The sequence below is a fragment of the Pleurodeles waltl genome, chromosome 11 (assembly GCF_031143425.1).
Source record: "Pleurodeles waltl isolate 20211129_DDA chromosome 11, aPleWal1.hap1.20221129, whole genome shotgun sequence".
NCBI lineage: Eukaryota > Metazoa > Chordata > Amphibia > Caudata > Salamandridae > Pleurodeles > Pleurodeles waltl.
In genome coordinates, this window is record NC_090450.1 from 86,592,130 (window position 1) to 86,736,308 (window position 144,179).

A 144,179-nucleotide genomic window follows, 5' to 3' on the forward strand; every position below is an offset into this window, starting at 1 on the left:
GACGTGTAAGGAGCAGAGAGAGGTGGGTGGGTTGGGTGTGCAGGGTGGGAGGTCAAGCCATAGCTAATTTTCTAGTCTTGTAAATGTGCATTTATATGTGTGTGTGTGTGTGTGTGTGTGTATATATATATATATATATATATATATATATATGTACATACACACACACACAGACACACATTTACAAAACTACGCAAAAAAGGACAGGCCAGATATAAAAGTGAGAGTAAAGTCTTTAGTCCTTCTTTTATGTCTGACCTGTTCCAGTTTGTGCTCCTCAAAAATCTGGTCACCCCACTGATAAAGGTACAACATCAGTCTACACTTGCAAGGCCCAACATTTAATTTACAACTATGTCCCTTGTCAAATTCCCAACTGTTACATCCCTCAAAAACAAACAGGTGAGATCCACAGAAAATGGTTTTGTAGCATAGACACTGCTATGATCATGGACAGCTTTGTGTGGCTATAGGTTTGGACATGTGACTTAAAGATGAAAGATTTCAAGTATCTGGTCTGTTTGTCTCTCTCAAGGTGCGCCAACAGCTCCCGCCCCAACAGGAGTAAATCGAGAATCTGATCTCATGTATCACACATCCACTCAAAACAGGCCTCTGGCCAGACGGGCAAACCGACTGAAAATTGAATGTCAGCCTCAAAAGAGAAAATGACTTTTTGATTATTGTGCAGCCTAAGCGGTTTATCCCTCCTCATCTCTGGTCTCGTGGGAGATTCTGAACGTGCCTCGGCTTCTTCAGGTGCAGATATTTGCAGAAATATCGCTGACCGAAATCCATTTTTAAGCAAGTCTGTTATATTTTTTCATCTTCGCCAGCACATTGATCATTCTCGAAAATGTAAAGCATTCCCTGCACGCTCCACAGAAAGCTGCAATTAATAAAATGCAACTTGGCACCGTTGTCTGAACAACTCTTGCAGCGTCAGTATTTCATATGCAGGTCGGTGTGATCAAAGTATCTGACTTTACAGAAAACTGGAATACATCCGGTTTGTGTCAGAGCAAACTGAGCGATGAATTCGGGACCTGAAGCCATCAACCGATTTTCCCCGTTCTCTTCTGACTTAATCCATGCATGAAGGCCCAGATTTACTATGATTTTGTGTCAGGGTTGCATCACTTTTTTGGTGCCGCCTCAACACAAAATTCTTTTATGGCATTTACTAAGCCATGCAAAACCACTTTAAGGTTACAGGGATGCTCCAAAGTCTAGAGCGCCAGTTATATTTACTTGAAAGAACTTTAACTAGAACTGCTGAATTTCTATGGTTTTGTAGGAATAAATTCAGAGCATAACTATAACGTCCCTGTAACCTTTGTTTTTTTTTCAGTGTATATGTACACACACATATACATATGTATGAATATATTTTGTTTGTGTGCGTTTGTGTGTTTGCATGTGTATATATATATATATATTTTATTATTTAGTGGTGACCCCTTCAACATCAAATGTTTTCTTTTTTGGTTGTGACGTGTGTCCAGACACCCCTTATTTAATTTAAGCCCTCCTCCCTTCACTTCTACTCAACCCTAAACCCTAAAATCATCTTTTCCTCCTTTTACTTCTGCCCATACCTAAAGCACCCTTTCCTCCCTTAACCGCTACCCATCACTAACCGCAAAATCACCTTTAACCCTTTCACCTCTACTTACCCCTAAACCCTAAAATCAACCCCAACTACATTTATTTCTACCCACCCCATACCCTTAAAACACCCTTACCTACCTTTACATGCTCCTTAACTCTAAAATCACCCATAACATCTCTTTACCTCTATCTGCATCTTTACCATTTTTTTTAAATACCAGTAAAATTATATCACTTAAAATATTTATAAGTTGTTACCTGCAGAGTAACGTACAGCATGGTAAATAATGTGTGATAAAGGTAGACACCCATTAAATGTGCTAGTTGTCTGAATTTGTGACATACAGATAACAGAGCTAGTAGGAAGTACATAGCTGCCAGGCAAAGGTAGTACATTGTAAGGCTTTACTGGTGTCTTGGCAAGCTATTGCTTTAACTCCTCTTTTGTTATCAATGGTTCTCCTTTCCTGTATTTTGCCATCAGAAAACAACTTCTCCCCTCTGGGACCAGAACGTATTTCTAGTGTTCTTCACATTGTGATCATAATTTTAATTGTAGAAGGTGGATAAGGAAAACTCCTGCATGACTTCATTTGTTAATCCTTAAGCTCCTAAAAATGTAGGTTCAATTGTTTCTCTGTTTTCTTGTTTATCCGGTAATTCTCTCCACCTAGGAATTTCCTTTGTATTCCTAAACTAGTGCCTTATCTCCACAGTTGGTATCTATACTTTCAGTACTTAAGAACTGTCAAGGAAGAGAAAGTCAACATTTCCACCCGCTCATCCTCCATTTAATCCTGTGTGCTGAGCCTTGACTCGCGCTCATCTGAGTGAAAGTTTTGGGATTAATTCCTTTTTTCAAGCCATGGCCTTTGGGATTGTATCTCTTAACTAGTTCTGTCAGAGATATATAATTTAATGTGTGATGATTGAGAGTATTTTTCAGATGTAAAGTAGTACCTCACACATTGCAGTAAATGCACTTCAAAGGAGACTAAATGATACTCTAAACAACCAATAGCATGAGGTGAAAGTGGTGGTGCCAAAGCCCACATTATGTATCCTTTAAAGAATAAAAAAAATTCTAGCTTACGCATCAAGAATTTTCAATTCTATTAAGGACACGGAGGCGAGGATTATGCTTCACTCTCTTTACTCCATTAAAACACAGCAGCCAATAAAACTTCAGTAACACAAAAAACTACATTTCCCATGAAACTATGTAGATTAGTGTCCACCAATCATAGGAAGTCCCCCTATATATTAGTCTCTTCATAACACAGTCCTTCATCTTTCTTTGCAATAAATCAAATAAGTACTTGACTCCTTGGAACTGGAATCTCCCAGAACGAACCGAACTCAGGAAAGATCTCCATTATCCTTTTGAAGAACCACGAACCTTGACTCGACGTTCTCCCTCCGTACACAGATCAAGAATCTTTGATTTCCGTATCTCCACTGGATCTTCTTCATCGAAACTGCAATAAGACCCCTTTGTTTTCCGTACCTAGAATAAAGAAATATGCAATAATAATAATAGCCCTTTCTTTGGCTTAATATCTCAAAACAATAAAAACGGGAGGGTAAGTAATCATGTAATAACAGTGTTTTAGCGTAAACATGTTCAGAAAAACATATATATATATATATATACTACAGTATTTTCCCTGGGTCGGATAATCCTCACCTCCGTGTCCTTAATAGAATTGAAAATTCTTGATGCGTAAACTAGAATTTATTTTATTCTATGTCAGAACCGGAGGCTTCGGATTATGCTAGTTCAATGCTGATTTACAACAGTTGTCACTACATCTACAATTGGTTTATGATAAAATATTTTAAACGTGGAGTCGGATGACCAATCAGCCGCTCTCATAATATCCTACAAACGGGAACCAACAGAGAATGACTTAGAAGCCATCGCTCCTCTAACTGAATGCGCCCCAAGTATAGAAACATCTATACCAGCTTCCTGTAAGATCCATCGAACCCAACGTGCCAAAGTTGCAACAGAAACAGGACCAAAAGGTTTTTGTAAAGAAATCAACAATTGACCATGTAAATTTCTACATATTTTTCTAGTGCATTCTTTATAAGCTTTCAAACATTTCACAATAGACTGTTTTGGATGGTGAGGAAAAGCTGGATAAGAAACACATCTGGAATCCGTTTTTGTACGGTTGGAAATAGTAAAAGAAACTCCCGAAGGAGTAAATAACCTACCCGCCAAATCCAGTGCTCGTACGTCAGACACTCTCCGACAGGACAACAGACACAGTAAAATAGTTAACTTCGCCGAAAGCGGTTTGAAAAAGATCCTCGTTGCATGGCCAGGATTTTAAAAACTTTAAAACAATATCCACATCCCAAAGGGAAGTATATTTAGGTTGAAGTGGCTTAACCATGCGAACTCCACGAAGGAGTTTACAAACTAACAGATGTTCCCCCACCGGTTTCCCTTCTATATGGGGGTAGCCTGCTGAGATTGCCGATCTGAAATTATTGATGGTTCTGTATGCTAAACCCTGAGCTGCTAGCTCAGAAGGAAAATTGACAATCATAACAACGGAGGACCCCAAGGGATCAACACTTCGTTCACCATACCAACACACCCATCTTTTACAGGAAGATTGATATCGTTTGTGAGTGGAAGAAGCCCAAGATTGGGACAAGAAAAACATTGCGTTGTCCGAAACTCCAGGCACCTGCCAATGTCTCCGGAAATTCTCCATGCCATGAGGGACAATTGTCCCATTCATACTTGAGGGTGAGGAGAACCCGCCGGGTCAAATAGCAGTTGAGGGTCCGGCGGAATCGCAATCGGAAGAGCGCACAACATTGACATCGCCAATGGAAACCATGGCTGTGCTTTCCAAATGGGAGTCACCAAAATTAATTCCGCCTTCTGTCTCCTCACCTGAGAGAGTACTCTCTGAATCCTGACAAAAGGAGGGAACGCATAAAGCATCTCCGTCTCCCAAGACTGGAGAAAAGCATCCTTCCCTGATGCCAAGGGATCCGGTCTCCAGCTGAAAAATCGAGTCAACTGAGTATTGAGTCTCGAGGCAAATAGATCTATCCTGCAAGGAGCCCACAGGGTATTCAATTTGCTGAAGATCTGAGAACTCAGTTTCCAATCGCTGCCATCTCTGAGGAAGCAAGAGTTCTAGTCTGCAATCAGATTGGTTGGACCCGGAATGTATTCCGCAGTCACCGAAATGTTGTGTTTTAGTCAAAATTGCCAAAACTCTTTCGCGATCTCCACTAACACATGGGACCTGGTCCCTCCCAGATGGTTGATATACTGCACTGCTGAAATGTTGTCTATCCGAAGAAGAATACAACATTTCGCCTGCTGAGGAGATAGGGAGCGAATGGCAAAGGCTCCCGCCAGTAATTCCAGGCAGTTGATATGAAGATTCAATTCTTCTTGGGACCACCGACCACCTGTCTGAGCCAGGCCACAACAAGCGCCCCAACCCAAACGGCTGGCATCCGACTCTATAATCACTTCCGGGCTCGATGCAAAGATGGCTCTGCCGTTCCATGCATCCATGTTTGCTAACCACCAATCGATCTCTGTTCTGGCTTCATTCGACAATCTGTTCTGCATAAGTTAAGCATTTGCGAAGATGAAGAATCTTCAGTCGATGTAAGGCTCGATAATGAAGCGGCCCCAGAAATATTGCTTGGATTGAAGAAGCTAAAAGACCCACTAGTCGTGCAAGGGTCTTCAATGATATAGTCTGAGAGGCAAGGGTTCTTCTCAACTCTTTCTTGATGGCACTCCTCTTTGTCAGAGGCAACAGCAATTGTGCTTTGATGGAATTTACCTGAAATCCTAAGAATTCAATGACCCTGGAAGGAGTCATCACCGATTTGTCTACATTGATCAGGAATCCCAGGTCCTGAAGAAGTTGAATTGTCCAATTAGATGAAGAAGAACTGACTCTTCTGATTGAGCCATGATCAGAACATCGTCCAGATAGATAATGAGGCAGACCCCTCTCTCCCTGAGGAGTTGAACCACGGGCCTTAAAAGTTTGGTAAAGCACCAAGGTGCGGACGAAAGACCGAAAGGAAGGACATCGAATTAGTACGAAAACTCTCGCCAACAGAATTGAAGATAACGGCGATGAGGTTCGAAAATAGGGACTGTAAGATAAGCATCTTTGAGATCTAACCACACTAAGAAGTCTCCTTCTAGAAGAAGGTCTCTCAAAAGATGGATTCCTTCCATCTTGAAATGTCGGTAAACAAACCAAGACTTGAATTCCTTCAGATGAAGGACTAGGCGAGAGCCGCCTCCTTTCTTCTGAACCAGAAAAATCAAACTTACAAATCCCGCAGGATGAAGGTTGGAGAGGAAGATGGCGCGTTTCTGGAGAAGAAGCGCTAGTTCCTTATCCATGAAAGAGCATTCTGTCTGGGAAAAAAGAATGGGACGTGGAAGTGACTTCTGATGAGGAGGAGCGTAAAACTCTATTCTGTATCCTCGCACTATCTGGAGGACCCATGGGTCCTGTGATACGCGCTCCCAGGCTACCACAGGATCTTTCAACATCCCCCCTAGAAAAACCTCTGAAAACAGAATAATTCTCACTTGTGGAAGTCCCCTAGGAGGAGTTGAAACCGCCTCTGTTGTTGCGGTAGCCATGTCCTCTACCTCTGCGGGCTCTAGATGGGTAGAACCCTGATCTGGAATAGTGGCCTTGACCTTGCTGATTGTAACTTCTGGAGGCAACCTTTCCATGCGCGATCCAACCCTTTTTTAGGATCCCTAGAAAATTTCTTCTTAAATGTCACCATATTAGGAAGGGTCTAACTCCGGGGTCTCTGCTACTTTACCCAGTAGAGAAGGACGGGGACATTTTGAGCGCAAAGTATTTCGCACATCTCAGTCGAAACCCTTTCTGATGTGATCCTGCACATAATGTGCTACCTCCGCACAAGGAATCCATTCAGAGGATCGGGGATGGATTATATTTTCAGGATCAAATGAAAGTGTATGAGAGGAAGAATCTTGCTCCTGTGTATTATGCAATTTGTGTTTGCGCTTTCCGGTCGGTTTAGGGTCCTCCTGGTTTAGATCCAAACCGGAGGAATGAGAGGCAGAGGAAGGAGAACCTTCTGGCAAGGTGGACGCATCCAGACCTGCCTCGGGTGCTCGTTTAATGTGTTGGGAGAGCGAGGAGAGCGCATGCGCGATCAAGGGCATCAAAAGAGGACTAGTTATTTTAACACTGTCACGGTCTAGGAGCCGGACCGGCTCCTAAGCTGAATGCGGCCACGCCCCCCGCCGGCAGCGAAAACCACCAGACCCCAATCAGAGGGGGTTGCAGGCAAAAATCGAGACGATCGCAAGAAGCGGTCTCCCGAGAATGTGGCAATTAAAAGCAGAGTAAAAATAAGTAATCAAGACGGAAAAGGACTTATCTGTGGCTGCAGCAGGAAAGAAAGAGGAAGGACTGTGTTATGAAGAGACTATTATACAGGGTGACTCCCTATGATTGGTGGACACTAAACTACATAGTTTCATGGGAAATGTAGTTTTTTGAGTTACTGAAGCTTTATTGGCTGCTGTGTTTTAATTCAGTAAAGAGAGAGAAGCATAATCCGAAGCCACAAGACAACCACAGAGGAGAAACAAACTAGAAGGGTCACCCAAACATATCGAGAGTATTCAAACTGTCATAATGTATTAAGCATGTTTAGTTGGCCTGAATTGTGGTCATAATTGTAATACAGAGAGATTGTTAAAACAATATACAATTATCATTTAAACCTTTACCCGAAAATGCTCAAAACAATGCCTTGAGAGCACCATAACAAAATATCATGTGTATAAAAAATGGCAATGTAACCATATTGTTAACCCCTTGAAGGCATAACCCCATGAAAAAACAGTTAAAAATAACACATTATAACCATATACTAAGAACACGTTTAGATTTAGCGTACCTACTGCAAGGATATTACAAACAAGGCCTTTAAAACAAAAATTCTCCTAGCTATAAAACAAAAGTTCTAGCCATCAGAAAACTTAAAAGATAATGCATGGTGGGAAGGGTTATTAATTTGGAGTCCCCACTACCATAGTGTGGCAACCCAGAGATAATGTAGACAGAAAGAGCACATTGTGGTAAATGTTTTGAAGGTGGTGCCATTGTCTTAGGACCACCAAAGGCTGAGGTATGAGCAAAAATGTTTTGTAAAAGTAATGCCCTGCAATGCATTATGGGGCAAGTTTCCGTGCCACAAATATTTTAATATGTTGATATGACTGTAATGCTTAGAACAGCCTCTAGAGGACACAGCAATGAAAATACATTTGTAAGTAACATGGCCATGAAAATATATAGTTAGCCTCTAGAGGGCATAACCACACAAAAGGAAAATGGCAATAAATAATACAGAGTAACTATATATGTAGCCCCTGGAGGGCGTAGTGCATTATTAATTTTCAGGGGTAACAGGCCTATAGCAATGATATTACAACCAAAGCCCTTATAACACAAGCTATTTCTAGCTGAAAAACAATAGTCCCAGCCATGATAATGCTTAAAAGAAGACTAAATGGTCTGAGGGGTTATTATTTTGGGGTCCCCACTAACCTAGAGTGGGGACCCAGAGGTGATCTAGACAGAACAAGCGCATCACGCTGAGCGTTTTGGTGGTGGTCCCATTGTCCTAGAACCACCAGGCTGAGTTATGGGCAAAAATGTTGTGAAAAAGAAAGCTTGCAAAGCATTAAGGATCTAGTTTTCTCTCTTAAGCAGAGAATATTATAGCATTGGCTCTCCTGCTGTGCCGGGAGAGCCACTTTTGCTTTGAGGATTTCTGTTTTATGTAAAGAATTTACCTATTTCAAGTGTTTTAAGGGGAGAGCCACAAGAAATGACTCTGACTAGGTAACTGTGAAAAATGTGACCATTGCTTCGATATCCCCGATCGAGTTCACGCTGTTGTGCCTGTTCATGCAGCGAGTGCCATAGCCGTCATGAAGCACGATGGGGAGAGACAAAGAAAATAGTTTGCCCACTCCGAAGTATATTGGCAGTTGTGCAATAATCCATGTAACAGGGGCAGTCTGCAAGGCTTGACAAAAAACAGCCTCAAGGCGGGACAAACATAAAGCAATTACAAATGACATCAAATGATTTTTGAAAGACATGCCCACGAACGAATGAAAGTGATGGGTGTGAGGTGGGCGTGGTTAAACGCCCAAAATACTTACAACAGGCCAAAGTGCTTGCACGCTCAACCTAAATAAAGGCAGGTAAAGCATGAGCATCAATGACTTACCATGTATGAACGCTAGATAAGTATGTTTTTTTCACAAATGCACTAAGGTGAATATGGGGCAAAAATGGCCAATCAATCAACAGAAAGGGCAAACATAGCCTAGCACACAACAGAGGAGAAATAAAACGTACAAAGAGAGACAACATTCAAAAGAAGATAAATTAAACATACCAAGAGGAGTGTGGGGGCAAACATAGCTTAGCACACAACAGAGGAGAAATAAAACGTACAACGATAGATAAGGAGAGATTCCACACAACAGAAACACATGAAGAGGAACATGATAGCCTAGCCTAGCAAGTAACATAAGAAAGATATAACATTCAAAGAGAAGTAGCAAACAACTTCAGGGAAACAAAACACACAAAGGTGATTAGAACGCTACAGAAAGTATATAAAATATATTTTGTAGAAATCATACTTTGTATTGGACAGATGATTTCATATTTGTAAAACCAAATTCTACCTTCAATGTGTGAATACATTGTTACTCTGTGAAAATAATTCACAATGTCAACAACTCTACAATACTCATGATCAAACTTTAAATTATTTCTTGCTGAATGTATAATGACCACCAGACGGAAAGTTAACCTTCTCATTATTCATGTCAATGTTAATAATGACAAATTCTCTTCATAGTTAGTTACATCAAATTCAAATGAAAGAATTGTTCTTCAGCTCGATACCAAGCAATTACATTCTGATTACAGTTTTCCCCCTCTCTAAAACATTACAAAGCAGGTATTTGTGCTATGCCACAGAAATCAGTGGCGAAAATAAACTGTTGTGCAATTATGTAAAAGTAATGACTGCTAGATATGTAAAACATTTATTTCAAGTTTGCAATCATGATTAAAATTCCAAACTGCAGTCTTAACTTTCAAGTGGAAGTATAATGCAGTGTTAAACTGCAAAAACCTGCAGGCAGACACATTAACAAGTAATCTGTAATATTCAAATCTAGGAATGTAAATGCTTCAAAGTCAGTGTTCCAAAATGTCAATCTAAGGCTTGCGAGAGTCTAACGGGATCTTAAAACAGCAACCAAATAAACAGTTCCCTCACCCCAAGACAAGCTGCACCTCCCCTCATGCTTATCAGCAGTGACATGCCCCGGCTCCTAGTGAAGCGAGTACCCTGCCCTTTGATGTTAACCCTACCTTTTGGAGACCAGATTATAAATAAATTGTGCTTGCGCTCCAAAATTCAGATTTTGTTAAAATAAAGTTACATTTCATTAAATTCTGGAAAAACACAGTATCTTCTACAAATCCTAAGTACATCAGTGAAAAAGTACTCAGTTCAGGCGCTTTGCAGGTGGTACTTTGGTGGTCTCACTGGAGCACTGGCTACAACTTCAAATGGAAGAGTTGTTTTTTTAAGAAGGCAGCAAGGATAGCATTAACCAGAGGCCGTCTTTTTTTCTAAAATGGTGTTCCTTTCCTCACTTTTCTTGGAACAACACAGATAAATGTCATTGGTAGCCCGGAAAAGAAATGTGTGAGTCATACTTAACAGCTACTCCATTACCACAACCTTACACAAAGAGTCAGGAATAACTAACAAATGGTTTTGGGACACTACGGCTGAGGTTGTTCTCCCATAGAAATAGTTGACTATTAAATAAGGACCTTCCACTATCTGCTGCTTTTCTTAATCTTGCAGGTGATGCACCCTATCATCTTGCCTGTTTCACCCTTCCCCTATTAGTGTTTAAGCCTTTTGAGATACTATTTGTATACCCAAATCAGGTTATTGAAATACACCCTTACTCTTAACAGCTCTTGCTATTTAGGTAAAATGTTTTACTGAGTGCTCTGGTGTAGATTAAGGACATGTAAAATTAAAATTGTGCCTGCAAATTTTTGTTGTGAAACTTTGCTACGTTATGTAGTTGCAAGTTTATCAACTAGTGTACAGCTTCTTCAGTCGGTGGAGGTACCTGCAAAAAAAGGTTTTGTGAGAGATTTTTCCTCTATTTATTTTGCTGGGAATAATTTTCTCCCTCATATCCAGATAGTCTATCGGCCACATTCTGCTCAGCTGAAGTCTGCTCCGGCAGCTATATGGTTAAAAGCTTCTTAAATCTGAGGCACAGAGATGCAAAAGGCAAATGTGAACAGGGTTGACCCCTAGCTCTTTTGAGCACAGTGGACTACAAACTTCCTTTAGGAGGGAAGCCTGTTCCTCCACTTCTTCTGGATTAGGAAGAATTAGAGAAAGGGATGTTCTCCACTTTGATCTGAGGTATTGTGCTTATGTGAGGTAATAACAGGAGAACAAGAAAAGTACAACTAAAGAGAACTTGTCTCCACTGTAGTCAGAGACTGTCCATGTGTCTCAACTGACTCTAGAAAACAGCAAGACCATTATATTTTTAGTAGAGAAACACAATTCCACATGAAAAGAGAAAGTGATTGCATACTAACTTCCCTGATTAGATGTCCACTGCTACCATGAATTCTATCTCAAGAAAGGAAGCATGTCAAACCGTATTCCGTAGCCTGTTTTTTTTTTTTTATTATCCAAGTGCACACAATAAATGCCCATGATATGTGTCCTTAAATATTTCATATAAAAGATATGGCAAGGTAGTAGCTATGTAATCACAATGTCCTCTCCTGCCTCTTTCAATATGAACCATTTCCCGTCTGGAGGTAGCATTGATGGTGCCGTTTCAGGATTTCTAGTTAGGTTTGGAATTAGTAAGCGAGTGATGAGACATGCAGGAATATCAGCTCACAGGGTTACTAGAGGTGTTCATGTTACTGAGGCAAACACCCATTGGAAACTGAGCAGAGACCTGTAGATCTTTTTGATAGGCAGCGTATGTCACCAGACTTCTCTTACTTTCTCATCGCTGTCCAACTCGATGCTTGAAATGGCACCAAAAAGGGAAACAGCTAGCTACCTTTCTTACTCTCTGTTGTCTTTTTGAACCTGTACAAGGTGGCTTTGAGTTACCTTCAAAGACAAGCGCATAGGATAGATCCACTTAAGTAGTTGAACTCCAATGAGATGTGGTACAGGCCACCTACATCAAACATGCACATCTGACGAAACAATGACACACCCCTTTTTACCCATCCTATCTTTCAGTCTCTATGAGGTATGTATTACATGAAACGTGTTTTCCAGGTGGCTTCCGTATGGCAAACTTTTAACAACGGGATGGTGAGGTACTGTTGACATTTTGAAAGGATGGAGGAAGATTGGCTGAATACTACTGTTTGCTCACCAAACACGTGGATGAACAATAAACTTTACGAGGCCTAGCCTTGATGGGTGTGTCTAAAACCAAGAATGCTGAATGGTCGAATAAAAATTCACTTTATGGTAGGGAATCCTCCACGAGTGAAGTATTTATTGTGTAAGTACATTTCAACCCATTAGACATATTGTTCTATAGTTTTAATAGCCGGGTTAAAGTTAAAAAGAAAGACTGTGAGACACAAAGAAATTGTGTGGATGTAGGTATGCCCCTTGTATTCTGGTCATAATGTCTTTGCCCACCCAGCAACTAAAGATTTAGGCCCTCATTACAACTTCCGCGGTCTTTTACAAAGACCGCCAAAGCTGCGGGTGCCAGTATACCACCAGTTCTGGTGGTATATCTGCCTCCCTATTATGACTTTTCCGCTGGGCCAGCGGACGGTAACAGTGCTTCCATCCACTGGCCCAGCGGAAAAGTCATATCAACATTGCAGCCGGCTCGTAATGGAGCCGGTGGCAATGCTGATGTGCAGTAGCACCGGTCTCGCATTTCACTGCCCGAAATTCGGGCAGTGAAATGCGCGATGGGGCTGTGCCTGGGGGGGACCTGCACTGCCCATGCCAAGTGCATGGGCAGTGCAGGAGCCCCCAGGGGCACCCCAAGTCCCCCTTACAGCCAGCCTTTCCATGGCGGTGTTTACCGCAGTGGACAGGCTGGCGGTTCGGAACTCATAACCCCCCAGGGCAGCTGTGCTTGCACCGCTGCCCTGGGGATTATGACTGCCAGGTGGAAGCCTGACGGTATGTTGGAGGGGCCAGCGGTATGGCCATGGCTAATGCGCTGCGGTCATATTAGCGGTGTTACTGCCAGTTTACCACCAGCCGCCAGGGTCGTAATGAGGCCCTTAATGCTTAAAGCTGCACCTAGACAGGTAAACTGGATTAATTCATTTTATAAATGTAAAATATTAACTTCATGACCCCCGTCTCATATATAGGCACAACTGAATATTACCTGTTGACTTTCCAATGAACTGATGTTAATACAGATGGAGCCCATTGCTAAGGGAGTGATACCCGATCTTCTGTTGTAAGGACAGAGCGCCCATGGGTAACTGCAAATGGAAGAGTTTGTATCTGCCGCTGATAGAAATTAGGTGGCAGTAGCATATCACCTAGAGGATGGTTGTCAATACAGGTCTAGACCAAAATAACATCATTATATTGGCATAAAACGTGCTGCAGGTAAGATTGGCAACGCCCTTCCGAGGATAAACGTTGTGTATCAAGACCTGAGCTTTGAAGATAAAAAAAAAAAAAATGTGTGTAATCGAAAAAAGTATTGATGCAAATGTACAAATGTGCCTTCCCTTACATGCCTTTAATAAGCAGATTTTCATCAAGGTTTTCCAGGGTTCTTTTTTTTTCATGAGAGCAGGTTGGAGTAGTTTCCAGAATGGATTTAGACTGGAAAATTGGATTGGGAATGTTTGTTAATAGTCACAAAATTAAAGGTATGTAAGTGCTCCCAAATTAGAAGTGATCTCTGACAGTCTCCTCTCTGAGAACTACAATTTCTTCACTCATTTTTAAACTCTTGAATGCAGAATACACAAGCTCTATATCGATTTTTGCAATTTTGAGTATCATTTGTATTCCTAAAATGTTGCACACCTCTTTCCAGAAGTGAGGGTCTGTATTTTATGAGAAAGGATTTTGTTTTTATTTGACACCTAACTGAAACTTTGGTGCCTGAACATTTTTTAATACTGGCCCTACAAAAAGAAACAAGAAAACCTAAGAGATTGAATGGACAAGTGCTGAGTAATACAATTGTCCCACACAATGGTTATCATTCCCCTCATTATTGTACAACAATCAAATTGGTCTACCCACTGATGCCAAATTATGAAAACAGATAAATCCTGTCCAATGCCCCAAAAAACAAATGATGTCAGGCAATCAACTGCCCCACTACAGTACTAATAAATGTAAATTCTGTCAGAAATGGCACCGGGCATGTGTGTCATGATTTGCATTCGTAGCCACCAGTAATAATCCATCGGGTGATAGCGGGTATAGGGAGATGAAGAGGTTAATGCGTGCGTGATAGCATTGATTACAGATGATGTGTCTGTCGAGCCACTATTACAATATGTTTCCATTCTGGCAATCTTCTCATCAAAATATTTTCTTCCATAATCTTGGCGGACGACTTCTGGGAGATCCTCCCACATCTTGTCTGCTATTGCTTTAATACGTTCCGGGGTGTAGAGGCTCGTGGCAGCTATGAAGTTTCCAGGTTCTACAATGCTGACTTTGACACCTCTGGGATGCATCTCGTATCGCAGGCAATCTGAGAACGCTTCCACCCCAAACTTGGTGATGCAGTAAGGAGACCGGGCCGGATTCGCCATTCGACCTAACATACTGCTGATGTTAACCACGCGGCCTGGGAAGAAAGAGAGTGAAGAAAAGATTCAGAGATAATAACTGAAAATTTATTAGAAAAGTTAAAGTTCTCAGTCCTATTTACACGTGGAAGGCGTGCGTTTGCAATTGAAATCATAAAATCATTTCATGCATGAACTATCAAAGCAACACACAAAGCGAAATTGTTGCCCACAAAGTGTAGAGCATAACTGTTGGCAGATATAAAAAAAGGCAGGCCCTTTTAAGGTGAATGTGGACTTGTTATCAACTATACCAGTGGTTCAGAGGTTCCCAACCTTTTGACTTCTGTGGAACCAGGACCCCCCCACTGAATCATTATTGGAATCTGAGGAACCCCACAATGAGTCATTACTGAAAGTTGGAGACCTAATCTGTTAACTTTATTAATTTTTTTCTAAGCAGTCCAGGGCCCCCTGAGGAGGCTTCGTGGACCCACCGGGGTCACTGAACCACAGGTTGGGAACCACTGAACTATACCATTTAAATTCTATCTTTGAAAATGTAGCTGAGGCTTTAAATCTCGTAGATATGAGAAATACTCTATAGGTTACTCCCTCTGGTAAAATGATGATGGTACTAAGTACCAGAATCCTAACTTTAACCACAGCTTGAGGTAAGAATATGAACTAACTGATGAGAGGCTGGCAATCTGAAATCTTAAGCTCAAATCCACCCAAAGTTTCACTGCTCCCTTCAAGGTAAGCAAAAGCTAGAATATAAAGAAATCAATGACTTGTAAAATTCAGGCCCATATTTATGATCTGTTTTCTCCACTTTAGTATCATTTTTTAAATATATTTTTTTATACTGAAACGGTGCAAACCGAATACTATATTTATACTTTGACTCTAGACCCGTCTAGCATCAAAATATTGGGCTTAGCGCCATTTCTAGGATGTGGCAACCCACCTTGCTTTAATGAGATGCAAGGAATGCGTTCCTGTCCTCGAAATGACTCTAACCCCCAGCGCCATATCTATGCTCTGGCACAGAAACGACGCACGGGTGGGAGGCGGACCTAAATAATGGCGCTAAGCTCGTTTAACGCCATTATTTAATGCCTGGGTCAGACTAGGGCCTAGCCTAGCCTAGGGTGGCTGTAGACCCATTTCCATGGCTAAACACCATGGAATGGACCCACAGATGCCCACCCCAAGCCTCAGCAACACCCCCACCCAGACCAGAGGGACACCAGAGGATGGGGACCCCATCCTAGGTAAGATTAACATTTATTTTTTTTTCGGTGCCATTGGGGGCTCCTTACATGGGCCCCCCTGCATGGCACTGGGTCTAATGGCCATGCCCAGGGGACACTGGTCCCCTGGGCATGGCTGTTGGGGTGGTGGGCATGACTCCTGTCTTTACTAAGACAGGAGTCATTTTTGGGTGCTATTGCATCAGGAAATAATGCTAGGTTGGTTAACGCCATATATTGTGGTGATAACAACCTAGCGTAATTTCTGGCACTCTAAAGCCATTTCCCCCTAACACCCCCCCCACCCCCCTTGGCTAGCGTCTTTTCTTAGCACCGGCTTGTGTCATCCCATAAATATGGCACCCGGCTTGCGCTCAGGAATGGCGCAACCCGGCTGTAAACTTTTTGACACAAAACTGCATTTGTGCAGTTTTTCGTCAAAAAGTATAAATATGGGCCTCAGTGTCCTGCAACAAAAAGCTGTAATATTTTTAGACACCATATGGAAGAGATCTGATGATATGGTAGCAAAACACCCCAAGCTGAGGAATACAATATATCTTGTGAGGAATGTGCTTCCATCTCATTCAATAATCTATGATTGCCCTCCCCATGTGTGTGAATTAAATACACAGGAACAAATAGGAAAGTCTTCTTGAATAGCTAAATAGCAAAGCACACCAAAGGCTCCTTAAAACTGTGCAGCCTGCTTTCATCTCTGTAGGAAAGCATCAACACAGAGGAGCATTCCACCCTAGTTTGCTTCAGGGAGAAAACTCTTAATTCAGTAAGACAGATCTGCCGTCCTGCACTTAAGTTCGGCTTTCTATCGGACACTGTGTTGTCCCCTATAGGACTAATATCATGTAAGCCCAGCTAGGGGTTTCCACGTGTTTTGTGTTGCTCGATGGCTGGACTAAAGGAGCACTACAAGTGTCCCCCACCACTATTAGAAGGTGACTACTCCCCTCCTCAGCAGTAGACTGGTGGATTATGGCTGGTGAAGGGAACACTTGTTTTTTACCCCTCCAGATAAAATCAATTTGGCATCTCATAACTGACACTCTTCCTTTGACCGTTAGCTTGTGTTGGATGTTTGTGTTGGGATGTGGTGTGCATAGAGACCGAGAATAGTATGAACAGCATTAATGTCTTCCATGAGGATGTCAGATGTAACTGAAAATGAGGGCTCCGTGTGCAGGCAAGGCATTTCAAACTGCCCTACCTTGAAACAGCCCCGAGGCTGCACCTGAAAAAAGAATGTGGCAGTTTCATCCGAGCCTGGTTTCTGGTTGCCATATACATTTCAGCGCAGAGCCATTTCTGTACACATAAGGTTGATCAACCTAGTAGTGATACCAGGTAGCTCTACTGGAAGATCTTCCCGGCAATAATCAGAGGCTTGCTTAGAATGTCATACCTACAGGGAGCTCAGTCCTTTTCTTGAAGACACCTTCCACTTCTGCACTAGAAAATATATGTTGTGAAATGGAGCTGATCCACGACCAACAAAACAAGTGAGTCACCAAGTAGATATGAAGTCCTTGCAACTCAGTCAGGAATATAGATATTTTCTTTGCAACAGGATTACGGACCAAAAAGAGTTATTCAAGTCTAAATAGCATTGAAACAATGTGTGGTCCGACCTTTCCCATGACAGTGGACTATCCCATGCAATTACTCAATTTTCTGGTTGCCAGAATCACCTCCCTTCTAGGCTACAAGAGACACAAAGGATTCCCCTTTCATCCTAAGTCCTATAATTATGGCTCATTAGGTGAGCTCAGTTGCCCTAACTCCCAAACTATTTAAACTACATTTTTAGTCGCCAGGGTTTCTGAGAATTCACTGTATGAAGAAGTGACTGGGCTCAAATTCATTAAACATGGATTCTCAGTTGCAGTGGGTGCTCAAAGGTCCCCTGAAAGATTTGCTCAGCTATTCTTGAGAAACAAGCCTCCAAGGTTGGTGCTTGTGGTGGTAAGAGCTTATGTGGGGGATAGTCAATTTGCCTCACCAATATTGGCCATTTGTCAATTTCACATCTGAGTCGAGTTGGACTGGTCTTCTGTTTATTATGTCCTGTGTCCTCCATATCTTCAACCACCAATGTGCAAGACTTCCTTTAATACAGACTGTAGCCCTGAATTAGGACCCAGTACTTGGGCATCCTAAGTTAATAATTAAGTTAACGATTTTATTTTGGGTGGTATGATTTTGGGTGTTTAAAGCATTTTTTGTGTTTTGTGATATTATTTTGCATACTTCTTAGTGTTCTGGGCTAAAAACAAATGAGCTGTCCACTGCTGCTTCTACAGTCACTAAGGGTAAATATTTTGTAGCATAAATTATACACTTTAGCATTCAGACTGATATCTTTGTTCCACTTAGCAAGGGTATGTAAACAATGTCACAGTAAAAAAAGATTGAAAAACTAAGGTTTCTGAGGATAACTGAGAACTAGCAAGCCTGTCCACATCGTATAATAATGTCAAGAATGCCCATGTTTTCTGAATTGCAGGACCTTCGCAGTTAAGTGTTATAACACAATTTGGGAAGGGTGTATCTCTTTGTAAAGAAGTAAGGAGTCTGGATACAAACTTGTAGGTCCTGTATTAGGAGTATCTTATCCACGACATAGGAAACACCTTCTCTCTAACAGCTCTTCCCTCGAATCCCCAGAACTTCCACCCTTCAACACTCTAATCTGATGTCAAAGGTGACATCGCCCCTAGGCATAGAATTCCTTCCATTCTGCCATCTACCACACACCTTCGCCCTTTAAAATAAAAAATAAAAATATTACATTAAGAAACATAAAATTGAATGTAACAATTACAAAGTAGTACTCTTACATAGCGTTGGTTGCTTAATTAAAATTTCATCCCCCACTTTCACGTCAATTTCACACGTGTTCTTCTTATCATAATATTCCTTCCTTCTCTGCACACATTTCTTTTCACGCTCATCCTTTTCTCTCATGTCATCCCACAACACACAGCAAACTTTCCCCCAACTTACCCAGCCTGGTGCTAACAAAGTATTGGCTTTGCGTACTCTAAACAGTTCAAAAGGAACTTTACCAGTTGTAGTATGGGGAGAAAACCTATATGGGCGCAGAAAACGTTTTAGACCCTCCCTCCAATTCCTGTTTGCCGCAACCTCCAATTGTATGCACTTCTTTACACATTTATTAAACCTCTCGACTGTACCATTTCCTTCAGGATGATACAGGGAACACGTCTTATGTCCAATCCATCTTTCTTTAAGATAGGATTCCATTTCATCTGACACAAACTGTGGACCATTGTCCGTGACAATAGCATTAGGATAACCTTCACGATTGAAAATCTCACTTAGAAAATCAAGAATTTTTTAGTTTCCATACTACAGCTGATACATAATTCAGCCCATCTAGAAAATGTATCAATTAACACCAAAATGTAGTTACATCCACCTCTCGCATGAATGGGTCCAACCACGTCAACAGCTACAACCTCCCATAGTTTGTGTGATATTTCTCTAGCCCCCATAGGCGGTACTCTGGCTTTATAGACTTTGTCACTATTGCAACAATCTGGACAGTCTCTGATTTTTCTTTCAATCATGAGATCCTTGCCTGGCCACCAGTAATTAAGACTGATTCTGGCTTTGGTGTTGCCCATTCCCTGGTGCCCTTCATGTCCAAAATCTATTATTTTCTCCCTCAATGTAGCAGGAACTGCCAATCTGGAACTACGCAAAAGTACACCACCCTCTATAGATAACTCCTCTTTCACTTTCCAAAATCCTCCTAACTCCTCCTCACGTTTGGCACTTAAACTCCATCCCTCACTGATTTCTTTGCACACCCGCTGCAACACGAGATCCTCTACAATTGCACTCACCCATTACTCTCGACTCACAACTCCTTCCGTTATACTACATACACTTATTTCACTTTGGAGATTCTTCTCCAAACACACTTCCGTCTTTGTACTAAGTCTAGACAAACAGTCAGCCATCCTGTTATCAGGTCCTGGAACATAACATACTTTGAAAGCAAAATCTTGTAGACCTACAACCCACCTACTAATTCTACTGGAAATTATATCAAGACCCTTACTCATGAATACTTCCACCAAAGGTTTATGATCCGTGAAAACTTGATCAGAAATTTCTTAATTTGTGAACAGCCCAATGCACACTTAAAGCTTCCTTCTCAATGGTGGAATAGTTGATGTCAGCCCCTTGCAAAGTCCTAGAGCAATATACTATTGGTTATAGAACTCTCTCATCTGTTTCTTGCAACAAAACTGCACCTAAACCTTTCATACTGGCATCCGTCATAATGACACTTTGTTTTTTCGGATCAAACGAATTCAAACTCTCAGCACTTGACAAATCCCTTTTTATACTCTCAAATTCTTCCTTACATTCCTCATTCCACACAAATTCACAACCCTTCTTCAGCAACCTCCACATGTGCACAGTTTTAAATGCTAAATTTGGTAAAAACTTGGCATGGAATTCTACCATACCAAGAAAAGACACCAGTTCTTCTTTCTTTTCCGGATTGCGTAGATTTAAAATGTTCGTTACTAGACTTTCTTTCGGACACACACCCTTTGAAGTTATTTTGTGACCCAGATACTCAATTTCTGTTCTGCAGAAGGAGCATTTCTTAAGCTTGAGAGTTAAACCATGCTCCCTCAAAATGGTAAGAAACCTCCTAAATCTTTTCTCATGTTCTGCTTCCATTTGTCCATGTATTAGAATATCGTCCTGGAAACACTTTACCCCCGGCTCTGAACCAAACAAATTGTACATTATGCGTTGAAACACTGCCGCTGCAGAGACCAAACCAAACGGCATCCTTCTAAATCTGAAGGTCCCAAAAGGCGTGATAAATGTCATATAGTCTCTAGAGTCATAATGTAGCATGACTTGATGGTAAGCCGAAGTGAAGTCTAACTTGCTGAAAAACGTTGACTCATGCAATAACGTGACCATCTCAGTAATGTTTGGCAGAGGAAATTGATCACTGACCACGCACTTATTCAAATTTCTCAAATCCACACACAACCTGATTTCTCCTGTTTGTTTGCGTGGCACAACAATGAGAGAAACCCACTCGGATGATTCCACTGGTTCAATTATTTCTTCGTCACACAACCTCCGTATTTCTCTTTCAACATCATCCTTCATCGAGATTGGGATTTGGCGTACTTTGGCCACCACTGGTACCGATCCTTCTTTAATCTTTATACGATGAACATATTTTTTTTTAAACAACCCAACTTGTCACTGAACACTTCGCTGTACTCTTTAACAAATCCTGGTGGATCCTCTACACTACCACCATCAATTGAAACTGCACAAACATTTTGACACTTTGCAATGAACTCTTCTTTAATCATAACAGGTGTGGGAGAATTGGTATCTAAGATAATATTTAGATCCCTTTGGTGTGGCCAGCTCAAAACACTATCTCCTTTAACAGGAATGTAAATTTTCCCAAACACAGTGTTCGTTTTGAATGTGATCTCAGATTTGAAATATCCTCTCAAGTCTATACTTTGACCACCGTAGGCACCCGGAATGACATCAGGCTCCTTTAAGTCAACTTTGTGGCTAAAATGTTCGTCAAAGAAGTCACTTGATACTAAAGTTAACCACGCTCCCGAATCAAATAATACTTCACTGCTCACTCCAAAAATGGTGACTATATCCTTTGGGTAACTCTTTTTCTGAGCGTTGGTAGAGACTGACAGAATACAATCCTCAACAACGTTTACTGATGTTTGACTTTTAGTTGATTTACAACATTTGGCGAAATGCCCCTTTTTATTGCAGTCTACAGGTCATATTTATGGCAGGACATTTCTTATAGGATGCATAATGCCCATTGTTGCCACACCGAAAACACCTAACATCCTTAAATTTGGACCATTGCTCCTGAGTGACTCTCTCCTCTCCTTTATCACAGTCTCCTTCTTTCTTTACATTTTCTTTTCTCGCAGTAATCTTATTTATCGCCAAATTTCTCCCTCTTTCCAATTCTTCAACACAAGCTAAAGTGTGTTCCACGCTTTTGGCTAGCATGATAACTTCATGCAGAGGCGGGTCATCCTTGCTCCACAATTCTTGTCTCACTTTATCACTTAAACATCTCAACATAAACTGGTCTCTAATGCGCTCATCAATCGTGCTTCCAAATTTGCATGTAGAAGCTAATTTTCTTAACGCCGCTATATATTCTTCAATAGTCTCCCCTGGCTTTTGTTCTCTCATGCCAAAATGGTACCACTCCAATATGGTGCTGATTTCAGGTAGGAAATGCAGATCTAATTTCTTTAAACACATTTCAAATTCATTTAAATCTGTACCATCATCTCCTGCATCCAGTAACGTCTCAAACATTTCCTGTCCTTCACACCATAAACAATGCATATGTAAGGCTGTTTTTCTTTCATTGGATAAGTTGGTGCCACAAACTCTAGAGTAATGAAGAAACGTCCTTTTCCATTTGGACCACTTGATAGGTGGTTCCCCAGGCTCGGTGAGAAAAAATGGTGGAGGAGAAATGTTTTGAATACTGTGTTCCCTTTAGGAATCTTTTAGATATTCGATAAATAAGCTTTAATAAACTTCCAAAAGGTTAACTACTTGGCACAATGTTGTTTGCTCAGTAATAGTTTCACTTTTGTACTCTCTCCATATTATTATGCATGAAGTACACTTTTAGGTTGTTTTCCTTGGTGAAGACCCCTTCTGTAACTATTTTTTTTCTGTTTAATAAAGGAATTGAGTCTTCCTGGATGTTATAAGGAGACAGACTCTTAAGGAGACGACAATGCTGGGAAATCCACCTCCGCTCAGAGGTAAGCAGGTAACAAAAGTGTGTCTTGAAACTGAAACACACGCGAAATGCGCGTGTGATTCTCCTGTTTTTGTAATAGAAACGCATGCAATGGCACGCGGCAGCGTAGGCACAGAGGAGACCGGTGTGATCCTCCTGTCAGATCAATGGAAGTACATGCGCAGCAGCACGCGTTAGTTTTCAGCAGATTATTGCGATCCTTCGGTCAGTTCCTACTGCAGCACGCGTCAATCTTTACCGGGGGAGTTTTGAAAGTAAACGCACGAGAGAAAGCGAGCGGTATAGACAGTTTATAAAATTAACTTCCCCAAATGGAGAGGCTTTAAAAAATAAAATTGTAGAGCTCACCAGTCTACGCAGAAAGTTCACAGTAGAAGAAACAGCAGTTCTTTAAACGGTGTAATCAGGATGTTCACCACAGGGAAACAGCAAACCCTGAATGTTCTGATGAGACACATCCAGTAGATACTTCAGTGCCCTTGTGTTAAGATACTCCTTAGCGGTCACTCGTCGCCAAATGTAAAGAAGTAAGTAGCCTGGATACAAACTTGTAGGTCCTTTATTAGGAGTATCTTATCCACGACACAGGAAACACCTTCTCTCTAACAGCTCTTCCCTCGAATCACCAGAACTTCCACCCTTCAACACTCTAATCTGATGTCAAAGGTGACTTCACCCCTAGGCATAGGACTCCTTCCATTCTGCCATCTACCACACTCTTCCCCCCAAAATGCTAACATATTTTAGTCTATATTGCTGTTCATCTTATTTGTCCAATATATAAATTTAAAAAACTATCCTTTTTCAAATATATACCTTTGGCTATATAATTAGGTTAATGTCGGCTATTACTGCAGCATCTTGTATTTCAGTTCCACTCCTATTGCTATCCTCTTACACAGGCCTTGCATGCTTACCTAGAATAGCCTTGCCTAGTCAAGTCTACTCAGGGGGTAGCTGGGTTGTCTAAATGGTCTAAATCAAGTATGGTAGTACCAGAAGCCATGGGAAACCAAAGATAAACAACAGTCTCCACCATGAATATTGCTCCAGTCACCATTGGCTTCCCTAAGCACCCGGGAGAAGGATTTATACCTACATCCAGATGATTCATTAAACAAAGACTTTAAACATACTGGACATGTGTAGGAAACTAGAATGTTAATTAGGGTCAAGTGCTGCCTCAATATCAATGTGAGATGTCGGGTAGTGCCAGCAAAGTTAAACAACCTAGTGCCTAAAAAGTAAAAGCGGGCTTCTATGAGGAATCCTGAGCATACGGTTGGTAGCAGTTGAATTTCAGATGTGTGTTCCATCAAAAAAACTGTTACTTCCAGAATGTTTCAAAAGAAACTGTTGAAAATAAATTTAAATTCCTGAGGAGATTTCTGGTGGGAGGTTGGCTCCTCAAACACCCCTCGGGACTTCAGCAAAAAGTTAAGTTTTCACATGGTCTGCAGCTTTTCTGGAAGGCAGAACGGCTCCCTATGTCCTGAGACCTTCTTATCCCTTGCAGTCTTAAGAGGAATTTACTCAATCGATGTGGTCTTTCCTTCAATTTCTTTTCAAAATTCTTCTTTCGTAAGAACTATGTCAAAGTACAGACACTAACTGTCTGACGGCTCTTCTTCTAGGATATCCTGGGTCCATAATCTCCCTGTGGACTTTCAGGAGGCCAAATCTTTTCACTCTTGAGAAGAGTCTTTACAAATTAGGTACAAAAGACTGCAAAATTCAAGGCATCTATTCTTCCTCAGGCAGACAGAGTTATTCAATAGAAGTCTTCTTCTCCTCGTCTTAAATAAATTCCAGCAGTGTTTTGATGTCCAGGAGCTGGACAGACAACTTTATAATATTAACGCAGAAGTGGGTAGTGATGTTCCAGGAGTTTATCACTATGACTTTGTCATGCCTCCCATAACCCTAGTTTTCAGCTGGCTTTTTGGTGCAAATTATCAGAGAAGGCATTATTTTAACATGATGATTCCGTTCTCTGTGCCCCTATGCCTACATATCAGCTGGTCCATTATAAAAATATGGTTTTGCCCTCGATTTGAAGCAAAACTACCCTAGAGATGATCACCTTATGCCCGTTATTTCACTAGAATCAAAACCAAGAATACAGGTGAAAGGTCTATATGAAAAGGACTTTTCCCACTAGGCCTGATCTTTGGAATGTGAGGAGGATGCCAGGTCAGCCTGCCTGTCTAAATGTGGTGAACACCCACTGTATCCTCCGCCCCTTCTCTACCAATAGGACTACTCACACATACGCTTTCAGTAGGACTAAGTGATCTGTAGGTTGGTAACTCCCCGTTCACGGAGAACAAATTAACCTCTTTCCTGAAAATCATGTTTCTTCTATAACAAGTTCCCCAATCGATTAGTATTCTGTTCTATAATGTAGTAAATATGGAGTTTGTGTCTGGTCCCTAGACAAAGACACATAAATATATATAGTCTGTAACACATGTACACCTTTGTCAATGCAAAGCTGATATCCAAAGAGGCAGCAGGGCACTTTGAGTGTTGTAATTACGGAAACATGCAAGTTCAGCACAGGTCCCATGTTACACTTCTGAACATTATGCACTTGGACCTTGCCTTGCTGGCTTCAAGACCATGGGACGTATCCAGTGACATCAAAATGCTAAAATGTGTCAACAACATGTTAAGTCTCACATGTTGGTACTGCAGCTTAGCCTGCAGGGTGACCGGGACCTACTGTTATGTTTCTAAAACCCACATGGTGCCAAGGCACACTGCAGCCTACATTGGGCATATGACATTTATGCCATTTGTGCACATTCTGGATACTTTTAGTGTAAGGTTACCTGAAAGACCAGCAAGCCATTTGATGCTTCCCAGTTACAAGCCATGGTTCAGGGGATTACCACAATAGGTGTATAACCTGTTTGACAGGATATCTAAATACCCAGTAACCTCCATTCATTCAGTCCTGATAAATACTACAAACCCATCATGTTAAGCTGGTTTAATTCAATATAGTCCTTTTCACAAATAGTGGAGAGTCTTGGGGTGGCTGACTCTTACATATTCTTCCATTGCTATCCAAAGATCTGGGATTGCTACTGTGGACAACGATAACCAATCCATAGGTAAGTTTCCAAACACTCAGTGAAACAATGGCACACCTGTAGTGAAGTGCTGTGTGATGCGGAATGCCCATAACCATTTTTTTCATGACATCAAGCTAATATAGCACCACATAAAAAGTGAACACCACACTATTTGATGGTGCAGCTGACAATTTCTACATCACAATTTCACACCTATCCACAAATACAGGGGAGCAAAATATCAGGCACTGTCAAAAGGCTAACCTTGCATTTCCAAGGAAAACACTGTCTCCAGATTCATCACACTCACTGCCAATCTAATAGTGTTAAAAGTGTAAATGACACAAGGGCAAGACAGCAAAAAACTGCCTCTGCACATTTAAAGAGACTGCTCTCTCCACTCCGCCCCCACCACACCCTAACCACACCTTGGAATCTAACTCTTCACAAATGCTTCAGGAATGCTAGCGATAGATAATGCTAGTCTGGCAGGCTACTCCCAACCTCCGATTTCTTCTGCATTGTTTCAGGGGAAAACGAAGAAGATGGATTCCACTGAGCGCTTAGTAAATCATATCCGATTCATCCTACCATGCCCACTAGTTCTATGTAGATGCATTGTGTAGATGCACTTGGAAGTTAGTGTAGCACCCTCTTACAGAAGACTGGGCAGAATATTTGTACCAATAATGCAAGTAGGCTTTCCCTTCTTAAAACACTGCCATCACTATCAGCCTTGAGTAGTCTGGCGAGAAGATAGTCATGCTTCAAACAGCTCTCCACCACACCACAGAGCCCTGCTTGCACGGTCAAGGACATAGCAGAAGGAATCCTAAGCGTACACAAATGGTACCAAAACAAAGGTCAAAACACAGCAGCCACTGGCTCACTCTTGTGTAAATCAGGGTGGAGGTGCACACTAGCAACAACATGCATGGGATGTCTCCATTTCAACACATTTGAAGCATTGAACTATGTTTTGAATAGCTACATAACAGTAAAGTTTTATTCGAGCGGGCCGGTGTTCTATACCTCCACTTAGTTATAAAATAATTCAGACATTATCCCAAAGACAGAACTTACTCGACCTTTTCCTCCTCATTCCACTCCAATTGTTATAATTGAGAGCAGGATAAAAACAAGCATTGGCTAAATCAATAGGTCTCACTTATACAAAATCTATTTGCAGATTCAGTGCCTTTTCATTTATCCGTGTTGCACAGCAGCAGCACCCGGGTTGCCAGGAAACAAATGTGTACTCGTACTTGCAGGTATCACTGGGGCAGCAACTGTCCATTTGAGAAGAAACAGTACTATTCCCAGTGTCATCAGGGGCACTAGGCAGACGGTGAAAAAAATGGATGAGAAAATCATCTGGTGCCTGCTGACAAGTTTTTTTTTTTTAATGGGGGTTGGACAAGACACAAACACATTTGTGCTGGCATTTTATGTGATGATATGCTTAGAAAACACATGTTCTCAAACATGTACAAGCACAGGCCAGAACCATTAAGATATGAGAGCACAACATTTAAAAGGCATGGAAAGGACGCAGTGCCGATCATGTACAGATATGTAGATATACAGGCAGTCGGAAAACAGCGCAGCGAGTTTCAGTCAGATTTATGCAAAATGAAGATTACAAAATAGACTGAGATTTTTTTCCCCGCACAGGAAAAGGAAGCGCTCAGAGGACAAACATTGTTAGCGTGGCACCCCCTGTACTGCAATGCCTATGAACACTCCACGGTTGACTTATGGCCCATATATCAGAATAAATTCTGTAGGTGGGATTACCACCTGGGAGTCTGGAGGAAATTTACCATTCATCTCGAAACAGTTCAGAATCAAACGCCCATAACTTACTTAAAGATACATCTAAGCCAAGTTGGAAGCTTAGCCACACGCCTGAGCTCTCCAGTTTCCTCAAAGAGCCATTTGTTGGCCAACTTTTGAAAACAATGTCTGCATTAATTACACTGTATCACAGAAGCAGGCTAGGGATGCTGCAACAAGTCAAACAAATGAAAGAGAAGGGATATGATGGGGAAAGGAAAGTATTCACTCTGTTAAGCCTTACACCAGGGACAGCAACACGTGTGTGTTTCAAGATCGGAGAGAGATAACAGTAATGGCAATTAAATACCTAATGTAAGGGTGCTGAGTGGATTTAGAAACCCCCCCTGCCAAAGTAAAGATGTCAAGGCGGTACACATAGCAACTTCTCGACAAATGGAAAAGTCTGTGAGACTGCAAACACTTCAACATACAGTCAGGCTATGGAGGGAGCCGCAAAGAGCGTGTGGTATGGGGGGTGAATAGGACCTGAATCACGTCGGGAGCAGAGGGACGCGCACTGCTAAAGTTGAATCAATCTAAGCTTGATCCCTGCTCCACTGAGAGGATGGGACGAGACGCTCGGCCACCACTGACCAATTAAGGAAGCTTGAAAGAAGAGGGACACTGCAACCAACAAATGGTAACCAATGTTCAGGCTTAAAGACCTTTTTTGTAAACAATAGTGGCCCGCAAGTGAGATGCACTCACTAGCGTATGCTCTCTCAGGCTCTACCCTAAAAATCAGTTCAAAGGACTGTGTGGAACAATATTACAATGTGATGTTCGGCACGGTATAGGGGCTTATGTGTGGGGTGTGGTGAAGAGAGTGGATTTGGGAGGGTGGGGAACGGAAGGAGAAAGTTGCCAGAAAACAAATTCAGGGTGGAGCAGGGGGACCAGAATGGAATGTGATTGTAGCCATAGCATTATGCAGATTTAACCAGCCAGTAAAATTGGGTCCGTTGCTCAAAATTTGGTGCAGGAATTCTGGGCGGGTCGTGATCAGACACAGCTGTGTCACACGTGGGGATACTGCTCCGCTTGACACATATTCAGGCCTCTCCGGCACTCACCTTTGGCCCTGCGCAGGAGCGGAAGGCATGCTTTTGTGACGCGGACGGTCCCCCACAAATTCACTTCTGCTACTTCCTTATAGGTTTCCATGCTTGTGAACTCCACTTCTCCAAAAGTTGAAATTCCAGCATTGTTCACCAAACCCCACAATCCTAAAACAAAACAAAAAACATTGCTTTCAAATGTGCATAGAGCAGTTAAGCTGCAGGGCTGTTCACAATTCCACAATTCCGACACTTAAGGGCTTGCTTTTCCCCCCATATACTGCATATCCTGTAAACGAAATCTGCATATTGTTAAAATGTCTAACACACATTTGAGAGAAATTTTGTGCGTTAATCAAAAGAATTCGGCTCACAACTGTGCAAGTATTGTGCACCCACAACAAATATTTCTGCTCACAGTGAAATAATTCGACACAAGACACATTTGCGTTCTTTTTGAAGGGAATTCAATTATTCTTGAACGTTCTGCTTCATAATAATGGATGTTATCAGTAATGTTAAAACATCAATAGATTTAGCACCTTTCTTTAATATCGTAAAAAAAGTTAGTATAAAATGCCAATACAATACCCAACTTGCGTACATCACGCTTCTTTCCTCACAGAGCTAAACAATATGCTCGCCTCATTTCTAACAGCAATGAAAACTAGATGGAGTCATGAAAGAGACAGACTGCTCAGCAATCGGGGGGGTTGCTGTTACTTCACTGAGACTAGTGGTTACACATCCCTGAAAGACCAGGAATTGCCAGTGATTTAAGCTACTGTGTGTCATTAAAACTAATCAATCAATCAGGCACTTGTAAAGCGCGGCTTATCACCTATCGGGTCTCAAGGTGCTGTTGTGGGCGTGTTGATCATTCGAAGAGGCAGGTCTTGATGTCTCCTGGTGATAAGACTGAACTATCTCAAGACCAACTCAGTCTTACTTGTTTTATAAGTTGGTAACAGGGCGGGCCATCTTTAGGGCTGGTGGCGCCCTGTGCAACAGTCTTTTTTGGTGCCCTCCCCACCCCATGACCGCTTCCTCCTATTCCCTAACTACCACCCGAAAAATGTACCCCTCATCTCTCCATAGCCCACCTTTCACATACATTCATTTCTTTTAAAGCGCTTGTAAACGCTGGCTTTACTAATCCACTCAGCTATCCACATAAAATAGACTTCTGTTCTTTGCAGCAGGCATATTAAAGCCGGCCCTGTAAAGGGGTACCCTTTAAACTGGGTAATAGTAACACCGGTTTACAAAGCCTAGAAATGGCATGTGTGGCATGAAGTGCTATATAAAACGGTCACTGGCAAAGCCAACAGGTCTGCCTTGCATTGCTTGTTTTAGGGCTTTGTTATTGTAGGTATCAGTCAAAAAAATAAAAAGAAGAGAAAGAGTAAAAATGTTTTAAAATAATGACCACTGCATATAACTTTGATAGAACAGCCCTTAGACGAGGTATAGAAGAGGTAAAGAAATCGTTTTTCAGTTATAATGTAGCTCACAGGAACATCTGAAGAAAATATACTATTATCTTTCAATTACTGCAACCTGAAGATATAGTTCAAAGTACAAGGAAGACTAAAAAAAATGTAAGAAAAAAGGTATAAATAAATAAATTAGCAAATATACACCACAGGGCATTGTCAGTACATGATCTCCTCTGATTTATGCCAATGTCGTACCAAAAAACATTCTCTCTCTTCTGTGAAATTTCCTGTTTTACAGGATATCTACAATTTTCAGTCTTGTTCAAGTGGTCCCAGGGCAGGCATGGGCGCCTTGTCCCAAACTGTGGTGGCTGAGGTCAGTTACCACTGGTGTCCTCAAGCAAGGAGGTAGTGGGGGGCGGGGCACAAGCTCAGAACTCAACAAATCAGCAGTCATAACATCTTCAATGTTCAGCTGACTGCCTGTCTTTTTACAAATTTGAGAAAAGAAAGTGCTCTCTAATGTCATATCAATATTCAATACTGCACAATTCAATCCAGTATTGAAGGTAATGATCCTGGTCAACACTCTCTTGTAGCACTCCACCCCTTTTCTACCTCCATGCTTTCTCCCACCTTGGGGACCACCAGCAAGTTAGGTTAAAAATATGAATACGGTTAAGGTGCAGATTTTAGTGCCAGACAAGTCAAATGTGCAATCAGTTCCCTTGTTTCCACAAGTTCTTGCCCCTGGTGGTGTAGATCCTTTACCAGTAGAAACTTGCTTTAATTTCTCAAAAACGACTATACATATTTACACCAATTAACAACAAGCATTTGCAATGCAGTATGTCTCACATTTGCTTGAGTTAGCAATATTGTTACTGAAAATTCATAACTGGACTTTTCTTTTCTTGCCACATAAATTGGCCAACCCTACCTCATTATTTCATTTTTTCCTGTCATATAATTCTAGTGCCTCTGCATATAACTAAAGTACTTCCGCTTACCTTCTTCCTCTATCTGTAGCAAAAAATTTAAATGTTGCCACTTAGAATACTTAGCATACTAATTTAAATCTGCCATGCTAATTCCAATAGAATACCACTTTCATCACCCCAGCATCAGAGTTGCTTGCTGGCTAACGCAATTCCCCCAAAAAAGAGACAAGACAGCCACAGAGGAGAAATATAACAGAAGGGTCACCCAAACATATTGAGAGTGTTCAAACAGTCATAGTGTAATGAGAATGTTAACTTAGCCTGAATTATGGTCATAATTGTAATAAGGAGAGATTATTAAAATATATACAATTATCATATAAACCTTTATCGGAAATAAACGTTTGGCATTAGACTGTAATGCCCAAAACTGTAATGTTCAAAAAAGCCCTTAGAGAGCACCGCACCAAAAATATCAATTGTAACAAACATGGTCACGTAACCATATTGTTAGTCCCTATAAGAGATAACCCCTTGAAAATAAAACAAGAGAAAGTAATGCAGTGTAACCATATACTTAGCCTCTATGGGACATTTTTAGAGCTAGCAGGCCTACTACAATGATATTACAAACAAGGCATTTAAAACAAAACTTGTCCCAGCTGTAAAACAAATGTTGTAGACGTGAGTAAGCTTAAGAGACACTGAATGGTGAGGGGGTTATTATTTTGTGGTCCCCACTAACCCAGTGTGGGGACCCAGAGATGATATAGACAGAAAGAGCATTTTGAAGATGGCCCCATTCTTCTAGGACCCCCACAGGCTGAGTTATCAGCAAAACTGTTTAATAAAAGCAATGCCCTGCAAAGCATTGTGGGTGAGTCTTTGTGCCGCAAATCTTATAGTATGTTGACTGCAGTTCTCAGAACAGCCCCTAGAGGACGTCACAGTGAAATAGCATTTGGAAGAAACATGGTCATGTAACCATACAGTCAGCCCTTTGAGAGCATAAACCCATGAATAAAGAATTGGAGATATTAATGCAGTGTAACCATATATGTAGTCCTTAGAGTACATAGAGCATTACATGTTTTCAAGGCTACCAGATCTATTCCAATAATATTACAAACAAAGCCCATAAAACATAATTTCACCCAGTTGTAAAACAAAAGTTCCAGCCAGGAGAAAGCTTAAAAAGGTAATGAATGGTGGTAGGGGTTATTATTTTGGAGTCCCTACTGACATAGTGTGGGGACCTAGAGATGATGTAGACAAAAAAGCACACCGAGGTCAATGTTTTAAAGGTGGTCCCACCATCCTAGGACCACAACAGGCTGGTATGATATATTTAGCCCCTCGAGGACATAGTGCATTACATATATTCAGGGGTAGCGGGCCTCTAACAATGATATGACAAACAAAGCCCTTAAAACACAAACCTCTCACAGCTGTAAAACAAAAATTCCAGCCATTGATAGAGCTTAAATAGACACCGAATGGGGCGGAGAGGTTATTATTTTGGGGTCCCCACTAACCTAGTGTGGGAACCTAAATATGAAGGTGGACAGATAGATCCCCTTGTTGTGAACATTTTGGTGGTGGTTCAATTGTCCTAGGGCCACCACAGGCTGAGTTATGTACACAAATGTTTTGTGAAAGTAATGCCCTACAAAGCATTATGGGTTGACTTTTCCCGTGTGCCGGGAGTGCTTTGGGGATTTCAGTTTTGCGTAAAGAATTCACCAATTTAAAGTATTTTAAGGGGAGAACGACAAGAAATGTCTTTGATTAGGTAACTGTGAAAAATGTGACCAGCGCTCCAATACCGCCGATCGAGTTCACGCTGTTATGTCTGTTCACGCAATGAGTGTCATGGCAACCATGCAGCACAAAGTGGAGAGACAAAAGAAATGGTTTGCCCATGCTGAAGTATATCAGCAATAATGCAATAATCCATGTAACAGGGGCAATCTGCAAGGCGTGACAAAAACAGCTACAAGGCAGGACAAACGTAGCAATGACTTCAAGTGATTTTTGAAAGGGAAGCCCACGAATGAGTGAAAGTGATAGGTGTGACATGGGAGTGGTTAAAAGCCCACAATACTTACAACAGGTCAAAGTGCTTGCTCACTTGACTAAAAAGGCCTTTTTCTGGACCAAGAACAAGTTTTCCTCCTAATTTGGTGTAATTCTGTGCAGTGGTTTGGGCGCTAACGCTGTTCAAAATCCCTATTGAACAATGAACGGGGAAAAAGCATTTTGTCCCCCCCCCACCTTTTTCTCAGCCCCCGCTTGATGGATCACCTCAAAACTTTCCAGACAGCAGCTGGAGTGACCATAGCTTTGTTTTGGGAAAAGTTTGTGAAGATTCATCAAACAGTGCTAAAATTATTAGCAAAACAAAAACTATTTTTCTATAGAAACTAGGTCCTAACTACAACTACCTAGTGGCGGTATATATATTTATATGTGTGTGTAAGTATGAAGTATAATGATAATATTTACCTGTGGATGTAGTTTCTTGTGATATTTAGCTGCTTAATTTGCTAAAATGCGACAGGCATCGAACTATGAAAACATGTTCATCTGTTAAATAAATATGGAACTGTACCATTTTGTGACACCATTCATTAAAAAAAAAAAAAAAGTGGGTAAATACCAACAAGAAGGACAAAACATTAATTTGGATAAATACAAATGAAATGTAAAAAAAACTATCATAAAACCAGGAGTCCTAGTTAAAATAGATCTTTTGTTAACTGGAATGGTCATTGTGTGACAGAGCCCAATATATTCTTGACATGAATGATATTTTCAAATTTATCACTGACCAGAACTATTGGAGGTGGAAAGAAATCTAGCACTCAAGAGTTCTGCATATGCTACAACCATAGAGAAGAGAAAAAAGAAGAGATAAGGATCTTGCATCTGGTACCATAGGAGCAAATATTTGTACAGAGAATACGTACAACATAGCACGCAGACGCTTTGGAAAAATAAAAAGGTTATAGTAGACTTTTTAAAGAAATCTATGGATTGAAGATAGACAAATTATGTTATCAATCAGTGGACTACCCCTCTAGTTAATCAGCTTTATACATCAAAGGAAATGTAGTGAAGCATTGACGTTCCTACATTTATAGTCACAGACCAGAATTGACTACAAACGAGAAACAAGACGTGGGATGAATTCCGATTAACAGTCAAGAGAGCACAAATGTCAAACCGTGAATTCAATTGCGTTCACTATATAAGATTTGTCTGAAATACCTCATCCCCATCCTTCTGAAACAACTGAAATGTTAACTTCCATTTGGCAGGGTCGTTGGGAAATACAAGGTTTTCTGCAATGTTCAAACAGATCCAGAAAAGTGCTGTCTCAAAAGGGGATTCAGAAAATTGCTGTCTCAAAAGGCAACAATTTGCTGCATAAATGTGTCTGACAAGGCATGTAGTGTCTTTATGAGGAGGAATATGAAATAACATTCTGTTGTATAAAACTTAATCAGGCACAAATAATGTATTGTGACAGATTATTATTGAAACACGACTGCAACTTCCACCCTTTGGCCAAGAGATGTTTAATATGTGATGCACCTTTCCCAATCTCATTACAAACTTCACTTCACATGCTGAGCTTGGAAATCAGCATTCCAAATTTCATGCTAGATGCCAAGACTCAATACAGATGTTTAAGCCGAGCTGGCATTGGCCTCCACGCAAATTGCCAAGCGCTGGTTTCTTTTGTGTTAAGAAAGCCACAAGCAAACACCATTTTTTCCAACCACAAACAGCAGTGGTTTTGCCATGCTTTTTACCATGGTTCACCACAACAGGGCATCCCTAGAACCAGGGGCAGTCAAAACATGTGCAAGCAACAAGGGTTCCAGTGGACTGAATAGGTGTATGCAAAAACTGCTAAATTACAAGATAAAGATATACAAATGTAAAGGATGCAAAACAAAAGAAGAAATATAGGTGCTCACACACAAATTCAAAACTATTCAATTATTATTAGAAGGTAGGTTTTAGAAAATAAAAACCCACAATACAAATATAATCCAACACAAAAGACAACCCGAGCTCAACATACTGTACAAATAAATACATTCAAATATTACACAGTGTTAACAGAAAAAAAGAAAAGAATGTTAGGACACTCCAATTATAGGCGACAATCATTTCCCAGTTTGCCAATAAAGCTTCACGGTGTTTCGGCCCTAATCATTCACGGGGTCATCACCAGGACAGAGATAATTTTCAAACAGAAAAACCAAGAAATGATCTAAACCATTAAAGGCAACAAACAGAATAATTTTGTATCTCAAGGAAATTGTCCTCATAAAACCAGACCAAATCACACTGTAAACATATGATTCTCCTAAAGAACACGAGGCTGCCTGGTCCAATGAACCATGTCCCTCGTACTCTGTGGAAAATTACTAAACGATCCAGAGAGATAAACCTTCAATTCAAGAAGCATCAATCTCACAAGACTCAGTGAGAGAATTACATATCTCGGACAAAGAATGCTAATTCCAGGGAGCAATAATGTGTACTCAAAACAACTCTGCACTTCATAGTTAAGTGACAGTGTTGTTAGGAGGGCACATTTTTGGGAAAAAAAGAAAAAAAAAACATCCTCTCTTATTCTGCCCAGTCTCACATGATACCATCGTGCCCACATAGCCTTGACCTCAAACACGCTTACCTGGACTGTCTTCTTACTTTAAAAAAAATAAAATCTCTTTATATTCATGATCACTCCATCTTTTTCCCTAATGTATATTTATTGTGCATAGCAGTCGGTTCGTCTCTTGGGTTCTTCAGATTAGTTTGTAAGGTGGAGGCATGGACGAGGATTACAGTTGCACTTTAGGACAAAAGTAAGCAGTATTGGGCCCAGCAGTGATAATCAAGTGTGTACATGTGGAGGAAGGAGTGAGTTTTCATCTCTTTCTGGTCATTCGGAAAATCCGCCACCTGGCAAAGTGGTAGTGAGATAGAGCAGAAGGTTAAAACTTTGTTAGTGCAAGGATCTTACTCATAGCACATGCCCTTCTCTTGGGAGATTCTTATTCTGTTTGTGGAAGGCTGACCACAGGCACAGGTTAAGACAGTGCTTTGGTGATGTAGCAGGCTGCACCTTTAAATTCTTGAGCTCCTTATCGCAGGACTTGTGGTTTGATAAAGCCTTATTTTGGTTGTTGTCCTTCTATGAACTGTCTGCAATCGGTCTTTTTCTTTTGAAAGATGCAACCCACTAGAATTAAAAACTGTACACAGTGCTCCTGAGGAGGTCTCGCCACAGGTTCCATCCCACTTTCCCACTGGTTCCATCTTTCTAAAAAGATCCACCATTAACACTTATAATAAAGCCACTGTATGTCACCTTAGTTATATTATCAGCATTTGTAAAGCACCTTTTTCCATAAATATATCACAAAGCGTTCCCTGCAGCTGGCAACCTATGGTGTCCTTTAGAGCCTCTCCTTCCATCATGCATTGCTCCTCTTGATGTCGGTGCTTTACGTCTACCTTGAAGAAGCACACATATTGCAGATATGTTTATTAGATTCAAATGAAAACACTGAACCCAACATCCCTCTCTGCAATGTCAGAGTACTGGACCAGAAACTCATCACTGTGGCATCCTACTTATCCCTGCATTTATTAAACAAACACACACAAATTCACAGCTTAACGTTTTAGGGTTATAAATAACTGGGATTGCCTTAAAATAGGCATGAAGAATTATAGGAATACATCATTATCTAAGACACAGGCATCCTGTGGAGTTCAGATGCCACCTTCATCAAGGACAACGTGTCTGTAAGTAGGTTTTGAAATGCTGACATCTAGTGTGAGAAGCCTGCCTAACACCTTCATGGATGATTGAACAGATGTAGTAATTTAAGTGACATTCTCTAAATAGGTTTTGCTCACCTTCTAATGCATCAGTTGCTGCATCATAGTAGGAAAAAAAGAATATCAGGAAAGTGTAATCAATACAGAACGCATCAGTTGCTTATAAATCACTGAAGATGTGTAATGAGAACTTTCAGCACTGAAAACCTGTCCGATGAATAACCTTTGTTAGGAAAAGTTCAGAAAACTTAATTTGCACTATTTTCACTGCTGGCTTAGAATGACAATCGAAGGTAGCAGTGTCTCAGTCCTGGTCCTTTTGGAACAATCATTAATTACTTTGACACAATCGACATAAGAGTTCATAGGGGCCACCTAGAGGAAATCAGGGAGGTCCTATCTTTATCAGTCTTTGCTCTTATCCATGCCAGGTTCCCCCTTTACCTCAGCCTTTCACCCTATTGGTTGCAGGACTCTCTGCGACCTTCAAATTCTTAGGACTCATTGGGTCTATGGAGACTTCATAAACTCATCTTTTTCTGGAGTAACCAGAATTATATGTATCTGTTATATGTAGATGGTGCTTGCATCCTCCCCCTTCTTATAGGACCATTGGTCCACGTTTAAGGGATCCAGATTCCACCTCTTTGTGCTGGTAGTCCACAACAAGTTCCGAAACATCTGTATCAAATCTGAAACAGAAGTACACAACATCATATGGGAGTTTTTTTTTATGGCCCACGAATCTGCATGTGTGTCCTGTTTCACACCAGAAGTGAAGAATCTGTGAAGTTTAGTTGCATGTAATTTTTTTGTTTAAGAAACATCTTACACTGTATTATTCCTTTCCGGACATACACTGGCAATAAAATGGCAGTAAATGCCATCACTGCAGCTGAAATGGTCTATGGCCATACCTGGGATTCCACAAGTATGTTGTGAGCAAATTGTAATCGTCCTAATATGCACAATGTGAGTGGTGGTGCCAGGAAGTTTCTGATTTGCTCTCTGTATTGGGCCACAGTTGAGGTCTGAATTCAACTGAAATTTTGTACCCCCTTATTCTATTTTTGGAAAATAGAGTATAGCATGTTGACTATTTTATATGGTTTCCACTTTGTGAAATAGTCTATATTTTAGGGTTACATAGGATTACATTTTGCAATTTTCCTGTGCCGTAGTTTATGCCCTCCTTTCTTTGCCCTCTCGGTGCCTACCACCTGAACCTTTATTGGTGACAGAACACTCTGGAAATACTATTGGATGCCATACAGGGTAAATTCTGGTTCACATATTACAGGCCCCTGCCCTGGTAAGTTAAAATTAAAACTTAATTTCAGAGAGGGCAATGATTGATATTTATCCTCTAAGTGGCTTCAGTAATCCAAAAGCAGTAATATTTTTCTGTTTTTTTCCACCTCATGCTTCTTCTCCATGTCTGACCTCATCCAGTAGAATTGTGGCTCTGGCCACTCTTGCAGAGAGACGTAACTACAGCAATACCTTAAATCTAGATCTTTTGAGTAGGGGAGATGAATAGGAGGCATACAAATTGGCATTGCGAGGAGAATGTATGACTAATGCATTTGGGGTGCAAAACGAACTAGAACAGGAGCTGCACAGTCTGTGGTGCACACAGGTCGGCAGACCTGGAGCGGGGTTAACTGCATCAGTTGTGTGATATCAAATAGCAGGTGACCGAGGTCTGCAGTAGACTTGAAAAATACATTAAGGACTGTCTCACAAGGGTGATGAGGCTAGGAGGATTGTGGCATGGCCGCTATGGAAGGAGGGCCCGTAGATGCATATCCTATGCTTGAGTCGGGAAATAGGGAGGGACATCATAGACAAAACTCAAATAAACACAGCCGGCACACAATACGTTTCTGGGTTTGCTTGGGGCGCATACACAACCTCAACAGAAGTGCTCAGAACTTACCAGTTGAGAGCGGGAGCTGCAGAGGTTAACGGTGGACCAGTGCCAACAAAGTGAGACACCGCTAGCGTTGACAGAACGGCAAGAAGCGCTGTAGAACTTTATATGGAGGAAAATCCCTGGAGCCAACGGCTTCCCGGTGGAATTTTAGCAACTAATGTCTTCCCAGTTATTGAAGTTCTTATTGGAATTCTGCCTAGAAGCATGGAAAAAAGGAGTACTGAATTGAGTATGCATTACACGGCGATGGTGCTGAGCCCGAAATCAGGGCGGACTGTGGGATCCCCGCCCGCCTGTCCTCATACAGGTTTCTGTCCATGCTGAACACAGATGTAAAACTGCTCTGTAAAGTACTTTCTAGCAGACTGCTTAGAGTAAATGGATCACTCATACAACCAGACCAATAGGGGGTTTATAACAGGTAGAATCACTATGTGTAATATCAGGAGGCTAAACCATGTGATGCAATCACCGACTGATTCTCCGGCAGATGTCGCCTTGGCCGACCTGGAGCGAGCGTTTGATAAGGTGGGGCCCCAGTACATGTAGGTATTCCTGCGGAGCATGGGGTTTTGCTAAAAATATATTAAATCGGTGCAGCTGTTAGATCCAGACCCGGTGACTAGTGCACACTGGGCTGTAGCCTCAGATGTATGGAATCTGGGCAGGGGGGCTAGACATGGGTGCCCGCTACTATTTTTAGTGGTGGAGCCGCTGGTGTGCAGACGAAAATGTGGACATGTGGCATGATGGTAAAAAGCATGTTGTGTCCCTATATGCGAACAATGTCCTGGTTTACCTAAATAACCCAGCAAGGGCCAAGCCCTTGCTGCTGGATGAGTAGGACAAGTTTGCAGCGGTGTGAGGCCTACAAACGAACAAGCCAAAAAGCCACCTGTTTCCTCTGGGAAGACTAGGCAGGCCAGGAACAACCACCCTGCAGGAAATGGGGCAGAGATGGGAGAAAAAAAAAAAACAGGTATCTCAGTATATGGATAATGCATAACACAAAAACGCATTATGAACTCAATGAAGGGGGGATGCTGAGAAGTCTTGCACTATTGAACTATGGGTTAAATTGCTACTGTCACTTATGGCTCGTGTGCCGGTGGCCAAAATGATGTTCCTCCCTAGATGCTTACATGTTATTCAAAACGTGATGTACCCAATCCCAATAGCAGCATTCTGACAGCTAGAATAGATGCTCAATCAACTGGTGTTGGGCGGCAAAAGGAGCCAAGTGAAAATGGACACCATAAACTCCAATTAACAGAGGGTGGACTGGGGCTCCCAGACTTGTTCCTATACTGTGCAGCAACACAGCTGCAACACGCAGTCTGCTGGTTTGATGACGAGCCAAACTAGGAGCAGACCATACTGGCAGACATGCGTGGTCCTCATTCACTTCAGGAAGAATTCTTAGTGTTTGGGTGAGGCCCTTGAGAACTCCCTTATTTGGTTAGACACTTGGCAGAGGTCTGGCACAAGGTGGTCAGTAAAATCCTGAAAAGGGTTCCATTTGCTGACTGCCATTGTGGAAGCTGTGTCCTTCTCTGCCCTCCTGAGAGATATGTCCTACACCCAGTGGTGCGAGGGAGGTTGTGAGACTGTGTAGGGCCCATTACTATAATAAAAGGTTCACACCTTTGACAAGGCACAGGAACAGTGTGGGGTGGGAATTGACAGTTCCTGTAGTATGCAAGACTGGCCTATATGGCCAGCTAGGTGGGGACTGTATCCCCTGACAAGCCACAGAAACATAGCATGGTAACCCAACTAATGGAACTGGCTGGGTGTAAAAGATTGATTACTCACATGCACAAGGCTTTACTGGAGGACAAGGGGGGGCATGACAGAGAGGGCAAAGGACAGATGGGAGCATTTTTTTGTCAGGATGCACTAACGAAGCAGGGCTGGACGAGGGTTTGTGCAGATGTAAAGCTGGCATCTCCCAACACCAGGTTCAATCTAATTCCTTATACCTCACAGGCGGACTCGGATTGACCCTAACAAGCAAGTGGGAAATGGGGGTTATATTTGGTAGACTTTGTGAATTTGACTTGGACAAGCCGTGCTGTGATGAATATTTGAGGAATTTTCATGGCAGAATTATCACAGCAGAACTATTGTGAACTGCGACCCTCTGGTGGAGGGATCGGTTAAGTTGTGCCTATTTGGCATTCTGAAGTTATGGAAGTGCCATAAAATGTGATAATGCATGGTGGCACTCGGCTTGGTGTTACCTAAACAAAGGGTCACAATACACAGGGTAGCACCGCAGACCCCACAAATCCTTGAGTAGCATAAAGACCTACTGGAAAGAGCGATTGCAGACATCCAACATATAAAGTTAGCGAGAAGAAACAACAAGGTGGGACAAGATCTAGCAGAATACGTAGAGATGGACAGGATTGTGGAACAACATGGAGATGAAACACCTTGAGAGCCCACAGTGGGAAGCCTGGGATCTACATGATAAGATAAAAGGGACGGGCACCGGGGGTAGTATTCGGCGCTGTACAACTGGATGATACTGCACACCTAATGAATAATAATATAGCTGGGAAAAACAAGAAGATGGTTGCAATCATATTGCTTAAGCTATGTTTTTTTGATCTGAAAAAGTTAATAAATAAATTTAAAATACATAAATAAATCTGTAACTTTCTAAATCTTTCTGATACCAACTTCAAGTTGTATTTAAGGTGACTAGACACTTCTGTTTGGGCGCTCATAAAGTTAAGCATGCCTGGCCTCTTTTGGAAGTGCTTAATTGCTTTTCTATACAAGCCAGGTTTTATTTCAAGCCCCGATAAGATTAACCACAAAGGTATATTGGAGCACAAAAGTAGTTCTTTTTCACATACTTTTACATGCATTTGTGAACTGACCTCAACAAATCTAAAATGTGAATCTCCATGGAATACTGATACACAAATAGTACAAATAGATAGGACTGTGCCCTCTTTGAAGTTTTGCTAGTAGGGTGTGAGATGTGTTGGGGCCAATTCAAAAAAGCACGTATACGTAACATTGTAATCCTGTAGCACTACTTCCCAAATTCAAAAATGCTATTGAGAATTGGCCTCTATGTATCATTCAGCGATCAGTCAGTTCTGAATATTCCTGAATTTGAAAGTTTACAGTCCATAAACCCACATGGGCACTTTAATCTTCTACCTTCATCTTTGAGTATATTTCCCCAAAATGTTGACGGACAGTCCATTAAACTTTCAATGCATTTACACAATTCCTGGAAATGCAAGAGATGTCCGCTGGGCCGATGGTCAGCTCTAACTCTGGAGGGCGGAATAACCAGGCCATGACAGGAGTCTAGTACCCTGCCATGGCGATGGTACATATTCCATCCACCAAACTGTACATCAGGCCGTACTTCTTTGGTATAAAAGCACAGGCAGGAGCTAATGATCATTGCATGATCCCCACAGAACTCGAGTGGGCATGAATGAGATACATGCTGAAGCATTTTATTTCTGAAGAACTGTGCGGAGTTCTAGAAAATTCACAGAATCAACATGTGGACTAACAGGAAAGTAAAAACTGGGACCCGCTGATATTTTTTTTTACTGCCCCTTATAAAAAACATTGGGTCTACTATTATTCTACGATCATGACATCAACAAGTTTAGATGTCTGTTCTGAGCTTACTAGTTTATAGTTCATGCACTTACAAGCATTTCATCACAACCAAGTTCAGGTCAGACCAGGATGCCCAGCCAGAGCTTGACACAGAAGAGAGCTCTCTGAAATTATAAATATAACATATCAAAAGCCAGCAGGACAGTGCTGTGCTTTGTGTGAGCATTTTTTCTCCTGTATGTGGCTCCTAGTGGTAGTGGAGGCTGCATATTTATGAAGTCCTTGAGATACCGATTTTAGTGCTGCACTTGTTGGTGCTCAAGAACCCTTTCTGGTGAGAGTGAGAAAGTGTACAGTTCTCAATGGCCTACTGCGTGTACTGTTTGGCACCATAAAGACACTGGAATGCACAAGAGCTATGTTTATTTATATACAGAGAAGAATCTGCACTTTCAGACTAGATTTAATTTGAAGAACGCTACCACCCTGTTAAAACAGGGCCCGCAAAGGATAGATATTAGTTTAATCAAAATCTTAATCATTTCCATATGCTTAACTCCGATTTTTTTATGTCACATGATTGGTTAACCGCTATGAAATCACAAACATAGAACTATATGAGACATAGATATCATACTTCTGGTTGTGTTCGTTGTCAAATATATAGTTGAGTGAATATTTTAGTACACAGCTGATCCACAAAAGGTGCTAGCACTGACAGCTAAGTCAACGTTGGCTGTCCAATTAACTATACTTAGTACTTCGCAGATTCCTACCCAGTGGCCTGCATGAGTGCAATATCGCAGCTGCCCGAGTCCCACTAGTTATGCCCAGATGAGATCACATCTAACCAGTTCTTTGCAGTCTGCCTTTGCAGCATCAGGAGATGGTAAATATTGTTTGAGTTGAGATGTAGCAGATCGATCCTATATGTTACACAAATTGTGGCAAGAATGTGAATTTGTTTTGATTTAGACAAAATAAGTTTTCAAAACATTTGGCGCATGCTAGCATAATGTATTTGAAATGCTAGATTAAAGAAGTGCAACGATGGCATAAATATTGGTATTAAAGACCAAAAGCGACCCTTCATCAAACAGTCAAATAAAATAATCACATATAATTAGATCCTCCAAGATGCACCTTCGAATGTTTTAAAATGTGCATAATATGCAAAATGTATCCATTTCAGATGAAAAAAAGGGAACACCAGTAAATTGTGATATGAGACATGCACAATGGCTAGGGTGGATTTTATTGTTGCTATAAATCTAAGCAACCAAACACAAAAGCCTCAGCACATTTCTACGGCAAAAAAAACATTTGTGGCGCTATCTAGAAAGAGAGCTATCCAGGTAAAATGTATTGACCGGCTATTCTGTTTAGAAAATTCGTCCTGCCTCCACAAAGTTTTGTAATCTCAAGAAGCAGAAGCTGAACATTGGGTCATCAATCCCTGAAACTCTTCCACTGTGTCTCAATGTTTTAAATCAGATCACTTGATCTTATCATCTTGGCTTCTCTGCCAGATTTCACCACCTATACACACACACAAGGAAATATGTTCGAGGAGCAGATGGAGGAACATCAGGTACAATTTTAAAAAAAAGGACGTCATAATATTCTGCCATATCAAATACCTACTATATTCTGTCACATTTTTCGAATGATGCTTCGCTCCACTGAAAAAAATGTTAGGAATCAAAATTAGACGTAGGCACTGTTCTCATTACACAATTAAATGCTATTGTGAAAAAAAGTTTTAAAATACTGTATCTCAGATCATCAGATTCACGTAAACTTCCGGCAAATTTTGTTAGAGGCTGTGGTTAACTCAAGACTAGATCATGTTAATGCCGTCCACGCAGTCTCTTAAAAAGGATACTGAGCATCAACAAGTTTTAACAATATCAGTGTCCAGATATTTCTAGGGGTGGAGAAAAGTCTTATACTACAGAGGGCCTGAATTCATAACAGTGACTGGGGTCAAAATGAGAATTTAGGATTAAGGTCAAGTGCTGTCGCGTGGGCTCTCATTATTCTAAATGAGACTACTGGATTTCTAGGTAGCAGGATCGATAACGGTGTGGGGGACTGAGTCTGACCCACGTGTAAAGAACTCGGTCACCCTAAATCCGTTTTTTGCTCCGGCTAACTAGCAGTGCCTCATTTCTCCCATGTGGAAGGAATGATTTGGCAGCCGAGCGCATGACATCTTTGGAACTTCTCAGGGAAGTCGTGGTTACTCAGATCCAAACCAACTCTCTTATTTCCAATATGATCTCATATACAAATGACAAAGACAGTGTAAGTTTTATATAATGTTTTAATAAAACGACTGTATTTTAGATATTAAGGCGTGAGCCGCAATAACCAGAACGATACAACACAGTAGGATTGTGATAGTTACCAGGAGAGTAAAACATAAAAACAAAGCTATCATATTGTCAAACAGTTTCTACTCTCCCTCTGCTTGTTCTATCTAGAGCACAGCATGTTAAGCTTCTAGCTTGCCTATTAGAATCACTATGGGGATATCAGCCCTCATAACTGAGCAAAGACCTGTGATCTTGGTTCAGCATCTGCAACGAGGCAGTCAGCGTCAAGTTGTGGTTCCCTGGTCGGAATCTCCCTCTTGCGTGTACTGGGACAAGGAAGTGATTTTATAACTAACATGTCAGCGAGATCACAAAATGTCCCTACGCAGGAATGCCGAGTCTAAACTCTTACCACGTCTATCGGCAATGTACCAGACTGTATCCTTGACTGAAGCACAGAGTAAATATGTTATGGAGAACTCCAGTGCAGAGTAGGCAAAACAGTGTGCTATGAATAAAAAACAACACCGTAGAACTGGCTATTTGAAAAATAACAGTACGAAGCCTAATAAAAAGCATGTAGAGCAAAGTGCACAGAGGCTCTAAGCTATTAGCAAATGAATAAAATATATTCAGGGCAAAATGCACAAAGGCCTAAAGCCTGAAGCTAAAGCGCAATGAATACGTAAAACTAACCACACTACAGTGCCTTGTGCATGTATCTGTCTAAGGACTGGAGTCATGTGATCTTACAGAAAGAATCAAGATATGCCTCGGATAGACCCTTTAGGCCAGATGTATCAAGAAACCACTTTGCGAATCTCTAATAGCGATTTTCAAGAAATCGCTATTTCTGATTCACAGAATGGTATGCATCATATTTGCGATTCGGTAATAGCGATTTCTTAAAAATCGCAAATGCTATTACCGAATCGCAAATAGCGATTCTGAGCCCATTCGCACCTATGGGCCTGTAGGCCCATATCTGCGAATTTTTTGCATTTCCCAAATTGCGAATTCTTAACTGGAATTCGCAATTTAGGAAATGCAAAACCCCAGGGTGCTGGGGGCTTAAGGCCCCCTCTGCTGCACCCCAAAAAATATTTGAGGACATGTAAGGCGCACACATGCCAATTTTAAAAATGCATTTTTAATCCATTTTTTTAATTTGCACATGGTTACCACCAAATTGCGATTCCTTAATGCCCAATTCGCATTAAGGAAAAGCTTGATACATGTGCTTAAGAAATCGCAAATACGGATTCCTTATTTGCGATTTCTTATTTAGAGAATTGCAATTTGCGATTCTCTAAATGGCCTCGCAATTTTAAGGAATTGCTATTTTAGCGATTCCTTAAAATTGCATAGCAAATTCCTTTCACATATAATGAAAGGCATTTTTGCATTCGCAAACGGCCATTCGCACCGTTTGCGACTGCAAATTCGCTTGATACATCTGGCCCCTTATGTTGGCAAAGAATGACTGAGGCAAAGACCCAGATAGCAACTAAGAGCAGACATAGCTTTGACGTGTCTGACCTACAAAACTGTAACTCCCCGTCCCTTCAACTTAAATCAAAGAAAAAAGAATCTGGGAAATTTAGAGTGTTAATTACAGTGTATATCTTTAATACTGCTTTTTAACAATAACATACTGAATTATTTCTTCTTCCTCTCCTCCGCCAACCCTAATTTTACCATTTAGCATGGAAGACCAGACCCTATACAATGTTAACGACATACAGTGTAAAATAGTGTGCTTTTTAATTGCCGTAGAGTATTACAAATACTCCGGATTAAGTGTAGGATGACAATGGAGAACAAATATTTTCTCAATCCTTTCCTCCAACAAATAGTCCAACCCAGCCATTCTAATCATGAATTAGTGATGTTGATTTCCATAACTTGCTTGTGTTACGTAAATGAATGGACTGAAATCATGCAATTAATTGTGGCTCTTCTCCAAAACCTAGCCCATTTATTTTATTAGATCAACCACGCTGTTGGAATTGAGTTCAAACTCCATGCAGTTACAAAACTGTGCACAATGATTTTGGAAATTGTCCAGTTACTAACATGACAATTTTGGAAGGCCAATGGTCTTTATTGCACAAGTCCGGGAAAACACATTTTTATAATGTTTGTTAAAGGAGTTAGCCTTTTAACTACTTTCGGTCTGGGAACTATCGAGGAGAATCAGTAAATCGTAATCTCCACGATGATACCTCCCCAAAAGTATTCGCTCAGAATTAATAAAAGGGAATATATGAATTAAATGGAGATGCTTGTATCTAAAAAAATATTTCATTGTTTATTTTTTCATATTTCAGTCAAACATCAACCAATTGTATTCTATGCAATTATTTCATGTATTGGACATCTTAAGAAAATGTATTTCACATTATTTTACATATTGCACATTTTAGAAATTGTTTTCATAATGTATCCTTCCTATAAACAGAGACAGCCATTTGTATATGTGTAAGAATTTCCTTTAAGGCAAATGTAAAATGGATGTATTTTTTAACAAACTGCAAAACTCACTGTAATAATAAAGTTTACAATATGCAGTATTTTGATTTGAGCTGTTTCACAAATACCATTTTATACTATAGCATGTTTCTATAGTCAGTACAAAAAATCTTTCTTGAACTCATATAACCACTAAATACTCAATGCAACACAAATGTACCTGTCCGTTTTTTTATTGCGTCACTTAAGACTGGCATTTAGAGAATTCCTATGCGTCTGAAGGAAGTAAAGTAATCTGTCCAGGTTATAAAGTGGTTTTCAATAATGTGCCCAAATGGGTAGAGTCAGGATTGTAACCCAAGTCACCAAGGATCAAAGTTGCTGAGAAACTATATCACTACTTTTTCCAAGTGGTCATTTACTGACTGAATGATTAAAGGGGCCACACTGAGCATGCACTAATAATTAACTAGTAATGGGGCAAATATAATCATGCAATTATGATTAAAGACTAGTGCAAATCTGAACACTCTAATCATAATAATTCTCAACATACTGTAGAGATCCTTGACATGATGAGGCTCACTCCAATGTATTGAGTGCACTTTTATAATGATGGTAAGCCTTGCCATAGAGAAGATGATCTTGTAACAGTTGTGTTGCCCACCCTTGGTGTAATGTTTGAACTTTTTCATCCGTCCATGCACTCATCCATCCATCCACCGAACCACTGCCACATTATCCCATTCATCCATTCACCAACACAACCACGCAATCGATGCTAAATCACTTTCACTTATAAATAGCCCGACTTTGCCAAGGCGCGTCAATATATATGATGGGTTGCTGTACATAGGATAAGACGTTAACTCCCTACTCATGGTAGGAGAGTAACACCCACGAAAGACTACATGAGAGGGCAAACACTCTTAAATGCAGCCTCCAATTAATGTGACTCTTTGAAAAGTTCTATTTCAGTACAAGCAAACGTCTATCAGTACCAACATGCCCTTTTGTCAAAAGGTATGATTTGAGCTATACCAAAAGTGGCAATCCGTTGTTCCCCATATAAAATAGAGCAACAGAGGCAACATTAATCATATTTATTTAACATGAAGCAGCGCATTCCTCGGTTTGAAGCAGCAAATAATGTGTTTTGCCAAGGAAATTATAATTGGACCTTGTTTAGTTTATATGTGTTGGATAAAGATGACTACTCAATAGGCCGCAGACAATTTACTGCTGAATGTGCTGCAAAACGCATGTATCACACCTGCCCTGATGTCCTTACATTAGTTTCCAGCTGTCTGAAGAGTAGAATTGAGAAATGTGCATTATTCCTGAGTGTTTATGGCCATAGACAAGCATTCTTGGTTCGAAAAAGTTCCCTCCAATAGCTATTCAGGTCCCTCCCCTTCTCTGGATCGGTGCCTTCCATGAATATGGAAATTTCATGCAGAGAGTGAGCTTTCTCAATTTTTCATTATGTTACTGTGGAATAATCTAACTCTGTCCATCTCAGCGAGAGGATCACCTATTGTTTTAAGACCTTGCCGTTTCCACAATAGGACTTCCTCTTCATGTTCTCAGTGTGTGTGCTCTTGACTCTCACCTATGGCCAGGGATGTGGAATTCCTATCTTGTTTGGGGTCAAGGGCAACAAGTTTTTATGTTTACTTTGTCCTTGGGACAAGTAGGCCCAACCCTCTGCAGCACAAACCCTTTGGCTGCCTGTTTACAGAGAGTGGAACTCTCTGCAGTTGAGGTAATGTGTTTCCAAAAAATAATGCTGTTCGAACTTGTATTTATGGTTCGTTAATTGAAAGCCTTCATTATTAGGGTGAGTGCTGTAAATAATTGTTTTAAGGTCACACTTCACTACTGACGTTGGTTCCAGTACCAAAAAATAAAACTTGTATACACATGTTTGAAAAGTTTAGGCTATGAGGCTAAGTATAATGCTCCCAGAATGCTCTCTGATTAGATGCAAATTAAGTGTCATTTAGTAAAATGTTTTGATGCATGCTAGTATTTCCCAAAAATATTTCTAATGGAAAATCAGTGTAACCATTTTCAACACGATTATTGGGAGCATGAAAATAAACAAACACTGACAAAGCCAACTGATCTGACATATTTTTATAAGTCTTTTAGTTTCATCAATGCGTGTCTTGTTTTGACACGGCTTTTGTAACACTTTATTGCTGTGGGAGCTACCAGGCCCTCAAAATTGTAACAAACACTGGCAAAACCCCCCCAAAACGTTTTTGAACTCTAAAAGCACACGTTGCCACCAGTGGCATAACAAAGGCCCCGCAGCCGCCCTCCAGGGGGCCCCTTCAGCACAGCACCTGCCCTGAGTGAGTCTGGAGAGGGGGCTCCTCCATGTTCTTTGCAAAGGGGCACCCTCCAGTTTCGTTACGTCACTGATTGCCACTGTAGTTCCTGACACTGAACAAAACTACTTTGTGTGCCAATATGCTCCTTGTGGAAGAGCAGAATGCGATCACTCACAGTAAAGCCAGCCGAAAGAGAGAGAAGTTTAATAAAAACAAAATGTCTTTGTTAACACCAGACCTAATTAGGGACCAAGACCCACATGTAGGTAGCTTTTTGCATGTCGCAAACAGCGACTTTCGCTGTTTGCAACGTGCAAAAAGCACATTGCGATGCACAAACCCAGTTTTGTGATTCGGTAACCTGGTTACCGAATCGCAAAACGGGTTTGCGACTCGCAATTAGGAAGGGGTGTTCCCTTCCTAATTGCGACTCGCATTGCAATGTAGGATTGTTGTGCGAACGCGGGCGCAAACCAATCGCAGTTTGCACCCATTTCAAATGGAAAACGGGCTGCATTAAAAAAAAAAAAAAACTGCTTTATTGAAAAGCAGTCATAGACATGGTGGCCTGCTGTCTCCAGCAGGCCACCATCCCTGTGAGGGCCGCCATTCGCAAGGGAGTCGTAAATTGCGACCCACCTCATGATTATTCATGGGGTGGGCATTTGCGAAGCCCTTGCGAATCACAGATGGTGTCAGGGACACCATCCTACATTCGGATTTGCGACTCGCAAATTGCGAGTCACTCTGACTCGCAATTTGCGGGTCGCAAATCTGAACCTACCTACATGTGGCCCCAAATTCTTAAAGAAAGTCACAAAAGTGCACCCATGGTATATGTCGTATTCCTATAAAATATTTGTGAACTGTATTTTAGCATGGGTAAATACGCATGTGTAGATTTGCTCATGTGAAAATCTATTGAGCATTTGCAAGTTCATTTTCCCTCCAGCCACTTTCTTCCCAACCCTGGAAGAAGTTCTGATTCTGCCATTGTCAGGAGTAAATGTCCAACCTTTCTTATTATGGGAAAATATTAGAGAGAATCTGGTGAAAATCTTTAAAACATGTAGGTTTGCAGACTCAAAGGCATTCCAGCCCTGGAACTATTGCTTACTGCTTCCTCCAGCCCCAGTATGCAGATCTGCAGAAAGTTGGCAAAATAAGGAAATTGCTACAGTAGGGATTGAAACTGCAAGTATTCAAGCCCTACTATGGTAGTAGCCCTGGATAATCAGAGAGGCTATTATCAGAGCTCTTACATAATGAGATTGCTGCCATAATTTGGCGCCACACTACATGGCACCAAAGGGACAAGTAGATCTTGTTACAGGACAAGTAGATTTGAGAAGCAACCTGTCCCCTGGACAAGTAGATATTTTAATAAATTCCACACCCCTGTATGGACATAGCACCAACGGGCCATTTTGATTGTAAGTAGTGTGTCCATTAAAACTGCACTAATGTAACAAAATAATATATATTTGAGCACTGCCACCAGCTATGGTTCTTCCTTATGGATGCCAGGGATTTGTCCACTTTGATCTCTGCTCCTATTTGATTATACCAACAATCCCTATTAGCATGCTATTTGCGGTTGGTATTATCCTGAAAAATGCTGACTCTTACTGCGAGGGTCAAGCCGCAGTGTCAGAGAAGCTGTAAATTTGTCCGATGGCGGCGCATAGGGCCATTAAAGAAATTGATCAGAGAATGTGAAGTCCAAGCCCTTGAAAGTTTGACACGCCTCAGCGCACCCCACCCCTGAAAGATCACCGGCTGCCACTGACTCCCACCATATTCTCTGTTACATGAAGATGCTAGATTAGCTGATGACTGAAAAACAACAGAGTTTTTCCAGCTATTGGCTCACTGTTGTGGAACAGGAAAAAATACCATCATAGAGGCAATACCTTCTTGCTACTGACCAAAAGGTCAATATTGCCACCACCCTCAGCCATGAGTGGCTCCTGATATTTGCAGTACCTTCAAACCTATGGATTTAAAGACATTCTTTCCATGCTCATGTAAATTATCGAGAGGCACTCACCCTTCTCAGGGTCCTTTAAACGTGCTTGAATGTGCTCCACGCCTCTTTGCACTTCTTCCTCCTTGCATACGTTAAGCTGGACCGTTTGCATTCGGCCACACTTCATGTTATCCAGCTCCCTTGCACCCTCATGGCCTTTGTCCTGCGGCAGTGAAAGAGAACAAACAGATCATGTCTGCCAGGAGCCACCTCCAGATAACACCTGCCTGTTACAAATAAAAGAGGGTCTTCCAACTAAAAACTCAATATCATTTGCTTTCCAATAAGCCATTGTAGGGTTTATTATAGGTGTCTCAGATCTGTTTCTGAATTGAACATACTCAAGATATTGGAATTGTGCAAATTTGCCTCCGAGTTTAGTATGTATAGATCAGTCCAGAAAATAATGTTCTTGCGCTTGCCTCCCAAGCCGCCATCAAAATAAAACCTCTCTCCTCTAATTCAGTGATGCACCCCAGACCTTCATTGTTTAACTCATCCCATACAGCTGTGCCTGCTCTCCAGTTCACGTTTGGTATCATAAAATGCTTGATGTATTTGAAAGCATATTCCTGACCTTCAGAGATTCACGTGGCATTAGTTATAGACAACATTGCCTACAGCCTATCTCATAGGACAGTCTATCCGCATTTGATACAGATATGTAAAGTGATAAATATATGATAAAATAAAATAAACATAATACAGTGCATTAGAAAACATACAATGTGTTTTGCGGAAAACATTGTTAGCTGCATGTTCCCTCCTGCAGAGCAGCTGCACTGTTTGCTGATATACTCTACAGAGAGTTGATGCACTTACCTTCAGAAGGCACCCGGCAAAGACGGTGAAGCCTTTGGAATGCAGGTGTTTGGCCACCGAAAAGCCAAATCCAGAGTCACAGCCAGTAACAAGGACACCTTTGCCGTCAACCTCAGGACAAACATAAAGACGCAAAGAGTTTAGAAATACTTGTAAAAGATTTTAAAAACTCATCACCATCGACTCGGTCATTGATTTGATGCTTTATTTTGTAAGGACACACTATGACTCCGTTTATATGTGTAGGGAACTACAGAAGAATTATTAGCAATGTGATAATAACTGATATTTTTCATCCCAACAAAATCTTGAAATGCTGATAACTAATTTTTGTCTGCTTTTGACTCGTCCAAAGGCACTCAATATAAAGCAAGCTGGTTCAGCGAGTTAAGTGTTTACTGCTGTGGTTTGTGACTGATCTGACACTTGCAAATTCAAACCTTGGAAAGGGAAATCAGACATTCACACTTACCAGTCAAAAAGCGAAGTACGGTCTTAAATGTATATAAAATTATTTAGATAAACTTTGTGCGGGGAACAGAGTTGGATATATCTAAACATGTAGCTTCCTGTCCTAGGAAACCTAAGGGAAATATTGTGGTAAGAGCCTAATGTTAGTCTATTACATACTATAAGAAAGAAAAACCACTGGTAATGTAACTTGGGTAAAAAAAGTTATGAGTCACTAGAAAATATGGCACATCCAGTGACTTAAAACAGAAAAAGGAGAGAGGGTGAGGGAGAGAGAGACGGAAAGAGAGAGAGAGAGAAAGAGAGAGACTTACTTACTATTAAAATTCCAAATATGTTTTGAAAAAGTGATCACTAGGAAGGATCCACCAAAGACAAATATCCCAAAACAGTTAAGCTACCAAGAATTTTGCAGAAGGGGAGAGAAGATGTAAAAGGATGTTTTTTTAGGTCAAGCCTACTGTAAAGCGCAGGTGCTGCCTGTTTTGAGGCATGTTGCCGATGACCAAGAACACAGAGGGGCTTGGAGACTACCCATCACTTGCCACTGGATGCCTTTACGTGCCACTCATTTGCCTGCTTCATATTTGTGCCCCAGATTGTCAGTACTGTGTTTGTGTCCCCACACCATTGCTGAAGCCAATAAGTAACAAAAGTGAGACCGACTGGCTTTGCCAATGGGTGTTAAACAGAGATGACGTTTCCAGCGGTGAAGATTTAATGTGAACAGTCCAGATGTGTTTCAAGCAACCTTTTAATACGAATGTTCCAAGTCTCTATTCAATCCCAAAGTGAGGTTCTACAACTCTTTTCGATTTTGGGGGCAAATAAGTATTATGGCTACAGTACAAAATTTTGCAGGGATCCCGAAAACTGCTAAAGATCACTCAGTGTGCATAATACTACACAACTGCCTTCAAACCTTTGCTGCAAAAATATTTACAAACTTTTTATAAACAAGATTGGAGACAATATTAACCCAGATAACAACCCTGATTAGGATTTTTCTTAATGAAGACACACAGACAAAAGACACTTGAGAATGTGTCTAAGTGAATACATCACCTACTCCTAGAAGAGTCAGAAGAAGCCTCGTGCAAGGTCATGTAGAGACGGCATCTGACAGATGACCCCTGACAGGGTTCATACTGTTTCCCAACTACAAGTAGATCCATGATCAATTAAATGTGGAAGTAAGAGAATGTTCATACGGATACTTAGCATAAATGTTCACTGAATGAAGATAGTGTCTTTGGCACTCACTATAAACCTGTTCATCTTTTTAGGCGAGCGTGCAAGCATTTTGACTTGTTGTAAGTATTGTGGGCTTTTAACCACGCCCACAGCACGCCCCTCACTATCACCCATTCATGGGCTTGCCTATCAAAAATCTTTTGTGATCATTGGTAAATGCTTTACGTTTGTCCACCTTTGCGGCGGTTTTGTTACCACCTTGGACACCGACCCTGTCACATGGATAATTGTATGTTTGCCAATATATGACTGAATGCCAGCAAACTTCTTTTTCCTTTTGTGTCTCTCCTTCGCGCTCAGGCTCTTGGCGGCCATTGCGCTTTGAATTGGCTCGCTTACCTCAACTGTTTTACTTTTCATTTTCAATTTATGTGGCAAGAAAAGTCCAATTAGGAAGTTACAACGCCAATAGCTCTAACTCGAGCAAACATGAGACCCACTGCATTGCAAACTCCTGTTTTTAATGGCTGACTGATGATGGGCCAAAACTGAGCAGTCTGCAGCAAGCTTTGCGTAAACACCACAACTAAAGGAAGAGCAGTTAATGAATATTCCTTCGAAATTAGTGACACATTTGTACCAGTGCAGGGTGAGAGTCCCAAAGAAGTACTCAAATGCTTTATTGAAGTTGTGTTAAATTGAAATAAAAATGAATAATTATTGAAAGGAAGCAGGAAAAGAGAGAGAGATCTGGTCAGAAAGGACAATCTACAGCTAGCTATACTCAATGCTGATCTTCGACATCAGGACTTCCCAAAAAAACTGATCCATCAAGACGTCAAATTATCAGTCTCTTTGGAAATACAGGTTACAAAAAAGCATGCACGAATGCCGAATCTGTCAGCTGGATTGAGCAAGCGAAAATAGTTGTGAGATATAAAGCACATGACAGAAAAAGCACCTTGTACGCAGGAGTTCACGTTGAGACTTAGCCTGACTTCAGGGTTTGACCAAGAGTGACAAATTTTTAGGGTGTAAACAAGGGAAGGGGACTGCAATTATTTGGGGGGGAGGGTCAAATTATGCGGCAGGGTTGAGTAACTTATGCGGCAAGAAAAGGCAAATTATGCAGGTCATTTTGTGATAGTACTACGTCATTAATTTGCCATTTTTAAGATTGTTAACACTGTCTGGGCATTAACCGTACCTCTTTAGTACCATTTTAACACCCAAATATAGAAATAAACTACAAAAGGTGACCAGTCAACCTTTGCAAAGGGCCTTCTACTGCGCAGCACACGTTTCACCACGTGTTTACTAACTTTTGAACCGTCTGAGCTAGAAACACATTTTTTGTTAAAAACTACAGATTATGTGGCAGATGATGGATTATGTGACAAATGCGGCAAATCTACAATTTTGCAAAAATCACGGAGACTACACAATGGCATAATTCCAGTGGCCCTGATACAAGAGGAACCCTTTGTGAAGGAAAACCATTCTAAATACATGCAGCCCAGCTGTAAACCCTCATACTCTAAGAGCCAAATGGTGGACTACTCGCAAACCTGAAAGGTAAGCAGAAGCGACAGTATTCAAAAGCTGCACAGAGCAGACGTGCAACAGTTTCTGAGCATTGCTGTGCACATATATGGGCATAAGGTACCAGGCGGAAAAGCAGCATAGGTAGCTCCATAGTACTTGAGCGCTCAATTTCAAGTACCCAGCATGCAGTCTGTACCTAAAAGAGGAGTAGAGATTTTTCCATCTGCAGTGCTATGAATCCGTAACCTTAAGGTGTTCTAGCTAAACCACAATATCCATGAAAGTACGATGAGCTGAAAATATTTCAAAGACAGAAAAAAAGGAAAATTCACACAAAATAGTCATATTTAAAAAGAATTGATTTTTTTTAAAGCAGGAAACAGAACTAATCATTTCACTGTAAAACGTTCTCTACCGTCAAACTATGAGGATGGCTGTAGTCCCTTGGAGTAATCTAATTTGAATAGATTGCATGATTTTTTAATGCCTGCCTTCAGCTCCATGTTATCATGAGAAAAAGCTTTTTAAGGCCCCATATCCAAAAACTGTTGAAACGTACTGCATACATATAGCAAGCAAAATGTGCTATCACAAAAAGGTTTTTTCCAAATTTATGCAATGAACCTGAAGAGATACATTCTGATCTGTCTTTCCCCTTTAGTCCATCCCATGGCATCCAGAGACAAACGTCTGCCTCTGAGGGGTGCTATGCACGTCCATTGTGAGATAGCCGATAAGGCGATACACGCTGCTGATACACACCTGCTCTTGTTGGCTTGCATAAGACCGCCTGTCACCTGAGGACAAGAAGGGAGACCCACACCTACAAAGGAAAACACTATTTAGGCAAAAGGTCATCCACGGCACAAATTACAGCGCGGCGCCCCACAAAATCCCACGTAAACAAAGCATTCTGGTGAAAGGTCACTCATATGTCAACAGAGACAGATGTCTGCCTAGAGGCCTTTTGCTTTACTAACTAACACACAGATTAGCAGCGAATGGACAAAGTCGCTGCAGCTCGCTAAACTACTTTCCACATTTTTGCAGGCCACAAACAAGCCCACAATATTAGGGTACTAAAAAGTGAATAATGACTTTGCCGTTTTTTTTCCTGAACCTCCACGAAGGTAGGTGTGCTGCCCCCACATCTTGGGTGTCAGTGCCATTTACAGCCCTGCAAAAGGCTGATCACTACAGAAGTGGCAGATGCAGCTGGCACAAGCATTTGGAAATTACCTCCTCAGTTAGGCACCCAGACGAAGGCTAAACTAGATATACCATTCTGCCTCACCCTACCCTAAAATATGAGGAAATTAAGTGTAAATATTTTAGGTAAGCAATCAGGAACAAGACAGAGGTTATAGGTTCTAGTAGTCCGTTTACCTTTTCTACAACACAATGGGCAGGGAGAGGTTAAAGAGATTCAATGGAGATAAAAAATAAAGTTAAGAAAGAATACGGTGATGGCCCCAGTTGCAGGGTGGGGTTCAGGAGGGCTGTGGTTTAGCAGACTTGGGAACAAGCAGAAAGTAATACAGTGAAGTGTGAACGAGGGGGAGAAGGAGTTTCTGTTGGTCTTTTGCAAGTCACTAGTTGGTCAATATCTGTAGTATGAATTGCCATTTCCAATGGGGGTCTCATGCCTAAGGCACTATTACACTCCCACTGGGAAGCCAAGGAACCCTTGACTTTCCAGGCCTAGCAGTGCTGAGCGGCCAAGCCTCGGTCAAGAAGATGTTGGTAGGTTTGGAATCCACGCACCATATGACACTATTCATACACGCTAAACATCAATGCTCAGTTAGAGAAATACCTTATAAACAGAATCTGGTTTATATGTGTAGGGAATTGCGGGAAATTAAAGTAAAAGAACACACAAAGGTGTTAGAAGCTGCTGTCTGATGCCTACGGTCTGATTTCAAGTGCTTGGGTCTATACTCATTGTTAGTTTCTGGGACAGGGGATGCCAAGGCCATAGGCTTCGGGTTTTCTCCAGCCTTGATACAGCAAGCGCCACACTCTAGATAAGAGAAGAGATGTTCGACAGATTGCTATACTAGGTCTTCAAGGATTATGACCAGGCTGCTTTGGTTATAGTTTTGCTGCAGTGTGCATTGAAGGAAGGCTGCTCTGTGGGCCACAGGCTGTGCTGTTGTGCCCCTAGCAAATATAAACACTGACCATGAGAAAAAGTTGGATCACAAATCAAACTGGAAGGACTTGTTGCTGTAATACAGAGACTATCTATAGCCACTGGGTTGTCTAATTTGTCAAGGTGTCCAACCTCTGCCAACAGAGGGATACCACACTCTGTTCAGGGGCCAGTTAATGCTTCATGTGGACCTGCAGATAGTTTAGAGAGCAAGGTTTTGCAGGAACGAGAATGAGACCCTATGGGTATGAAACAAGGGTGTTTCCACAGTTGTGGGTCTGTATCTAGGGGCTTACTAATAGAATTCAAGATTTACAGTGTTGGGGGGGGGTAGGCACACATGTCCTGAGGGACCTACTAAACTGGTGACAATGCAGCACCCTATTTTAGGGATACCTAAAGTAATCATTGGTAAAGACAGATAGCTCCAACAGTTCAGAGTTAGGTGAAGCCAGCAATATGCAATAAAAAGATACTAGGACCTTGATGAAGGAGGGAAAGGGAGGAGGGAAACACTGATGCTTCTCTGAGACAAATGAACTACAGATACAGCTACCCTGCAAAGTCAAAAACAAGTTATAGTGGCCCTCTTAAAGTCACAGTACCTTTAAACCATGTCACAGACCCAGGAGTTTCTTATCAGGCTGTAAGGTAAGTATACAAGGGGCAGACCAGAACAAACACCATCCTACAGTTTTCAGTTTGCTGAATGGTTCAACATTGAACCATTCATGTTGTAGAATGGTTCAAGGCTGGTCTACCTCAGGGAGGTTTCAGATAACTGTGACTCTTGGACAGGCTCTCTCCTTGAGTAATTCTCCACAATGAGGTCATTCAGCTAGGACTTGGTTTATCATCCTCTTTTTCAGGATGCTCCTCTCCATCCTGCGATATCTAGCTCCTCATCTCCTAAGCAGGGGCGGGAGTTTCAAACTGCTTCTCAACATCATTCTCTCAACTGGTGATGGAGAGATCCTTGGAAATACGAAATAAATAAGGGTTACAGGGCTCCACAGGTATACAGTGCAGGATGCATCCTTGAAGTCTTGCAGGCGTTTTAGCAGTTTACAATCTATGAGGATAGAAAAAAAATGTCCAAAGGATGACTACTGGAAAGTCATTGGTCGGACATCTTTAGTTGGGGAGAGCTCCTAATGGAGAAATCGGGGTCCTGAGCTGTTGAAGTAGACAAATTGGTGTAAGCCAGGTGATGTTGCAGGGAATATCCTAGGCTCCATCAGGTTACAGCCTGTTGGAAATGGCCCTTTTTGCAGGGTTATCCCCAAACTTTTTGCCTTCTTCCTCCTATTTTTTGAGGACCCTGGTCTCACCGACGCCATCATCGGGCGAATTCACCGAGCCGCTGCTCGCACCGCGACCTGTGGGCCCCACACTCCGGCCTCACACCGCAGCTTGGGCATCCCCGACGACATCCCTCCTGCTGACACCGGCGCCGATGCCTGCACTGTGGCCTGTGGACACCACTCGTGAGGAGCATGAAGCACAGTCCCGTCCCACGCCGCAGCCCCGGTCCACCGGCGTCAGCACCATCGTCTCCAGTGTCGTCACCAGGCATCCTTGCCTGCACCGTGGACCAGATGTATGTGAAGCCATCTGCACCAAATTATGGTTGTTTTTCCAATACACAAACCAGGGCAAGTGGGGGTTCTCTGTCCTGGCATTAGAACCCATGACACACTTGTTACGCCACTAGACCTCTGCACTGTTAGTAGACATTTTACCAACAGTGTTGGGCATCTCAAATCCCCACCAAGCTATTCTGGCAATAATAAATAGGGGTCACTTTCTCTGGGCAGTGAATTTGCAGGCAGGGTGTCAAAACCAAGGCATAATCAAAAGATCCTTCTTATTTTTAATAAAGCCAGTAATAGAACATTGTTGACATGGTTTCCCTCTGGAAGCAATGACATTTTAAGTGTGCGTATTACAACATATAATTCACTGGGGCCGGGTGACTTTTTACAATTTGTTATTTGACTTGTGGCTAATCAAACCCACAAAACGTTTCTTACCATTAACTCAACTTCCTTACCTGATGACATTGTTTTTCTCCTTTAAATTCAGCTGTCTGATTGGCGCATTCGAAAAGGGACGCAATATCCTCGTGGCCAACATTTTCACACCTGTATAATCAGCACCGCCTCTTTCCTGCGAATTCTGAAACAGCGCAAAATAATACTCCGCATTAGATGCACATTCTTCTAAACGGGCTGTGAACAATGCTAAGCTGTCTCCCTTCCTCACAACAGGAAATATAAAAACACAGTAGAATTCCCATAATCCAATGGTCTTCAAACTTTTTAAAGATGCTCACCCAGGGAAAAGGAAAAGGACCAGAAACACCTAACGCCGAGGGCGGAATCTGACTGCAAGGACATGGGGTACACCCTGAACAAGTTTGAAAGAAAAGTCCAAGACAGAGGTGGTTGGAGAGCCCTCGTTGATAGCTTATTCCCCTGGTGGGCTTGTAGGCATACGTACCCAGTCTAAAAACAAAAGAGTGAAAAAAAAACCTAAAAAACACCAGCACCCCTACCATGAAAAACAGAAATATTCTATATAACTGGCAGCTTTTCATATATTTAGCAATTTCCACTTTGTTATGTTCTGTTACCCCATTTAAAAATGATATTAAATAGATGATTGCCAACATGCCAGTACCAGCCTGGGTACTTTTAAAGCGTAGAATTGTCCAAAGACACTTAGAAGTTTATCCTCCTGCCCGCACTTTGACACCTACTTTTAACCAGGATATGAGTAAAAAAAAAGACATTATTGATGGCCCATTACAGAGTGGCTCACTGCCCCTCTGTTTGCGGCCACTAAAATCACACCACTGGTTTAAGCTTCATGTTTGCCCCTGTTCCCTGGCACATAATAAATTCTCCTCTTGGCCAGAGCCTAATGCCTCTCTGCTTCCGACGTTTTATTGACTAGTGTACAAGAACCAAATCTTGTTACAAATCTGAAGAGAAACTGATGGGATCCTAAGCCTATCAAGGCTTTGCAATCTCTCGCACTAGAAAAACAATTCTCACAGACTGGAATATAGTGGCTTACTGCGTAAAGACTGCTGGAGTTTGTATTAGAGGCCCACAATGTGGCAGGGAATTCTGGTTTTCTGTACCCTACACGTTATTATAATAACATCAGCTTTACTAAATGTATATAAATATTAGTTTTTATAACATATAGCCCAAACACTGCATTTACTGTATGTACTGTCTCATATCATCAGCGTTTCATACCTACTCCCACATTCTTGAGTAAGCTTTGAGCTCCTGCATGCAACTGTTGACAAGTTGGAAGTACAAAGAGAGAATCTGGTTATTCAATTGGAATGCAATAGTTTCTAAATCCTTGGAACCAAAGTTGTAGGTGGGGGTGAAATAATAATAATAATAAAGCACTTACCTGCCGCTGACGCTGCTGGCAGCTTCGGTGTTCCTCTGCTCCCGGCAGTCCATGGGCCACACAGCACAGGCTCCCAAAGTCCCCACCCAATCCAGGCGCTACTCCCATGCTCTTACCGAGCATGAAAGAAGCACCGGGATTGGCCTGAGCGGGCTAGTTTGATGCTCGCTCACAGACAGGGAGCCTATGCCTTTTCTCTACCTGGCTGTGCAAAACAGCTGGGTTGGAGAAATATAAGCATGCATATCTGTTTGGCCGGCCTAATATAGCCGGTCAAACAGACATGCACAATTACAAGTGCCCACGACTTCTCCTCCCAGCTACTCTCAAGAGGATGACCCGGCCCCGCCCTAGACTTATGTCAGCTGTCAGTGAAACAATAAAATTATAATAAAAATGTTTTATTACCATTTTATTTTCAGCTGCTGGCTTTGAGCCGGAGGTAGCGGCGCTCCTCCGCCATTACGGAGGAGCTGGCGCTGCATAAAGTATAGTTTGGTGGGGATAATGTCCCTGGGATGAAGACACTGTAGTCAAACATAAAGCCTTGTAACAAAGGTAATGTTAATTTATAAATCACAATGGTACCCAAGGGTGTCCTAGCACTAAGCAGTCAAATCAAGGGATGGGTCACTAGGTAGCACAATGAAAAACCAACAATTGGGAAACAGTTTGCTCTTGTACATGCCCAATGTATACACTGCTGGAAAAAAAAAAGAAATGCAAATAAGACACATTCTGATTTTTTGACAGTCAATCTAGACCACGTGAGGTTTGCAAATGAAACGTAAGTGCTAATTAAAAGAAATCTTTCTTTCTATAGTTGCATGTTCATTTAGCCTTTTATGTTACTAATGAATTATGCCAGTACCAGACATTTAATATACCTCCTACCATTATGGCTCACTTTGAAAAAAGAGATGTAGATGCAGAAGTTTCAGCATGCTCTGCTGTTTTCCCCATCGTAGATACTTCCACAATGCTTTCCTGTTGTTGTGAGTGCTACCTAGTTTTACAGTTTCATGGCTGGTGCAATCATTTTGCATAAAGATTTTTTGGGCCTGAGGGTGCAAAAAAGCAGCAAGTATTCTGCATCATCCATGATATTGTCAACTTGCTTTTTATTAAATCGTTGTTCACTTTAGATTCCTGTTTCAGTCTGGAACATTTTTGCCTAATGAACTTAGCAGAACAGCTCAGCCAGGCCATATTTAGCTTGATTAGACAAAACATTCTGCGAAAATTACTGTATGATTTCTTGCTTATCTTGTGGGAGGCTCTTCTTCTCATTTTGAATTGTTTTCATGACACAAATATTGTAGTCTCAGAAAATTTCAGATCTTTCACAGCAATCGTAAATGCTACTGAGCTCACTGTATTGCAGCCTCCCCGACCGGTTGCACCTCTTCTGCTGGACACGTGTTTTATGCTTGCCTGATTCACTGCACTGAAAGCAATTAAATCTATGCTTGAACAGATGCCCTCATGACTCAAAGTACTTTTTTAGGCTGAGCCAAGGCAGCGCTTGCACTGTCTCTTCGAGACATGCTGCATACACTTTATGGGATTACAGTCCGCCTAAAGGCTTCCCATTTGCTGGCTCCATTGTCACTCTCCTATTCTTTCTTCCCATTTGTTCATGGCATGCATTTGCCGTGCTTCTACCAGTGTTCACCCCATTTTTTGGTAAATCTCCGCATCAATTAAACTGACCATGCAAGTTTAAACCATTACACTCCAGAAGACACAATGGCAGAAAGAGGGAGCACAGATTTGATCTTTCTGAGACAAGCCGGGGATTAAGCTATTGCTCGGTGGAGATCTCCACCTCTGCAGACTTGTGGCTACTAACAACACAGAATGACCTCCCGCAAGTTGGGGAATTAGTTTCTGAATGGAACGCCAGAGCTGACACCATTGCATCGTTATTGATCAGCATGGCATAACTGGTGAGATACGGAAACCCACTTTTTCACTCAATTGGTTCACCTGTATATTTTTTAAAGAAAAACATGCACCATTTATTATGTTAGTGGGTATGTCCTTACTGTGCAGCGTATAGCATCAGCCTCTAGACAGCTGTGTAATATGAGCTGCATTTGTTGAAGAAGAGCGACTTTTCTTAAATACATGCAAAATGTACATTGTCTCTGTATTAATGTTTTAAAAGTTAATTGGCCACTAAAAAAAAAAAAAAAGAAAATTCTTAACGGCTAATCACCATGAAGCATTTCCTCATGGTGTGGCTTCTTTTTTCTTTAAATAGACAAGGTGGGCTATTAACTTTCTATTCTGCACAGTCGTGCAATTGCTCGAGCTTGAGGCCGGAGTAATTTCAGACAGCCCCTTTGCTATGGGGACTGTATTGTTCGTCTTTGAAGACAGGGCTGGTTCTGCTGATGTTATTCAAGCTGTTTGTACTTTTGGCTAAGGCGTGTCCTTAGCTATCTGCAGTTAAGGTGTGTCAATCTTTTCTGCCACCAACCAAACTCCTTACCTCCCTACAATATGACGTTGAAATTGGGAAATTGCTGGAGCAGTTAGAGCATCAGAACAGGTTTCCCTGTTGAGATACATTTCTCTGAAGTGTATCTTGTTAGAGGGACGTTAATGTAAAGTGTGATTTGGTGCAATAAAGTTGTCACAATGTTGAAGAACTGTGAAAGTACTCTACCCTTTGTTATCCTCTCTGGTCATGTGTTATGTTCAGTGCAGCCAGACATGACTGTAAACAGTGCATTATTCATAGGGTGCTCTTAATGCGGTCAGGCATAAGCCACACACTGGAATAGATCACCTTGCTACACACAGTACACACTTATAAGGTGCAAGAGGCAAGGCCTACTGGCTATGCCAATGCTTGTTCTTTTTGGATGCGGATTCTTCAGCCCAGCTAAGTTTCCAAGATCCATGTGTGATATCGGAGACATGTAGTCTTGTTTAATCCATTATAAAACTGGGCTCCAAGTCCTATAATTCTAAGAAAAACATACAGTCTGGAGCAACACATCATGCGAGGACCTGGGAAACTTGGATGCTCATACCTTGTGGCCTTCCAATGGCGACTGTACGGGGTTTTATTTTAGTCCCTTTGCCATCCATCTATATTTCCGTTCTTTCCCACTCCTATTGTTTGTATGCAAGCCCCTTGGCAAGCTGGGAGGCCGTGAATGCCTCCATTATGCGTCATGCTGCCAGACCTTGTGTCACCGCTCGCCAGGAATCCGTCTACAAACATAATAGCAGCTTTTGGGGACTAGTGTGAAGCACACTTGGTGTGGGGTGGCCACGGACGCAAATGAAGAGGTGCTCTACTGTGCCAATTTGGTACTCTGAAGATCAGAGGCCTGCGAAGGTTGCTGATTACCCAAGGCAAGCTCTTTTAATAGCCAGTGGTTGAGTGAACCAAAGCGAGGGAGAAAGGTGCAAAACTAAAAGGTCTGAGAGCACACAAAGCCTTTATCAAACATGCAACCTTGCAGTTAAAACTGTCTGAGTGTGTAATACTGGTGAAAAACTTTAGTAGTGTGATATCTGGCAGCACCAGGCTAGAGAATTTGTGATATCACAGACCATGCTCAGCCTTAAAATTGTAATGAGGGGGTCTTTATGTAGTAACATAGACCAAAGCGGAGCATGAATTTGACAAGTTTTCTGCAAGCGGGATTGGCAAGACCGCCCCAAGGGGATATTGGTGGTTTTTGGTAAAAATTATAATTGTATTTTAAAAAGAAGAAGCTAAGCCAGAGTCCTTCATTTCCTATCAACCATCTGCACAAGAAGTGACATCACAGGATGTCCCATCATTCATCTCCATAGGAAGTGACGTGATTGGGTTCCCACTCTAGGCACACTGTGCTCCTCATACCTCCCAGGACCTACTTAATAGCGGCTGCACCTGTCCATGCTTCGACTGCGCCCAGCACCAGAAACCCTGATTTTCCCCTACCCACAGAGCTCCACTGGGCTTCCAAACAAGGCTGCTGCTTGCCACACAACACCGAAGAAGTGTTCACATGCACCTCCTGCAAATTATCATGCACTCTCCCATACCCTACAGTCACCAACATCACCCAGCACCCCACTTGCCCATACTCACACAAACCAGCCACCCAGTCATGGTCAGGCAGACCAAACACCACCCACACAGCATGCCACACTCTCATGCATGCTCTTCAACACCACTTGCTCACCAAACATTCCACAGATTTATGGTAACTAAGGCACAACCATGCTCCAGACCTACTCTTCCTCATGGCTAAACCTAGCCTCTGCACCGGAAATCGGTACAGCCATCCTAGCAGACCACCTGATCGCCAAGCAAGACAGTCAGCACAAGCCCAGAAGTGGAGCTGCCACCTACACAGAACACCTAATGTTCAATAAATGCATCACAGCCAACTTCTCCCTGGGCAGAACCTTCATATACATACTGCCAGGACCCCGCACCAATTTTGCCAGCTACATCACCCCTCATTAATAACACCAGCACTTTCATCCTCCTTGGAAACCTCAATTTTCATCTAGAAGACCACACCAACTCAAACTATAAGGCCCTTCTCAAAAACCTAAAAAAACGTGGCCTCGCCCAGCACACTACCAAACCCACCCACACCTACAGACACCATGGCTCCCCTCAAGTGCAGCCCAACAGCAATAGCCCAGCCACAGGCTAGCTAGAACACGGAGGAACTCGGGCTGACGACAAAATACCACTGCAAGCAACTACAGCTCAAATGGTGGTCAAGACTCCACAGATATGACATCTTTGTATCTGCCCTAAGATGCTACTACCAGGAGATATAGATAACCAAGCACACAGCTCTTGCAGATTACATCGGAAGCAAGGAAATCATCGTCATCAAAGATATCACCGCACCACCTGCTACCTCCAGCAAAATCACCTACATACAAGCATTTTGCTACAAGCTCTTAGAATTCTTCTGTAACAGAATCACCTCCATATACATCAGCTTCGACCCTCAACTGGACTTTGTCAAATTTGAACTTCCCATCGTGGCCAAAAAACAATCCATAACCTCTTGGCCCAACATCACCACTGTCAAAATCTCTGATACCGTTAAGACAATCCACTCAGGGCCCCATCTGACCCTTGTTTACACCACCTCTCATCAAAGAACTCCTACTGATTGAAAAGCACCAACATTTATTCTCAACACCTCCATCTGCTCAGCCACATTCCCAAACTCATGGAAACGAGTCACCATCATGCCTTTTCTCAAGAAAATATCTGCTGACCGAGCCATACTTTCCGACTACAGACCAATCTCTAACCAACTGCACCTGGCAAAAGGTCTTAGAGAAACTAATGAACTGACGCCTCACTGACCACCCTAGCAAACACCAGCTCATCAACATCATGCAGTCCTGATTCAGGCCCAAACAGAGTAAAGAAACAGCACTCATGGCCGGCTTCTTGACTAACGCATTTGGTTGACTAATGATAGCTACACTCAGAGTTCAGTATATTCACACTTTGGTCTGATGAATTCCATCATAGACTTAAATCTCTTTTCTGATTGAGTTGGATCTTCAGTAGTCTCTGTGGTACTTTCATATTTGTTTGTTTGTATGTGTGATCTAATGTTTGGTTTGTGCACCTGGTGGTCTTCACCGATTTGGTACGAGCTATCTGGGAAGACTGGAATCAATGTGGCCCTATATAAAGTATGTGTCTGAAGTACTTGAGTGTACGGTGTTTGTTCAGAGTCTTCTGTACCCATTTAAATCAAACCAGTTGTGGGGTGTTTTTTCAGTGTGGTATAACATAGGATACTATACAATGACAGTCCATACCATAACATCCCATACTATACAATGACAAGCCATAAATACAACACCATACAATGACAAGCCATACCATATCTAACTATACAAGGACAGGCTATACCATACAATAACAGGCCATACCATTCCACACCAAATCATTCAATGGGAGGCCATACCATACAATACTACACAATGACATACCACACTATACAATAACAAGCCATACCACACCATACTATACAATGACAGGCCATACCATAATATTCAATACAATGACAGGCTATACCATACCATGCAATACAATACAATGACATGCCATACAAACTTTTTTTTTTTTTTTTTTTTTTAACTTTCATCCATGCTGCACAGAAGGCATGCTGTTGTACACACAAAAAAATACAACATTGACCAAACCAATAGATGGCATAGGCCAGTAGATTTTGCTAATGCTTGCTTTTGATTTGCAGCAGTAGAGCCTAAGCTCTACTTGTTATGCAGTGCAATCAAAGTGCTCCCCCACCTCTGGTCTTAGGGGGCTACTTAGCCCCTCATTCTAGGGCCTGGGGCGATTAGCGGGAAAAGATAGCAAATTAAAGCATCTTTTCACTTGCAAGATCAGCATTCCCCAAAACCGTTATTCTTGCCTTCTCAAAAGTGTATGTAGATTTAAATTTATGTTACTTTTTTTTTTTTTTTATCAAGAGACTGTCTCGAAATAATGTGCCCACAGAGGAAGCACTGTGTGAACTAGTTACACATATTGCTCTGCCAATGGAGAATCATAGATTCCAAGGGAGTAACTTGGTTATCACATTACGTTCACCAGTCCTGGTCTGCATGGAACCCCAGTGACCAATGATGAAGTCCATCACGAATTCTGCACTGTAGACACGGACTACCATAAGGTCCCAAGAAAAAGTCTCAGAAAGGGACCACATGAAAGTTACTCCACTTTGAAGAAAACAAATAAGCTGATGAATGGAATGCTTTAATTAATCTCAGCCACTGGTGATTTAGCTCAGCTCCTTTCAAGTGCATTGAGTTGGAGGTATTCCTTTGAAAAAGGACCATGGCCTTGCAGTTTTTGCTAAGCTATTTCTTTTCGGACCGGACCAAAAGTGCTTTGTCTTTAGTTGGATCCTGTCTGTAGTGCCACTGATTGCAAAGACAAAATGGACATGAAAGCCCCCTCCTTGTCGTTCTTCTCACTAGGTCTACCTATACCCAGCCTTTGTACAGTCTCTTCAGTCTGTAAGGCAGAATGCTGCTAGCGCTCAGTTATGTAATCGGGCCAAGGACATGCAACTGCAGGTGGATGGGTTACAGTCCAAGTCTTCTGATGACAAGACAGAGTAAAGTGAACGTTAGAAGCTGGCTGTTGAGGAAGGTAGTTGATAGTTGGTAAATGAAAGAAGCAGTTAGTTGGATAGTGCCTCCAAGGAGAATCACACCTACTGCAGAAATAAAATAGAGATCCACACTGTGTCTCGCAGTTTAAGGCAGGCACAAGGGTTATTTCTAAGAATACCAGAGAAACAACTGCAGACTCATAACCAAGAAACAGGATCTCACCATGAGTGGTTCATTAAAATATTGTGTACACTCCAGAATGGAGGGTACACCAGGCTTCAGCTGTAAAATTGAGCTATTTTACTGCCAGTGTAACACTTAGAATGGCAAAAAGAGTGTATCGCCCATAAAAGGGAGGTCCTAGACCATTGTGATATACTAGTCCTTCATAATGATGTATTGTGGTGAAATGACAGAAGAGGCTTACTAGAAAACCACATGAAAGTAAGAGAGAATTTAAATGTCTGTTATAGGGTAATGTAGCTTAGATTCTGCAGCCCACGAGCATCTCCGAGGCCCTCTGCTCCAATCCATGTCGGACTGAAAGGGTCATCAGTCCCAGTGTCCCACAATGTGCTACTTTATCACTTCTGAGTTTACGGTTGGATCCACTACTGCAACATCCTTCATGTCACCACAGATTCAGTACTGTGGTATCCCTTTAACTTACACCTTTGTGACTTTTCGATTACCCCAGAGTCCATACAGTCACTTCCACTGCACTTCCAAGGATTCACTTGACTGTACTAAGAAACGTCCCTTGTTGAACCTCCTGCTTAAGATTAAACTCTTATCTCCTCAGTTACAATCATCAGTCTTTGACCAATCACAGTTTCTCAAGCGTTAACGACTATGCTTCATGTTAAAAAAGTGAATTCTTGATTGAAGTCACCCTTAAACATATTTATATGGTCCTAGTAGCTGACGGTCCACTGCCCCAAGCCTAAGCAAAACTCCCCAACTCAAAAAATGGGATACTTCATCAGACTGTCCCTGCAAAGTACACAACTGGTCCTGGTAGCTGGGTTTTTCCAGCCATATGTTTAAAAACAACTAGTTGAAACAAATATCTAGAAACCGCCCCCCTCTGCCAAGAACCCAAATGCCACAGAGCATGGGAAAAGTCCAATGTGACTGCACCAGAGTGGATCATAACCTCTCAAGCAAAATGGTACCCTCCTTTGTGCACCAAAGTGATATCCAAATGTTCCTGCTACCATACTGTATACTGCATCTATTCACCACTTCCAAACTCAAAACCAAAATCTTCATCAGAATTCCATCTAAACAATTATCCAAGTAGTTCTGGTTTGGGAGTCAAACACCACACTTTCTTTTTTATAAAACTCACTACATTTCTCTTACATATCATTACTTCTTTTCACCTAAAATCTACATCAGGGAATCCAGCATTTGATAACCTATCTTATTCTTAGTTTTTAGGATCACGTTAAACGTTCCATCCTCTGCATACTTGGAGATTTCAACACCCGATTTGACAAACCTGAAATGTCCATAACCAAATGCATGCCATCCAAACAGAATCACTGAATTCTGTTCAATTGGCCTCAAGTCAAACCAACCAAGCTGAGCAAACATTTGGCAAAATGTTCATTCTTAGTCACAACGACCATAAAATACAACATTACCTATACTGATCATTGTGTTATAATTCTGTTTAACCTCCACACCTCTTCTCTTGCAACAATATCTATAGTTGGAAACCCCAAAACAACTCCCACGGCATGCAAACAATAGACCTTCCCACCTCCTGTTCTCAACTTACCTCTTTCTTATGCAATAACCCAACAATTTAAGTTAAACAGTTCCATTATTGGCTGACACCTGTCTTTTCATAATGTTTGTCCACTAAAAATCACCACAGTGTCTGATCAATATTGAAAAACTGGTTGGACGGCACTGGAGCTAAAATCCTTCTAAATAAAATATATTTGAAAAGACAAACAATTTTAACAACAAACTGAGACTGCAATAGCACACCCAAATCTATAAAGTCACAGTAGGCGAGGCTTAAAGACTTCATTACTCATGGCACATCTTATGAGCTATTTGCCTAGCCGAGGAACTTCACAAGATTGTTGACCAATTTCTGAATCTGGAATGCTGAGCCTCCAAAATCAACTTACAAAAGGTATGAGTCTCCTCTCCAATGGACTTCATTTCCAGTGCAGAGGATCTGGAAAAATATCTTGACGCAAAAACTAAGGAGGCTATGCAACTTAACTCCAACATTACCTTGAACTGCCAAATCATTTCACAGCCGACTTTACTTTCCTTCAATCCTTTCTTTCCAGATGATTTTGACAAACTTATAAATGTTTGTGGCACATCATGATCATTGGAACATGTTTAAGTACATCCTTATTAAGAGTTCAGCTGCCAAGCTGGCCTGTTAACAAACACTTCATGGAACCTCACTCCTTAAAATAAACATTTTGTAAAACAGTCACCACACTATGTACTGTTCTGTTGCTAAATTGTAAAGGCCCTCGCTTAAACTGAAATACAGTGCTGTCTACAGTCAATTATCAGCCTTCAAAGAAGAAAACAATTTTCTCTCTAAGATCGAGAGGACGCCGCCTTCCTTGGAACACAGAATCTGCATTGATTGCCAAATGAAATGTCATAAAATGTATTGTTTATTCAATTGTAATGGCATTTCTGCTTTTGGACTTTCTGTTGTCTTTGATAATGCCCATTATCCTAAATTGGTCATGGGATTGGATACTAAAGAAGCACAAGGCACTGTCCCTCGCTGGATTGACACATTTATCTAAAAAGAGGCATCCTTCTTTCAGTGTCTCTTCCTGCACTGTTCCTTAGCCCTTTGCTCACTTAACATTCCAAGGATCATGGATCAACCATCGCACCCCTCCACTACATAGTCTACATTGGCAATTTACATGAGAGTATGCACTCCTTCACCTTCAGCTATTAAAATAAAACAGACGACACACAATTTTACTAAAAATTCAGAACCCATCCGATTTTACAGCCTGTCCTAATAGCCAATACCTACTAACTGTTGATTACTGAATGTTAAGAAAACATCCGAAGATAAACATGTCAAAAGCTGAGATCATAGCTTTTGGTAAGTGGATCACTATCTAACCATCTAGAAAAAAGGAGTTTGGTCCACCAACAATTCTGTCAAAATTAACAAGGGATTTAGCTGCAATTGCAGATAGGATTCTCCCAGACTCCTCAAGTGAATCAAACTACAAGTGGAATATTTTGCATGATGAGATGCCTCCATGCAACTCTTACTTATCGAGGTTTCCCTCAAAGTGTACAAGCTGCCATCAATGTAGTAATTTACTGCATAGGTATGCCAATGAAATAACTCGGAACATCCCTTCAAGTGATTCAGAAGCAACAAACAATCCTGAATGCAGCTGTAGGCCAACTTCTTAAACTTGAAATCTGGGTTTGTATTCCCTTCAACCACTATATTGGTTGGCTGGATGTTGCTGATATATCACTTTCAAATCAATATGTGCAACCCCTCATAGGATCCATGACTCTCTTATTTTGGCTCAAATCGTATAACTATCATCAATTAGAAGTCTTCAATCTAACCCGGCTCTACTCTTGGCCATCCGTCCAGCAAAAAATAATCTCCAGTGGAAAATCTTCTCATTTCAAAAAGCTTGGATTTGGATCTTGCTTCTTGCCAGAATAGTAATAATCTAAAAACATCTTGGCTACCAGAAGTGTAAAAAGTTTCCAGCTTCCCCATATACATAACTTAATTCATCAATTAAAAAGGTGTGTATCTGCATGCAGGACTACATTTATTCCAACATAATTCTTCAACACCTCATGCTCCCAAGCAGTAATGCAGCTGTACCATACTTTGTGCAAGTTTCCAAAAATCATGCACTTCACTAAACAAATCCGATGTAAATCTCTGGGACCTACACCCCTGAGTCATCCTGGAAAATGTTCTCAGTCTTTTAGCCGACAAATCATGACTAAAGCACTCTAAATGCATTCGGTTGTCACATGTAAGCCTGGGACATGCGACAGTTTTCCTGATGACATGCAGTCAGATGGCTATCCTAAACTCATAACCATCAACCTTTTTCCAACCATATACTTTGCTCTCACAAGTATTATGAAGCGCTATTTAAAACAGTAGTATACAATACATTACAATCTCTGGGGTGGTAGGTCTGAAGAAGACTCTGAAGCAGAAAAACACTCAAATCTTGAACATACCCTGCCGAAATGTATCTTGATTCGCAAGAGGTGTTCTTTACCTAGCTAGACACAATGATGAGCAATGCAAAAAAATGCAAAGCGTTTCACACAGCGCCAATGTCATAATTGACAATCAACTTGTTCAAGCTTTTTAACAAAAATGTTTTTTGAACTATGGGGTTTGCCTCATCCCTTTTCCAAAATGAAGTAGGCTAAAACACATAGCAAGCACAGTGATATTAGCTAATAGTCATGAATTGAGGAAATTGTCGAATATCACAAGAATGCACTTGGCGGCTGAGAGGAAATGCGAGCATTTCTGGGTGCATATTTTTATTACACACATTAAACAATTCTCCTTTGCATTTATGCCAACACACCGATTCATGTGATAAAACCTCGATTTCTAAAACCACAAAACTGTGATTTTAAAGTTTTCTATCAATTTGACTATCTCCATTTCAAGACTAGTTAATAAGGAGAGTAAATTCGCCGATTTTTTTGAACCTCCCATTTAGCTTTTTCAATATATTTTGCATACTTAGCTTCACAGTGATAAATTATATTGCCTCACGTGGGTAGCAATTAATCTCCACTCTTTCCTACTCTATACAATTCAAAAGTAAATCATTATAGTCTAATGCAGGCTAATCAATAAGTAAATTCTACCTTGCTTCAAGAAAAAAACCGCACCAGGATCCTCTCCGAAATACAACCCTCCAGCACCACTTCAGTGTTCTGACACAACGTAACCTTGGTAAGTTTTAAGCCTTCACTTGAATGGAGAGGAGAGGTTAACAATTGAAACAAAAGAAGGACGACAAGGGTTTAGCCTCTCCGTGCACGTACACGTGGCGGGCATTTTAGGATGGGAGCAATTGTCAAAAAGATTAAATAAACGTCCAGCAGCTCGTGCGGGAGTGAATGGGAACCTGGCGACCCTACTAAAAGGGGAGGCATGTCCCATGAATAGAAATTACACCGTTAAAAATGAAACAAAATAGAATTAAAGAGCATATCCTAAACATAATACACTTTTTATTTGTAGACATTAAGGTTTATTAACACTGCATATTTACAGAATAAAGTCAGAAATGACGCAAATGTCACCAAAATTGTAGTATACACGAATAATAGATTTAAAACATCCTTTCTGCCTTCAATTCCAAATTATATTTTCCTGTTTCCATAAGCATCCGTGTCATCTGCTCTGCTCTGCTCTGACATGGCCGACATATTTATTTATATATTTTGGGGCATTAACGAACGCCTTTAATCCCTACACCTGTGAATAAAATCACTAACGTGGCCCTGTTATCCGAAAGAACTTCGCTTGTGATTCCCTATTTGAAAAATATGTTTAAATCCTGAAAAAAGTTTTTACCGTAACAAAGTTAGCGAGTCTTTTGAGATTACTTTATTTATAATGGTATCTCACCCATACAAAGATGGCGGGCCGCGTTGTACTTGTGGGCTTGGTGGTCTGAGCAAGTGTTAATGACATTCGTGCACGTGGGCAGTGTTTACTGTAGATACCGTAGAAAATGGAGCGGACAAGCCCCGCTCTGTTGCCGCAGCCATTGGTCAGTGGCCTGCTCCGCCCCCGACCACCCCTGCTATTTATACCGCGCAGCTGACACTTCGTTCAGACTGGCGGCTGCAGACATGGGCTCCTTGCTGCCCTCCGCCTCTTCGGTGCGCCGAGCCGCCCCGTTAGTCTTGCTGTCGCTGGGGCTGACTCTAACTCTCGGGCTCGGGTTGCCCACAGTGCTTCGGCAACTTGCCCTGCTCTTTGGGCAGGAGGCGGCGTCGGCGTCTGCTGGTGTCGTTTTGCTATATAGCGTCTTGGTGGTGCTGTGCGTCGTCCGACCACCTCTGCCCCGGGGCTCACTGCCAGTGAGTAAGCCATTGCCTCCTCCGTTCCTCACTTAAGAGACCCACTCCCCAAATTATGTGCTTTCGTTTTAAGTTTTGCGTTTCATTCCTGGCTTATTTGTTTGTTTCACTTTTGCTCTCCTTTGAGCTTTATGCTCTTTTCACGTTCCTCTTTAATTTCTTTCTGGTTTCGTTTTTTTTCTTCATCATTTATTTTTCTACACATTTGGGCATATTTATCAGATGGCCATGCAGTAAGTAATCCTACTGCGCAGTGTGACAGAAAAAGTGCAGGAATGTGCCGTATTTAAGGCACACCTAAGCATTCCTGACTTTCCCCCAGCGCTGGTGCACAACGGGCTGTCTAGTGCCAGTGTAGGCACCCTTGCACTATGGTTCAAAGGTGCCTTTGTTGCATGCAAGATTGTTTTTGTGTAGCCCCTTCCTGTACAAAAAAACAATCCTGGGAGGCATATTGCTCTTTCTATGTATGCTGCAGAATGCAGGAAGGAACGAGGACAAATAGAGATATTTCTCCTCGTTAGTCCTCCCCAGGGGTGGCATATGAGTTCGGGGCATTCTCAGCTTCACAAGTTATTGTAAATCTGGGGAAGCGTCAAACTTCATGTAAGTTGCGTGGGGTACCCACACAGCTCCCATGGAATATCTCCCTAGCGCAGTGTAAGGCAGCGCATCAATTTTGCTACCTTACTCCAGATTTTTTTTTTAAAGCCACTGTGAGGTATGCACAGTGGCTTTGCGTGGTATCAAAAATCTGACTTGAGGTTTGCGAATATGGACCATTGTGTTTTCATTCAAAGTTTGTTCCTATCATTTTCATTGCTATGCTTAATTATTTTTTGCCTGCATCTAATTTCTACTTTATTTTTTATTTTTATTTTTTCCCCATTTCGCCTATTCCAGCTTATGCGTTTTTGCCTTTTTATTTTCTTTAATTAATTGTATTCCTTTTTGATTAAGTTGCCCCATCTTTTTTTTATAGCTCTTATGTTTTCAAGCGCACTTTCAGGATGATCCACTTCCATCTAGCATGGTGCAGTGATCTTTTGAAACACCCATGCTCCCAGTACAGGAATGAAAGGGAAAACATACAATTTGCTACAGTCTGAACAAATGAAGTCCATCTATAACCATCTTTGTTAGAAATTGAATGTATGATGGAACAATGAATGCTAGAACCAAGCATGCCTGAACAAAGACCACGTTGTTACCATGAATGCCTTTCCCACGTATGCCTTTACATCGATTTTCCTTGTAAAAGCATGCCTAGTAAAGGCATGTGTGGAAACTGCATGCGTGGTTCTAGCATGTGACCTCCCCTCCCCACCCCCACCTGTCCAAAGGCCCAGACTATCCTGATTTCCCTCAATCGCCCCCAAAGGAAAACTATCCCCACCCCTAAAAACAGAACTACCCCAATTTTCTTTTCTTCCCCCCACAGCCCCTAAAAACAGAACTGCCCATATCCACCCCTAAAAACTACCCACCAGCCCCACTTATCTGATCGCGTCCTCTTCTGATGCACTCTCCCTTTTTCTCTGTCTTAACCATGCATGTGCATTGTTCAGCACATGCGTGGTTCAGGCAAAGTAAAAGGGAGTTATTGTTCTGGACGTTTCACATAGAAATTGGGTCTCTAGTTGGCAGAGGTATATACCCTTGTCCAAGTAGGGAACACAATCCTAGTTGGTGTAAGTCACACCACAATCCAAATTATCATGTGCTCACCCTCTGGTAGCTTGGTATAGAGCAGACAGTCTTAACTTAGAAGGCAATGTGTAAAGTATTTTTTCAATACCTCACAATGAAAACACCACAAAAAAGTACTCCACACCAATTTAGAATATATATATAATATTTAAATGAATAAAATAAGACCAAAATGGCAAAAATCCAATATGCACAAGTCAAGAAATCACTTTTTAAAGGTTACAATAAGTCTCAATACTTAATCAGTGGTTATATCCTTGTAACACACAGTACCTGGGATGTGTCAAAAATAATGCACAGGGAGAGCAGAGGAGGAGATGCATTGTAAAATAAGGCAATTAATCAGATTTTCCGGCGCGGCACAGAAGATGCGTTGTTTCTTTCCATGCTGCAAGGTGATGCATCAATTTACAGGAGCTCAGCCTTGCTTCCTCACTGCGATGTGGGGATATTTTGACACCCAGGTACGATGCATTGAAAGCCCATGACACACTGGCAGAAGGAGAAAGCAATGCGTCGATCTGGAAGGCAATGTCGTGTTTTTTATTTTATTTTATTTTTTATTTTATATTCCACTGCGAGGCAGGTGCTGAGTCAATTTCTGCAGGCATTGCTTCGATGTTCCGACGCACGGGGATGTTCTTCTTTGGGGTGATGTCTTTGAGGCCCTGACACTTCAATACAGATGACAAGCTCAATTCAAGTCCTTGGAGAGCACTTGTGGGGAAGGGAGAGTCGCAGGGCAGCAGTCCTTCTCAGCAAAGCAGTCCAAATAAGTCCTTTGGGCAGCCAGGCAGTCCCTCTGACAGAGTCCAGATGTAGATCCAGAACTGTGTTTTGGTGGAGTCAGAGACCCAGTATATATACCCAAAAAAGCCTTCAAAGTAGGGAAACTTCAGAGTACACAAGTTTCCCCTTTCTGCACATTTGATTCTGCCAGGATCCCGGGGGTGGGGAGGGGAATGGGGGGGAGTTAGGGGGAAACTATCAGCCTTTGTGTGAGGGCAGGCCCCTGGCCTTTGAAGTGTAAGAGAGCCCTTCCTGCCCAAGGAGAACAATTCGGTATGCAGATGAAAGCAGATGTGACTGAGTGTCCTGTGTTTATGGTTGTCTGGGTGGAATGCACAAGGGGAGCTGTAAACCAGCACAGACCAGACGTGGATTGGAGAGAGGCTGTAAGGCGCAGATGGCCGTAAGTGCAGAGAAATGCCTACTTTCTAAAAGTGGAATTTCTAAAATAGTAATAATAAATTCAACTTCACTAGTACGCAGGATTTTCTATTACCACTCTGGCCGTACTAAACATGACAGGGCTACTCCTTTCAGATCAGAATCTACCACTTAAAAGTATATAATGGCAGTTCTAATGCTGGCCTATGAGAAGAGCACACCTCACGGTAGTGGAAAACGAATTTGCTAATTTTTAACTACCAGGACAGGTAAAACACCAGTACATGTCCTGCCTTTTACTTACACAACACTCTGCCCTATGGGTTACCTAGGACCTACCTTAGAGGTGACTTATATGTAGGAAAAGAGGAGTTTATGGCTTGGCAGGTAGTTTTAAATGTCAAGTTGAAGTGGCAGTAAAACTGCACACACAGGCCTTGCAATGGCAGGCTTGAGACATGGTTAAGGGGCCTCTTATGTGGGTGGCACAATCAGTGCTGCAGGCCCACTAATAGCATTTAATTTACAGGCCCTGGGCACATGTAATGCACTTTACTAGTAAAATATGCCAATTGGGTATGCGCTAATGTTACTGTGTTTTTAGGAAGGGAGCACATGGACTTTAGCAGTGGTAACGTGTCCAGAGTCCTAAAGCCAACAAAAATGAGGTCAGAAAAAGAGATGGCGGAAGGCAAAAAGTTTGGGGAGACCCTTCAGAGACTGCCATTTTCCAACAATCATGATGAAGTGATAATTTCTAGTCGCATATAATGACTAGTGGGCTTAACTCATGTGATCTGCTATAGTGCAATTATATGAAATTACTCCAGATTAAGTGAGGAACCTAACCCTGCATATAGCACTGTTTTCTTAGAGCAAGAGGCACCCTTGTGTCCAAAAGCAACCCTTGTATGTATTTTTGGACTAAAACATAATATTTTATAATTTTGCATTACAAGAATAATTGGAAATGACCAACTATTCCAGCGTAACAAAAAATTTCAAGGAGATGTTCAGATATCTCAATCATCAGTTGTCAACCTAACTCAAGACTTTTTATTTAAAAAAATAAAATAAAAAAAAAGCAAATGTGTTAGTCTCCATCAAAACCAAGACTTTCAGCTTTATTGAAACTGTGTTGGAACACTGAAGTAACCACGTTTTTAACCCCTTTGTTCTCCAAAATAGCATTAAGTGACTGTAGCGGCGTGACTAGCCAGAGTATCGTACTGAAAAATCATTCAATGCCAAATTATAAATTATCTTTGGCTCAGTAAGGGTAAGTGTAACATTGATTGCAACTAAAAATATTTAAAAGTCCATCTAGTTTCTTAATACAATCCACTGAAATGCTGCAATTCCTCCCCTTTAGCATCTGGCCCAAGAAATAAAAAGATCTTTACAAAGTGGCAGAAAGAGTTTCTCTAAGTACTGCTTTCAAATTCCATGCATTGTGTGTTTTATTTTAATTATTTTTTTTTTTGCGGTAAAGCTTTGCACAAAGTAACATCAAGGACATACAAATGTAGAATTCTCTTTATTCTGTTATTGTCTTAAGTATGAGGATGACTGTAGGTATTTTTTTTTTTTTTTTTAAACATTTCTGAAATGACAGCAGTTCCTGAGCCTTGGAGAATTAAAATAAAAATAATCTGAAAGTCTAGCACTAAAGACAATCCGTATGTTATTTAGCATCTCAACCCAAGAGGTGGTAGAAAATTTGTTCACGATAACCCCTTTAACATCACCCACAAATTCTTTGGAGAGTATTAGGTTATTTTAACTCTTATGCTGTATTTCCCATGGATGTACAAGGAAAGAGCTAACACTGTTTTTTTTATTTATTTTTTTAGAGAAAAACAGTTTTCCTCTTACGTGAATAAGGTAATATGGATCTTAATTCCATCCGTTCTTCCTGTGGTGAACAGGGGACGATTTGACCAAGCTGACAGCCCCTTTTTAGATTCCTAGAGCACTTTAACATTTTCACTATTTATATCTGATTAATAGTCAAATTCTAAATATTAGAAAGGCTGTTCACATTGCAGGAATTATTGGGTTTTGATATTCAACATCATTACTTCAGTCTTGGCATGAGGGTTAAGATCAGAAAACTCATTAAATATGGTTAGTAATGTATATATCAGGTCAACATCAGATTCTGGCAGTATGTTGTTTACAGGTGGATATCATCTGGATAGAATTAATTTGCAGTCTGTGTTACTCAAGCAAAATCATGCAATACAGGTACTGATTTTAATGCAGTGAAAAGGATTACAAATAGATCAAGCAGTAGGGGGCTAGAGTTCAACGCTGTCTAGTACCTGGAAAGATTTTAAAGAAGGAAGAAAATGATTCACAATGACAGCAGTTTTAGGAGCATTTTATATTTCTTAACATTCCCGGAGGAGATTGAACTCAATCAAGCATTTGAAAGGATAGTTCATGGATTCTACACAACCCTGCCACACAGTTTTCAGAATCCATAACCTACAGTGCCATTGCTTCCTTTCTTAACAACAATCCATTACAGGTCATGGAGTTTACCTCTTGTAGGAGTCTCTATTATAAAAATGCCCTAGTTAGCTGCACAAATTAACTTTGTAGTAGGCTTCTTAATCTTTCTGTTGTAACTTTGATACGCCTTGGCTTCAAGGTTAAGCTCATGATCAGATGGTATAATCTACACTTAATGGACATCATCTTTGTTTAATAATGAGTACCCTATTACAAATGTGGAGTTGGATCTGAGATCATTATCATATTATTCCCATCAACAAAGATTGGGTCAGCTGTCCAATAAATAGTGAATTAACATTTGACATGACCTCATCTGACTCATGACTTCCATTCCACAAGCTTTTGACCAAACATTTAACTTCCTGTGAAGAGATTAGGGTATTTCTTAATCCAACTTGCCTCTAAGTAGTAGGATTCTTGAGTCAAATAAACTGCCAGCTCCTTTTATAGGCAGATGGATATCCCTTGAAAGTAAACTGGATTTTATTACCAGGGCATCTTGCTCGTTTTAAGTCCTCTTAACTGTGTCTGTGAAAAGATATATTTTACGCTACCAGTCGTCTTTACACTGGTCCTTTCTTTTTCCTCTGCTTCCATGACCTTAGCACTAGCTGTCATCATGATTTTGGTGTCTGAACAGAGCTATAGTGTCTTATCTTCATTTATAACTGTTCCCAAACATTCTTCTCTATAGCACCTTCCTCGATCAGCTGTTTCCCTTCCTTTTCTACACGGTTGTCAGATGCAAAGCTACCATCTACTTTTTTTATTTTTATTTTTTTATTTATTTTTTAAACTGACTGCAGATCTAAAATGTTAATTCTAAGAAAAATACATTCAGGGCTCAGAAGAGTATTCTATCCATCTCACCACATGCTACTATCTGTTTAAGGTGTCATGTAGTCTATTAAGGAATGCTTTCAGTGCAATGCAGGAAGGACTCTTTTGCATCTGAACAATACTCTCACATACATTGGACATTCAGTGCTTTATCTCATACATGCACTGTATAATAAAAGCAATCTCTTTTGGTGCCTTTGTTTTTAAGTTGTAGTCTTTTAAAACATTTTTTTTAGAGGATTTGTGTGAAAAACTTCCCTTAAGTGTACCACCTTCATATTATTATATCCCTTATGTATTGGGATGCCTTTACTCCAAAATGCCAGATACTTCTTGTGAGATCCCGGCCCCTCCTGTACCTCATACTACTCGTTACCATGGCAGGGCGCCACAAGACAACAGCTTATACTTTAAGCCCCAGTAGCTCTGAGGATCATGATGCTGCTTTACCCACTCTATAAAAGTGCTTATGTACTACTTGTTGCATGCATCCATTTATCTTTTCTTCCACTCACTCCTAGAGGCTGTCCTGCTGCTCGGTGCTCCTGTTCATTTTCTTGCTTTCCCTCTTGGTCAGCTGTTGAACAGACTGCTCTCTTCTCTCTATCAGCTGCCAGCACCTTACCTAACCACCCTCCGTATGTGTGCATTTGTATGCATTACCACATTAAAGCCAGGTTTGTATGAGAAATCTATTTAACAACTGCACCTTTGACTAATACTTTTATATCCTTTTTATTTACTTTAATTTTGTCTGTTCCCAAATTCATGTAAGGAGAGTACCCAATTTCTTCTTTCTGCAGGAGCTGAATATTCCTTACCTACCAACACCAATTCAGGCATGTTCCAGATTTTTGTGTTCTTAATCAGACCAGCCCTCTTCCGTCTAAGAGAAAAAAGGCAAATTGTATGATAATTGATAAATGAATGATGGATAGTGTGCCAAATAGTGAGTTTTCTGAATTGAAGGGGGGGGGGATAAGGTATAAATTAGGGGGGGGGGGGAGAAGTTGTACACTTGTTTGGAAGGAAATCCTCTTACACCTAATATCAAACATTACTAGGTCTCTCCTTTTTGTTACCTTTGTTTACTATTGTGCATTCTTTTCCTCTTAGTTTTTATTTTACATTTTTGTTGACTTTTTGGCTCACTTTTTTTTTTTTTTTTTTTTTTTTTTTTTTTTAATCAAACAACCTTTTTTTTTTCTACTCTCGCATAGTTAGTCTTATTCAGCTATTTTCTTGTACTAATTTATTTTTTTCATCTCATTAATGTCTTACCATCTCCTCTTTCTTTTGTTGTAATACTGTTATCCTTTTGTCTATTAATCGTATATTAAACTTCCTCTTATTTATGAGTTTTGGTTTCTCCCTATATTTACTTTTTTCTCTTGTCATAGTTTGATGATTTCTTCATAAGAATGTTGTGCATTCATTTTTATTGATATTTTACCTTCTGTTCATTTGGTTTTTATTCTGACTTTAACATCTCGTCTTTTTTTCAATTTAATGGTTTGTGTATGGTATTCACGGGCTGTAGCATTCATACTGTTTACCTGTAATTTATTTTTCTAAAACACTTTTTTTTTTATTTCATTTTTCACTTACCATTGTTTTCATTTCTACCTTTTTCCTGTTCTCTTTTCATTTCTCTTACTTTTCTTTCTCAATTATATTATGTTTTCCTAAAGGTGGATTTAAAGTGGCCTGCCATTTTAAACATTATTTTTCTACTTTGCTCCCACACAGATGCCTCTCAGATTTTCTTAGGCCAACCATAACATAGCTCCATGTTCATCCTTTAGCCACATTGTACTGTAACTCATTAGTAGGCCCTTTGATCAGCTTCTATCACGGGGGAAGACGGGGCATGTGGCCAGTAAGTGTTTTAATCCCCCATTTACCCTGAAAGGCCTCTGACGTCAAATCAACATTCTCCCTTTTCCTTTCTTTTTTTTTAAATTTTATTTCCTCTTTATTGTTTTTCTTCCTTGGTTGTAGTTAAGTATCTCTGCCCAGTACAGGCTTTTAACATCCCGTCATGTTTGTGGGTTGGCACTGTTCCATGTTTATTGAAGAGTTTAGTCATATAGTAGTTTTTGTAGCAACGAATGTCTGAATTCCAGCTCCTGTGCTTGCTCAGTAGGCTATTGTCACATTACTTCCAACTTGACTGCAACCAAAGTTTAAAAAAAAAAAACTGAGTAGCATCCTTGCTAATACCAATAGAAGTGAGAGTTGAAGATATTGCAGTCTCTCTTTTTTTGGCTAGAATATAGCATTGAAGTATTAATTTACCACAGCTAAGTAAACTTTTTTTTTTTTCTTTTGTGACTGTCGCTATCAAATATATGAAACTGCCTTATTCTGTGCAGCATTGCTACACCATTTTGAAAATTCAGATCTGTGGTTTTGCATCTGGGTATTGCTGTAATGGAAAGAAGCGGATTGTGTTTCTAACTAACCTGTACAGCAATCAAAATCATTCTTTCAGTCAAGGCCAGTACTCATTTAGCTTCTTAAAAGCATGTTCTTCGTTATCCAGTCTATGGGTGTTTGGTGTGTCTCCTGCAAATCAAATAACCTTGAAATACAAATAACCAGTTGTCAATGCCTCCTAAATACTGCTTTATTAACTGAGAAGTTCATTAATGTGTGAAATATTAAGGGTAGTTCCATATATTGAACATTGACACAACTCTGTATTTTTCTTCAAAAAACAGTTTCTCTACTACATATGCTGGTTATAGTAGCCTGCTTCTCTAAATTTAGCCTGGTATTTCCCCTCCATTAGGGCTAAGGAGGACAGCAATTGTCTCAAATTGGGAAGTGATCACCTGAGCAGTTTACCCTGACAGCTGCACAATTAGCAATTCTAGATCTACATCTAGGCTTCCCATTTACAAAAATGTTTTTATGCATGGAGATCTTCAGATCCCAGGAATGGCTCAAAGTATCAATTGCATGGTGCATGTCAGTTCCAATGGATACTGTGTCAAAATATCCCCCAAAGTTGTAAGGATATAGCAGAGATCAAGTACTCCTCAGTCCGTTAACTCCTTAATCTTACTTAATTTACAGTAAACCATTCAAGGTCTCAGCGTGCCCAAGATTATTGGCATAATAATGGATCTTGATGTAAAATTTGGCATTGAGGTGGGTTCAAAGATCGCAGATTGAATGATTCAATCACAATTATTTATGGCGACGTTCTCACCTCTCCGTATTTAAGTCACCCAAATTAAGACAATTTTATGTTCCTGACTCCCTTTTAAATGTTGGCCAGTGTTTTTCCCCATTTTATTGAAGTAGTTTTAGTTGTACATCTGAGTTATCAGCAGTTATCCATAACCAAAGGTATTTGGGTTTCTTTATAGTGAAGGGGATGGTATACGTTTCTTGGCACGTGGTTGCAACTATTGTTGTTTTTTCACAGATTTGTTTTAAATTCTGATAGCTTTCACTGTGCATCAAACATAATGTCTCTTGATGAATGCTTGCAATAAGTCCAACCACTAGCAGTCTCATTGGATAGCAGTCCAGCCCATCATTCTTTTGCCCACCATACCACCTCACTTTGGATCCAGCCATATAGAAATAAGACTTGACCCTGCTCCAATAGCAATATTCCAGTACGAACCACCAAGCCAGTTCCTACCTGAAATGGAATACAAGCAATCCAAGACCGGTTTTGTTATGATTGGGGTTCATCAGTCAGGTTTGCTGTGCTCCATCAGTTGAACACACTGATTGACATGTTCAGCTTGATATGGACAAAGTAGAAAGTCTTCTATCAGCTGATCAGATCCAGTCTTCTGATAGCCAGCCATTTATTTAAATTAACAAACCGGTTTCATATAAATGACTGTTGTTGCTGGGCTTAGTGGGCATCTCTGACGAGTACCCCTGTATATCTTATATATATATATATATATATATATATATATTTATTTTTTGTTCTTTTCTTTTTTCTGCTGGATTGTTTGTAATTCATCCAGGAGAGGGATCATAATTTTTTAATTGAGCCTGTTTCATGAAACCCCTCGTAAACTTGCCTGGACCATCAGTCCACACATACTCCAACTAATTATGTCAAACACCTTCTTCACATTGGTCTTCTGTGCTGCCAGTAGGCCTTTCTGATTTTGTGCTACTTTGCACCATGCTAACATTGGAATATATTCTAGTCTGGCAGAAAGATGATTCTTCCAGTCCAGGTGTTAAATATATCTGCATCCTGTTTAAAGCCTCCTTAAAGTCTGGGAGAGAAAGTGGGACTTCTAAGCCCATCAAATGTGTGAGCCTCCCCTTACTTAAATACTCTAGGATCTGTCTTTTGTATTTTATTGGATTGGGCAGAGGACATTGTCAGGTAGTCTCTACAGTTGGTGTTTTTGTTCCCTAGCAAATGTATCCTGCCAACACTCCTGGAGCAGACTTTGTATGCATGTGTGTTTGAGACATTTTTCACATGCTAACCTCTGGCCACATTTATCTGCCTTCCGATACAGCCTTTGTCAATGCTGAGAGGAGGTGTATTTAGCTAGTTTACCCCAAGTGTCCTCCATCTGGCTTTTCGTGTCTAATCATTGCTTGATCTTATCAGGGTCTGACTTTCTAACTGCATATGTACCCCTATAACCTGAGAAATGCATGCCCCTCCACCCCCCACCCCAAGGGCTACCTTGTATGCTTGCCATTTTGTTGCTCTACTGTCTTAGTTATTAAAAAAAAAAAGGTTTCGTAAAATTACTCGTATGCGCCCATGTGGCTTTCTAAAATATGAATTATTTCCTCCTGTAAAGTTAGCAGTCTGTTGGTCCTACTAGGCACAGATTGTATCTTTCGTTTCCTGGTTGTTAATGGCAAGTGAGTGAAATGGAAATTTTTCAGTGATAAGTCTGATGGTGTGAACATTAGCAGATTCATAAGGACTGGGACGCACATACCATGGACATTGAACTTTGATTCTTACGTTGAACGTTTGTACTGGCTGCTGGATTGTGACCATCAAAGAGTGAAGGTTTAACGTGGGCCATCGTCAACTTAGTCCAGTGTGTGTGCATTCTAGAGTTTACTTTATATTTAATTGACGGTTGAGCTGGGTGAATGAACAGCAAATCTGTTACTGAGTAAACCAGAGTTGAGGTCTTGGTTAATGCAGAACTGGTGCCTAACCTTGAGTGATCAACCGATAGAGCTTCAGGAACCACAAGTGAGAAGGGTTGTGGCTCCTCCCACATGCTGTTTTCCATTAACTGGGCAGACTCCTTATGTTTCTGCTGGAAAAAGTGTGTTGCACTTTATACCTTGTTGGACCACTTGTAGTCAGTAAAGTAGAGTTGATGTCGTGGGAAACCAGTGATGCTGTATGTTGTTGGTATGGCCTTTTTACTATAGAAAGGTACCCCAAAGGCATTAGGCCAGACGTATTTTTTTTGTGAAAAGCATATACCAAAGCCAATGGGGCATTAAGAGTCGATTGTTCTTGCCTTATGGCAAAGCTGGTATGTAGTAGATTGTTACATAGATCTCCTAGATTATTGTAGAAGATATTCGTTTTTGTGTTGGCTACATGTTGCTGAGGTTAGAAGATTACTACTATGAGAAGCTTGTTATGCTCTCTTTAGAGCTGTTGTGTGTTTTGCCAGCTGTCATTTTGTACATGAGTGAAATTTTATGACTCTGCGCCTGAAGTACTTTTTTTTTTTTTTTTTTTAAATAACATTTTTAAAAATGTTGATGCTCAATGGAGTAGACCCATTGTAAAGGCTACATGCCATAATGGTTCATTAGGAAAACATGTCAGAAACCATAAGTCTGAACTGTTTATTGTGACAAGTTACAACAAAAATAGTCTAGCTGACATATTTATAGTGGAAAAAATACGTTTACGGGTACGTTACACAGTCCTAAAGCCTGTAGACCAGTATTTGTGTGGCATCTGTAGTAGGAATGGCTTTTAGCGTTGGTTATCTCTCTGACCGACTTTTTAGGGTAGGCTGTTTGCACTGTGATAACCCTTGTTTTGCCCTGGTAGGGGTTGTTTCACATTGTTTTACACATAATTACAATCTTGCGTTTAGTGGTTAACTGGTGAGATATTAATATACTTTTTAGATATGACAAGATAACCTAATGTGTTTGCCAGGCTTGTGTAGTAAAACAAAATGATGAAAAACGGATCTATTCCCAGAAGGGGGTTTAGCTAAGCCCTGTTCAGCCATTTGTCATTACATTTGCTTCTGCCCATTACAGCATCTAGTCTGGTGAAATGGCTCAGTTCACTCAGTTGTCCTACAAGAGACTGCATTTACCCTGATCGCATGTGCAAATCCACCTGAAATTGAGGGTGCTTTAGTAACCAGCATTTACAATGCAACGGGTCTCGCATTTGTTCGAGGTAGAGCTATTAGCATTGTAAAGCAAAAAAAAAAAAACGCAGCGCGATCGCACAATGTAAAATGCAGCGCGATCGCGCTGCGAGGAAAATAAACAGATAAAGTAGTCCGGACTCCAGGCTGAAAACATCGAGCCTCGTATGTTTTTGGTACTTTTCTGGTGCTGTGCAGGTGGGCTAAACACCGGAAAAGGCATGACGTATGCATGCCTTTCACAAATGAAAGCAAGCGGATTTTGAAAGGCAAGCCCACAAACCAATGTAAGTGACTGACGTGGCATGGGCGTGGTTTCAAGCCCAAGGAGATTATAGAATGGTCTGAGCACTTTTTGCTTGCCCATAAAAAGGGTTGGTGGGTCGCTCATTTAATCTTACATTTTGTCATTTTAACAGCTCCTGTGCTTCTAAACTGCATATCCTCTTGGGAATGGTTTTGTCCATAGTGCATCACTGTTTTACTGTTCAATGACGTCTGTTACATTTGGAAAGAAAAATTATGCTTTGTGCACAATACCTCTCTAAGATGGTCGCTGACTGCAGTGTTTACTGTGGGAATAATATGCATAGAGTATCATTGTTTTACTGTTCCAAGATAGCGGAGATTACTTTTAAACTAAACATGTTAAGACTTTGAAACAATGAGACCATCCATAGTACATTCCAAGATGGCTGCTGCATTAATTTAAAAAAAACCTTTATTTAGTATTGCAAGCCTGCTATTAATGCACCAGCAGTTTTCATTTTCTCTTCTTTTTTTTTTCTTTTACTTTGTTTTGCACACACTTGTTGGGTTTGTGTTTCTCATTGTGATTGGATGAATTTGTAAATGCAACAGTTACTCCGTGGGTGAATTTCATATTTCATCTAAAGGTTAAGAGTAGAAGCTTTGTTGACGTGATCATATGCAGATTTCCATATTGCTATGTAGGGGTAACCTACTCTGTGTATGTTGGCAAGTACTTTGTAAATTATTTTTGTACCTTGTCAGCAGGCCTCCAGGAAGATGAGAACTACTTTTAATGACTGGTCAGGGCGGAGATGAAGGGACCATCTATGCAGGCATAAAAGCACTTACTTGTTTGCAGCACCGTTTTGTACAAACCTGAATGACAGTAAGGTGGATTGGGTCCAAGCTAACTGACCCCGCAGACAGCAATTTTGCTTGAATAATTGTGCAAACCATGTTTGGAAGCAGTAAGTGAAATGTTTCCCTCCCCAGTATCATTTGGGCAGGGCTCAAGCTAGACCACTTACTGGCTGGTGAGGGGTGGGAGATTTCTGCACTTTTGCTTTCAGACCGATGAATCCTCAAAATAGTCATGCACTAATTGTCCATAAAATTAACACCTGCCCCTAAAGTAAAACTTCATGGAAAAACAAAACTCCCCTGTCCTCTAAACCCAGCTATACGAGGGGTGGGGCAAATGCATGAGTTAATTTGGAAAAGGTTTTGTAGCACTGATGGCCAGTGGAGAAGTGTGGCACAATGGTTAGAGCGGCAGACCCTGATGCAGAGATCTGGCCCGGGACCAGGGTTCAATTCCCGCATCAGCGGGTCTTGGGCTCAATTCCCTTGGACCAGATAATTCTCGCCTCAGTGCCTAAGCTAATTAATGGGCCCCACTCTGTAATTCTGGGCAATAGCTTGCTTAACCTCCACAACGGCCCTGACAGCGCTTGGATGCCTGGCCTCACCCTGGGGGTTGCCCAGGAGTGGGCTCCTCACAGGGAAAAGCCAGGAGGGGTTCCACAGCGGTATGCGTACAGTGCCTTGAGACCCTAACGGGTGAGTAGTGCGCTATACAAGTGCCAAGTTTTACAGGAAGTATGATCTGGGAGTGCAACTTTGTCTTCTTTGTCCATATATAAAAAGTCAGACAAGTATTTGTAGTGTGCATGTTAACCCCATGGAGCACCTTGGCATCACATAACAGATGTTTGTTAGCCAATCAATTGGTCCAGAAGGTATCAAATAGGAAGGGACTTCTAAGGCCTATGTTCTCATCAGTTCAACTACCTCTTTATTATGGAAAGGAATGCAATATTGCCACTGAAGACCTTGTCCGCATGGAAAAGAAGCAATTGTGTGGACCAACAACACAGTAATCTAGTGCTATTTAAACAGGCAAAGGGAACAAGGGCATGAATACTGAGATCAAAAGATTTGGTTTACTGCTTTCTCAGTTTTTGAAATCTGGGAGTGGATATTTAATTATTTCCGAGATTTGCATCTCTTTAGTTAGATTCCTTGCCATCTACAGTAAGACTGGGTATGGAGGATACGTATCTTTTTAGATTGGAACTTAGTGCTTTTGTGCTTAACACCACTCTACTATGTTCAAGTACAGGAAGATCAGACGGTTGATGCCTGTCTGTCTTTTAACTTGATTTTCGTAGTTGCCATAGGCTTTTCCTCCCTCCCTATACCAGTCTTTCTAAGACTCCTGGACCAGATCCAGAAGGTAGAAACACTGGTCATATGGGTGGTTCCCTCTTGACCAAGCAGTGGGTATTCAAATAATTAACACCACTACTGGCCATGCTTTCAAGCTGTCTAGTTAAGGCCAGAAACTTAAGCTTTTGGGATGTCTGAGTCCTTTGAATTTGCAGTTCTTTCAGAACAGGAGTTTGTCCTCTTGGTCTTATCAAAAACCCCTATGGAGGGGAAGGCTTGCATTTATCAACTGTCTTCAGAGCCATCTTTTAAGGGGTATCCTACACTGATGTCAGTGAAAATTATTGCATGTGATCTGCTGTCGTTGCTATAGAATGCTCCACCTCAACATCATGTGGTAGATTTTATGAATTACCTCATTTTTAAAGTATTTTCTTAATTTGCACTACTGACAGGTGTCAGGATAAAATGGACCCCCTATGACCAAGACTCTTTATTTTGGTATTTCTTGACAGTCTGGTGCTGTCACTTGTTTTAGTTTCAACTGTTAAATGATCAATTTTATTTTCTTCAGTTTAAACTGTAAGTGTCCCCCGTTTCCTGAGCTGTCTACTAAGGACCGCCTCAACCTCATGGATGATGTTCATTAGTTTAACATTTACATAGTTACAAAACTTAGAAAGCACAGTGGCTCCAGTTTAACCCCCTACACCCGCCCTGCCCACTTAGTATGGTGTTTTCAACACATTAGTCTTGTGTTGCGGAGTTAATGTTCTTAGCCACTTCACCTCTGTAGTCATGCAGGCCCAAAATTGTGGTTGGATATACTCCACCTTATCCTCCGTAGTATTACATTTGGTATCCGGTCCATATAAAGGCAGAAAAGGGATCATAGCCATTAAAGGTCTTGCATAAAGATTAAAGTCTTTGACTGAGAAGTCTAGAGGTACTCCAGTCATTTGTGTTTTTTGAGGCGAGAGCTGTGATCAAGAGCCTAAAGGGACTGCTTGGGTGTGTTTGGGGCCCAAGGGAGGAAGTATCCCACTCTCTTGAAGAACTATCAGTTTCTCTAGAGACAACCCAGATTAACAGTTGCACAGGACACTCGAAGGAATGATTATGAACTGTTGCTTTAGAGAGATTTAAGCAATACCGATGAGCATGTTCTGTGAGAAATAGCTCCAGCTAGTTCCCCAATTAACACTGAGTTAGCAAAGCCCTCTGTATAATTTTACTACAATCTGTAGTGGTATGTGTCAAATTGGATACAAGTGTTGAGTGAAGTACTCCTTGGCTTCTTTCCCAGTGACTACGTACTGATTGGTATTGAGTTGTTGACTTCTGTGTGTTGTGTGTGGTTTTTTTTTATTTTTTTAAGATCTGAGTCTCTAACCCACCTGATGACTTGGAGTGAGGCTTGTACTGCTTGACCTTACAATGGTGTTGAGGGGGATACTTGATACTCCGATTTGCACTTGATATAAAAAAAAAGAAAAGCCTGTGGACACCCGTAATAAAAGCCTCTAATCATAATCATCTGAGCACAGTAACCAATGTCTGCACTGTAACGTCTAAAAGAGAAACCACAAAAGTTTGTAGTCCTTCTTAGAAGTTTCATAGGACTTTGGTCAATGTTACACATTGAGTTGTCAGTGACATTCTGCAACCTAATGAGTATTCTGTGTGAGTAAAGGGTTCAAGTGCAAGGGCTCCTTCGAACTTGGGTCTGGCGATAACTTAATTTTAATAGGATCATCCTTGTTGTAGGGCCCCGGAATCCGTTGACAGAACTCTCACCGGAGTATCTTCATGTGAAGTAACAGTGCATTTGAACCCCATTGCAGTACCAGTGGTTGGCCATGTGTAGCATTATAAGTACTTCAAAAGTGGAAATTACTACAAAAGTGCAGTTTGTGAATTCTGAAAAATAGTAAACTTAAAAGTGTAAGTTACCTCTTGTGATTCGGGCCCTAATAGTTTAACAATCCTTTCAAAGGTCGAAGGACAAAGTGAAAGGTAAGCTGTAAGAGCTGAGGAAAACCTGGGAGTTCTCCATGGAGGTCTGTAGATAACACCACATGTGACCACCTAGATTACCAAATATTAACCAGCATTAAATCTGTACAAATCTTCACCTGTTGCATAGTGGGCATTTTGAAATTGTGTTTAGCAGTGATGGGATGTCCACTCCTGTGTATCTCTGGCACTTGTAGGTACGGCCAGAACACTACCTGCTCTGTCCACATTTAAAACAATAATTGGCAAAGCCTACGGGTCTGCTGTTGGCTGCCAGCCTTCTACTTTCTCAGTGTATTATTTATTATTATTATTATTATTATTATTATTATTATTATGGTTGTTGGTTGTTACACACATTGTCATTGTTATTGTAGACACCAAAGGTAACTATTTTGTGTGCGAATTGTGCCACTCTCAGTGAAGCTAACTAATAGCTCAGTAGATTTTGCTGTGGTTGAGGGGAACAAAAAATTTGAATGACATAATAGCAGTCTAGTATATGAAGAGGGCTGGCCAATAGCCCCTAGAAGTATTTTGAAATTACTAAATTCCATAGGTCATGGCAAACCGCAAGACATAAAAAGATGTTTAATCTATTTCTTCAATATAGCTATGTGTTAAACTAATGATAGTGCTCAAATGCTTAGGTATTAACAGAAGAATTTGCTGGTTTATGGCCTACTGTGTCTCGAATAACTAGCGCCATAACAGCCCTTGGGCAGCCATTTTGATTGCGTGTTTTTTTTTTTTTTTTTTTTTTTTTTTTTTTTTTTTAAATTCACTGTCCGACCATGGATTGGATGCAATGCCAAGTGCATGCATTGCTGTGTAAAATGTGTCTAGTCTGGATCGAAAGATTAGAGGTTTCTGACATCAACCTGGGTGCAATGTGGAAGGGCACAGACTTAGAATTTAGCAGCCTTGAATCAATATGACTGGTAGCAACTATTCTAGCCGTGCTTGACAGGAAATCAAGAGAAGGTGGTTTTTCTGACGTGCCAGTGTTAAGATACCAGCTGAGTACAGAACAGATAAAAAGTGTCAGTCTGAGTTCCTAGATATGTTTACCACTTCCAGCTAGACGTGGGGGATACAGGTGATATTTCGGTCCAGCGTGCAATGTTTATCCTGCAGGTTTAATCTTTAACACTGTTCTGGTTTCAGCTGGTTAATGTACTCTTCAAAGATTATTTCAAGTACGCGTTGACCTTATACTTTGCTTTAATGGTCCTCTGAAGGAACATGTAGAGTGTGCCTCATTCTCATAAATTAGTGGATTTTAACGAGCAGCCCTTGGCGTGGTCTTGTTTCATTGTTGGTGGGACTGACATGGAAATGTTTTTCCTAGGTGTGTTGAATTGATAAAGCAGACAGGCAAGAGGAAGGGAGGGATAGTCCTCAATATACATTCTGTTCAATTCTCAATATTCTGAATTTCTATGGCTTGTCAGTGTTTACTCTTCTTTCCCCCCCAGAGTCTGGTCCAGATCAAGTATTGCAGCTCCGGCAGGCACACATTTGACGGTATGTAGTGGAGGTGGGCGAGCCACTGAAAGCTCAAGCCTGAAGCCTGGCTCATCTCGAGGTTCTGTCGGCACCTCAGGCCCTTACCAAGCCCAGTTTGATGTGGCTTCTGTCTGCCTACCTCCCCCCCCACCTATGATGTGGCAATTATATTACAGGTGCCAACTGGGTCACCTAGGTTCGAATCTCTGCTTAACCTCCTGTGAATATCACTTACTTCCCCCGCATACAAACGATGCATGTGGCCTTTTTGCCATGCAACTGGTGTTAATGTAAAGCGCTCAGTGTTTAGGTCAATTTAGAGCATTATTTAAAGGAAAAACTGCAGAAAATGTATTAATATAAGGAAAGACCAAATAGAGACCCATTTCCTGGTATAATTGTACACAATGAAACCAGAAAACCTGGATAAATCTCAGCTACCCTTGTATGATCTTAAGCAAATACTATATTTCACCAAAACACTTTTTTTTCTTGATTACACAAAAAATAACTTTTAATAAGTGGTTCTCAATGCAGTGCTGTGATGTGCCTTATTAATCTTTGCATTTCCACGTTTTAAAGAAATGCACTCTTTTGACCTCTGACGAGACTACCATATTTTATGCAACATTGTTGTGTGATTTACATACCAAATATGTTCAGGGCTCAGCTCGTGCTTGGGCTCTAAGACCGGAGCCAAGCTCCTTGCTCGGCTCTCCCTGTTAATTTTTTGGCTTGCCCACCTCTTGTATGTACTGCAAATTTAGCTTCACTACTGTGTATTGCTTGGTGGGGGGGGGGGGGGGTGGCTGGCTGGGAGGGTTAGACTATCTACAAGATAGTGTACATCATGCGGAGTAAACACAAATACATTCCACACATTTGTAAACGCATATATATTGCTGTGGCACACAGAAGTTAAATGATTTATCCGATATGGCAAAACCTTTACCAAGTGCCGAGGCCAAGATTCGATCCTTAGCCCCCAGTTTACAAGGTCGGCAGATGTAGCCGCTAGTACGAGGCCAAAAAAATAATAATTAAAAAAAAAAAAAAAGCCTTCTGCGCCGCTGTCCTCATTACAAAAAACAGATGATGGATGGAATGCAGAACAAGTCAAACATTCACCCCCCCAATCACAGATCTTGGTTTACTCCATCAGGTGTGTGGTTTATTTTTTTTTTTTTTTTGTTGTTGTTTGTTTTGCTTTCCATGCTATTCCAATAGGATCCCAGCCATATGCAAATCTTAACCCTGATAACCATGGGAACAGTCCAGCCCGAACTGCCAGGCCAGGTCCTCCCTGGGCCAGAAACAAGCATCCTGGGACCGGTTTCAGGGTATCACCCTTCATCAGCCAGGCAAGTTTGAATCTGGTGGCATAACAAGCACGAGACCCACGTCTGGGCATACCCTTCCTACGTGGGGCGACAAATGCAAAAACAGATGATGGACGAAATGCAGAACAAATCAAACATTCACCCCCAGTCACAGATCTGGGTTTAATCCATCATTTTTTTTTTTTTTCTTTTTTTGCTTGTCCTTCTAGTTTTGACCCAGCCATATGAAATTCAGTCTTGACCCTGTTCCCCATGGTAGCAGTCCAGCCCAAACTGCCAGGCCAGGTCCTCCCTGGACCAGAAACAAGCATCCTGGGACTGGTTCAGTGTATCACCCTTCATCAGCCATGAATCTAGTGGCATAGCAAGCACGGGGACCCACGTCTGGGCCTGCCCTATGGCCAATCCTAAGGCTGCTTTCATGCTGCTAGCAGCATTAGGATTAGCTGGAGTGCCCTTGCTTGGCGCTCCAAGGCAGAGTGGGAGCCTCGGCCTGCCCTCCCCAACCCGGCAAAACAGTGCGGGTTAGAGTCCACTCAGTGCCCACGTGTGTTTGGCCAGCCAAACATACGTGCACTGAGGGTGGAGTACTGTGCACTCTGTCCCTGTCATCGCCCATTACCCCACCCCTTTTAATAAACTTATGTTTTTTGCAGCTGCTGCTGCGGGGTGGTGGGGGATTCTCCTCCATAGCGGAGGAGTCGACGCGGTCTATTCACCTATTTATCTTTTCACACTTAAACCTAAGTTTACAACTTGCTCAAAATGAGAACATTTGAAAAAAATAGCAAGTTGCTTGATTAGCAAATTTCAGGGTACTGTCACTGAAAGTGAAATGTAGTGTGTGTGTGCGCGTATATATATATGTATAAGTGTCTGTGTGTGTTTTTTTTTTTTTTTTTTTTTAAGGTAATGTCTGTGCTTGTTCAGAGTGAAGGACCGCTTGCCAAACCATTACTCACATATAGATGCAGCACCATTGAGACTCGTATATGTGAAACTATATAGCCAATAAAATGGTGGCAAACCGTGTGATATCTATAATGGCCTAAGAGTGTACTACATTTTAACTTATCTGTTCCATTACACAGGTGTCGGGTAAGCAAGTGCTCATCACAGGTTGTGACAGCGGTTTTGGCTTGGAGTTGGCAAAACACCTTCACACAATTGGGTTTACTGTGTTTGCAGGCTGTCTCCTGAAGGTAAGAATTTATATTGTCAAAAAGAAATTTTATCCATGTGAAAGTTAGGTCTTCATCACACTTATGCTTTTGTGTATATTCAAGCCACAATGTGTTAGTTTTAAAATATACTGACCTAAAGCTTTTATCCTTTTGAAAGTGAGCACAAATGAAAACAATGACTTTTTTTTTTTCTTTTTTTTTTCTCACAAACTGGACATGTTTTTGTCTGACTGGCATCAACAGTGATTCATGGTTTGGTTGAAGATGAGTAGATTCACTAGTAAATGTCACGCACAAGTGTTTTGTCTTCGCTGGAGAGATGTGCATTGACAAGGCCAGTTGTTTTTGTATTGTAGCATTTACGACTCCTATATGGGATGCTAAATCGCTTACCTACACGCATAGCAAGCTACACCATGTTGAGTATGGGAATGGAAGGACGCTGTTTTTTTCCCCATTCTATATGGGAAATGCTTTTATGTTGTGTGTGTGTGTGATGACCCCTTGTAGTAAAATTTCATGTTATGTGACACAGAGGTTGGCTGTGTGATGTATGTGAGCAATAGAAACACAAATTATAATTTTAATAAGGGCCAATAGGCTTAGCCACTGGAGCACCCTGATGCTGTGTATATTATGTATAAGTATGTATATTCTAAAGGGTTGATCGGCAAAGGTCCAATAATGCATATGATGAGTAAAAGGATACAGAAAGGTTAATGAGATTTGGTGACAAAAGCGTTAGCCATGCATCTTTATTTTTTGATTTCTTAGTTTTTTTTAAGGCAGGGATGCGGCCTACTGCATAATAATTATATCCCACAATAGAGAAAGGAAGTGCAAGAGCGATGAAGGTTAATAACCAAAGTAGAACCTCCACAGCTTTGTACTATGAATCTTTTTTTAGACGTGAAGGAGGTGGAGTGGATTTTAGCTCTGCAGTGATTGACATGAGTGGAAGGGAGCTGTAGGAGATGAGTGTGAGAAGGGGACTGAAAGCCTCGTTTGGGAAGTGGAACTGTGCAGTAAAGGGCAGGAGGAAAACAGAGTTGGCAGTGGACCCTATAGCTAAACAGAGGAGAGGATGTGAAATAGGAGGTGTGAGGAATTGCAGTAGAAGTATACCACAGCTAGGGTAAAGTTGGTGAGGGTGTAGGCCTGTGGAAGTCTTTAGCACAGATGGAGAAAGGGATTGAGAGGTGCCCTGCAACAGATCGATTGGGGTTATGTATGCACAAGAAGTGTGGATGAAGCGACCCACGTGGAATAGATCAGAGATGTGCCCTTTGAGTGCCAAATGGGGTGTAAATTAAGTGGCAGTAACCTTTTGCTCCTTGGCCTGTGTTGATACAGCCCTCTACCCATTTCATTGGCCAGGGGAACTGAGCGCTTCCCCCCCAATACCGGGGGGGGGGGGGAGTTTTTGTGGCTACCTATGCTTTATTATTATTCCTTCTCCCCAAAGGATTCCATTCTTCTAAATAACCTTTCACCATTAAACTCTGCTAAAACAATTGTCTGCCAATGCTACGTTGCACTCGGAATCTCTCCTTCATGCTGTAATCCTGCCTCTGCAGCACATCTTTCAATTACATAGTCTAAAACTACGTCACCTGACTACTGCCTTGGGTAAAACACAATCTCCTCAGTGGCCCTGAATTCCCTGCACTGGCTCACAGTAAAAGAAAGAACAGTCTCCAAAGAATTCTGCCTCATATGTGTGCCACTTCATGGCCACTATTTCAAACAGCTTGAAAAATTGTTTTGTCCCTCCTTTCCACCTGCCTTAAAGCCTTGTGCCTGCCATCTGGACTTGGCTAACAGTTCAGATAAAAGAAATCTAGTGGTTAAGCTTTCCACGCAAAGTGCTCCTCTAACTTAATTCCCCACCACTACATCAGAGCCTGAGAACTTACCATCACACATTTAGAAGATCCTTAAATACCCCTCTCTTCACCTATCCATTTGGATGGTCTTCCTCATGGTGGCCTTCTCCAGACTGAGCACAAGACTTGCTTGGTCAGGCACCGAAGTCCAGCGGTGCCTCCATCATCCACAAGCTCAAGACCTTTGTCCCTTACAAAGCTTTGTCATCACAGAGACTTACTAGATGGCAGGAAACATCCATCACTACCCATCTCTCTTTGAGTGATCATCTGGCTCTCCATCATCCTGCAAATGTACTATGCTGTAAATTCCATTACTCTACGAATCCTTCCCAAAAAAGCTCAGAGGCCATAGCAAGGTGGTCGGAAGCACTTGGTGGCTCATGAAAATAAATGAGGTCAGCTGAAGTGGAGATGAGAACTGGAAGCAAGATCCCCAGGTATTAGATATCACTGGAGGAAGGAGATCTGCATGATGTGCACGGTGGTCTGGGAGACATGAGTCTATAGAAGGGTGCCTGGGTGTGAGATCTTCAGAGTAGACGATGTGCTCTGGGAAACGCATCCACCTGCATTAAGATGTTCTCCGAGGTGTGATTGTCCTAGGAGAGGGTGTGAGCTTCAGGGATACTGAGACTTGGTGGAGATTTGCAGGCAGTGACTTGCTCTGACAAAGGCGACCTTTGATGTTCTCAGGTGGGGGGTTGTGATGCTATTAATTGTGTTTGACCAATGACTTTGTGTTTCACCACTGCGCATATTAGTTGCTCAATGTTCACCAGTAGCACATTATATGTTTTGTTCAGTTTAGCCGCCTATTGGCTTTGACATGGCATTAGCCATTACATTTTGTATTCAGTTTAGCCGCCTATTGGCTTTGACATGGCATTAGCCATTACATTCTGTATTCTGCCTATTGGCTTTGACATGACATTAGACATTACATTTGATATTTAGGTTAGCTGCCTATTGGCTTTAACGTGGAGTTAGACATTGCAGTTGAAACATCGCAGATGTCTGTATTCTTCCAAGCGGTGTTTTTCCACAAGATGAACCAAGCTGTTTTCTTCACACCAGACTAGACCTGATAAGAGTACATTTGGTGTTTTCCTTTCTGCTCAGGCTTGGGAAGAGGAGAAGTCTAGGAGATCTGGCCAGTCTCCAAAGGCTTGCGTAGTTTTCCTGAGTCTGAGAGGAGGGCCGGCACGCTTTTGTAAGGATGACTCGGGGCTTCAGAGATTTAGATTCGAATCTGCTTGACTTCAGGGTGGAACTAGGCGCCAGTTGTCAGTCTCCCGTGTGGGTAGATAATCTTTCTCGCAGTTGACCGGAGTCATCAACCTGCAGACCCCAGAAAGATGAAGCTGAAGATAGGTCTCACACGGTGCTGAATTTTATTTTTATGCTTTGCATTGAATATCTTATATATAATCTGCTGTGTACATTGCAACTGAGAAGTACTGTGATATATTTTGTTTTCATTGCTGCGACTACTTTTACTCATTTGAACGTGTGCTTGAAGTCTATTAATTTGTCTCAAGAACTTGTGGGTGGGGAAGAATTAACAACAATAAAGGTCTTCTTTGAACTCAGAAGTGCATTCCAGAGAGGTTCTGTAAGCTCTGATACGAGAAGTAGGAAGGCAGAACAGGGGTGCATACATGCTCTCCAAGAAAGATCCGCAGGCTCTAAATGTGCTTCTCGAGACAGAGCAGCTAAGACACATATGGATGAGAGATATGCTGGTGATGACAGGTCAGCTGTTAAGAGTGATACGAGGGACAAGTGTTGGCATTGAGAGAGGTGCGGGGACAGGATTTGCTCTCTGAGAGAGAATTAAGATCACGTTAGTCTTATATTGTGGTGGTATAATGTAGGCGGTACTTGCTATGGCTGCATCAAAAACAGTGTTTACGCATTCGGCCATGAGTGTAAAGCAATTCACTGTGCAAAATGTAACAATAAAACCCCTGTGGCTATATTCTTGCCATGATCGCTCCTGTGTTTCCGAAGTTGAGGGTAGTAGGACTTACACAAAAAGGAGGCCACCGACCTCTAAGGGAACAGTTGTGATTTGCGGTTGTACATCTCAATATATTCTTTTACTAAAAACTCTTTTTAGGTCTGACTTGGACACTTTAGATATATCTTCTGCCTTATGTTTTCCAATAATTAATTGATTTAAAAAAATAGATGTGCTGAGAATATTTAAAGGAAAAGCGAGAAATATGGCCCTATACTCCACTCTCCTGTGTCTGGTGTCTATATTAACTTTGAGACCAAAGGTTAAGTGGCTTGTAAATTTTACTAGATCCCTGTTTTTTTTTTTTTTGGACTACAGTACCAAATTACCCTACTCATTATGTATTTTTATATTGAAGGTTTATTTTGCGGCGGTTGGCTTGAAAAAGTTGTTTGTTTTTTCCAGTGTGGCTAACAATGGGCACTGTTTGGAATTGCAATGTTAAGGTTTTGTTTACTATTGGTAAATAATTTGTTGATAGGGTGACGCGGGGGTGCGCTGGCATAGCACAGAGGCTGGACGTATTCCGTACTCTAGCAGGGTGACGTCCTGACTGCGCCTGGCCAGCCTAGCACATGCTTGACTAGTGAGGCAAGTAAAGGGCCTTTTTCTGGCCTTGGCACCTGGAGCTTGAACCTCTTAAATTCAGAGAGGCGCTGTCCTTTCGGCTGGTATGGTCCAGCCCTCTGTGGCGCTGGTATATGCCGTGTGGTCAGAGCGAAGGGAGGTATATTTTGGTGCCATGGCTAGAAGGACCAGCCTCGCTTTTTGACCGCCGAGGTGTGCTGGTTGGCTGTGGTTAGCTGAATCATTGTTTACGCTGTGCCAGAGCCCTTTGCTCGAGAATCTGTCTGTGTGCTGCCAGCAGATTCCCCACTCTAGCTTCGGTTTGCACTGGTTCTCTCCCGTACTCTTCTTCTGCTTGGAGGTGTCTGGGCACGTCCAGCGCAGTCCTTCAGGATGAGCCAAAGGACTGTTGAGCAGGTGATAACCAGATCGACGAGCTCTGTAAAACTTGTTGCTGGAGGCCTGGCATGGCTGCTGGGAACTGATCGTGCCAGTTTGTTGTTTTCTGCTTGTTTGTGCTAGGAGCAGTGGCCCTTTACATTTTGACATGTGGTCTCCCAATAAATCGTTGCTGGAACCTGGGGACTCCCACTGAATTAAAGGAATCTGGGGATGCCCAACTAAGTCTTTACTGGAAGCTGGGTACCCTGGCCTAAGCATTTTTGATGATTTGAACCACAAAACAATAGACAAAAAAATATACGTTTCATGAACCCCCAACAGTCCCTGGACCATGGATTGAGAACCACCGTTCTACAGCGCCTGACAGCATTTGTGTATGTGTGCTGGTGATCTATGCCATTGTGCTTCACACACAGGGGTGGTCCGTATCTGGAGTGTGGATTTATTTTGTAAAATCATCCACTAACAAAATGTCACAACTCATTAAAACGGACAGCCTCACCCTACTGACCTCACATCTCTACAAAACAGACCAGATGCTGGTCTCGGGTGGAAAAGGTTCAAAGATCATACTCTGGATTACACAAAGGTGCCTAAAAGCCAACTAATGGTAGAATGCACATTGTACTGTGGTGAAGTATAACGTCAGGCTGTCACACTTTCATTTCCCATGAAGTTCTCCTATGTGGTCACATCAGCATTATTTATTGTTGTATTGAGAACATAAGTTATCTCCAGCAAAACCGTTCGGAGTGAACAAGTCTTGCTTTACTTGTGAATTACCTTTCCTGAGGTTTTGTGTCCTGCTGTGAATCCCACCGCATTACTGGAGGGGTTAACACTGGTGCATTGATAAGGCTGGGTTTGCGGAAGTGAAGGGCTTGTGAAGTATTAGAACTGTAAAACGCGCTGGAGAGGGGTAGTCGAGGGTAATGGTGCACGGCGCTCACGGGTAGAATAGAAGGAAAAACCTTTCTAATGTGGCACACTACCTCACAAAAGCGGGGGTCCCCCAAGGATCAATCATCTCACCTTTGCTTTTCAACATCTACATGAGTTCTTTACCAGAACTGATCAATGATTTCCATGTCACATGCTACAACTATGCAGATGACACACAAATACTACTTAAATTAGAATGCACCAAAAACATTGAAAACTCACAAATCTTCAGTTGCCTCCGAGCCGTTGATCAGTGGATGGCCTGGAGCCATCGCCAACTAAATACCTCCAAAACAGAAATACTCATATTTGGTGACTGGAAAAATTATGACCCTCGGTGCGTCTGGTCTGACTATCTCGGACCACCTCCTCAATTATCCAAGGAAGTTAAAAACCTAGGAATCACCATGGATTCCACGTTAACTATGAATGCCCAAGTGGACAAATTAGCACGAACAAGCTTCATCACCTTGAAGACTATACGACGCATCTTCCTGCACCTCGGATTTCCACACAAGGTGCAAGCTACTATCTCACTTGTACTATCCAAACTGGATTATGCCAATGGCCTCTACCTTGGATCATCTCTATCTATTATGAAAAAACTACAACATATCCAGAATTCTGCAGCCAGGCTACTATTACATGGAAAGCCGCAAGCCCACATCTCCCCCTCCCTTGAGAGCACTACACTGGTTACCTGTTGCCAGAAGATGCACTTTCAAGCTGCTTTGTATCACCCACAAAACTATACATGGAACAGGGCCGCTTTTTATCAGAAACAAAATTACCAAATACATCCAACAAAGGAACCTCCGCTCAAGATTGGCACCCTGCCTTAGAACACCACCATACAAGAAAAAGACTATAGGTGGTACATCCTTCTCCGTTCAAGCAGCCCAACTATGGAATTCATTATCCACAACTATAAGAGCCACAGATAACTTTCTTGTCTTCAGAAAACTACTCGAGTTGGCTCTTTCCTTCATAACCACAATATTCAAACCACTATGGACTGCATATGCCTATGTTGATAAATATTTTTTTCAGATTGTCTATATTTCTAGTTATGTATAGTTCTTTAGAAAATATGTATCGCTACTATGTCATAACAATAAAATACACACACACACTCTGTAAACCTGTTTTACTAAGTATATTTACCCATGGTTCTAATTATGTATGTGTATATGTTGCTTCTGTGCTTGGCATGTTTGTGGGCCATTGCATGGCTTCTGGGTGGGTTGTTATACTAGATATCTATGAATTCCTGCTATCATCTTATCACACTTATCTACCCATCATCATATGTCATGTCTATCAAACTTTCCTCCTTTCTCACTCTGACTCATCCCAAATCCTTTCTACTACTTTCATCTCCTAAATAACTCTGCCTAAGCTCTTCCCTCCGCTTCCACATCTAACTCGCCAAACCTCACACTACTATCATGACCTCCCACACAACCCTACTAAATTCTCCCGCATTTATCTCACCCTGCTACTATGCTCTCCCTAACCCTTCCACGTACTCTTCCCTCCTCCATCCCCCTTTACTCATCCCAAGCCTTTGGGTTGAGTAAATGAAGGATATACTCCCAATTAACACTTCTGGATTTCTTTCATCCTCCACCCCTCCATTACTCCAGTCAATCTAACTAACAAACTCTCATATCCGCAGCTCAAATTAACTCATAATAATACTAAAACTGTACTCCGTATTTTCTGATACTAATTCTTGTTGGGTTCCAGAGTAGCGTGCTACTCGCCAAAAAGCACTTTGATGCCTCATCAGGGGTAGTAAGCGCTATATAAATACGATTACAATAAAATAATTGACAATGATGAGGGATAGTGACTTTTTTCTATTCTGTGTGTGCTACATTACAGCATAATTATGAATTTACTTCATTGCCAGATAGCTTACACATTTCACAAAAAACCTATTGCAGGACGTGCTCCATAATTTGCATATTTTTTTCACATAATTTTGCCATCCAGGCCACATAAGCCTAGCTACCCTGCTCTGACTATTGTGAGGCTCTGCAGAGCAGTTTAAGAGCTGTCATTATGACGATTCATAAAGTAAGGCAAAATCGCATTCAGAAGGTTCGTGTCTATTAGTTATTTCACTGTATAAAGTAACTGTAACGTGCAACATGTTAAGTAGTAAACAGTGATTTTTCTCATACGACTTTTATGCTACTTTGATCAAATTTGACCTTGCGCTGTAATAATAAATGTGACTGCGCATTCATTTGTATCATTTTGCACTAAATAACATGAATTATTGTAATTATTTTCAGTGTGTGTGTGTGTGTGTGTGTGTGTGTGTGTGTGTGTGTGTGTGTGTGTGTATATATATATATATATATATATATATATATATATATTACACATAAGTGACCCTTCCTCTACCATGATTCACAGGGCAGCGGCAGGCTTCATTTGAAGGGAAATTCAGCTTTCCTTAACAAAAGTTAAATCAATGATTACTACATAATTTCTCTTTCTTCAAGTGTTGGTAAAGGAATACACTTTCACAATGACTGTGGTGATCACAGAGCATTAATCAGCATATATATAAAAAAAACCTCACCCTTGCAGGCCAATCCTTGATGCAGCCATGTCCCAATGAACCATCCACAATGTGTGAAAATAAACACTGTGTGCAGCATTCTGACCCCATTAATTTAAATACACTGGCCCACACTCCATCTGATTTTCCCATTTGCAGTCTTGTTAAACCTACTGTATGATGGCCATATACTCCAGAGTGCAGTTAGTATTGTAGTATTGGCTCTTCCCCTGTGCCTGGAGAGCTGCTTTCGCTTTGAGGATTTCTTTTTTACATAAAGCATTTACCAATTGCAAGTGTTTTAAGGGGAGAGCCGCAAGAAATGACTCTGATTAGGTAACTGTGACGAGTGCTACAATACCGCTGATCGAGTTCACGCTGTTGTGCCTGTTCGCTGTGCGCGCCATGGCTGCCGTGTAACCCTAAGAGGGGAGACAAAAGAAAAAAACATAGTTCTCCCACGCTAATGTACATCGGCAGTCGTGCAATAATCTGTGTAACACGGGCAGTTTGCAAGGTGTGACGACAGCCTCATGGCGAGACGAACCTAAAGCATTTACCAATTACATCAAGTGAGTTTTGAAAAGACAAACCCACAAGCCATTGAAAGTGATGGGAGTGACATCGGTGTGGTTAAAAGGCCAGAATACTTACAACCGGTCAAAGCGCTTGTGTGCTCGACCTAAAAAACTGAGCTACTGTCGTCTCAGCCTCACACCAATGTGGTGTGCACTTCACAGGGCTCTTGCCTACACTGACGACAATACATTTTCTTGTGTCAGCAGTCCAGGTCTGCGAAGGGTGCACGGGGACATGGATGGCAAACTGCTGCAGAACAACCGATCTGTCATTCAATGGCTAATGCAATATATTTACAGCAGCAATGATGACATCACGATGAAAGTCGAACGTGTTAGGTCACTGAAGGGGGGGATCACAACCAGCTCTGGCACTGAAGCAAAATGGCTGTTCTTTATGGAGAATAATGTGAACTTTAATGCACCGACTTCTTTCTATAGCTACACCGATAACTGTGTATGGAAGCAGGAGCGAGCCATGCGCACAGCAAGCAGCTGCCAGCCTGACGAAGGAAACACAAGAAGCTCTAATTTATGCAGTTCTGATTACGTCATCTTTGCCCTGGCCACACAGCAGCCTCTTTCTGACTGTCAGCCCCACTGCCGAAGTAATCCTCCGCTACACAAAGCCCTCTTTAGTCTCGCGGCTGCTGGCAGGCCCCGCTCTCTGCAGAAAACCGCGCAAGGAATTTACAGAAGCAGTCGAGATCGGAAACGGACTTCCCAGGGACCTTGGGATTGCTGATTAGTTTGAGTGCAGTACTTTACAGTAGTAAATATTATCCGTTCTAGACTCTGGTGACCAGTGTGTGCCACATGTCAATGCACATGCAGCAAGGACGCCTTCGGGTCTGCTAAAGCAAGGACATAATGGCCGGAGCTGGTCATTAATTCAGCTGGACTTCAGCCAGTTTTAGTTTGTTTAGGAATTATGCAACTGCCCTCTCACTTTTGTTGAAGTAATTCACAAAAGTGATTCGCTCCTTGTAGTTTCACTTTTTTTTTTTTTTCTTTTTCTCCTCCACTTCAACTAATTACAATGGCTACTGGGTCTTCGAAAAAACAATACATATATTTTTTTTTTAAGAGTTTCTGTTGTAATCACAGCCGCACCAACTAGCGCGATTTTTTTTTTTTTCTTTCTAAAGGCAAAGCGTTCCCTCTGCCTTACACGTCCATTTGGTAGCGTTTATTTTGTAAATCGGGACGGTTTTGTTGGTGTATCTGTCATCTAGTAATTTGGGAAACTTGTAATTGACAAGCTAATGTTTAAGTGCCAAACTTTACATTTTAAGTGAATGTACTCTTGCACTTAAAATGCCCCATCATTTGTCCCGTTGCTGGGTAGGCCATAAGTTGCTACCACTGCCATAAATTTCTGTTGCATGTTGGCAAATAGCATCGCGATATAATTTAACGACAGCAGCTCTGTCTGTAATAAACGACTTCACAGAGACAGTTTTTAAGAAGAAAGTAATATTTCAAAGGAACATCATAGGTGTAAACAAGACCGTGGTGTTAATAAAAAAATATGTATATTATGGGGTTAAATACTTTTCTACCATCATATGAAGGGCCTTATGTAGAAAAAATACAGGTTTGTGTGCAAGGTGTGCTGTTTGTATTGGAAGTGCTGGTTTGTGTGCTGGGGTGAAGCCCAGACAAAAGCTTCTGAAAAGTGGATGCTAACTAAACATACAAAGCAGTAGAGAACTTTGGAAGGTGTTGTCAAACCTTTTCAGTGATTGTTGCTGATCATTGTTTTTAATATACATTTATTGATCAAAAACTGATTATCAGTAGGATCTTCTCCAGCCTTATTCTTTACTTTTTACTGTACAGCGAAGTCTGACTGCTTGTAATTGCAAATCGTCCCTTTTTGAACAATTGGCGTGGGGCAGGAATAGTGCCGTCACTCGGAAAGCCGTATGCAAAGGATTGGGATTCGAACCTTGGTCAAATTATTATCCGATTCTGCACTGTAAAAGAGGAACTCTTTTCTTTCCAGTCTCCACTCCCCTCTCCTGTTGACCAATAAGGATCCTTGTTAAGAGGAAGGCATGGAATCCGACACTATCCCATATTAACAGCACTCACAATTGGAACAGCATTTTTTTGAGCTGGTAAAACTGCTTTAATACCAAAGATCTTTGGAATTCTGCTCCTTCCTTCACAACATTCTCTAGAATCAGATAGACCATTCAGTCAAGATGCCTTCCTGATCCTTAAGAATTCTTCTGTATTTTACTAGCAATGACAAGAGGGCTATTTCCCAATGGTGGTAATGGGAGAGGTATAGCGTCTGATCCAGTGTGGGGACTAGCAGAAGTGTCTTGCACTTGTATTTAACTGGTTTGCAATTTTCAGTTCAGTCTTTATTTCAGCATCACGCCATAAAAGACAGATAAAGACAACAATAAGAACATTAAAGTATGGCACTAACTTGAGGCAAGTTCGCTCAAACAAGTATTAAGCTAAAATGCCAGTTACATCACGTTAAAATAGTATTAGATTCATTCATAAAATCTACAGTAGAAATAATTCAATACTAAAATGAAAACCGTGCATAACTCCCTTTAGCAGTTGTTAAAAGCAATTGTCTAAAACATGGAACCATTGTGCAAATATGCTACAATAATACAGTTAAAAGGGAGTTAGCAGCCACCTCCCGAGCACCCAGTGAATAGTGAATATTCCCTATTCTTACGCCTAAGTTGCTTCTCTACATATTATAACAAGCATTTGCAATGCAACGGGTCTCGCGTTTGCTCATGTTAGAGCTGATCGCGTTGTAAACTCCTAACCCGACTTTTCACCTATCGGGCTAAAGTGCATTTATGTAAATAACCCGAAAAAGTGAAATTAACTACGTAAAGTGCTCGACTTCTGCCAAGCAAGATCGTGCTCGTAAATTAGAGAAAAAGAAGTCCACAAGCCTGATGGAAAACAGCGAGCCTCGCATGTTTTCTGTACTTGGTCGCTGCACTCGGTGGGCTTGCCACCGGAAAAGGCATGACGTATGCGTGCCTTCGACTAATGAAAGCAAGCAGATTTTATTAGGCAAGCCCACGAACCAATAAAAAACACTGACGTGACGTTGACAGGGCTCCGAGCCCTTTTCTAAACACTAAAGCGTCTCGCTGCGATACGCATGCAACGCAGGCTCAACCCTAAAAAAGGGTCATTGGGCAGTGCTAGTCTGCTTATGCACCACATTGTAAATAGGAATTTTAGAAAACGCAAATACAATAGGGTGACTTGTATCTATTTCCAAAATCTGTAGGCCTGTTTATGCTGAAGGGTACCAAAATTCCTACACATGGGGACAATCCACTTTCTTCTAGACTTGGTATAAGCGTGACAAAAGAAAAACACGCGGACTTTTGTTTCATTAAGTCCACCGCACGAGAGAGAGAGACCTGATTTTCAGTAGCTCCTGAACTTGCCCATTTGGAGGTGTATAAGAGCAGGGGCAAAGTGCAGAACCTAAATTGAACATACAATTTCCAGGCCAACCTAGGTTCGATTTCATCTAGGAAACCATCAAGTCTGTGAAAGTCCTTATTCTCTATAAAACTGCCTGTCAGTGTTCCTAAAGAAGAGCTGGCCAACATTAAATTTAAAACAAAGGTTATGTACCCTTGGAAAGACGGGAACAGGCCGTGCAAGGATCATCCCACATACTGTCTCCCGATACTCGTCAGAGCTACCCTGACATGACTGATCCATGCTAATTTGCCAGCACCCGCATGCCAAGATTTCTTCCAGGGCTATCCGGTAAGAAGACAGTTTCGGGGTAGGCCCCCCTCTTCTCCAGTATAATATGGGCCTGCGGGCAGTCTCCTCAGAGATTGGTTGAATCCCCAGCTCAAGCCTGAGGGGAGCAATTTCCAGTTTACTGGGAACCTTATTACATTGTTGTTAGGTTGAGCATTCGGTTGTTTAACCCTGGCCTTCCGTTTGTGTTTTTACAGGATAAAAATGGGGCTGGAGCAACAGAGTTGGAGAACTTAAACTCGGACCGCCTGAAAGTTCTGCAGTTAGATGTGTGTAGTGAAGAACAAGTCGCTCAAGCAGTGGAGTTTGTAACTAAAAACCTTAAGGAACCTGAGAAAGGTACACCGCCACTATTGGATTTCACCTCTGAGTTTTTGCGGGAAAGAATACTTGTATCTCATATGTCAATTGTAGAGACCGCTTGCCATGATCATCTGCTCAGCGCCAGGACGGCCTGGGGGGGGAGGGGCAGCACAGCTGTTACTGCTTTACAAATCAGCTCGTTCCTTCATTTTTCATACCCTAACCCGGTGTGGTAGGGTTACTGATTGCTGAACTGGTTATAGTTAGGGTGACCACCCGTCCGTAAATTTCACGGACTGTCCGTAATTTCGCCCTGCTGTCCGTTGTCCGTGATGAAAGCTTTAACGGACGGCATTTGTCCGTAATTTTAGCCTTTCACCTAAAGGACAACGGAGGCAGGGCGAAATTACAGGCAGACGAGTTTCCCCAGCTGGGCTGGAGGCAGGGGGTCTCCTGTGCTCTGAGGAGGGAGGGGCAGACAGATAAGAAAAGGCCTTCTTGCCAGGGGGTCTCCTTCCCTAAAGACATGCAAATGTGGGCATCTGGTAAATCTCCAAATACAAAGGGGCTTGAAAACCTGCATTGACTTTACTAAAAGGAGTCACTTGAAGTTTTCTGGTGGCAAAGATATTTCTTTCAGAGAGGTATTGTAATGGTGTTCCAAGGTGAGCTGTGGAGTGTGTGGTTTTAATGGAGTGTTATAATTTTTTTTTATCCTAGGTATAAACTGTATATTATTCAAATCTGTATTTGAGAAGCACTTTTTTTTTATTTAACCGAAATGTATTTGTGCATTTTGTAGAAGCCTTTATTATGATGTAATTTTATTTTTCACAGTTCTTTCAGGTACCTCGGTACCTCATAGTACTAACAAACATTGGCAAAGCCAATAGGTCTCACCTATGAAAGAGTTATTGGCTTTGCTAATGTGTTTTAGCCATTAGCCCTGTTATACACCAGAGTAGCTGCTGTTCAGCATGGCTTAAAGCTAAAGGCATAGTGGTGTGGAGTGGAGTGGAGTGGAGTGGAGTAGAGTAGCATAGGAGCAGTGGCGTAGAGCCCAGTGGTGCAAAGTACAGTGCAGTGGGGTACAGTGCAGTTGTTTAGAGTGCGTTAGCGTAGAGTGCAGTGGCATGGAGTGGCATGGGACAGAGTAGAGTGGCATAGAGTGCAGTGGAGTAGAGTGGCATACAATAGAGTAGCAGAGAGAGCAGTAGTGTAGAGTGGTGCAGTGGCATAGATTGCAGAGTAGACTCACCTTGCAGGGAGTGCAGTGGTGTAGTGTAGAGTGGTGCAGAGTGGGGCAAAGTGCTGTACAGTGGAGTGATGCAGAGTAGAGTGACATAGAGTGCAGTGGCATAGAATGCAGTAGTACATAGTACATTGGTGTATAGTACGGTGGTGGAGAGTGCAACACTGCAGAGTAGAGTGTCAGTGCAGTGATGTAGAGTGGAGTAGAGTGGCACAGAGCAGTGGCGTAGAGTACAGTGGTACAGAGTAGAGGGCAGTGGTTTAGAGTGCATTGGCGCAGAGTGCAGTGGCATAGAGTGGCATGGGATAGAGTTACATAGAGTGCAGTGGAGTAGAGTGGCATACAATAGAGTAGCAGAGAGTGCAGTAATGCAGAGTGGTGCAGTGTCCTAGAGTGCAGAGTAGACTCATGTGGCATAGAGTAGAGTGGAGTATTGTAGAGTGGTGTAGAGTAGAGTATAATGCCTAGAGTCCAGTGGCATAGAGTAGAGTGGTGTAGAGAGCAGAGTTGCAGAGTAGAGTGTCAGTGCAGTGCTGTAGAGTGGTACAGAGAACAGTGGCATAGAGTACAGTGGTGCAGAGTAAAGGGCAGTGCAGTTGTTTAGAGTGCACTGGTGTAGAGTGCAGTTGCATAGAGTGGCATTGGGCAGAGTAGAGTGGCATAGAATGCAGTAGAATAGAGTATATTGGTGCAAAATGCAGTAGTACAGGGCAAAGTGGTGTAGAGTATAGTGGCGGCCAGAGCAGTGTTGCAGAGTGTCAGCTTGCAGTGGTGTAGAGTGCATTAAACTAGAGTGCAGTGGTCAGAGTGGTATAGAGTACAGTGGCGTAGAATAGATTGTTTCAGAGTAGAGTGCAGTTGCATAGAGTGGTGAGGTGCAGGGTAGAGTGCAGTGGTATAGAATGCAGTGGCACAGAGTGCAGTGGCATAAAGTAGATTATTTCACTGTAGAGTGATTTGGCTTAGAGTGGAGAAGTGCAGGTTGGAGTGGAGTTGCATAAAGTGGCATAGAGTGTGATGGCATAGAGTAAAGTAGTGTAGAGTGCCGTGGCATAGAGTGCAGAGGTGCAGAGTAGATTAGAATGATGTACAGTGTATTGATGTAGAGTGCAGGGGCATAGAGTTGAGTGTTACAGAGTAAAGTGCATTAGAATAGAGTGTATTAGTTTAGAGTGCAGTAGCGTACAGTGCAGCGTTGCAGAGTGGCAGAGAGTGGAGTTGTGTGGATTAGATTGGTGTTGCCTAGACTGGAGTGGTATGGCGTGCAGACCAGCAGAGCGCAGTGGTGTAGAGAGGCGCAAAGTGCGGTGGCTTAGAGTAGAGTAGTACAGAGTAGAGTAGAGAGGCATAGTGTGAAGTAGCATAGAGAGCAGTGCATAATGTGGAGTGGTTCCGAATGGAGAAGAGAACAGTGGCATGGAGTGGCGTAAAGTGGAGTGATACAGAGTAAGGTGCGATTCTGATATATTCTGAAGTCTATTTAAATGTTGTCATGTGATAGAAAAAACTCTTTCCTAACCCCAGTATCCAGCAAGATTGTTGCATAAATCCTCTTACTTTGAAGTCAGAAAAAGGAAAGTAAACACTAAGTTCCCACCGAAGACAGAGCCTGACATTTGACTTTGTTCTTTGAATGCACAGCAAATATGATAAGATAAGAACAAGATTTACAGGCCTGTTTACAGAAAGGGAGCTGTCGGCAGGATACTGTAAATAAGGTTTTGGCAAGGGAAGGGACGAATTCAAGCTGCATGGCCTAAAACAAATAAAGCCAGCAAATTGAAAGCAACAAATTGTGAGTTACAAACCACAAGGCCAATGGCAAGCAACGGGCAGAATGCATTCACAAGGAAGCACTATGAATTTACTTAAAGTGACAGGTGTGGGATACTTTGTGGGGAAAGTCCAGTATTTTAGTCCATATCTTGCAGAGGTTTGGCTACATCAATCACCCAGGTAGTATGACAAGAAGACCTGGAGTAGTTTCCATGTTGCAGGATAGGTCTGTACACCCATTCTATCAGTTTGCCACCATTTCCTATGGTACAGAGCTTCTGGCACACCTCTTGTAGGGTTATTGCTAGGTAGCAGACATGAAATAGGGCATTTAATAATTATTTAAGGTGGTTGTAAGTAAGGAGTTGACCGGGGTGAAGATGGTAGTCTGCCACAAGGGTTTAGTAGCTCACTGTTCAGAAACAAAGTCCCCAATTTTAAGACACCTGCAACATGCCACTGATGGAGTTGCTCTAAGCACAGCCATCCTGTGCGAGTGGGAAGGCTTAGCAAAGGTAGTGCAGGAGCATAGGGTTTCTTCGTGTCAGTGAGTTTACAGGTTCTGGCAAGGCAAGAGAAAGCCATGCATGATAACCCCGGATGGTGATCCATAGAATGGTCAGTAGGAAACGATGAGCAGTGCATTAAGCGTTCCTTAAAAGTTTTTACTGGTAAACCCCATCTCATGCAGGGAGGTGGGCAGAAAGCCAGTGAGCCACCCATTGGACATCTGCAGCTGAATAAAAGCATTCTAAGTCCAGAAGATCTAATCCACCGCAGTCACAGTTAGCTTTAGAGTGGAAAGAGCTCCCGATGGCACCGCAGCAACCAAATCAGATGTGTGGCCTGTCTGAAGAAGGAATGAAGGACGAGCAGGGGAAGGTTTGCAAAATAATACTATCATTGGGGTAGCCCACCATCTTCACTAGTGCCACGTGGCCTTTACAGAAAGCAGAAGAGAAGACCAAAAAGCAAACTGGGCTTGGAGGGACCGTTCGCTCTGCCAAGATTTTCATCCTGGAAATCAGTGTAAGAATGGTAGATATTAATCACTAGGTATCAAAAGGTGATCTGAGATCTAATTGTGTATGAAGGCGAAAACAGTGCCATATGTTAAAGAAACACTAATTACATTTTAAAATTTGTAAATTTTGTTTGTGCAATTTACATCCCAAATATTTTGAAGATTCTATGTGTACTTGGCACTTAGGGATAACCTAGATCTCTAGTTTGGCTTTTGCTCAATTTCAAAACCATATAAAGACATGGACTAAGCGGGCAATTGCCTTGCACAACCTTGCAAGGGGTCTGGCCCCTGCTCACCCTTCACAAGCACTAACAGCGAACCATTGCACCAGAAGAGTTTGCCAAGGTGGATGGGTGTTGATTGTTCAACCACTTGACAGTGCCCCTTCTGTTTAGCTCCTGTGTGCAGACAACTCCCCAGGTACCCAATACCTTCAAATAGTCTTGGTGGACCCATCTTGTCTGATTTTAGGAATTGTCCCACCTTGTTCTTCTCTTCTTTATTTATCCAGTTTGATCTCGATTTCATCCTACTCTTTTATTATCTTTGATTGGTAGTCCGGGCTCCCATTTCTGAGATACATGTAGTCCCAAACATACACTCTAGTGCAGTGAGACTACAGACAAGTTATGGGTACATCACATCCTGTCATTAGGTGTGAGACTGACACCCACACCATCTGCCCTGCCTCTTAAAAAAAAAAAAATAGGTTGAAAGTCCATGGGCGGTTGGGGTAAGCCAGATGTTTTTGTTCAATTTGTTTAAACTAGCATAAGCTTAATTACCTTAATGTTTCCCAAACTGTTTGCCAGGGGTTTTGAAATGTTCAGAAACATAATCAAAATGTTGCTGTTACTTTCTCTTCAGGAAAGATCGGGTAGATTTGGGTAGGGGTGATGGCCTTGCCGTGAAGGGCATTAATTTACTACTGAACAAGGACGTAATGTGACACCTGAATGTAGCATACCAGGAGGCAATCACAAAAGGTCCACAGTGAATAAATAGTGCTATGTTAAAAAAAGAGTACATAAATGCACTGACAACATAGTGAGGCATGGCCTCTCTTGCATGTGTCTGTAAAACTGACGTTTGTTCTTGAATTTTTGTCCTGAATTTTGACCCTTTGTCCTGAATTTTTGTCCTGAATTTTGACCCTTTGTCCTGAATTTTTTATAGTCCTGTCCAGAATTTGCTTCAATGCCAGGTGGTCACCCTAGTTATAGTACTAGTTATTGGCAATCCCCAGACTAGGTCAATGTGATGATGAAGGCACATAAGTAGATTAAAGGTCTGAGATGTCATTAGTGCACAAATACGTCACTTCTCGTTTGTGCTCTCCTTCACTTTTGTCCCTCCTCTAGGCCGTTGTCCATTGTAGCGTTGCTAGGGCTGTAAGTCTGTGCGGGTAGTTAGACTTGGTTCTAAGTTGCCAGTTTGGATATCTTTGAATCAACACCCCAATGAATTTGCTAATAAAGCATGTCCGAAAATTAATAAACTATGTATTACTTTCTGTTGGTCTGAAATTTAGAAATGAACTAGATTTGCACGGATCCTATACTGGATTTGTAGTTAATCCAGTTTTTATTGGGTATTAGTCTTGTGCAATTAGGAAGACCATTCCATACATTTACTTCAGGGCTTTTAAATGTTTAACGTTTTCTGCAGGCATGCATGTTATAGGCCGCTGGAGTACTAGGAAACATGGGCTGCCGGTGCCACACCGTGCAACCCTAAATCAGTCCACCCCCAATCCATTGGCGTGCGATATTATTACTTGCAGAGAAGAAATATGTATTTCCTCTAACTCCCTTCCTACCTCAACGTTCTCCATTTGTCAACTCCTGTTCATTTTAATTGCGTTCATTCGCTGCAATCATTTATGTGCTATTTTAGAGTCCCAGAATAGCCATATGCTGCCATCTAGTGTTTGAAATCTGGAAGTGCTGGTATAAAAATCAAAGTATCTATTTATGGTTTTCCTTTGTGTCTACCACTGTTTCTGGAGTCAAACTTAGTTTTCCGTGGAATGGATTAGAGGTGAATTGAAGAGCAGCGAGATATTCGAGTCTAAGTTTTTGGTCATACCAAGTTCCCTGACAAATGATTGGGAGAAGAAGGCTGCAAGAAGCTTTCCTTTCGACAGACTTCAAGAAGTATAGTTTTGTTTATATTGGTCTTTGCCCAGTTCAGAGAATGTATATTTCCAGATTGATTCGCTTAAGTTTCTTAAAAGCTGTTTTCTGCACCGCAGAGTAGTTTAGTTTTTCGTGAATTGCTTCAAAAATTGGCATTCACGTAGAAGCGCCTGGTAAGCTTGTTAGATCATGAATCCCATCACTGTTAAGCTCGATTTAATTCAACCCTTGCCTAGACCCATAAATCGAGAGAAGGGAATCCTAGCAAACTGAGTTAAAATAAAAATGGCCTTCCATACACCAAAGTCAGAAAGGTTATGATGGGTTACGATGGGTTTCAAGGATTGAGGATATTACAGCAGAAGAGGCTTTGGTGGAACAAAATGCTAACAAGGAGGACTAAGAAATTATCACTTATTATGTTGACATTTGAGTCTTTCCCAGAAAATATTCTTGCCACGACATTTAAAACCCATGAGCCTAGAGAACCTCAAACAGAATGAATCTTGGAGAGAAATGAGAGAGCATAACCACTGAGGTTCTGGTTAGCAGAGCCTCAGTGAGACAGTCAGTCATCACACAGGGAACACATACAGGGCACACTTATGAGCACTGGGGCCCTGGCTGGCAGGGTCCCAGTGACACATACAACTAAAACAACATATATACAGTGAAATATGGGGGTAACATGCCAGGCAAGATGGTACTTTCCTACATGTGGGCCCCCTTCCGGGCCATTCTTTCCTTTCGAGCTAATGCAATAGGGTACGAGCAGCAGCTCATCGCCGCACTCTGCTTCATTTTGAGGTCAGGCTCGAACCCCAGACCATAAGAGCCACCCCTAGGGCAACTTGTCTGAAATGTGTGGTGAATTATAACCTTAAATATTGAGAAGGTGTTTGACTCTTTAGAATGCGGCTGTGTTTTTTAGGCCTTGTCAGAGTTGGGATGTGGGTGGGACTTCCTCAGCTGGATCTGTCTTTTTATTGTCCAATCATCAGGCAAGGCTGAAATCAGGTGATGTAATTTCAGACATCTAGAATAAAGACACAGCTCCAGTCAGGATTGCCCACTCTCAACCCTGCTACTTGCCTCGCGCTGGCACCCTTAGATATAATGCTTAGGAATAAGCTCCAAGGATGGGTTTTTGGAGTGTCTGAAATAGAACATATTTTATCAATGTATGGTGATGACATGCTGATTTGTCACAGACCCACACGTGTCACACTGCTCCTGACAAAGCTCGACACAGTTGATAAAGTATCAGGCCTACAAACCATTTGAGGCTAATCTGTGATACTTGCCATTGGAGTGCTTGGTAGGTCAACTCTCAGCTGACCTCCGTGCATTGGGTCTTGGGTGGAAAACCGACATTTCAGATACTTGGGTATGCTGGTGACCCGCACTTTGGAGAAACTATACATGCGCGCTTTGGATAAGGTCAAACCAGGCCTAATTTTTTCCATCAGGCTCTGGAGTATACAGCTTCTTTCAATTCTGAAGCGTACTGCCTTTGCTAAAATAAGGTGTCCCTGCTCAGTTGTCTGTATGTGATCTAATATTCTATGTTCCGTAATCCCAGAAACCCCTTTAGGGAGCTCAACAAGTCATTGATAACCCTGGCGCGGGCCAGTGAACTGTAGATTCAAGTGATCCACTCAAGTGAGATGAGTGGATGGCGTCCTTGCACTCTCACACCTAGAGAATAATATTATTTGGCATGTCGGCTCCACCATGCGACAATAATATGGTCAACAGGGTACAACTGTGGAAAAATAGCTCTGAAGGGTTTAGTACTGAGGATTCCCCTCACAGTACTGTTGATGAGAGTTGGGGGAAGGAAGATAGTTCTACAGCTGCCATCCTTCTCAAGGGAATTAGACATCTGGTGGCTGCAGCCCTTTAAAAGAATATCTCCGGTTATGACAGTGAGGCAGTGGAGTGAGTGGCAGTAATACCTTGCGATACCTGTATCCCTAGAGATATTTTTATTCCGTTTACAAAAGCCAAGGAAGCCTTTGTAGTTCGGCCAACTGAGTTTCGCCGGTACGCCAAGATGGTAGAAATTGTCAGCGGAATCTAGACGGACTTCCTGTAAGCCCCTAAACCCTCCCAAATGTTCACAGCCATACTACAACGCAGGGTCTTGGACAGATCTCCAACTTGAAAAGACACTAAAGGCAGGTAGAAAAAAAAGCGCCCTTAAGAGTAAAACAGCAATGGGCAAGAGATACAGAAATCCTAACTGCAGAAGTAGGCAAAGGCCTGCTCCCGGGTGGAGGAGAATTCAAGTAAAGCTTCATTTAAATCAATCCATCCTCCATCACACTATCTTGACCCAGTCAAACGTTCCAGGGTCTACACAGAGAAGACCTGTCCTGCCTTAGATGCAGGACCATCGGAGCATCCTTTTTTTTTTTCCCCACCACGTGGTCCTGTAGTGAATTAACCAGTTATTGTAAACATATTTTGTCAAGGCTATGCAAGGTAACACGTTTGTCCCTGGAGTGTACACCTAAACAGTGCTTATTGAGTGTAACAGCCGTCTTAGGGGGTGATGCACTTCTGGAGTCAGCAGGCCATATTGTGATTGCCTTTTAAATAAAATATGTTTTTTTTAATTTTTTTAAAACCAACCTGGTTGCTTTAAAGTCTGGGCTGTCTTCCTTTTTTAAAAATAAAACAAAATCCCTTTGTATGACCACTAAAATTTCCCTTATGAAAATGGGTTACCACCCTGACTCTGAAGTTGGTTACTTGTCAATGTTTTGCAACTGGCTCACTGTTCAAAACATTCATACATAAGCTACTGAAGTGGTATTTGGAAGGGATGCCAAACCAACACCCCCTTCCAAATAGCAATTTGGTGTCCATTTCTAAACATATTTAGGGGTTCAGAAATAGTTTTCCGAATCACTCTGTGTTTTAGTTCACAAGCAGCATCTTTGATTTACTGATTAAGAGGATTTGTAAATGCTATAACCATTCGTATACCTGGTCCCTTGTTCTGTCAGAATCTAATTGGCCTTGTGAATGCATATTAATGAATAAAGCTGATATAACTGCATTATAAAACAGAAAGATCTTCACAATGTAGTAAGGTGTAATTATTATTATACATGCACTGCAGAGTAGCTTCCATTTTGCTTGACTGTCTACCAACAGGGACTGCGTCCCAAAACAGATTCTGTTTAGTTTTGCAGTTTCAGGTCCAGCAGAGCATAGCACCTTTCAAGCCACCCACATCCTCATTCGTAGGCTGTTCACTAATAATGCAAGTTCCATGTAGGTTCAATTATGTGCAGCGCCTCAAGTGCAGATAAAAACAGCACTTCACAACAGTGCTCTAGAGGGCTAGACAAACTCCTATGTGCCTCGGCAGCTAGTTAAACACTGTACCAATGCTTCCACAATACACCAATATTTAACTTTGCATATCTCCCTTTCAAAGAAAAAACACTTGCCACAGATGTATGCTGATATATTTCGTTTTTCATTTGTAGGTTTGTGGGGGGTCGTGAACAATGCTGGAATCTCCACTTTCGGAGAAGTGGAATTTACAAGTTTAGACAAGTACAAGGAAGTGACTGATGTAAACTTGTGGGGAACTGTACGTGTAACCAAAGCTTTCCTGCCACTTGTTCGCAGAGCGAAAGGTAAGTCGGTTACAATGACCAATTGGTGTGCTGATGGAACGCTTAAGAGTCTGTGACTGTGTACTAGCTATTGTTAAGAAAATAATTATTGGAAACAACTTAAATATTTATTGAAAAAGAAAAAAAAATCATTTTCTAATTTATATAAATGTTTGAAAATATTAAAATTTGACATTTTACAGTTGAGATCACTTTGCCATCAGAAACTTAAACTCTCATGTAGAAGATAGATGCATATAGTTACTGTTTAATTTGAGCCAGTGGTTTCCGGTGCTCGGCACAGGCACTTAATTGCTAACCGCGGCACTTATGACAGTTTACTGCATGGTGGCATTGTTTGTTTTATTTGGAGATGGGTACAGCAACAGTTATTTATCAATACAACATGGATTGAAAATGACTAATGCTTGTCATACAATCTATTCTTATAGCTATGGGGGCCTGAAATAGTCTTAAGTGTCACGCTTGTAGGAGTGTGATGGTTAGTAGGTGTGTTTGTATTGCCAGCGTTGGCCGGGGCAGTGGAACAGCCCAGACCAATCTGTCAAGCCAGGTCCTATCTGAGCCAGAACACAAGCATCCATAGACCGGCTGGGCCCTGATTTATTGGAGCAGGGTCTAGACTGATTTGCATATGGCTGGGTGTGATCCGTGGGGGCCATGGTGGATAAAATAATGTTGGGATTGAATGCTACCTGACCGATAGCAAACATCCCCCATTACCTTTTGTGTGCTTGATAGATCACACTAAGTCCCAAAAGTATGGTACACATATGTCTCTTGCTCACTGTGCCACAGGAACCAAGCTACACCTGACTGAATAGCCTCAATCAGGGTTAACAAGTCATGGTTTGCTTATGTTCTGGGTTCAGAATGGACCTGGCTTGGCAGTTTGGGCTGGACTGTTCCTATTAGAGCAGGGTCAAGACTGATTTGCATATGGCTGGGTCTGATCTGTTTTGGCATGGCAGCAAAAGAATGATGGGTTGAAATGCAATCCTGAGCTATTTCCAGTGTTGAGACTAATTGCAAGTGTCCTTCCCCTCACCTTCTATGTGTTTAAGGTGCCACATTTATGCCTGGCACGAACAAGTGGATGGGAATGACCCCTGGAGAAGCCCTTACCAATGGGATAAAGGTTCCCAGGGCTAACCTTACCCAGTTTAGGCATTTTTGAATTGGCCAAAGTCTTCATCACACAGAACCTGGGCTCTGAGGGCTGGGTGTTTGTGTATGTGGGGAGCGCACTATGGTCATTCCAGTGTCCTCCCACATCTAATATCAAAATACAGTTTGATGCTTTCCCTGTACACACAACAACCCCAGACACAGAAGTCTGATAGAACAACTGAGATTTCAGTAACCAGAAATCTGATCCACACAAACTCTTTTGGCATTTTGTTTTCCTCCTTTGAAGTGCACCCTAAATGTTATATGTAAACCTAGAAGACTTGTCAAACAGGCTGTGACACTGTCATTTAAAAATACGCCCACTATGAATGGGTCCTGACTGGGTTATAAGACAGCAGAGGGGCCCTGCCAAGATGTCAGCTAAAACTTGCCAGTGACCGTGGTGACCTCTTTGAAGGTTGCCCCAAGGGCCACATGAAAAACCACTGTAGACCTCTCAAGCAGGATGAAATAATATTTAATGGCACGAGCAGAGACCTGTTCAGGAATGGGCAAAGTGGCCTCTGGCCCATGGGACCTCCTGATAGAGCCAGCTCTGTTCTTCAGAAAGTCTTGCCTTGATGAACTTGAACAATTCCTAAACAGCGCTGTTAAAAATTGTTTTCCTTGAATTTATTTTTGATGTACATGATGTGTGAGAGTCTATTACAGACATTTTGCAGAGTAATGTTGTTTGATCATGCTACATCTGTAAAGACTCAAGTTCAAAACAGGGGACCACACGTATAAGGGTGTTCTAGATATCATTAGCTGTAATATTCGTTAGTCTGCTGCTGTGTTGCAATATTAAAAGAACATGTCACTATTCCAGAATATTATATATAAACACATTTAGTATTTGGACCTGACCAAAGAGGGCATGAAAGAGCTGTAATTGGAATATAAATTCAAAGCTGTTCTGAACAGGACCGCCGAACATACGTTTGGCAACAGGCCCCCAAAATCCTTAAGACGTTCCTGGGCACTAGCCACTACTTGCCAAATTAGTTTTATTAAGAGGTATACTGCAATAGCTTCTTCCAAATAGTGCTAAGGTGCAAATAAACCAAAAAGCAGTTAATACTGGCAGAGGCTGCTCATTTGTTAAAGAGCCTTAGTGGTGAAATTGTTTCTTTCTAAAATTATCCACAGGTGTGCATTATCTAAAGAAACAAGGATTTTTTTAACGGCACACTTGTCGACCATATTGAATCTCACAGTTCTTCCAACATATTCAGCATTTACTTTTTCCCAAAGAGTCCATGCCAGCAAACGAAAATGGTCATTAGGATTGTTGATTTTCAAATTCAGGTACGAGAAGTATTCATGAAATTTGGGGGCAACTCTAGACATGCTGCAGATAATTGGCACCCTTAGTCAGCCCCGCAATTGCTGGACCTTACTCTTAGACCAGTCAGCCTTAGGGTGGTCATCCCCCAATGTTTGCCTCCATCCCATTTTTCTGGCCCTTTTTTTGCTGATTTTAGGACTGCCACTTTACCACTGCTGACTAGTGCTAAAGTGCATGTGCCCTCTCCCCTAAACATGGTAACATTAGATCCTACCAATATGCATATTTAATTTACCTGTAAGTCCCTAGTAAAGTGCACTAGAGGTGCCCAGGGCATATTAATTAATGCTACTAGTGGGCCTACAGCACTGGTGGTGCCACCCACATAAGTAGCCCCTTAACCATGTCTCAGGCCTGCCCATGCATGGCCTGTGTCTGCAGTTTCACTGCCACTTCAACAAGCCATTTAAAACTACTTGCTAAGCCTTAAACTCCCCTTTTTATACATATTAGTCACTCCTAAAGTAGGCCTTAGGTACCCATATGGCAGGGTGCTATGTAAGTAAAAGGCAGAGCATGTACTTATGTGTTTTACATGCCCTGGTGGCCTGTGAGGCATGTTCCTCTCATAGGCCAGCATTAGAACTGCCCTTCAATACTTTTTAGTGGTAGATTCTGATCTGAAAGAAGTAGCCCTGTCATGGTTGGTATGCACAGAATGGTAATAGAAAATCCTGCTTACTGGTGAAGATGAATTTAATATTATTATTTTAGACGTGCCACTTTTAGAAATTGGGCATTTCTCTGCACTTACTGCCTTCTGTGCTTACGGCCTGTCTCCAATCCACGTCTGGGCTGTGCTGGTTGACAGCTCTCCATGTGCATTCCACCCAGACAGCCATAAACACAGGACACTCGGCCCCATCTGCTTTCATTTGCATACTGAATGGGTCTCCCTGGGCAGGAACGGTGGAGGGGCTCTCATTTACACTTAAGAGGCCAGTGGCCTGACCCAACACAAAGGACTGGAAACCCCCCCCACAGGGATCCTGGCAGACAGGGCTGGGTTGAAAGGGGACCTTGTGCACTTCAAAACTACTCTTTGAAGTTTCCCCAACTTCAGAGGCATTTTTGGGTGTGTATACATACTCGATCTGCGACCCTCCAAAATCAGACACGTCTGGACTTGCAACTGGACTCTATCAGAGGGCCTGCCTGGCTGCCCACAGGACTCATCAGGACTGCTTTGCTGACAAGGACTGACCTTCTGCTGTTGCCCTGGTGCTTGCTGGCCATTGACCCTGCTGGAAGGAATCTGCCTTCCTCCAGAAGTGCTCTCCAAGGGCTTGGATTGAGCTTGCCTCCTGTTCTGAAGTCTCGGGCCACAAAGACTTCATGAACGGGAAGAAAATCCCAGTGCTTTGGTAAACCAACACAATCGACAGAACATCTGCAGAAATCGACATAGCGCCTGCCTCGCTGCTGAAAAATCACCACATCACCTACCCAATCGACGCAGCACCTGCTCCTCCTTACCAGGGTGTGTCGGATTTTCAACACAACGTCTCTGGGGGACAAAATATCCCCACATTGCAGAGATGAACCAAGGCTGCACTCCTGGAATTCGAAGCATCAACTTGCGGCGTGGAAAGAAACTACGCATTGTCTGTGCTGCGATGGAAAAATCTGACGCAGTGCCTTATTTTTCCACACATCTCATCTGTGGCTCCCAGTCGTTATTTTTGACGCATCCCAGGTATTGTGTGTTACAAGGATACAAGCACTGATTCTTAAGGATTGAGACTCATGTAAATCCTTAAAAAGTAATATTGGGACTTGTGCATATTGGATTTTGGTTGTTTTTGATCTTATTTTCTTTAGATAAATATTATCTATTTTCCTAAACTGGTGTGGAGTACGTTTTGTAGTGTTTTCACTGTGTTACTATGTTAGTTATTGCACAAAAACTTAACACAAGTTAAGCCTGCCTGCCTGCTCTGTGCCAAGCCACCAAAGGGTGAGCACAGGATAATTTAGGTTGTGTAGTGACTTAACCTGAGTAGGATTGTAGTCGCTACTTGGAAAAGGGTGTATATGCTTACCAACATTGTTTTTTTTTTTTTTTTTTTTAATTTTACATTTTTCTTTTTGCCTTGAATTTGGAAACCCAAGGCCAACTGTTCTTAACCTTTGGCCCTGGGACCTCTGTGGTGTTCGTGATCCCACATCGTGGGGTCTGCATCTGCTCAGAAAATATATTTATTAGCAGATAAATAATATGTATATAAATGAAGTTGGTATCCTCAGATTGATTTGTGGAAACATAGCAAACGGAATATGGACAATGGGTGGCTTCAAATGAATTTTGAAAAGCTCCAACCTCCCAGTAACGTTATCTTTTTAATATATATTGATTGTGAATTACACAAAATGATAAAACATTTTATTTGTTTGAAAATAATTGTTTCTGTATTTTTGTGTATTGTTTTGTGGTTCAAATAATCAAAAGAACCCAAAAATGATAGAATGCGAAAGGTTAAGGACCAGTGGCCTACACAACTGCCCATTTTGGTGATATGAACTGGATACCCCTTATCAAAATGCATGATTACACCATCTGCATAACAAAACAAAAAAAGAGCCAATCTGATGCAGAGGAAACGAAAAACTAAAGAGGAAGAATAAGACAAAAGGGAAATAAATATATCCTCTATAATATTATATCCTCTATAATATAAATGCACAATCTATAATATTATGGGAACCAATGAATAATCTGAGTGTAATTATTCAAAACACAGCTCATGATCCATTGAGCTCCAATTTTCTTTCAAGGGAAATCTAAGTGGCTTGTTTCTTTTGAAAACTGAATGCAATATCCCCTAGTTTGGCTAAATCGGCTTTCCAAAGACTGGTATCTATAAATGAATCCCTGCTTTGCTATACCTACAATCATTTAGCTTGAGGGAATAGAAATATGTTGTTTCCTGAAGGCATTATCACGAAGTGTGCACATATGGCTGTGAGTGTTGGCGTCATGGCAATAATAATGAAAGATGGAGAAAAATTGATACTGAGTTTGTGTTGTTGTGATATTTCCTCAAATAATAATAGAAAAATATGGGACTGACAACCAGTGTTAGGCCTGGCATCCTTGGTGTTGTCGCCTCTGACTTTTTTATTTTCTTTCTTTCTTTTTTTTTTTTTTTGAATAACCTTCTGACCTCCTGCTTGCTGACTTGATTTTTGTTGGTGTTAGAATGCTGGACACTTTACTACTGCTGACCCGTGCAGGTGCTCTTTCCCTAAATCATGATACCATTGGCGTCTCCAAATATTACATTTTTCATTATTGCAAGGCCTATCTCTCCCATATGTTAACATTGGGATTGCCTTACTATATTTTATAAGTGTCATTTGCAGTTGGGAAGAGATGGGACCCCCAAATTGGTGTCTCTGGAATCACAATTTGAAAATCACATCTTATGGTGAAGTCGGATTTTAAACTGTAAATCTGAAAAAGGCACTTTTAGAAAGCTGGCATTTTCTTACTTTAAATCATCTAGTGCCTTCTGCATGTCATTGAATAAACATCTGGGGTTGGCGACAGCTGGGCTCGTGTGCGTTTCTGCCAGACAGCCACACACAAGGAGCTTAGGTGTAACTGAGTGGCCAGCTGCATGTTGATGGGCCATCCTGGGCAAAATGTGAGGAAGAAGCTTACACACTTGCATGGGCTGGGTCCTGAGCCCTCACAGAGAACTGCATAACCCTCTGTATAGTGTCTGGAGTCAGGGCAGGAACTTTGTGCACTTCATAGGCCTCTCTTTGAAGTCTTCCCCCACTTTAAAGGGACCATTGGGTATATAAGAACTGGACCCCTGACTCTACCAAATCAGTTCACTCCTGGATGTGAGGACATTCTGCCAGGAAGGACGACTGCTGTGCTGCTGAAGGGACTGTCATTCTGCTCAAAATCTGCTGGACTCCTGTTCTGCTTGCCATGCTGCCCTCCTTGCCTGGGAGTGAGAAGGACTGGATCTGCATTTCTACATCCCCACAACCAAAATGACTCCATGGGTGTGCTGGCTTGCCTCCTGTTCTGAAGCCTCAGTGGTATCAATGACTTCAGTCACCCCTGCTTCAGCTTCTGGATCACGCCAATTGAGTCCTGCCAAGTGGTGCTAACCCATTCCTGGGCCCTTGGAAGTGGGTTCTGCAGCTGTTTCTGCCAAAAATCCATGCATCTGTCCTTGTGCTGGTCCGAACCACTCCATCTCTCCCGACGCATCGCCGCTGAGGACAAGACACCGCAATGCCTGCTGTGCAGCTCAGAATCCGCGCATCGCCATCAGCATTGATTCATCACCTTTGCATTGCTGGTTGCGCTGCTCGGCGACACATCACCTTCATTGCTAAGGATTCACCAACTGTGCAACCCTGACTGCGCTGATAGAACCGACGCATCTGCGCATCACCTCCTCTTCTCCTCGCATCAGGTCTTCAATGTCGACGCAGCCTCCATCCAGAGGTACTTTTGCAGCAGGACAAGGTTGGTCCCTGTATACAACCCGCGCTCCATCGCAGTCGCTTGACATTTGGGATTTGACCCAGTCTACCGCAACTATATAGCCCCGGTTGGTGCTTTAAGCTTCTAAGGACTATATATGCATTCGTTAAGAATTTGATTCTCAACTTCTACTGATTTGGATTTTTCTCATTTCGGTCTTGATTTGTTTTTAATTTGAGCTGTATTTTTCTAGCCAGGTGTGGTATCTTTTTGCTAGGTGTTTGTACTGTTTTAAGTGTTGTACAAATACTTCACACATTGCCTGCTCTGTGCGAAGCTACCAGAGGGTGAGCACAGGTTAATTTGTGGTGTATAACTGATTTACCTGGACTAAGATTGTGGTTTCTACTTGGACAGGGTGCATACCTCTTCCATCTAGATACCCAATTTCTAACAAACAAGAAGTGGAAGAAGTCTGCATCTTCTTGGCTACAATGCAGTGGTCACACCTTCATGAACCTTTGGAGAAGCTATGTTGACGTTTGTGTACTGTACAGAAATGTTTAGAGCAGACCTTTTGATCCAAAATTCCTAAATGCGCCTTTCTCTTTCTCCCTGTTTAGAACATTCTGCCCCCTGTGGGTGGACTATTCTAATGCAAGGAGAACTCTTCTGCCTCAGGCAATACCAGTTGGTTAAAGCCCTAGCCCTGCTTGTAGGACCTCACCCGCAGCTGGTCCAATAACTTGGGGAGAGGGCTTTTAACAACTAATATAACCTTCAGTTATAGGCTGTGCTTTAATAAAACTTCAAAGACAATACTTCCTCTATCCACTTTGTGTTATACCCTTTGCATTATTTCACAGAGACGCTTTGGATTCCCAGGGAAACTGAAATTGATTTTATCTTTCCCAATTGATTTTACTCCATTTTAAGATGGGGCTTTCTGTGGAATGAGGCTTGGGCACAAGGCTGAGTTTGTCTGTCCTTCACGTGGTGTTTTATGGGTAGTGAGACTTCATCTTCAAACTAGTACACGTTCCTTGTGACAAGGAACTATATTAAAAATGGTGCTCCCAAAAGCTGTATCTGAGCGCTAGCTTTCGACGAGATAAACTCTGGTGAAAAAAAAAAATGCACTATAGTTTCTCTTTAGCAAATAACTGTCAAAAGTGAACAACTACATTGTTTCAAAGTTTAAATATGTTTGCCAAATAACCACATTGTGGTTTCTTTCCATAGGTCGGGTTGTCAATATGGCCAGCATGCTTGGACGAATGGGCAGTCCATCTCGCTCTTGCTACTGTATTTCCAAGTATGGGGTCCAGGCCTTCTCCGATTGCCTACGGCAGGAAATGTACCGCTGGGGAGTCAAAGTGATTGTTGTCGAGCCGGGCAACTTCATTGCAGCCACTGGCATTCTGACGCGGGAAGGAGTGGAAGCTCGTGCTGAGGAGATGTGGAGGGAAGCCAGCGAAAGGGTGCGAGAGGATTATGGGAAACCGTACTTCTCCCGTCGCATGATTTTGATGAAAGCCTTTGTGAACAGCGGAATTAAAGACATGTCTCTTGTTATCAATGACCTCACAGATGCGCTCAGTTCGAAGCTGCCTTACACTCGATACTTTCCCACAGATACTTACTGGTGGATTAGGACCCAGATCATGAGCCACCTGCCTGCTGCCATCGCTGACCGGATTTATATTTACTGAGCAAAACTACATTTTTAGTCGTGTTGATTGTTGTATAAAGTAATCTTCTAGAAAAAAAGTGGTTTGGGTTTCCCTATAACTTTCCTAGGGCTGTCTTCTGTGTTCGACAGTCTTACTGTTGAGTACACAAGGTGTGTTTAGCAGAACAAATTATTACTAACAAAAAAAAAAATAGCCTGTAATTTTTTTTATTTTAAACTTGCACAGGATCCAATTTTGTATGCGCAGGTTCTTCAACTGCAGTAGCATGCTTTGTTTACCAGTGCATGTATACCCTTCAATGTCAACCATGGTGTTGGTCTTAAAAGTAAATCATTCTTATTTTAAGCATGCAGGTGGTGCTTGGAACAAGCTGCTTGGAGAGGGACTGGAGTCGAATCTCCATTCTGCCACTTGAAGCAACATTGTGCTGTCTGGGCAAATGGCTTAATCTCTTTGTGCCTAAAAACTGTAACTAAGTCAAATTTAATTGTGTAGTTCAAAGATTAGATGTACACAACCCTGTATTGTCTCCCAGAATCAATGAATCATAGTGCATTAGCCAAACCAAATGGTGTGGCTTCAAAGGGCCAATACATGTAAACACATGCTTCTGCAAATGTTACGTTTGTGCCATGTAACTTGCTGCATACCACTACAGACTTGGATAATTAAAAAAAGGTGCAGACGGAGTCACAGAAAGAGGCAGGTAAGCATAGAGACTAAGCATAGTTATACTGTATGCATTTGTGCCTACCCCTGTTTGCATATGGTAGCACATTAATGAGACCTGCTTACTTGACAAAGCATGTTTCTGCTTCTCAGTATAAGCCATTTAGGGCAAATGGTTTAACGATGCATTGGTCCTGTGCTTGATGTGCCATAGGACTTAAGGTGCACAACACCGATGAGGCCTTTATATTCCAAAATTGATCTGGGCTTGTGTGTAATCTTGCACAGCTTTAGCAGTTTGACCTGGACTTTTCCTATTCTATCAGACGAAAGGGTGATTTGTGTATGGTTGGTCCTTGTCTGTATTTTCATAGCGGGCAAAAAACAATTAACTTGATGTGACCCAAAGTTATTACCTGTAGCTGAAATTAATTCAGGAATTCCAATAAACCACCCCCCCCCCCCCCATAGTGTTTGCTATATTTCTCTTTACCCAGCTAGCAGTTGTTGCAGTTATTGTTCCTGCTGTGTTGGTAGCTGTTGATACTGCGTGGTTCCTGCTGTTGGGACAGCTGATGTTCCTTTTGTCATTCTGTGGTAGCAAGCGTGGTCACTACTGTGGTGCCTAGTCGCACGCTTCTGTTGTCCCCGTAATGGCTGTGGCCACTGTTTAGTCCATACTGTATTAACAGCTGTTGTCAGTTTTTGATGCTGTTTTCTTGTGATAGCAGAAGTGGTTGCTGCTGTGGTCTGTGCTCTTATTGGTGATGTGGTCCCTGCTGTGCTAACAACTGTTGCTCTGGCCCTTGCTATGATGAAAGCAGTAGGCACTTCTATTGGCCCTGTCATGTAGCAGCTGTTGTGTTTGATGTGTTACAGCTATTATTGCTGCTGCTGATCGGTGTTATTTTGGCAGTTAAGGTTGCTTTGCTGGTTTTTCTAGTGTTGAAAACTACTGTCACTTCTGTGCTTGTGACTATTAATGCAAGTGTTGTTGCTACTCTAGTGGAAACTATGCTTGGTGTTGTGGCCCTTCAAGTGGTCACCGTTGTAGCCAGTGCTGCTGTCTTTCCTGCCGTGATCTTTGCTGCTGCTGCATCAGCTGTGATGAACATTGATTCTTTGGCGGGGGTTGCTATTGTAGCAGCTATTGTGACTGCTGTGTTCAGTCATTGGTGGGGCAGTAGTCCTTGATGTGTTGCCAGTGGTTGTTGTCTTTAGTAAATTTGCCTTTTCTTTGTGGTCACCATGGATTTTTTCCCCTTTTGTGGACCCTAGTTACTTGCTCTCCTGAGAACTCTCTGCACTTCCCCCACACCCCTGCCAACCAGTAGTAAAGTCTGTGCTCACCCTTTAAAACAGTCACATTTGCATATTTAATATTCCTATAGGTCCCTAGTATATGATACAAAGTGTACCCAAAGCCTGGAAGTTAAATGCCACTAGTGGACTGTAGTACTCATTCTGCCATCCACTACAGCAGCAGTGCAAACAAGGCTTCCGACCTAATATTGTAAGACTTAAACAGTGTAAACACCACAAATGGACTTCTTCAAATAACCCCTTTTGACTGGTCAAAATATTTTTAAATATTGTCACCCCTATGTAGGCTTTGTATCCAGCAAGTCAGTGTGCATGGGATTTACAAGCTGAGAAATGCCTCACAGGCTGATACAATAGAATGAGCTGAATGGGCAGAGGTGACTTCTCGAAATCTCACACCACCAGCGGGTTGGAGCCTCCCTTTGCTGTCACACTGTAAAATACTACTTGACAGGTCTGCAGATCCACATGTAACACTTGAAAGACCGAGAACGGGATGCCAGTTCTTGTATATTCACTGTATAGTTGCTGAAGAATCCTGCTTTTGTCCAGGATGATGAGTGTGAGAGACTGAGCCTATCCATGCAGTGAGTAAATGCTGGCCTAAATCCTGGCTAGCTCACTGTGCTTCACCTGCACTTCTAAACCTAACGGGGATAATGGGTGAATGGCAACCTAACCATGACACTCCAACTCCCCAGGGAAGTCGTGGAAACGGATTCTACTCCTTTCACTCAGTTACTCATGCATGCTGAGTGAGACAAAGATGGGTTTTCAATACATTTATTGAAACCGGCTCAATCTGGTTTATAGTGAGTGAGCAGCGATAATTAGGCACATGACGCAAAGTAACCAGCATTATGAATATGGTAAAAAAAAAAAGATAAACCGCCTGATCATGGTATATGTGGTTCTAGATGTTCCTATCTATCCCTACCCAATGTCTGTCTCTGAGAACATATTGGTTGTAACCCTCAGCCTGGCCCGATCTAACGGATGAGCTCCAGCCCCATACCCCAATAGTTTATCAGGATTCAACCTTTCGTGAAGATGGCAATCTTCTCATGGGGTTGGCAGATCAGCATCAATTAAGCTTCGTGTCACACGGCATGCGTCCCAGGGATCGATGTGGCAGGAATGCCCTCTAGCCTATTTGGGCCGTTGCACAGTTTTTATACCAAACTATACTACATTTGAAATACAGTTCTGATGTGATGCAGTGTCTTGGTGACAGAAGCTGTCCTGTAATCAGGTAGTATATTTGTACTTCGCACAACAGCCTTGAACAGGAAGTACTGATTATATGTGGTAAAAAGGACTGATTAAGCGAGCAGCATGTGCCTTGTTTTCCTAGAATAAAAGCTACTGATAAAATGTGTAAGAAAAGGAATCCCTAATAGCAGCTTTTGTTTGCCTGAAAAAACGTGAACATACATGAATTATAAATCTAAGCTAAAACAGGGATGGCCAAAGCGGGTCCTAAAAGGGTCCTCAAGGCAGCAATGTGGCATCTCCAGGCACCCGCTCCTGAACATTAACTGGGCCAGGGGAAGAACAGAAGAGGACTGAACGCGTGGTCTGTGACCTGAGAGGACCCCTGAAGAACTGGACCTGCCCCCTTTTGTACTCAGGAAAAACATGTGTACTCTGAAGGCTGACCTGTTCAAGCTACAGGGAACAAGCCACAAGAGGACTTTCTGTATTGCCAAACTGAGCAGTGGCAACTGTAAGTGAACTGGACTCTATTGTTGGCCTCTGCCTTGTGAGCTCTAAATGTCTCACCTTGGGCCCTAGGGGTTTTAGAAGTGGTCTTCTGTGGTGGATTTGGACTTCAGACTAAGGGTCTTATTTAGATGTTAGTAGTAACAGGTCCACTGCCACTTTTTCGACGGAACCCCTGTCTGCCTCTTTGGTGGTCCACCTGCCAGATATAGATGTTTCAGGTCACATAGACTATAAGCCGCCTGAGTTCCACAGACTCTGGCAAGAATTCCCATCCACCACAGCAGCACCATAGAAAATAGTGGCTGGGGTAGGACTCCTACCATACTCCCTGCCGTGCAGATTTTGCACATGAACGCAGGACCACTGCAGACATATACATGTAACAGTAATTTTTCTAAATTACTGTGAGATGCATATGTCGGAGAGACAATTGTGCTAGACACAGAGGGGGGACACACTGGTGCACAACACATGGCACACATACAGATGTCATTTTGGTGTCCGTATTCATTGCCAAATGTATGCTGGCACCACAGTGACTGAACAATCACACCTGTCAACTGTGTCTATGTGTGCATATTGCAAGGCAACCTGTACCTGACTTGCTTTGAGTTGTGTGTGCAAGTCAGTACATGTATGTGTGTGCGATTGGGTGAGGTGGAGGGAACGGGAGTGGGTGATGTGATTGTGTTAGTATGTGTGGCACTTTTATATGGCATTGATGTTGTGTTGCTGCGTCCACCATTTGGGTGAGTGTTGTTGTGTGATGGTCACTATTGTGATGTGTGGATGAGTGAGTAGTTGTGTTGGCTGTTGTCGTGTGTGGATGCAGTGTCAATAGTGTGTGTATGTTGTCATGGATGTACATCAATGTGTGTTTGCGGCATGTAAGTGTTGTGGTGGAATGGCAGTGGCTAATACTGTGTATGTTGTGTGTGTGTGACGCATGGGGACCCATACTGCAAAGGTGCCTCTATTCCAATGCCATTGTCTGGTGAACATTGTGTCCAGTGACAGCCTCCCTCCAACAGCAAACCGCTGCCAGTACACTGCCTGCAGGGCTGTAGCATCTAAATGTGGTGGGTGCAACACAGTTGACTTGGCGGTGTTCTCTGGTCCGCTGCCACAGTGGCTTAGCGACTACACCACCAAGATCTTTAAAAAGGCCCTAAGCCAGAAGATACAATCTTTCTCACTACAACAAACCTAGTTGGTGTACCTGAACTGCACCCCATCGCAGTCAGCCTCAGACTCTGTCTTGCTTCCACAACCAGTGACTATCATTGTCAGTTTGTGATTTCAGTGCTGTTCCTGTTTAGAAACTTTAACAATTTATATGTCTGGTTCCCATCATTGGAGTTTTTGACATTTTGGCTATTAAGGTTTACACTCTATCTTCCAAATTTGTTTTGGGATTTGTATTGCTTTGCATTTTGACGTCTGTTTTGTTACTGCAAAAATACTTTACGCATAGTCCTAAATTAAACCTGGCTGCTCTGTGCCATAGTTACCAGGGGGTTAAGCTCAGTATGTGTGCTTAAGGTTCACCTTGATGAGTTTTGATTATTTCTAGATGTGGGCAGTCACCCATCCCTATAAACAATCCAAATTATATTGTGGTTGCAACTGTGGCCACAGAAGCTGCTGTGGCTGCCAGTAGCATGACATCTGTTGTTGCTGTTTTGGCCAATTTGGTTGCTGCTGTAGTCCCCAATGTTGTTACATCTGTGGCTACTGCAGTACCTGGTGCTTCTGTTGTGGTGTTTTTTCTGCCTATTACTGTTGTCCCTGACTGTGTTGGTGAAAGCTTTCTACCTTGCTTGGTTCACCATCATACCAGAGCTACATTGACATCATTCGTTCCTTGGTCCCCCATCGCATCACAGGGTTTTATATTGGTATCTATTATATAATGTTTGCTACTGTGAAATCAATACAATGGGCAGACGGTGATGGCTTTACAGTGGTGCGTAGTACAAGAAAGACCCAATGGTTGCATTTGTCATTGAACTAAATCAGTACCGCTCTGCAGGTGGGAGAGGTAGTTGCCATCCAGGAAGACATCTGGGGACATATGTACGAACACATTTTCCCATAGACACAGAATGGGTAAAACCCTTTGATACATCTGGCTCCAGAAGTGTTCACTACTGGGGACCGAAAAGCGTCCTATTTGCTTCTGATGGGGCAGGAGAAAGGCAACGAGATGAAACTGTAGAAAGTAAACACAGTTCCGTTTTCTCCTCCTGCCACTGCTTTCATGATCTCTGGGGAGGAGGGGGAGTATGTACAGTGGAGTGCCTACCAAAGGGCTAGCAGCTGCTACTCCTGGTTGAGCCTGTGCTGTGTCCATGAAGCTGCTTTTACAGGTCGGTTCTGGGTGAGCATGTATGGCAGTTTCAAATGCCGAGCAAAGTAGGTTGAAAACTGGCATGGGTCTTTTCACCAGAGAATATCTTAGAATTAAAAAATCTTGCCAGTCAGGCCAAATGTGTTTTGATATGTTTTTAGTACCTTGTTCATGTAAGTTCTGAACAGATTGCATGAGACTGAACATACTTAGTTTATGTGAACACAGCATTGCAGTCAGACACTGGCCACTCATGCTGGGGAATAACCAAGGTGAATTTTAAATTTTATGACAAGACCGGAGGCTCCTATTATGCTTTCTTTTCCTGCTTTATTTCAATAGCAGCCAAGAGGAAAACACCAATCCCAGAGGTTTGCGCAACAAGCAACCAATGGGAGATAAGACTATTAACATTAACCAATCAGTATACTGTATCACGTAACACATACCAATCCTGACTGCAGGCAGCCCTCTTTTCTTGCTGCTCGCAGTCAAGATAAGTATATCTTTCGTTGCTCCATACATTTATTCTAATATCAATGTATTTTACTGTTTTATGTTTAAATATTAATAAAGTTTCGTGTTTAACTGAAATGCGTGTGCCTTTGCTGCCCCAACCGCTCTTTTAACTCTTTCTCTCGCGAAAGGAAATTCCTCCCTCGTCATTCCAGTCGTGTCACCGTTAACGTTCTATTTTGAACGCCGGCTGACGCGACCTTCAAACGCCCAGTCTCCGCATTCCGGAGCGCACTCCTGAGCGCATTCCGGTCTAGCGCTCGTGTGCTAAAAGCATTCTTCAACTTTTACCGCGCTTTAAACAGCTTCTCCTGGCCAGAAACTCGACGGTCAGCTTTTAAGGCAGCTAGCGAGTAGCACATCGAATTACAGACTTTTCTCTTCTCAATTGCCTGGTGAGTCACACGCCTATTAAAATTTAAAGCCTTTCCTTCCTAGTTAACCCCTTTTTTACCAGTTTTTCCTCTTCTCTCCATAGCAAAATTGATTTCTATGAGTTTTTCACAACGAATGGTGATGGTGAAGACGATTTTTCTTATAACTTAAATCATTTTATTCAATCTTCAGTTAAGAAAGCAGTTTCTGCTTCTATGGGAAACATTTCTAAACAAATTCATTCCACTGTATCGTCCTGTTTATCCCAATCACAAGTGGCCCATTCTGCGGGGGAAAGCAGAAAGCGCAAAGCCTCGGAGGCTTCTTTAAATCAGGCTAACGCCTCGTCTGCGCTTATGGATGGTGAGTCAAACTCACTCAGGATAGAGGATGAAGTTCCTCAAAGGCCTCCTACTACGGAGGGGAATCAAATTGTGGGTACTAAAAGTGAAAACAAAACAAAAAATGTGTCTAAAACCCACAAAATTGTGATTGCGGATATTAGAGACACTGATGATGATGGTGATACCAATATTTATTCCTCAGACAATGAGGACGATAACTCCTCTAATTTTTGGATTGGTCCTCCCCCTAAAAAATCTAAACCAACATCAACTAACCAAACCCACGCCCCCCTTTTAGATTCTGATGGTAACCCCATGTTTGACCCTGGCTTAATCCAACATCCCAATTCTACCGAATGGTTACCTTCTGACCATGTTGCAAACTATATTCTAGCAAAATTACGCCTTCCCTTAGATAAACAGGTACGAACAAAACTACATTCTGAATGTCCCAGACCCTCACTCCCATTACACATTACAGCTACCCCTTCTATAGACCCGTCCCTCCTAACCTTCTTCTCCAAATTTGGTAAAGATCCATGAAAAGGGGTGGACAGAGCCTGGGCTCTGTGCCAAGATAAAGTCCTTGATTTGGCCGGTCCCTTATCCCGCATTTTTGACCTCGCAGAATCCGCTAGAACCAATGATGAGTCAATTGATCCTGAAGAACTGTCACTCTGGATTCAGAGAGCATTTTGTTTACTGGGTAATGCGAACTCAGCCATGACTCACGAGCGTCGAAAAGGACTTCTGCTCAAGCTAGATCCTAAGCATGCAAATCTGGCAGCTAAGGAGCCAGGAGCTAAAGCTGATGGCTTACTCTTTGGAGATAACTTCATTAAAGAACTAAGCAAATACGTCACCACCTTAGCTTCTATTGACAAAGCCCAGCAGTCACTTAAAAAAGTTTTTAACTCACGGGTTTTTGCCAGGGCCGGTAGAGGAAGAAGCCACTCTACCGGCCGGTCCTTCAGAAACCAAGGCTTCAGAGGCTCCTATAATTACCAACAGCAACAAGACTTTCGCCCACAATTCTACCCCCAGCGTTCCAGAGGAAGGAATCAACGCAGGTCCTATAACAACTCAGGTAAGCCAATCTTATGGCCATCTTTCTATAGGGGGTCGCCTAAAAAAATTTCGCCACAAGTGGAAGGAGATTACTTCAGACCCCTGGTTTCTCAACACCGTCAAAGGTTATTTAATAGAATTTTACGAAACTCTCTTTCAACCCTCCCCCCTTCTTCCCCTCAATTTTACAGAAGAAATGTCAAATCTAATTTCTACAGAAATCCAAGATCTTCTTCAAAAACATGCTATTCAACCAGCGCGTCCCCATCCCTCAGGATTCATAAGCCCACTGTTTTTAGTGATAAGAAAAAACAAGAAAATCAGACCAGTCATCAACCTCCGACAATTCAATCAATTTGTTGTCTATCAACACTTCAAGATGGAAACGATTCTCCATCTAAGAGATTCGCTCCTTCTCAACGACTGGATGGTCCGTCTAGATCTTCAAGACGCTTACTTAACAGTCCCCATACATTACTCTCACAGAACGTTTCTCCAATTTCAATGGAATCATCAAACCTACCAGTTTACCTGCCTACCCTTCGGTCTTTCATCGGCCCCCTGGTGCTTCACCAAGCTAATGAAACCTATTGTAGCTCTTCTTCGATCTCAAGGCTTCAGAATGATAATCTATCTAGACGATATTCTTCTAATGCATCAAGACATTTCTACCCTTCGGTCCCAACTCTCTTACGTAATCTCTCTTCTTTCGGACCTAGGCTTTCTAGTCAACAAAGAGAATCAATGTTTACCCCGTCGCAGACAATGGAATTCCTAGGATTCCTAATCAATTCCTCTCAAGGCCTCCTTCAACTCCCGACCTCAAAAATAAAAAGTATCAAATCAGAGATAACCCTATCTTTACAGCAGACTTCTCTCTCCCTCAGGTCTCTTGCAAGGATTGTAGGTCTTCTTTCTTCATTGATTCAGGTAATTTTTCCAGGCCCTCTTCACTATCAGGCTCTTCAGAGATTGAAAATTCGTCATCTATGCAAAGGTCTTGCTTATTCAGATTTCATCCCCCTCGAATCCCGTACAGAACTCCAATGGTGGCTCGACCATCTCGAAGCCTGGAATGGCAGGACCATCTTTGCCTCAGTCCCAGATCTTGTCTTAGAATCCGACGCAAGCCTAACAGGCTGGGGTGCAAGATGTGGGCAGATATCGACTGGAGGCACATGGTCTCGACAGGAGTCTTCATTGCACATCAACTATTTAGAGATGCTAGCAGGCTCCTTTACAATAAAAACTTTCACCAAAAACAGAGTCTCTTGTTCCGTACTTCTTCGTATGGACAACCTCACAGCGGTAAAATATATCAATCACCTAGGCGGTACCAAATCCAAACCGCTAGCAGAACTAGCAAAGAGCTTTTGGGAATTCTGCCTTCACCGAAAAATTTCAGTTCAAGCAGAATACTTGCCAGGTTCTCTCAACTCAGTTGCAGACTGGTTTTCTCGTCATCTTTCCGATTACAGCGAGTGGAAGCTTCACTCTTCAGTCTTCAATTCTATTCATCGCAAATTGGGTCCTTTCCACATAGACCTATTCGCATCTCGCCTGAACACACAGCTTCCTCGTTTCTTCAGCTGGAGACCAGACCCTCACGCTTTAGCGACCAATGCATTTCTTCAACAGTGGCATCATGCAATACATTATGCATTCCCTCCTTTCATCATGATAAACAGAGTCCTCACTCATCTCCGACGTCAAGAAGCCACAGTTGTTTTAGTAGTCCCGTTGTGGCAAGCTCAAGTGTGGTATCCCACTCTCCTGGAATTAGCTGTTGACTTCCCTGTGCTTCTGCCCTCCTTTCCCTCCCTCCTTCTCAATCCACAAGGTCTCCCCCACGACCTCATTCTCAACAAAACCCTTCTCCTATCTGCCTGGAAAGTCTCAGGTCTTCCTCATCTTATCTAGGAATTTCACTCGAGGCTTCAACCTACATCAACAATTCCTGGGCTCCGGGCACTTCCAAGGCTTCCAAGTCAGCTTGGTCCATCTGGTCTAGCTGGTGTTTGGGAAAAGTATGTGATCCCTTTTCAGCAGATCTAACTCTGATAGCTAATTTTCTTGCTTCTCAAGCTAGCGCCGGCAAATCTTACAGAACCATCAATCTATATAGATCAGCGATATCTCTACATCACCCGTTTATAAACGGGAAACCTGTAGGAGAACATCCTATCATTTGTCGTCTTTTAAAAGGAGTAAAATTCTCCAATCCCCCAATTCCCAAATACTCCGCTTTATGGGATGTGAACCTAGTCCTACAAATGTTTGTCTCATGGCAAGATAATGACTCTTTATCTTTGAAAATGCTTTCGGCCAAACTAACAATGTTACTTTGTCTTGTTTCTATCAAACGTCTGTCAGATGTCAAAGCCCTAGATATCTCGGCTCGTCACTTCACTCCTACTGGTGTTCTGTTCAATGTTTCTCATCGTACCAAAACCAACATTACTTCTGTTTTCTATCCCTTTTTTTTTCCTAACCATCCAAAACTTTGTGTGGGAAACTGTTTAAAGGTTTATGAACAGAAAACAGCCGATCTTAGAACATCTTCTGCTTCCCAACTCTTAATTTCCTTCAGGAAACCCTATAAACCTGTATCTTCCCCTACCTTGGCTCGTTGGGTCAAATGTGTGATGTCCCTAGCGGGCATTGATACTTCGAAGTTTGGCGCCCATTCTGCTAGAGGTGCCATGGCGTCAAAAGCCTTTTGGGCCGCTTCACGATTGGAAGATATTCTAAGATTGGCAGATTGGTCAAATGATTCTACTTCTCGCACATTTTATTGTAAACCTGTTAGTCCAGCAACTTCTGTTGTAGTTAACATGCTTTAAACAAGCATAATAGGAGCCTCCGGTCTTGTCATAAAATGTAGATTTTCCAAGTATTTTATGATGGAAAGTCTTAATTTTATTAAAGACACGGAGGCGAGTATTATCCCACCGCTTCTTGTACTAACGTTGTTCTCTCCCACCCTCTCTAGTTAATACCAACGCTCCAGCATCCTCTTCAACCTAAGCCGATTCTACTCGAAGTACTCATTCACCGCAATTTCCGTTGAACTCGGATCCCTGCATCCATCATCCTGTCAAGCCATCCTACTCACCTAACTTGGACAGAATTCAAGACTTTTTTGCTCTAATCCTGGCAATATGTTTAATTTGTTGTATAGTGCCTTTATTCAAATCCGTTTCTTGACTGTCTCGCAACTGAAAAGAGGGCTGCCTGCAGTCAGGATTGGTATATGTTACGTGATACAGTATACTGATTGGTTAATGTTAATAGTCTTATCTCCCATTGGTTGCTTGTTGCGCAAACCTATGGGATTGGTGTTTTCCTATTGGCTGCTATTGAAATAAAGCAGGAAAAGAAAGCATAATACTCGCCTCCGTGTCTTTAATAAAATTAAGACTTTCCATCATAAAATACTTGGAAAATCTACATTACCTTTTACAGTGCACAATTTATCATGTCTAATTTTTTTAATTACTGATAAAAGGTTATATTATTATCCAGCTCCTTGCAATACGTCCGAAGGATAAACGTCTTGATTTCCCCACCATAGATTCGAACCTGGGACCTCCTGGTTACACCCCGAGGTATACAGTCGATAAACAGATGTTTTCATTTATGGTTCTCTGAACTATCTATAGAACAGCAGAGTAGATCAAATGCATATTAAATTGGATTGTAAGCCAAGCTGGACTGAAGTAATTCAGAAATCTTCCAAAGCCACACCCAGATGTTTAACTGTTTGGAAAGTCATGCCTGGAATACTGAAAACTCTGCAATGCCATACTGGCTTACAGGTCCCAATATGTTAAGTTAGGATATCTGTTTAGCACAATAGTTACCCAGGAAGTATCCTGGCTCTACAGGGAGGGGGAGAAAAGGCAGCTAAGTAACAAGGAATGGGTCAGCAGTGGAAGGATGTTCAGAGTTTCTTTCTGAAAATTAAATTACACAACATATTTCAGGCAAGTAGTCTAGGCACGTGTAAGACATTGGTTGATTTCTGCTTCGTTTTTTAAGTGCACAGCTATATGCACAGGCACCAAAGATCAGGTGACTGTGTTGAGACCTTGAACAGACAAAGAACATGTTTATGGATCAGACATTTAGGAAGGTAGAGGGAATTAGCCAGTGATTAACATGTCAGGAATGACTGTTCGTTAAGGCAAGTTTAGGATGTAACTAAATAAACAGGGCAGTTGCCAAAACCGTGACCCTCTTAATAGTAATTTTTGAATCCCATTCATAATCCCAAACCTCCAAATAAGAGGGTTCGAGGAAATGTTTAATTCAAAAAGGCTTTTATTATCATTTCAAAGTAAATCGTGCAGAGCATGGGCCAACACGTGTTGCATAAATTAAACATCTTCAGGGACACAAACAATGCATCAAAATGCTACGCCTTCCCAGGGAAGGCAAAACGAGGAGGAATATCTTTGTTTCTCCTTGATGTTCCCTCTTTCTAAGTGTACCGCATTGTGCAGCACACTTATAAAGAGGAAAACGCTTCATAAGATTGATTTTGTGCAGGAAGGTGTGCACCAGAAGAATCCTTCTGGCAAAATGGTGCAAGGGTTGCCTACATTGGCACTAAACAGCAGATTGTGTACCAGTGCAGGCAGAGATCAGGAACACACCCTATATTGTTAAATATGGTGCATTACTGCCCTCTTCCTTCCACATAGCGCAGAAAGTTGTCTTGCTTTGTTGTGTTGTATCTGACCCATAATTTATTGCACCATCAATTCTTCCACACAAAATAACTCTTGTACTTGCCTTGGTCACTTCACCTGTAGATTTTTGTAAAACATTCTTCAAGGAATGGCTGAAAACAAAACTTTTAAAGCTTCAACAAATCCAGAATCGCTTGGATCGACTACAGTTTAGTCTGAAGTGCACACAGAGGCCCAGATTTACCCAAGTCATGCAACTCAGCAAGGCAACTTGCTGTGCTGATTTGCATGAAAGAGAAACATCAGAAATGCACCATACCTGTAAAGATAATGGCGTGTTTTTGCTGCCTTTATGGGCTGATGCTCTGTATGTTACCCAGTGCCAGTAGAAGTACCCATGGACCTTGGCACTGGAGTGCCTGTGCTACGAGCAGGATTCTTTTTGTGCATGAAGGGATACCCTCTTGCACAAAAAACAGTCCTTAAAGGCATTTACCTTTTTCTATGTGTGATGCGGAATGCATCACATTAAAAAAAGGAAGTAACAAGTCGAAATAACCATAATTTCTACTTGTTACGCCTGGGTCTGAGAGGCGTACCATTTTGGTCTCACTCCCAGGTTTACAACTCTTTCTAAATCTGCAATGCACCAAAATATATGGGTGGATGCATGGGAACAACCACACTCCACCCATGAATCACCTCCCAGCTGCAAGTCAACGCAAGGCAGAGAAATGCGCTGCCTTGTGATACCTTGGATTTATTAAACCATGGTGTTCATGTGTTTCAGAGTAGAGTGGAGTGGTGCAAGGTAGACTAAAGTAAAGTAAAGTGTGGTGGTCCATGATAGAGTCTAGTGATGTAGGGTAGAGTGGCGTAGAGTGATGGCATAAAGTGGTGTAGAGTAAATTACAGTGGCTACAGTGGGTTGTCAGAGTGCAGCAGCGTAGTGTGTAGTGGGACAGAGTAGGGAGCACTGGAGCAGAGTGTAATGTCATAAAGTGCAGTGTTGCAGAGTGGAGTGGCCTAGATTGGATTGGTGTAGAGTGCAATGGAGTGTAGAGTTGAGTATGCCTGGCGTGGTAGCACCCTGCCATTACAGACAACACCTTTTCAATTGAAATGACCATCACGTTTGCACAGACATATACTTTTACTTTAAAAAAATGTATGCAGCGCACTAAGGATGTGTGGAAATGGCTTGCCAAGTGCACTAATTTCTTTTGATCATATTAAAGTATGTTTCCAACACACTTCAGAATTAACAAAAAAGTGCTTCATTGATTCTTTGCCAATTCCAATGTATTCTAAAATACTTGCACAGTTCATTTAAATGTTGTGTGCTAGAAAAACTATTTTCCTGTACCTCCAGTATCCAGCAAGAATTGTCACAGAAGTCCTCTCACTTTGAAGTCTGAGGATGAAAAGTAAACACCAAGCTCCTTTGAAGACTGAGCCTGACATTTCACCTCTGTTTTGGAAGTGTGTCAAGATAAGAACAAGAATTACAGCCCTTTTTTTTTACAGAAAGAAGCACCCGTGGAAGCATGCAAGCAGAGGTACTGTGAAAAGCCTTTCCTCCTTTGGAGGGACAAATGGGACCTGGCAGCCTAAAACAAATAAAGCCAGCTAATAGAAAGCAAGAGAATGTGAGTTACAAATCACAAAGCCAATGATTAGCAACAGGTGGAACGCATTCCCAGCAAAGTTTTCTGAAGGCCTCAAGAGGTCTTTAGCAAACCAGGCAGCTGCACTGCCTGGTAGGCTTTGACCTAAATAACAAAGTATGCTCATGGTTCGAAATATTGAACATCTTATGGATTCAAAAGAAGACCAATCATGCCTCCAAGAGGCAAGATGCCAAACATACTGCTACATACATTTAAGCCATGGCAGTGAAAATAAATGTGACCCAATGGCACATTATTTAGAGCAATTGTACCAATAAACATACATTCACAATTTCTGAAGTGCAAAGATTACATTTATAACCAAAGTACAGCAAAAGTGACATGAGAAAAATGCTTTTTACTTTCCCACAGATTGCATGCAACAATTTTTCATATGAAGAAAGAACTATTCTAATAGATGTGATTTGTCTTGAGAGTAATTTTACCTTGCTGTATAGATTTAACTCCTTGCATCCTGATTTTGGTTAAATACATATGTTTAAACATATACACATGACAAAATACAATGGCATAAACCATCTAAGCATATGTACAAAGTAAAATATGCTAATTGTTACCATTGTTACTGGAGGGAAGGGGTGGACATCATTACTGAGGTTGTGTGTAACTGCAGAAGAACTATGGGCGGTAAAGCTTTTGTGATGGTGCCCTTAAACAATATAGTAAGAATATCTAAAAGGGAGGGCATAATGCATTACTGAAGATAAATCCCTGTGAAACCCCTTAAGGCAGTACCCCAAGAAGCCTCCCAGCTATGTAACAATTGAGGTAGCGCTCCAGTGTCTGGCCATGAATACTTGAAAGCAAAGGGACTCCCATGTTCATGCAACACCTTGCAAAACCTGTAGATAAATTGCTTACCTTTTATCTGTCACAAATACAGATGGACAGTTAAAAGACATTCTCAAAGACCAACACCGAAATGTCTTCCACTTGTTATTCTGATGCTCAGTACCAATTCTGTGGTCAGACAAGTACCTGTCATGCAAAATCAACGCTCTGCCTTTTTGTGTTATTGATTGAATATTTTTGACCCTATTCCTTTCATGTTGCCTCTAAGAGACCCCAAATCGAAAGTTCCTTCAGCAACTCGAAGTTACGTAAGCCTTTAAGGGTGGACTAGGGATAAGTGCCTGGGATTTTCTGCATTTATCTTTTAAACAGATGTGAAAATATGCTAGTTTTGTCTTTTGAAGAAACACAAAGGAAATATTGATTAACACAGAAACAACTTAGACAATACCAAATGTGGGTTAATAGGGATGGAAATGTCAAACAAATGAATACCTAAAATCAGTGATCTCTATTCGTAAACCAGAGGCATCTGAATTTCAGTGAAGGAGAGGAGAGGGACACATGCCATGGGGCGAGGGCGGAGATTTATTCATAGCCCCCTAGGCCCCCCCCCCCCCACCGCTCCAGCTCACTGATGTCTCAGCTATCAGAGTCTCTGCGTGATTTGATGTGGTGCCTTGCCTGTTATTATTGACTATCTGCCCTGCTGTGAAGTGTGTTCCCTACCGCCTTTGGTATGTTCATCCACGAGTCTCCTATAAACTAATGGTTATGTTCCTTTGTTTTTGACAAGTGATAGCCACATGTGCACTACAGAAAACCTCAGAAGTAGTAGTGATAAAGACTAAAATCTTCAGATCCTTTCTGAAACAATGTAAGGAGGGAGCCCTTCGTTGGTGCAGTGAAAGGTTATTCCATAGCCTGGAGTACAGTAAAATTAGGACTGTTTTTGTGGTGTTTTTTTTCTTTTCTTTTACCATTTTTAAATTACAGGTCTACTCAGTCCAGCTACAGGTTTCTGGGCTTCCTCCTGATATTTTGAGTTCCATTACTATGTAGTGGATTTATTTGAAAGACTGTCAATACTGATGTTAACTGCTCTTTGATTACTGGGTGTGCGTGGACTTTATCATCGGAGTGGTTCTAAACTGTGCACTTAAATGTGTTTGTGCTGTTACCACGTTTTAGCTCTCCCTCAAAGTTGATGTTTAGAAGTATGTCTATTGCTGTATTTTACATCGGACCAGATCCAGGTTAGGCCCTGGGGAGACGTTTGTTACACTTGCATACTCTCGCCTCCTATCCAGCAGTTCACGTTACTCTTCTTGCATAAAAGTCCCCAGATTATGCCATTATTTCATGTTGCATAATTTCAAATCCGTTCGGGTAATTGAACATGAAACGAGTGGCTGTTGTTCATGGACTTATGTACCTTTTTTTTTTTTTTTTAAAGAGGAAAAATGCATCCCCTTGTCCAAAATGGACACTGAGCTGCATTTTGTGCTAAAATATAAAGCTAAATGGAAGATTTGCA

At 41.8% G+C, this 144,179-nt stretch overlaps 2 protein-coding genes across 2 annotated transcripts; one reads left to right on the forward strand and one right to left on the reverse strand.

Moving 5' to 3' along the window:
- Positions 1-9,500: 9,500 nt before the first annotated feature.
- Positions 9,501-73,350, reverse strand: BDH1 (3-hydroxybutyrate dehydrogenase 1). Its single transcript, XM_069213157.1, has 7 exons — positions 73,218-73,350; positions 59,803-59,927; positions 56,357-56,417; positions 52,385-52,495; positions 51,584-51,725; positions 28,636-28,788; positions 9,501-14,584 (listed from the first exon to the last, which is right to left on the reverse strand). Exons 2-7 carry the CDS (start codon positions 59,883-59,885, stop codon positions 14,115-14,117), a joined length of 1,020 nt encoding a protein of 339 aa, XP_069069258.1. The 5' UTR covers positions 59,886-59,927; positions 73,218-73,350; the 3' UTR covers positions 9,501-14,114.
- An 831-nt stretch (positions 73,351-74,181) lies between these two features.
- On the forward strand, positions 74,182-132,354 carry LOC138265445 (D-beta-hydroxybutyrate dehydrogenase, mitochondrial-like). Its single transcript, XM_069213158.1, has 5 exons — positions 74,182-74,444; positions 95,436-95,546; positions 108,476-108,617; positions 118,278-118,430; positions 126,644-132,354. The coding sequence occupies exons 1-5, from the start codon at positions 74,214-74,216 to the stop codon at positions 127,111-127,113; spliced, it is 1,107 nt and encodes a 368-aa protein (XP_069069259.1). The 5' UTR covers positions 74,182-74,213; the 3' UTR covers positions 127,114-132,354.
- The last annotated feature ends 11,825 nt before the right edge of the window (positions 132,355-144,179 follow it).

Coding starts and splice junctions, on each gene's coding strand:
- BDH1 (XM_069213157.1), bottom strand. CDS start 59,885: ATGTTGGCCACGAGGATATTGCGTCCCTTTTCGAATGCGCCAATCAGA. Junction 52,496..56,356: donor ATGCAAGCCAACAAGAGCAG/GTGTGTATCAGC, acceptor GTTTGTCCTGAG/GTTGACGGCAAAGGTGTCCT. Junction 28,789..51,583: donor TTTAAAGGACCCTGAGAAGG/GTGAGTGCCTCT, acceptor GTTTTGTTTTAG/GATTGTGGGGTTTGGTGAAC.
- LOC138265445 (XM_069213158.1), top strand. CDS start 74,214: ATGGGCTCCTTGCTGCCCTCCGCCTCTTCGGTGCGCCGAGCCGCCCCG. Junction 74,445..95,435: donor TGCCCCGGGGCTCACTGCCA/GTGAGTAAGCCA, acceptor TCCATTACACAG/GTGTCGGGTAAGCAAGTGCT. Junction 95,547..108,475: donor TTGCAGGCTGTCTCCTGAAG/GTAAGAATTTAT, acceptor GTGTTTTTACAG/GATAAAAATGGGGCTGGAGC.